This window comes from Melopsittacus undulatus, chromosome 2, assembly GCF_012275295.1.
Source record: "Melopsittacus undulatus isolate bMelUnd1 chromosome 2, bMelUnd1.mat.Z, whole genome shotgun sequence".
Classification (NCBI taxonomy): Eukaryota; Metazoa; Chordata; class Aves; order Psittaciformes; family Psittaculidae; genus Melopsittacus; species Melopsittacus undulatus.
In genome coordinates, this window is record NC_047528.1 from 89,544,428 (window position 1) to 89,670,082 (window position 125,655).

General features: G+C 42.3%; 3 protein-coding genes across 10 annotated transcripts; all 3 read left to right on the forward strand.

Moving 5' to 3' along the window:
• The first annotated feature begins 7,365 nt into the window (after positions 1–7,365).
• C2CD2 (C2 calcium dependent domain containing 2) lies at positions 7,366–45,548 on the forward strand. The gene is made up of 14 exons (XM_034072595.1): positions 7,366–7,764; positions 9,948–10,046; positions 20,269–20,388; positions 20,813–20,911; positions 24,641–24,763; positions 25,063–25,183; positions 28,206–28,314; positions 31,351–31,412; positions 32,017–32,156; positions 32,432–32,603; positions 33,311–33,424; positions 35,962–36,089; positions 37,212–37,524; positions 42,723–45,548. The coding sequence occupies exons 1-14, from the start codon at positions 7,477–7,479 to the stop codon at positions 42,953–42,955; spliced, it is 2,121 nt and encodes a 706-aa protein (XP_033928486.1). The 5' UTR covers positions 7,366–7,476; the 3' UTR covers positions 42,956–45,548.
• Positions 45,549–51,030: 5,482 nt separating this feature from the next.
• PRDM15 (PR/SET domain 15) lies at positions 51,031–88,548 on the forward strand. 8 transcript variants are annotated; one of them, XM_034074251.1, is made up of 26 exons: positions 51,047–51,133; positions 55,751–55,791; positions 56,408–56,452; positions 58,928–59,021; positions 61,493–61,646; positions 62,340–62,592; positions 63,758–63,880; positions 66,135–66,233; positions 67,007–67,228; positions 67,906–68,041; positions 69,115–69,296; positions 69,951–70,045; positions 70,970–71,057; positions 77,113–77,280; positions 78,498–78,592; positions 79,694–79,825; positions 80,444–80,578; positions 82,534–82,697; positions 83,157–83,236; positions 83,831–83,950; positions 84,687–84,818; positions 85,334–85,417; positions 85,617–85,792; positions 86,817–86,897; positions 87,121–87,333; positions 87,826–88,302. In XM_034074251.1, exons 3-26 carry the CDS (start codon positions 56,416–56,418, stop codon positions 88,300–88,302), a joined length of 3,540 nt encoding a protein of 1,179 aa, XP_033930142.1. In that variant the 5' UTR covers positions 51,047–51,133; positions 55,751–55,791; positions 56,408–56,415. The 8 variants fall into 8 exon arrangements, with proteins under 8 accessions (XP_033930148.1, XP_033930155.1, XP_033930164.1 ...); XM_034074257.1 differs by lacking the exon at positions 55,751–55,791 and having other exon boundaries at positions 51,031–51,129; XM_034074264.1 differs by lacking the exon at positions 55,751–55,791 and having other exon boundaries at positions 51,046–51,133; positions 69,118–69,296.
• Positions 88,549–102,728: 14,180 nt separating this feature from the next.
• Positions 102,729–120,515, forward strand: LOC106023525 (histone H4 transcription factor-like). Its single transcript, XM_034060182.1, is given in 10 exon segments — positions 102,729–102,835; positions 103,923–104,146; positions 108,057–108,168; positions 111,681–111,833; positions 112,745–112,822; positions 115,466–115,586; positions 116,604–116,742; positions 117,530–117,645; positions 118,274–118,636; positions 118,638–120,515. Coding segments are annotated over 10 exon segments (1,410 nt in total). The 5' UTR covers positions 102,729–102,765; the 3' UTR covers positions 118,672–120,515.
• The last annotated feature ends 5,140 nt before the right edge of the window (positions 120,516–125,655 follow it).

A 125,655-nucleotide genomic window follows, 5' to 3' on the forward strand; every position in this document is an offset into this window, starting at 1 on the left:
GCTGGACATTGAACCGTTGACCACAACTCTTTGAGTGCAACCATCCAGCCAGTTCTTTATCCACTCAGTGGTCCACCTATCAAATTGATGACACTGCAATTTAGTGAGCTGTGGAAAAGGCAAAGAGAGGGCTGAGAGCTGCTCTCTTAACTTGCTCACGGAGTCATAAATCACAAAAGATTTGGCTCCCTCTTACTTTCAGCATAGGTAACTCCTCCAGCTCTTTATGCATCCAGTTAAGATCTACATACAGTCCTCTCTCTGTTACTGTTGCAGAGCATGCAATGCTTCACAGAAATGCCTGCTGTAGAGACCATGCAACCTATATTTGACAAAAAGAAGCAAACCAAAACGATAAAAAATTACTGATAATGCTGTATTATGCCTGTTTTCATGGTGGTTCTAATTCCAGCTGTCTGCTTCCAAGACAGTGCTCTGCAAACAAATCCAGTAATGTTTACTGACTTTTCCCTTCATAGGATGTTTCCAGTTATCACCCTTTTTTTAATATACAAACACTAAGAGGATATTTTTTACTTCTTGTATTACAAGTATCCTACATGGGTAATGTTTGTTTCCAGTCATGAAATATTCTGGTAATACGAATTTTCAAGGTCTTGGCTGCAGTGAAGCAACATACACAACTTTTATTTCCGCTTCATATTACATGCATTGAAAAAGTATATTGAAAGCAAAGCCAGTTTCTGCTAACAAAGAATTTGCTTTAAATTGCTTCTGCAGTTTTGATACTATTCTTAACAGTTAATGTCTTGTCAGTCCAGAGTCTAGAATGGTTACAGCTCTTCGATATCATATAGCCTGGCTGTAGATGTTAGCTTAATCTGGTATTTGTGGGTGCATGCTCTCATCCAGCAAGATGCATCCCTACAATGAGGTCCACTGGTGTTAAAAATGAGGCAATGATGCCTCTTTTAAAATGTGGCAAAGATGCTGTAACATCTTTGAAAAAGTTTAAGGGAAGAAAAACTCCCCAAAAGATTGTTTAATACTATTTCCCTTACAATCTTGCCTTGGAGAAAGTTCAGATCCTTTTGGAACACTCTTTGAAAACTGCACTCTTTGAAAACTGGAAGGGCTTCACCAGGAGTGGCAATTATACCTGTGGAGATATATTCGCAGTTTCTCCACCTTGCCATGTAAAAGACTTCCTCTCTGTATGGCAACCCAGGGCTGTGATTAACAAGGCAGCTGCTGTTTCCTGCTGCCTGTTCTTCACTCATCAATTGACTGAGCAGCCAAACACCATGAGAAGGAAACTTAGCTTTATTAGCTTGCATTCAGATTACTTGTCCCAGAAGAAATTTGACCGAGGCATGTAAGAGCATGTAAACACATCCTTTAAAAGCATGAGAAAAAAAAAAACCCAAACTATAAAAATACCAAACTGTCGCTCTGAGCAAGCCTAGAGAATTACAGATACTAAAAATGAGACTTGAAATTGGGTAGGTTTTTTTAGCAAGCATTACTACAAGATTGAAAAGGGGGAGATCCACATAGAACCTTTGTTTTATGGAGATGATCCTACTATCTATTACGTACCTCTAACACTGTGTGCAGGCACTAGGAGGAGCCAGAAACAAAAGACTGAACCATCACATCCACCTGAAGAGCGACACTTGAAAGCATCACACTGAAGGTGAACCCTTCTCTATATCTATGTATGTATATAAAAATGCATGTGAGTGTGTTTAACTATGGCTCAGTTACATGGTAAGTGCTGAGTCTGGATAAAATTCCCTGTTAGGTCAAAGGCATGTTACAATACACTTCTGTCTAAAAGCTGTCTTCTCTGGAGTATTTTCACTGTTCTTCTAGAAGGCAGCATGGGTTCTGAGATTTTTCAAAAGCCTTTCTTTTATTTCATACTCTTGCGATTGATTTCCTACAGCATTGCTTGAAATGCCTTTGCTCTCAGTCTAATATTTGAAGATCTCTTTTAGTACTTACAAAGTCCTTTTTTCTTTCTGATGCCTAGTGTGCCCAAAGGTAGTTGGCCTTAGTGTCCTCAAGCATGTGTGTGAGGGACATATGAGTGTTTGTACTGCACAGAAGAAGCACACACCCCTAGGAAGTCAGAAACTCCTGGGCTGGAGCCTAAGATTTAGGAGAGGCAGGAATCTCTCCAGTAATTCTTTCCTGCTTCTTTAGCTCTATCTTGGACATAAGAAGCCTTAACCAGTTGGACACAATGTTAACTCTGAAGCTAAATTAACCCATAGACAAGAAACGATGTAACTGGAGTCACCCATCGTGTCTAGAGTGCCGTCCTTGAGGAAGGCAACCCACAGTACCGCCTATGGGTATAGCAGTCTCCATCCCAGCCCCGTCACTTCTGGTGATACTTGCGCTCTCTGGTGGAGAGAATAGAACTGGCTCCAGCAGATGGAAATAAAAGAAGCTTCTCTGTCATGTTTTAGTTTCTAAAAATTCACAGTATTTTATTAAATGTATTTTTGAAAATTAATCATCATAGAAAAACTAACACTTTCAAAAATGTTTTTCCTTCTTGTATTGCAGTGCCAGGTGCAAGGAGTAAAAGAAATAATCAGCAATTCCAGGCAAAACATCTATTGCTAGTCTTTGTTCCTCTCGCAAACCACTTACAAATAGACTATTTACTGGATATTGGAGAGTGGGAGAAGTGCGATCCTACAGAGAAAATAAAAATAGTTATAACAAAATAATGAGACTTCTGTAATTAATGAGTAGAATATTGATGTGTTACAATGAATACCAACACCATGGTGCCATTGTACACCTTGATAGGCTGTAATCCTCCTGGCATGAATGGCTTCAGAAGAAAGTACAAGTATCCAAGGTGTACCAGCTTGGGTCTGTGGTTGCTCTAATAGAACTGAAACATGGCTTTGCAGTTTTGCTTTATACCTGAATATGAACTTTGATATGATGATTAGTCAAAATAAAACATTGTGAGCCATTTCTTTTGAAACTTATCCTATTTGTCAATAATTATATTTTTGGGGCATAACTGTTTTTTCAAGATTTTTTTTTTAGGGAAAAGCCTGTATATGAAAAACATATACAATAAAAAGCTATGAAAGCGATTTTCTGATCTAATGAAAAACTCAGTTCCTGGCAGTATGCTTTCTTAAGCACTTAAGAGATGTAGGCATTTGGGCAAAGAAGAATTGAATGACCTAAATGAATTGAAGTTTTTCTACTATGAAGTCATGGTGGATATTACTTTTTCTTCAGTAGAGATTGGTGTTTGGATAGATCTGTATCCCCTGGGTTTGCAAAAGGACCAAAAATAAAAGCAGTTAGCCAAAGTGCAAGTCTAATGATGTCAAACCATGTCATCATCTCACAGCTTTTTTTGCTACGGAGCAAGACTCCTTCGTTAAGAAGATGTTCTCTGGAAGACATGAGTTGGGGGGAGTTTTTCCAGATCAAAAGCCATCAGAGAGCTGGCCTCCTTCCTCCCACACTAGCTCCCAGTATGAAAGCTTGCTTAGTGGCACCTCCTCGGTGCCAGACTGCTGACCCTCTTCCAACAGTGCTTCTCTGGGCATCCCACCTTGCCTTTATTCCTGCTCTTTGCACACTCTCACTACAACTGTTGCAAAGCAGGGGACAATATCTCTGGTATGTTGAGTCACATGAAACAAGATGGGTCATCTGGAAAGGGTCTACAGAAAACAAACTGGAGAGTATACAAGACGGAGGACCAAATGGAGGAGCCCATCATCCAGCCTTAGCACTCCACCTCTTCTTGCCTCACAACTCCTGAGCAAATCTGCCTGTCAGTAGGTAGAAGGACATGCCTGTTACCTGCCTCTGGCACTGCAGGTAAAAGAGTGCAGGAGAGACTGAAATGCTACACGTGAAAGGGGAGATGGTCTCCTCTTCCGTGAGAAGTAACATGCTGAGGGGCCACATTTCAGGCATGAAGATTAATAGGTCTGCTTCCAGCAGTTGAGCTGTCACTGAAGAGTGTGTGGTGGTATCACCTCAGGCTGACCATTACACCAGCACAATTTCATTGTGAAGACATGGTTCTAGCCACCTCACAGGTAAAGCTGGCCTCACACAGCGTCCTGGGACACTGGAAAAAGCTCTGCTGGCCAAAGTGCAGTTTTGCCAAACTAAAGATTTCTTACACTATTATAATGTTCTGACAAAGCACTCCTTTCAGACTTCATGTTAGACTGCATCTTATGAACCTTCTCTTTCTTTCATGTGTGTAAAAAGTACTCTGGAGCTCAGAGACAAAGAATTATTGAGAGGTTTGGATTGATTTTACCTCTCTGCCTTGTAATTTTATGAGTGATCATTTAATCACAGTGATTGAACCTACTGTGCTTTTATTTTCTTGGTCATTGTTCTGCTCACAGCTCTAAAGATGGAATTGATTAAGTAACTATGATCTCATCCTGCTCCCTTTGCTTATATCTATAATGCAGGATAGTCTCAGATGAGCACTTTGCAGATGCTAGCACTGAGTGCATACCCTGCCGTGTCACACCCTGGCATACACATTTGCCTGTGCCAAGTCTAAGCCACCATTCCTGCAAGAAACCTGGGAAGTTCAAACAAATAGTCAAAGTCCTAAAATTCTGCCCACATTCTGTCTGTGGGGTGAAAAACAGCATCTCTGAACACGTGTGATGAACCTGGCAGCACTAGTTAACGGGTGAGAGTTCTTTATTGTCCATGTGCCCAGGGTAACTCTACCATCAAAACATTCTAACATAGCCAGAGGAAGCTACAGGGCTGTAGTTGTCTTCTTGCCTTTCCAACACAGAGTGAAACAGTTAACAAAATTAATACTTCAAAGGACCGAGACAGGACGTGTGCTAACCATGATGAATGATGCATTTATAGCTCTATTGTTCCAGAAACTTGTAAAATCAATTCTGTATCAATCTCACTCACTTTACATTATTTAAACTTGCTTTGCAGCCATCACTGACAGAGCTATATACTTGCTAATTAAAAGAAAATACAGGATTTGGGAAATGCGGAAGTTGCTTAATAGAAATACGGCACATAGCAGAGCCTAGAAGCATGTCAGAATCACAGTTCCCAGCTTCAAAGTACATGGAATTGTGAAAACCTAATTACTTTACTAGTCACATCCCCAGAGCTATGCTTTGATGGACAAGATCCTGGATGTTCAGAGAGGGCTATTCCAAGTTCACAGGTGCACAAAAAAGGAAAATAATTAAATATAAATTAAATATTAGCTCCACATACTTTTGCTATACTTCAAAAGTAAAAGTATAAAGTATTTCTAGTAACAAGATAGCTGTTAACGTTCTGTAAGAAAAAGCTGTCCTTAATAGTTCAATGTAATCTTCAAATACTTGAATTTAAGAGCAGCCTGTTCTTCTTACATAGGTACAGTCACCTAACTGCAGCAGATAAAGCCATGTTCTGGCCCTGTCAAGTTTGCACCTATAAGGTGCAAGTGTGAACAATGCATTTGCAACACAAAATGATCAAACTGCTTGTCAGGCGACCTCTTCCTCCTTCCAGAGGCCTAGCCCCAACATTTTAATGTACTATATTAAATGTTGAGAGAACAGCCTTTCAGGAATCCCAGGTCCCAGAGAACACGTGAAAATCTGGAGCAAAGATTATTTACATTTCATGGAAAAGGATCAGGTCAGGGAATACTTCATCAAACTGGACATATGGGCCCTGATGAGATGCACCCACAAGTGCTGAGGAAGCTGGAGATGCCATTACAAGGCTACTCTGTATCATCTTTGAATGATAGTAATGACTGGGATAAGTGCCCAAGGACTGGAGGAAAGCAAATGCCACTCCTAACTTCATGAAAGGCAGGATGGAGGATGTTGAGACCTGAGACCAGTCATCCTCACCTTGAAGGTGATGGAGCAGCTAATTCTGGACACCACTTCCAGATACATGAAGAACAAGAAAGTCATCAGGAGAAGTTAACATGGATTCACCAAGGGGAAGTCACGCTTGATCAATTTCATAAACTTGTACAATGAAATTACTGGCTTGGTAGATGAAGGGAGAGCAGTAGATATTGTGAACACAGGCTTCTGACACCGTCTCACACATGTGGAGCAAGAACTTCACTATCAAACTCAGTGACTTAATCACTGGTTGCTTGGGCATGTGAGTTGAGCATACAAGTGAGGTTCCTTGGCTGGGAACTGCCATGGGTAAGGAAAGTCACCACGAAAAAAACAAAGCAGGCAAAGGAAAGCACAAGAAAAATGAGGACACAAATAGCGATGAGCTGATAAGGTAGCACTCTGAAAACCAAACAGGAACTTACTAAAAATGAGTGTGACAGAAATAAATTATCACTAAACTTTTATTTACTATCAAAAGACAATTTCCTCCCCTTTATTGCAAACCTCATACTGATAACAAGTCATTCAGCATGGCTTGCAGAAAGTACTCGGCTCTGAGTTTACACTCCAGGATGCAAATCTCGGGGTATTTTTTTCTTCCTTCCAGTCAGTTTGACATCCTTGGCAGAGATGATGAAGCACCAGGAATTAAAAGTAAGGCCTTGGATAGAAAGTGGAGGGAACAATTAAATGTCTTGTAGTCTCGCCAGCTATTCCTGCAGTGCTGCGGAGGGGTGAGGAGGAAGAAGCAGATCAAAGCCCTGCAAGTGTTTCCCTGTTAGGTGAAGGGGTGCCTGGCTGAAATGCTCACCGAGAGGCAACGTGGCAGTTCTATCCACCTAGCTCTGTAATTCACATGAACTAGGTGACTATGTCTCAGTCTCTGGAACACAAACATTACATCATTTTACTTTTGGGGAGGGGGGGAAATCGGTTCTGCTTTGAAGCCGACTCCTGCTGCCCACGCGCAGGCATTACCACTTTTATCTATTGTATGTAAAGACATGAAGGGCTGTTCGCATTATTCTTCTCTTGCAGTTGTTGCTTAGTGTTCAAACGTCATCAGTAAATAACACTGATCTAAGGGGAAACGTTTTGTGGTAGGAAAACCAACATCAATTATTAGTTTGGCACCTCTTCCCCGGGCTTCTGAAAGCCCTATCGTCCCTATTAAAGTTCCCCGGTTTTACCCACCCGTGGGACCGCTCTTCTCGCCCCATTCCGCCGATACAGCAGACGGTTTCCCCGCGAAGCGCCGGCTCAGGACGTACCCGAACCCCCCCCGGTGCGGCCTGCACCCACAGACCCCCACTCCCACACGGGGCACTGGCGTCCCCTCACCCATAGCGCTGCGGGGCTCCGGGGTACCGGCTGGACGCCTGCCCCCCACCTCGCTCACAGGGCGCCCTGCCGGCAGGGGCGGGCCGGGCGGGGACTGCGCCGTGGGCGGGCGGGGCGGCGCGGCGCGGCGCACCCGCGGGCTGCCGGCAGGACGTGGTGCTGTTGCTCCCGGCTCAGGGCCCTGGGCGGGCTGCTGCTGCCTGCCGCCGCTTGTGCGCCTTGGTGGGGGCCGGTAGCGCGGCTCCCATTATGGTCAGCCATGGCGTGGCTGCCGGGCGGGCTGGCCGAGCTGCGCTGGTGCGCTCTGGTCGCCCTCTTCGTGGCGGCGCTGGCCACTCTGGCCGTCTACCTGGTGCAGTACGTGCTGCTGGCCCTGCGGCGAGGTCGGCCGCCGCCTCCGCCGCTGCCGTCGCCTCCACCGCGGCAGGACGAGCTGCAGGAGGAGGGCAGCTCGGTGCTGTCCTGGGCACTGTCGCTGGGCAGCTGGCGGCGGCAGTGGCGGCGGGCCTGGGTGGCGGCGCTCAGCGCCGAGGCGGCTGCAAGGGCGGTGAGTGCCGGGGACGCAGGTGAGGGGCGGCGGGCGGGAGGGCAACGGCGCCGCCCCGCCGCAGGGCCCGGCCTGGGAGTTCCGGGCGGTGCCGGCGGCGGCTCCCCCGAGCCCGCCGGGCTGAGGCCGGCGCCTTGGAGTGTCCCGTCGGGGCGGGCGAGGGCGGCGTGTGCCCCTGTGCCAGCGGGGGCTGCTCTCGCTCGGGGCGAGGAGCGGCTGTAAAGACACCGGAACTCGGTCCGGACGTACCTCGGGTGCTGTCAGCGCGGTGCTGGCAGCGACTGCTGGTGTGTTACTGTCCATGGGTGTGCGTGTGTGTATGGGTATGCAATGTATGTGTTTGTATATGTATGTATGTGTATATATACACATATGCGTACGTATGTGTATGTATATATACACATGTATATGTACTTGGTGGCAGTGTGACAGGAATTCACAGCAGGAGCTGGTCAGGGGCACGAAGTGGGCACATGTGCGGGAGCCGGGAGAAAAGGAAAGCCGTGATCCCCGGTGGCCCCTGGTAGGGGCTTGTGCGCCGATAACATTGTTCGGACCCAGGGAACAGGAAACAATGGAAACTTCCTGGCCTGGGAGCCAGCGTGGGGCCTGCAGCCCATCCTTCGGCAAATAACTCCTAGAGCCAGGCTTCCTTCGTGTTGTCTTACGCCTTGCTGAACCTGTGTGTGTGTGTGTGAGCGTAAGGCTGAGGGCTGGTGTCCTCCATGCAGCCGAGGGACGGTGGGTGCTTTGGGTATTGGTCTATTTGCTTTTAGCCCATGTCAGGATGAATGTTCAAAATGTGCCACCTTTTTGCATCCCATGCTACCCTTCTTCCAGAGGGCGCACTGTGCCGTGTGGCTTGTTGGTTTGTATACGTCCAGATGTAAGATGGGAGGAGGTTAGGTGAGGCTGTGGCAAACCAATTCTCCTGTCCTGAGGACTGAACCCTGTCATGTCAGTGGAAAGTGCTGAGCCTAAACTGTCTCAGAAGCGGCATGTACTCAGGTCTCCGAATTCGTGTGCAGCCCTCTTCCTATGCTTAGGAGGTTCATTTCCCAGCAGCCCACCAAGCTGTCTTCTTATGTGTCAGGCTGGGGGGGAAGGAAGAGTGGGGCAGTGCCTGTGTGTGAAAGATAAGGAAAGTATTAAACACTTTCCAGACATCACTGTAAGTTAGGGCAGCAGAAAAAAAAATACCTCGTCTGCCCTTTCACGTTGCACGGGGCAGTTGAGGAAAGCATGGGTTGTGCTAAGAAATTAAGATTTGCCTTGCACTTGTGGAAGAGAAGAGCCCAAACAGCTTGGGCACAGGTGCTGGGAACTGAAGGTAGCTAGAAACAAGCAGCAGCTTCCCGTCCCTGACTGCAGAGCAAAGCCACTTTGACAGGGCTACGTACACCCTCCCTCCTGCCCCTGGTGAGCAGCTGCAGCCATCTCTGACCATGAGTTCACTGCCTGGCACTGCAGCGTGGCATTCCTCCCGCTGTCAGCCTCCCAAAACAATGTCAGTGGCGCACAGCTAATGAAATTCCTGCGAGCAAAACAGCCCCGGGTGACAAGGGAAGCTGCTCTGGCTGTTTGGTGTGGGTAGCAGGTGGATAATGCAAGTGCTGATGCCTCTGAAGGCATTACCTCACTGCCAAAACAGGTATAAAGCTGCCTTTTCCTTGCTGTCTGTGTGAAGACTGAGGAGCTGTCATGACTGCCTGCCATCACCCATGAGGAAGGATTGAGGAGGGGAAGGTTTCTGTCCTCACCTCTGCAAGATGATGTTTGGGTTTTCTTAGTTTTGGCAGTGCAGCTCTATTATTAGGCCAAACCAAAAACGCCTCTTAAAACTACAGCATTGATTAATCCTTACTCAGGAAGAGCAGTTTCACTGAACTCTGACGTTGCTCATGGGCTTCGCTCTGCACTGTGCTATGTACCTTGATATTCTGATGCAGAGTAAGATGCGTTATGATTAGGCCCATAGTTATGTACTAAGTATAGGCGTTCAGGCTCTACCCTGTATTATGTAGTGAGGTGTCGTGCAATTAATACGTACAAGTTTTCATATACATTTGCAGTTCCATCTCCGGTTCTTCCAGGAACTTTACTAGCAGTGTATTTTTATTACTTGGTTTACAAGCAATGGGTTCATCACCTAATGATGCTTCCTTTTTTTAATTCTTTCTTAGGATTCACAGTTGCTTACATTTGAGGAAGATGACCCACCAGAACCACTTGAGCTAGAAGTTAAGCAAGTTGTTAGTATTGTAAAGTCAGCTCAAGAAAAGGTAAACTTCAGTTTGGTTTTGTTTCAGTGTACTTTTGGGCAGGAAATGATAACTTTTCTTATTAGTGTCAGTGGGAGTTTTATTTGTCAACGCTTCTGTACCCGTGACCTAAATTTGTTACGGCTGCTAAGAGGCTGCCTCTCTAGTGAACCTGTGCAAACTCTTTGCACTGACTCACTCCTTTTGCAAGTCATGAGCAGAATGTCTTCCAGGCTTTCTACCAAATGGGCAGTAACCAGGGTTATGCCAAGCTTATGGGTACATCCTCAATGAACTCGTAAGCTGCCGTCTCTCCCTACCCCCATCAGAACAATGGTTCCCCATCCTATTGCTGAAGTGTGGGGTGGGGATTTCATGAAGAAGGAAAGGGAAGGGAAACTTCTCCTCTGGGGCAAAAGCCTGCCTCTTGCTGTTTGTGTGGCTGATTACAGGTTTGCTCCAGAAGCTGGAGCTGGGTAAGTATTAGTGGAACAGGTGCAAAGTCCTGAGGGTGAAGTCTTTACTGAATCCCATACTCAGTGAGGAGAGAATGGTCTCCTTCTTCCTCTCCACATACCCCTTTCTTCCTCTTCCCCCACCCCACATACTGCACAGTGCTTTAGTGCATGTAGGGTGAAAATAAGGCAGAGTGTGGCTCTTGGAACAGAGTAAACATACACTGAAAGGAGGAAGAAAAAGTATATATGCATATTAGCAGAGATATGTTTTGCATTTTCATCCTAGTGACTAACTACTAGTCACATCTGCAAGGTTGCTCTGCTGCAGGTACCTGCATCAAATCAGTCTAATGCTTTTCTTCTAGTTTTGCTTTGTTAATTTGGTTTGTTTGTCTGATTTAGATGTTAAGCAGCTCTCCTATGATTCCTTTGAAAACTATGCATTCTTATCTGCCTGATACACAGCTCTAGGCACACCCTCATTGGTGGCAGCTGGGGATTGCCAACATGTAAATTTGTGCACTTGTTCACTGTCTTCTTCCCCTTGTCCCTTCTGTTTTTTTCCCCTGCCAGTGGTCCCTGCCTTAGCAGTGGTGTGAGAGAGAGATTGGAGTTGGTTGGGCTGTAGAATAGGCACTAATATTGCTCTGTGCCACTGGAAGACACAAGAATGGGAAATTTTAAGGAGAAGGAAGTACTAGGCCTGAAAGTGGTGTGCTGTGTACCATGTGAAGTCAGCAACTGAGGGAGATCCACCACAAATAAAAGCTAGTGTCTAACAGCAAAAAAGTATGTGACTTGCAGCACAGTGTCTAAAACATTGCTGGAAGGCTGGCAGAGCTGCAAGTGTGTTTGCATGGGAGGTGACCAGGAGGTTTAGGTCCGTTGGCTGCTCTTGGCCAGCGTCAAAGTTCAGCAGGGTGCATGGGGCTAGCTCTGTGCTCACAGTACTGTGCCCGTGGCTGCACCATGATGAAGAGTGTCCCAGGGCTAAAACCCTCTTTTGTCTTGCCTGTGTGCCAGAACCAAGGCACAGCACTGCAGTTCTGGATTTCCCTGAGGTCATGCTGTACCACTGGGAACATCTCTGCTGCAGTCCTCAGCTGACTTACGTGTTGTTTAACAGTAGATTCTGCCTGCCATAGCAGTGAGGTTAGTGCCTGTGGTGCCCTCTAGGCACCTTCACCTGCTGTGGTTAAGCTTGGGCAGTGGAAGGCAGCAAGTGCTGACTCCATGGGAGCCTGAGCCCAGGGAGCTGTTTGCTGTTGTAGGGCTGTTCTCTTGCTTTCCTCTACCTGTGGCTTTGTAAGCCTGCACCCTCCCTTATGCAGTCGTTGGTCCTTGTCTGACCTTGGGTTACATCATTTCAGTATGTTAATCAAGCTGTTATACTGCAGCCAGCAATCTAATGTGGTTTTGCACCAGCTTAAACCAATATAAGCACATTTTGAAATGTATTGGATTAAACCAGGTTTGCTTACGTAAAGTGGGTTTTTTCTGAACTGCCCCTAAACCTATTTCCATCATCTTGTGCACAGCTGCTGGGAAAATTTCTCAGAATTATTCTTACTTTTTCAGTTAAGGTACAACCTTAATATTTATTTGGTTTCAGTCTATAATAACCTTAGAGTGGAACTCTGATAGCTACTTTCCCTCCTACCTTAAATGCATGCCTTTCTCTGAAACACCTCGGGAGTTCTCTCATGCAGTAATCATGTCTCTTATGTATTCCTCAGGTAATAGCAAGGGTCCAAAGTTTTTTTTTTTTGTGCTGTTTTCTTTTACCCCCTTACTTTTCAAGCTCTTTATCTTTGCATGTGAAATTGAAATCTCTTTCTGTAGCTTGTCCAAACTCAAACTTCTGATATATCTTTGCAACTCACTGCTGGTATGACTGTCTCTGAATGTGTTTTGTGACCACATGCTGCATGTTTACCAATGTTGTAGCATCTCACAGAGCTCTGCACTTGTCTGAGGCTTCAGCTGCCATAAGACTGTTGTCCTGCAACTGGTCCAAAATGCTGCTTTACTTGTGGTCTGTATGGCAAGCATGTATAAGTGCCTTGGTTCAGGAGTCTGGGCTTGATTTAATGCATGTTGTTTCAAATATGTATTTGACCTTGCATCAGAAAGGTTGTGGTCATCAAAGGAAGTATAGGATTGAAGGTGAGAGATCAAAATAACAATAAACATGGGATGTGTAATACTTGAACACAGCTGCATGCTGACAGAGCCCTGTGGTATGTCTTTTGTGGTGGGTGGTCCTCTGTCCTCTTGAATGCTGGGCCATGGGGCACAGCCAGGTGATGATTCTGCTTGCTGCTGGGAGTGAGCCTTCTGCCTGGGAAGCCTTGCTTCAAACCAGTACAGGATTGCCAAGCTGACTATAATTACTGTATTACTGCTCACAGCCCTGTTTATCACCAGGACGCAGGCTGACATGTGCTGTCCTTAGGTATATACACACTGTCCTTGGCTTGAAGAAGCTGAAAGTTGTAAAACTGGTGTGTGGTCCGCAGTGCAGCGCTGCAGACATGGTTGGGGAAGCTGCTGGTTGTCAGCCTGGCCAAAGCTGTTGTGACAGAAACAGGCTGCTCTGGGGCTGAAGGTTACACTACACTGCTTCTTGACAAAGCCTCTATTTATACGTCACCTTCACTCCAGTTTTGGGCCACAGCCTAAATATATAGGATGAAGTGGCCCATTTTCATTCTGTGGTGTTTGTTGTTTTGTTTCAATAAAGTATACGTTAGGAATATTCTTAGCTAATTCTGACAGCGTTTCCATTACTGCAGTCTGTTTTCAGAGGCTTTGAACTTCACAACAACAAAAAAGGCAACAAAAAAAGATGATCCTCTTGGAGACTTGGTACAGAGGGTTTGGATGGAGTAGGCTACAACAGAAGTCTCCCTTGTTTTCCTGCTTCATACCTAAATAGAAAGGGGTAAAATGCCCTCAGAGTGCCATTCCATTAATGAGTGATAAGAAGTTGCTATACAGGGAGTGACTGTCTGGGATTACAGCAGGCAGCAGCAAATATGAAAGCCTCATGTTATTTCTTATATGATGGATCTTGCTGAGGGAAATGGTGGAGAGAAAGGATGACTGTTTCACAGGCATCTGAGAAGTCCTGTTTTCTGATGAGCTGTGCAGCATATCCGGAGAGCCCTTATTAACCCACACAGCTGTCATAGCTTCATCTGGTATCACTTTGCAGCCACCCCGCTGCGAGCTGGCAGCCTGTGTTTGTGCCACACTGGGATGTCAGGGTTTCCAGTTCCACTTGCTCTGAAGCAGGTAGAGACATTGTGCAGCAAAGGCTACTTTCTGCTCTGTGAAAGACTGGTTTCTCATTGTCACTGCTATGGTACTGAGATCATTCTGAGCTATGTCCATGTGTTTCTTTCCGATTATTTTTGGTGGGGTGAACTGTCCTGACTATCATGTGCAGTTCCTTTTGTCTTTAACTCCCTGTTTTGCTTGAAAAGCTGTCCTGGAGCTTTGCTGCTTTAATGATGGTGGTTTTTACAAGCCTAGGTGGAATCATGGCCCTTGCAGCTTGCTTCTGTACTAGTGTAATTTTTTGTCTTTATTTACTTTTCTTCCATGGTGCTTGCTGTCATATCAAGCAAATATCATGTAAATATATCATGAAGTTTCCTTGGCTAAGTAAGTTGTTCCTTAAGTATCCTTTCACAATATTGTCCTGCCTTGTAAGTCATTCCTGTGCACCCATTCTCTGCAGCAGCTCCAGTTAAATCTGTCTACTTGAACTTGATAGCTGAAGTGACACACAGCCCTACAGACAAGGTCTTGCCATGCAAGATCACTGCTTCTTTGTGTCTCTGAAAGTACTTTCCTGATGCATTTTAAGCTTCCAGTCTGCCTGTCATGTGGCTGCTTCATGACGTGACTGGCTTGATGCATCAATGTCTCTTCCTCTGGTGTTCTCCCAGTGATAATGCTGCCCTTTGTATGAGTAGTATTTGTTAATTCTCCTACACATGCTCTGTATTTTGAATTATATTTCTTTTCTTTTCTTGCTTTTTTCCCCATCATTTCCGTGTGATGTCTTAATCTTCCTTTATATTGCTGCTTCCCAGCTTGCCTTCCTCAGTATCACACTTTCTCCTGAGGGATTTTGAACCTTAACTATGCAATTGGGTTGGTGCCTGACAGACTCCTTTGTAACTTGCTTCCACTTTCACCTCCCTGCTCACTGTACTGTCTTCTCCTTTTCAAACACATCCCCATGCACCATTAAGTGCAAGCTTAATTATCAGTGTGGTGACCCTACTAAAACAGACAAGACAACATAATGGATCTCACCTACTTAAGAACTAAGTGTCTTGTAGAAGGAAAACACCAGGGTGGGGATTTGTTTGTTTCAGTGGTGATAATACTGGTTTGGGCACTGTCAGGTAGCCTGCCTGTCTTCGTCGCCGCTGCAGATGTGCGTGAGCATCCTACAGGCTTGTGCCACATCTGCTGTCTTGGCACAGGGGTTAGGGATACCTCAGCAGTCCAGTGGCACAATGTGTCTGTGTCTCTGCAGCAGAATGTCTCTCCAAGCTACTGTCAAGCTACTGCAGCACAAACTGGCAAACTTTTCCTGTGTTTTATTGTCTTCAGTGGTGTGTCTTTACAAACTAGCAAGTCTGTTTCTGGTATTTATTTGTTTTCCCCCTTTTAAAGTGTAAGTACTGCTTCCTGTCCTTGCTCTGTTTGATATTCACTTAAGTTGATAGGTGTATTGAAAATTCTTCCTGTCCTGTCTACTTGTACTCCCTGCTCATTTATTTTATCCCCGTCCAGTCTCAAAGGAGTGGATAAATTCACATGTTGTATCAGTTTCTGCTTTGTTTCTGTTGCTAACATGGCAATTCTCTCTCTCATGCACTCATTCTATCATTCACTCTGCCTTCACCCTGGTGTTTACCATTGTTTTGGGAAACTGGTCCAAGGTTGTCTCATTATATTTGTAGACAAATTTGCTTTGATACCAGCTTCTAAAAATCCACCTCTGGCTGTGCCTGTATTAGACACTTCACTCCTTCAGTTTGTATGAGTCACTTGGTAAACTGCTTGGGTAAAGAGGGAATGGTGAAGAAGCTAGAGAAACCCCCTCAAGAAGCCAATGCATAGGCTCTGATAACCAAGGAAGATCATGTAATTCTTATGCTGAACAGCTGTTATGACTATCAAAAGGCAGAAGTTTCTGACTGTAAAGTTTTCTTACAGTTAAGTTTTAAGCTGAGCACACAAACTGTTGATGTGGGCATTGACAAGGGAAGTTTTCCATGCCAAAAAAAAGAGCCTTCTCCTTCTCAGAGGAGTACTCCAAAACAAACATGGAAAATCATGGAGGTCCTAAATCTAATAGCATACTGATCCCTACAGCTGAGATCAAGGCAGATTTCACTGTGTGGCTGCTTCATGGCATGTACTCATTTTCTTGTGAAAATGGTGAAGATTTGTGTTACATACTACAGAGTAACCTGCTCTTCCTGGAGATAAATACCAAGTGCAGTGAAACTTACAGGAAAAAGGCAAGCAAGGCCTATGATGCAGAGGGTTTTACCCATACATGTGATGTGGTCGTGGCCTGGGGAAGGTGAAGAATACCCTAGCCGGCGGGGCTGTCAGAACTTCCCTCTGAAGTCATGGCCCTTCACCCTCCCTTGGCCACAGAAGGCAACCTGCTGCTACATGTGGAGAGGGGAAGGAAGAGTTACAAAAAGGCCATACATAATACACAGATCAGTGTGTGCCGGCGCCAAAACTGAAACCTCCAGGCAAGAGGACACCATGTGTGAGGAGCAGAGGCACTCCAGTGCTCCTGGAGCTGAGACAGCTTCTGTTGCTACTTGAGGAAGGAAATAAAGCGAAATTTTGCAGTTCTGTCCAGAAGAACGACAAAGGGAAAAAGTCAAGCTATAGAAGGGGAGAGCAAAGCCAGGGGAAGGGCTTAAATAGCTGTGGGTACACAAGTTCAGACACTTTGAGTTTCTCAGAAAAACTTGAGTCTTTCTCAAGTGCTGTAGTGCTTTTCAGTCTCCTTTGTTCCCGCAGTTGTTTATTGGAAGTAAATTTTTTAGGATAATTATGCTAACAGTTTCAGACATGTGTAAGCAAGGTGTGTTACAGCATCTGCAGCTTGTTGGATCTGGGTACCCATGTCAGGCAGATGGGGAGCAGAGCCCAGCCATGTCAAGGAATTTTGCCCCATCAGCTCACCCACAGCGTGGGCTAGTGTGGTCAGGATCAGGGATGGCGACGAGTGATGGGAGAGGCTGGAGGGTGTTGAGGAGCTAGCAAGAATAACCCTGGCATGGGGGTGATCAAGTGCCAGGAGTCAGCTGAATGTGGGAAGGAATAGCAGGGGGCTGAGAAGGAGCAGGGTGCAGTCTTGCTGGTGAAGGCATCTGAGGAAGGGCTGAGAATCCCTTCCATGGGAAATCCCCAAAATACATGGAGAGACCTTGGCTGTTGACAGCTAGAGCTGCGGAGGTGCTGGAAAGAGAAAATACATTGGTCCTGCTGATAGAAGAGTCCTGATTTCTTTGTGCTTCTACTTCACCTCATCCTTTTTCTAATTCAGGAGGTCATGCTTGTCCAGATGTAACAACGGAGTAACAACGTAGGTAACAAGGTTGAGAGGTAACAACAGAGAGCTGGGCTGTTATCTCTCTGGGAGTCCAGAATTAGCCAGCCACAGTTTCTGTGTGGTGGTATAAGGGCCTAACTTTTAAAGAGCAGTTTGTTATAAGAATGCCAGGTTTTCTAGACTCTAAACCACAAGGTGTTGATGACTGGGGATGAACTGTGATAGGAGGGATGGGAGAGAAAGGTGAGGAAGATAAATGAAGAGCAACTCAATTCCCAGCAGTTCAGGTGCTACTGTTTCTTGTGGACATCTGTCCTTCCTCTTCTCTGACAACCAGAAAGGGGTCCTTTGCCCGACCCTCCCTTCTCCTGCTCTTCATCTGTACAGAGAAAATGAGTTTGAGGAAGCAGCATGGGTGGGGGCATGGAAGAAGAGGAGTGTAGCAAAGGAAGCCTCAGTATTTCTCTTCATGTGACTATTCTGGGGAAAATGGCCTACATGTTTCTGCTCTTGTCTATCAAAGTCATCCGCTACACTTCTAAAGGAATGTCACTTAAAAAGGGAAGCAGCAGTTGCGGTCTCTTTAATCAGCTTCTCACCACATGTGGCAGTAACCTAGATGAAAACAGAATTGCTTTCTCTTCAAATTCTAGCCCATTCTCTCTGTATTCTGACTCCATAATCCATCTTGCTGCCAGAACAAAGGGATTCAGCTGATATACAGGCATATTACTTTCCATTTACAAATGTGGAACCCGTCCTTTTTCTGACTGGATTAAAAATTAGACCTCTGTACCTGAAGACCACAGTTATTTTATTGAAAGTGAGGGAGAAGGGGAGTAGGACTCTCTTGAGGAGCTGTAGAAAGGAGAGTGAAAATTGCCCTACCTGCAGCGCCTGTTTCCATCCTTTACTCAGAAGTAAACATAATTATGAAGAAAGTGGCACATTAACTCATCTATCAACTCTTCTGCCACACTTCGTTTTTTAAGCAGTAATCAACCATGTACCTTAGTGTTAAACATCCAGAAATTCCAGACAAATGGCTTTGCATCGCATATGCAGCAAGTCCAACTTGTTCTGAGTGCACTGAACCTCCTATGCATGTGTGGATGAAATGTACATGGATGATAAACCCACTGCATTTAGGACATGCAGGTGTCATCAGCTTTTGCATCAGACCTCTCCTTTTCGTTTCTTTGCCCTTGAGAAAGAAGGAAGAGCCTATTCATTTTTGAAGTGTTAAAAGAGCAGCCATGCCAATCCATCCTTGTGAATGAAAGGAGCAATACTGTGTTTCAGCTCAGCTTCTGAGTTAAAAATATAATAGAATCATAGAATAGTTAGGGTTGGAAAGGACCTTAAGGTCATCTAGTTTGAACCCTACTGCCATGGGCAGGGACACCTCACACTAAAACATGTCACCCAAGGCTTCATCCAACCTGGCCTTGAACACCGTCAGATACGGAGCATTCACAACTTCCCTGGGCAACCCATTCCAGTGCCTCACCACCCTCACAGTAAAGAACTTCCTCCATATATCCAATCTAAACTTCCCCTGTTTAAGTTTTAACCCATTATCCCTTGTCCTATCACTACAGTCCCTAATGAAGTGTACCTCCCCAGCATCCTTATAGACCCCCTAATAATAACAAATAGAATAAGCACTTAGGCTCTTTGTTCTTGTTAGCTATTAAAAATGCATAAAAATCAGTTATGTTCTATCATACTAGTGGGTACTCATTCTGAAAGGTTATATAGACTTTGAGGAGAGGTGAGGGAAACTGATTCGTCCACTCCTAAACTATAATTTGCAGAAGACAAACCTGAAAAGGCAAATCTTGTTGCTTATGAATGTGGTTGGGATTTTTATTTGCCATGTCCACCTCTTCCCCCTGTTTCTTAGTAATTAAGTCTCTACCTTAATGGATGTGCTCTAAAGCCTTTGATAATGCTCTGGTTCTTCTTAAAAATGTATGCTATAGAGCTCTGGGAGATTAAATGTATTTAAGGAGAGACTGATAAGGATCTTCCAGAAGGTACATGATTCATTTTAAAGCCTTCTGCTTCAATGCTAGTGGCCGTAAGTGAAGCAGTAAGTGCACAAACATAATTTAATAGCTTGCATGCAGAGTTTGTGTCAACAAATCCTGCAGCAAGTTATTTGTCTGCGCATTGCATTAACCTGGATAACTTTGCCTGAGTCAGCTTAAGGAGGGCTCAGCTATCCTTTCCAGCAGTGGAGATGTGAGGGCAGTAACCACAGAGGGACAGTGACAAGCCTGTTTTCAACCAGCAAAGCTGTTTGCAGAAGCAGCTTCTCTCTGGCATAATAAGCCATTTCTCACTTCTGTACCTGGGGCATTCCTGTGCTACCAGGTGCTTTCTGCACACTCCAGGGATTTTGCAGCCCCAGCACTTCAGTTGGTTTGCAGAGGAGAGGGAGGAAAAATCACTTAACTATCTGTATACTCAGTATGATAACAAGTTAATCTTTCTGTGCTTAGAAGTGAGGGAGTGTACTCAAGGAAGTCCATTGCAGTTGAGTGGCATACGCTGTTCCCCAGACATTTAGCTAAATCACCAAATTTTAGGACCTTTCTTGATCTGTTCAAAGACTTGAATAAACTTTTAAAGGCTCCTGCCCGTTCCCACCCCCTGGGAATTGGAATTGATCAGACAAAATCCTCTTCTACAGCAGCAGGGTTATGTCAAAGTTTCACATCTGTAGGATACCAATAAATCAAGTATTGTTTGGTGAAACCATCTGTCCCTTGGTAGTCTACTTAGTTGAGAGCAGAAGAGGGAAAAGAAGAAGCTTGTTTCCCTTATGCAAATTGTGATTGTCGAGCTTTTAAAACACAGGAATCTTTGTCAGGTGAGGAGTTAGTTTTGCATTAGATAACAATACGAAAGAAATTTTGGAAAATATGAGAATTTCCAAGTATTAAATTTCACATCCAGAAGTGAACACTTGAACTGTGGTTTATAGAAGGTACAGAACGGGGTAGGGATGTTTATAAGACTGCATAGAAATCTTCCACCTACAGAATATAGCATAATTCTTGTAGCGTAAAGTCCTTCCTTCTCTTAGTTCCTTTCCTGCCTCCAGCAAACCTTTTGAAGACTAATTTGTTTTTTCCATTCTTATCTCTTCCCATCCCTTTCATTTAATCAGGTGGTTTCTTGCAATGTTGTGGGAGATTCCGTTAAATTTGTATTCACTGTCTCACCCGCTTCATCCACGGCTGCAGAAGGTCAGTCATACAGCGTGAAACTCTCTCCACTTCACTTGCAGGTAAAGTGTTCAGTGTTGTTCTCTTTCTTCCTCCTTTGGTTACATCTTAACCCACAGCTGAGTTGAGCCTCCTGTTTGCAAAATGCATACAAGCTCATGTTAACTGTGGTAGAACATTTATTAGTACAACAGTTTCCCTCTGGAGCAAGTGATAAGTTCATAAATTGAGCTGCATTTTTAGGGCACTGCAGATAAGTAACACATTGGTTAGACTGTTTGAATGTATATAACAACAATACCCTTTTTTGACTAGCAAGTACTCTCAAAGCTTAAGTAACTTCTGCCTTCTTGGACTGTCACTTTGAGTTTGCTTACTGAGAAACTGGTCTCATTCTTCCTTTGGCAAGGCTTACTATGGAGCTTAACCTTCAATTTCTTTATAGGACACCAGAACATTCTCCAATAACTGCTTTCCTATCCACAGCTTCAGCTCTACGTGAAAGATGGAGGAGAAGATGTCAAAGTTGACTGGCTCCTCATTAATGCCAATGAAACGAACTTTGAGATCCAGCCACTGCAGGAGGTTAGTAGATTTTGTTTGCTGTAATGGTTGAGAAGACGGGTCTCCATCCCTTGAATGTAAAACCCAGTGTAATTCTTTTGATTAGCAGTAGAGGTGTCTAAGAGCTAATGTAACAGGTGAGGCTGGAAGAGCAAAATGCCTGTTCCCTCCTGTTGCCTCCTTTCAATAAGCATGGAGCGGTTACCTGTTGGTAGTGCTGCCTTGAGCTGCTTCAGTGAAACCTGTTACGGTTCATCCAGCAAAACCAAAAACATCTCTGAAATCTAGGTGCATTTCTCAAGATTCTGAAACATTACAGGTAAACCAAGTCTGTGTCTGACAGACAAATGACTTTGCAAACGTTTTTCATCCACATTCAGAGGTATGAAAAATGTATTTTCCTAAATATCTTCTCTCAGATCTCTTCTGAAATAATAATAGAAAAATAATTGTAATGGTATTCACATCAAGGTAATTACAAAGTTGCCCTCATTAACTTGAATCAGTTTGGAAATTAGGCAACAATAGCTCTGAAACAGCTCTGAAAACATACAGTTATGTAAGGAAATGATGGATGATCCAAAAATATCTTGATGCTTTTAGAATTGTGCCTTATCTTAGTATATAAACACTCATTCATTAAGGATTTTTTTTTTACTGGGACATCCCCTGAAAGATTTCCTTCATGACTGAGGCTCTGCTGTCTTTGACCCTTTACAGTGTCTGGGGATTTTCAGCACAAACATGATGACTTAAGCCTTTTTTACAACAGAGAGTGAAGACTTGATTTTGTTTTGTGAAGCTGGTTTTCTGAATGAAGGCCTCATTAAAAAATAGGTTTATTGTACAGTAAAGCTGCTTCTGAAGCCCTTGTACTAAGTGACCTAGAATTATAATAATTTATGATTATAGTTTTTAAACACAAAAATGTGAAACTCATAACCAAAGACAGATGACTCTTTTGAAGTGTGTTTTAATGTAGACTTTACTGTGCACATATAGCAGTGTAATAAGGTTCTGGTGGCATGCTGATTATCCACATACTGAACAGTCATTAAGTACTTACTGACAAATGCAGATGACTGGTACAGTTACTGGACTTCACAACCTGCTTTTTGGGAGATGCCAGGGTTTCAAAGGAGTTGCAACTTGCTGTGCTTTGCCATGTTCTATAAATGAGCCTGTTAAGTTCTTAATAGGAGCTTTATTTTCCCTTTGAAGTTTCTATTAGCACTTAGGGAAGAGGGGAGGCAACAAACAGAGAGCTAAAGCCTGTGAGCAACATACACTCGGAAATTGCTTCTGCTCCTAAACTTAAATGTCAACTTTTGTGTTGTTTCTTCTTTTGGAAGCAACATTGTGCTTACAGATAAGTACCTTTTTTGGCTTGTGATCATCTACACAGTGGTTTTGTCTTCAGTCAAATACAACCTATTTTCTGTTGATAATAGCTGGGTGAACCTGAGTTGCATTTGGCAAGGTGGCTGGTTGACAGGGCTTGGGTTCACATGCAGTGACTTCATGTCCTGGTGTGCCCCAAGCTGGGCATGGTAGCTGGCTGTATGCCCTTAGCATATGTCAAACCCAGAGCAAAATGTCTTTTCTCAAGCCTTTTTGGTTGGCAGTTAAGGCATTGTGGCTTGCCTTTTAGAGGGTGTTATGATGGAGCGTTACTTTCCAAATAAGTATATTTAAAAATGAGGTTGGGCAGACAGGAGGCTTTTCAAACAAACTGCTTTCCAAATAACTATGGAAACATTAGAAAATACCTATAAGTAGAAGACATATTACTGTTGTTGCTGCTGTTACTGTTAAATAACAGATATCAGATTAGGTTGATGGCAAAGCAAGAGGCAGCTGGGATTTTACAATTGTCAGTGTTCTTCATCAGGATCTAGCTAAGGGCAGGGGAGGGAAATTGCCTAGTCAAAACTAACCACGATTTATCAGCTTATTTAAGTCATTCAAGTAATGAAATGATGGAAACTGAGGCTTCAGACAACCTAATTTACTTTCATATTTTTTAAAGTGAAAGGGTATTATCTGCAAGTTGCAGATGATACTCTTTCCTTGGTGATTGTTTGAGGAGCACAGTGTGAACAAGGCAGCGTTTCTGTAGGACTTGCCAATGTTGTTGTATATTTTGAAATATAGGGACCCGTCATCAAAGGGCAGTTAGGTAAGAAGGCAGTGAAACAGGATTTTTGTACACAACATTCCTGGGATTTTTATGAAACACCCTAAATGTTGCTATAACACTTGAGTAATTGGGAAACAGCTGTTACTCCAAGTCTATTTGACCTGTTGTGCAAGCTGCAAGCATACCTTTAAGAGTGCAGAAGTCATTGCGTGATCATTCCTCTACACCTAAGAAACGACTGAGGCTTTTGAAATGACAGATTGCCTCTTGTGCCGAGAGCTCTCTGTAGTGGAGGAGCATTGTGCAGGGTGTCCAGGGTGGCAGAGCAAAGCCTGTGCAGAGATGAGGTTCTTTGAGGCTACAGCTGTTGCTGCCTCACAGCTTTGATGTGCTGTGTGGCTGCACTGGTGTGGGTCAGGGAGTGCTGAAAGCTGGTGGTACACAGACAGCACTATCAGAGCAGTCTACCAGGATTAGGCCTTCAGTCCCCCACTTGATCTCCCTGCTGGTGCAAATTGGGTGTCCTTGTCACCAGTGTGCCTTGTTTTTGCAGCAGGGCCTCATTTGTTGGCCATAGCACAGCAGTTGCCAGCATGCTCCCATCAGAAAGCAGCATGCTGAAGTGTACCTTTTGTCTGCTTTGAATTCTTCAGCTATTCTGTATCTGGACATGTAAATTAGTTCCCTTTCTTTTAAAGCCTTGTTCTGGAAGAGTGAAGTCTGTCAGGTATGGTATCAGGTGAGGGAAGATGGATGAGTCCCCTGTGCTTTAGATCAGACCTTTTTCTTCTACTTCAGTCTTTTCTAAAAAAGAAACCTCACTGAGATTTCTCCTCTGCTGCCTTCAGAGCAGTTGGGTACGAAACTGCCCTTTCTGTGATTGCTTAATTTAAAAACGTGCTCCCTGTAGGGAGCTGAGCAGGAGAGACTTTATGAGAAGCGCATCAGGGGAAGTGGGCTTTATACACCTTACAATTAATTGTGTGAAACAAAACCTGTGGTCTGTTCTGATCCCTCAGAGATTGTGGTGCTAAGCTCAGATTGCCATGAGATTTTTGAATGGGCAGAATATGAGCTGGTCCCCCAGAGCAGCGTGACTGTCTATCCGTACAGTGCACTTTTCAGCAAGGTTGAACACCTCCAAGAGGTGCTGTAATATTTTTTCCAGTGCAGCACAGGATTAGCTGCTTCTCAGCTGTTACAAGCTGGCATAACTCCCATGAAATCAGTGGAACAGGGCTGATCTGCTTATCTGATGACCTGACTGCTCTCTCAGTGGAGTGAAAAGCAGCACAAAAACTTTAAAACACCATCATGAAATGTAAACTCCTAATGAAACTTCTGGTTTTGTGGCAAATAGTTCTACCTTCCTAACTATGAACAGAATGTGGCTTTTTCAGTGTATATTTCTGGTTTATTGCATAATATAGAAATGCAACTAATTATTTGAATGATCTCTTGTTACATTTTGTTGTTAGCAACAGAAACCATGTCTCTCTCTGACAAAGTTAATGTTCCATAGCTCTGGTGGTTTACATATACCACAGTAATACTTGCCTTAACATCTTTCTTTTGAGTTTTGAGAAGCATGATTGTTTGTTTCTTCTTAGGGACAGACAGCAGGGCCACGTGCAATATCTGAAACACTCAGAGATGTTTTGATCAACCTCTTTAGCTCAGTTTCTCCATCTGTAGTGTTGAGTACGAAGCCTGCAGATATAAAGGAGGTTCAGGTAAGCCTGATTCCTAAATCTTTTGAGAAATGTCCTTCTGCTTAGTGTTTCTATTACATATTCATGACTCACAAGTGAGTAATTTTAACCCAGTTTGGTGATCAGAAACAACTGGAATGTATTCTTTAAAACAACATAGCCTTTGGCAGTGAAGGCTTTGTGATCATAACTCCCGGGTGGGTTATCTGTTGATGTTACACCCTATCACACATTTGGTTCCCTATATCAGTGTGACAGAAGTTAAAAGTATTTGCTGTTTGCATATGTGTGATCCCTTGTGCTCTGCTTGCTTTTCACAGAATGTACAGAATGTAAGCCTTCTCCCTCAGGGCACTAGTCCTCCTAAGCCTCCAAGGGCTCATGAACTCAAACTGCTAGTGAAGAACATCGCGGTAAACCTAACTGATCACAGTGCTGCAGGTAACGTAGCCCATGCATTGCTGCTTGCTTTCAAGCAGTTTGTTTTTCCTGTTGGATGAAATAATTTGGAAGTTCTGGGTTACAGCCTTCTCTCAAAAGAAAATGTAAGAAATTGCTGTACTCTGAGAAACAGACTTAATCATGCTTGTACAAAACTGTGTGTTTTGGTGTATTTGAATATTTAAACACCTTGATCTTGTAAACAAATCCATCATTTTTGAAAGCAAATTGAAATGAGCATGTTTATGAAGTTTGTTGATTTTTTCTGGATTTTAGTTTTGATTTCTAAAAGTTATCAATTTGTGTGTGCCCAAGATGAGGGGCTCAAATCCAACTCTCCATTAACTGTCAGCAGTGACATTGGTTTGGTTCAATGTTACCGCATTTTTACAGCTGATATACTTCTGAGCAATTTGCTGATCTATCTAAACCCCTCCTCTATGTAAACTCTCCTCAAAGGTGGTGTATTGCTGTCAAGAGATATTTTTCCCCTAATAAACGACCTCTGCAGGTAGCCGAGGGAGTACCTCTTGCAAGAGGAGAATGAAGCCAAGAAGGCAGTCACTGCGAGGCTGCAGTGTTGGTTTTGGAAAGAAGCACCAAGCCTGTCTTGCAAGTATTCAGACTTCAGGTTCAAGCATGCCTCTGTCACTGACTGAGGCGTGAGCAGGCATGTTTCAGATTTTGTCAGCGGAAATACAGATTTAAGGCTCTGTTATTTATGGTCACAAAACAATTCCATAACAATCTTTTTAGTGGAAGCTTGAGGCTGCTAAATTGGGCAAGGCACTAGTTTTGGACAAATATATCCTACTTGCTCTACAAGTTTTTTTTTCCAGTTAGATGTAATAGGTTTCTGCCCCGGAGTCTTGCATAATGCTGCTTGCTCATCCTGATTGGAAGCGATTCCCCTAAAACTTTCTGCAGACTGTTTTTGTAAAAACAAACTATTTTTAAAGCAGTTCTGGAACTCTTTGCAGTGGAATGTTGTATATAAATAAAACTGTGCTGGAAACTGTAGACTGCAGGAAAGCTAACTCAGAATTTGTTATTACTCTACAATTTTGCAGTGCAAACTAAACTTCTTGAAAGAGCAGATCATTTTGTCTGCCTTTAAAAGTCTTAAGATGAGATACCTCTTTGTGTGCATACAGTGCATGCAATGGAAGAATTCATCATATGGGAAACCTTTCTGCTTCCTCCCTGAAAATGAAAGGGGACAATTGATGTGCTCTGCTTTGGGGACCCAGATCCTGAGAAGCAAAATCACCATTTGCTATCCTAAAAGGAGATGGAGGGAATTTTGCTGGTTCCCTAGCACCTCTGGGAGTGTAAATGCTTTTGAACTGTGTATGAAAATAAAGCTTCACAGTGGGGTTTAGCTGGTACACTTGAAATCCAATGGAAATACTGCACAGCTGGGAAGATGCTAGCTTCTGGACATAGTTTGCCACCTTTTAATTATTGTTCTCTTATCCTGGTGTTGTCTTGCAGCAATAATTAATTATCCTGTTGCAATTGTGAGACTCAGTAAGATGTGCAATATTGCAGACTAACCTGCATATATATATAGAGGGCTGGGAAGGGATGGTTTGTCTGTCTTTATCATTATCATCCTATAAACCATGGATGCTAACAAGTTTAATAGGAGCTTGTGGCTTCCCTATAGGTATGTTGGTTCAACTGGTGAGTAACCAGTAGCAGAACTGGTCTCTGCCTATGAGTTGTGCGCATTATCTCCTTAGTTTGTGTATGTAAACAAAGATTATCCTAGATTTAGTACTGTATGGCCCACAGTGCATCATCTAGGGCAAAAGTGACTTCTGCTGTTAAGGAAAAAATTGTTAGTTGTGTATACCAGAGCAGAAATGCTGAAATACCCTTTTCAGTGTCAGTCTGTCAGTGGCTTTAGTGTAATTTCAGAAAGAATTGTACAGATGCTTCTACCCCATGGTGCTGAGCTCTGCTGGCAGCAAGAGCAGGCTGCAGAGACATATGGCTAGGTTAACAGAAAACCTTCCCAAGTTCATTAACTCGGACTCAGCTCGCTGTGGAAGCAGCTAAACTACTTACTCCAGGGTTAGCTTGAATCCCAAGTAAGCTGCATGTACATAGTGCTTTGTCTCCTCTAATAACCTTGCTAGGCCCAAGCTGTTTGTGTCTGAGATAGGGCTCATCACAGCCCCAGTGCATCACCAGAGGACCAGTGAGAGGTGATAATAGTAAATACAAACCTAGATTCTTCTGGAGAACTGGAGGTAGTGTATCTTTTGTTTGCTTTACATACAGCCAGTACTGATCTTTTTGCTGCTTTTCTTGATATTTTGGAACATTGTGACTGAAATGATTTCTGATGCTTTGAGAGCTATAGAAAATAAATCATTTTAAGAACACATTGGGCAAACTATTTCCCCTTGGAGCAGCAGTATAACTGGTCTAATATGCCAATTTGCTATACTAGCAAAATCAAATATCAAGATAGACATAATTCTGCACCAGTACTCTAAGATGCCATGAACTCATTAAAAACCACATTCTGCAAAGCAAATGTTAACTAATGCTACTGTCATCATTCACTTGCTAGGAAAAAAAGCTTGCTTTGATGTTCAAAGAGACTACTGTGACTGTGGCCAGTAGGAACTCTGAAAACCTCCGGGTTTTTTAAAGCAGCTGAAAGCAACTTTATACCCTTCCCGCCTCGCATCCACACCACCACCTCCTTGCTGTCCACCTCTGTCACCCCATCCTTTTTGGTCTTTTTATATCTGCACAATTTATGCTTCATGCCAAAATTTAACTGAGGGTGTCATATTTCACACTATGTAGAACAGTGCATAAGACAATCTTGACCATTGCCATTAATGTAGATGGTATGCAAAGTGAGGGAATCAGTTTATTCTGTGTGTTTGCAACAGTCTGTTCAAAAGTGCAGTATGTAAGGAAGGGAGTTCTTCACTTTCTAAGTGTGCCTCTTGGTGATGAAATTTTAATAACTGGATGTTGGCTTTTCTTGCCCTTACAGGCAGCACAAACCTGGTGTGTATAGTTCAGCTGAATGACCCTATGCAGAAGTTTTCCAGCTCTGTAGCCAAAAATGCTGCAAATCCCTTTTGGAAGGAAGAGTTTATCTTGTAAGTAATATACCTACTGAGAACATTTTTATAGCAAAGCATCTTTTTGTACTTAAACTCTGTGAGGTTTTTGAGAGAAGAATGGCATTTTGAAATATTCCAATCAAGTGACCTCAGAGAAATCTGGAACTGGCAGGTACTTCAGGATATCTAATTACCCTCTGCATGGATATGAGACCAAATAGGTGTCTAGGTCTTCCCTGGCAGATACCCGATTCTAGTAAATGACAGCAGTAACAGGCATAATAAATCACCCTCTGAGTTCACACAGTGCCAAAAAATGTGTTAGCAAGGTTTTGAAGTCACTTTACCTTGAAAATTAAATTTGAGGTAAACCTGATGTGTCTCCATTCTCTGCCGAGTCAGAAATATAAATGTGCAAAAAAATAGACTATCTAAAAGAGTTGTGACTGTGATTAAAAAGGGAATGTAAAGGTAACTGGATCTTTTTCTGTAGGAAAAAATTGGACTTTTGGCAGCCTCCGTGGTATTCTGTGATTCATACAGCTTCTGTAAATAAGGTCAAAAGTGAGGAGTTCTTAAACTATTTTCATTTCCACTTTCTCGCAGCAGAGCACAAGTATCTGAAGGCTTCTGTATTGTATGAGTTGAAGAAGGGGGGGAATCACTGGTGGCAGTGTGTATCAGAGGGATATTTTTCTATTGGCTTTAAACACATGCATAGCCAAGCAGAAGCACCTTCCCAGGGAACTGAGGTACAGATGCTGCCATACAACATACTGCAGATAATGCTTGCTTTTTTTTACCAGATTATTAAGGTGAGAGGCAGTTCATGTACAGGGGAGTCTCTGTAGCTTTCCTCTCCTATATCAGTTCTATTTCTCTCTACAAATACATATAAAATATATGTATTTCAGAGAGTAATGCTGCTTGGTTTTGTGCGATGTTTTTATTCCCTCTAGTCACAGCCTAGCATCCATTATATCTGTTCTTTCCCTTGCAAAGCAGAGGCTTAGCTCACAAGGACTGAGCGTGTATTCAGACCTGTGCCTGTCTGTGCTGAGTGTCCTCTTCCTCGAGGAGTGGTGTGTACTTTTGTGTGTTCCTCCTCAAGCTGAAGGAGTGAGCAGTGCACAGATCTTTTCCTGCCTCCTCGTCACAGTCTGCTGGACTTCACATGTAAATGTTATGGAATGCGCCTTGCAGAAACAGGGTGAATTGAGGGAAGAAGCAATAAGGGTTGCTTGATTTGAAGTAAGGCACCAGGATCAGTCATCACAAGTTGTACAGAACTTCGAGAATACCAAACCTCTCTGCATGTGTGCCAGGGATGGAGATGATGAGAAGTCCCTATAGTCAGCAAAGGAGACATGTTATTGTAGAACAATGCTGAAAGGCTTCACCTTTTTATGTGGTCTGATAATTGTGTGCACCTGGTTCTTAATCCTGCTGTCAAGTGGAAAACTAGGAAGCTCTCTTCCTTCAGACATTCATAGTCCAATGACTTACAAGGTCTGATTTTAGTTATAGCGACCTACAGCTTTTGTGGAAAGCCACAGATCAGACAATGTTCTTCTGTGTCAGCGTGCTGTATTGCCATCAAGATGTTAGATTTAACATGATGTTGATTTCTCCTCCACAGTAGGAGGGAAAAAATATGCCCTTCTGTAGCAACTTGCTGTTCTGGAGTATCTTGAAGTGCTTCAGCCACTGGGTCTGTGAATCACTTCAGCCATCTGTTGGAAGAACAGCATCTGTGCTTGGTGTTGTAGAGCAGACACATTCGCAGCAATTTTGGACAGGAAGTTTGTAAGAATAGTACCCTTTCCAACTGAAAGTGCAGAGAGAGAGCAGGCAGGATGTGATTAAGTTGACTGGAATTTGGCTTTGACACTGGGGATAATGCTGGGTTTTCCATGCTGTTTTTCCACAGTGCATGAGGTAAGCCTGGGGACTTTCACAGATAGGTGATCAGGATTTGGCTGTATACCTTCTTTTAAGTTCACATCCTCCCCCCTTTTCTTTCTTCAAAACCAAAACCACCCACCAGTCCTAAGAGCGGTGTACTGACCACCATATCAGTCTCTGTTTTAGCTTCATGTGAAGAGCAGCAAGTGTACCATCAAAGTGCCTCCTTTCAAGTTTTGGAGGTGCAGGAGGTAATGGTAGTGGCAGGGAAAAGCTTAAAACCTGCTGCACAAATGATGTCCCACAACATCTAATGGAGGTGGGATGCCAACATCACACCAACCTGAAACACAGACATACAAAAATAAAATACATATATGTATGCCCTTAAGACTTTTGTCAGATCATCTACTGAGAAGGTTATAAGTTTACAAAAACAAGCATTACTGAAAGGTTCCTCAGTAGGTACCCCCTTTGCTTTGCTGGCTGACTTAGAGGAAAGGTTTTGTATCTTTTGTCTAGTTCACCTTGTGAAGTACTGCTTGTGCCAGTAATTCGGCTAATAGTTTGCATTGGTTTTGACACACGGAGATTGGTTCTTGTTACCTTGTAACATCCTTGAGTCTTATTTTGGGAAAGTAGTACTGAGTCCTCAGATGAGACTGTAACTGCTTGTATTTACTTGCATCTATCCTGCTCTTGCAGAACGCTTTCCTGCTTTGACAGAATACCCCACAGCTGTGAATGGGTTGTTGATTGAACCTGTTCCCGCATCTTGACTTATGGATTTGATCCTACCAGGAAAAAGATAGCTTCTTAGTGCTGTAGTTTAGCAGTCAGATTGGGGACTGTCATCAGCTTGAAGGGCAGTGTTTGTCAGCTACTGGGGAGAAAGAAAGTCTCTTTGAAATTTTAGGAAATTGAACTTGTGCAACAGTGCTGGAGGAAACCAGGCCGTGGTTTTCTGACTATGATCCCTTTAGTTGGTCTTACCTGAGCACAGAAAGATGCTACGCATGTATCATGATCGGCAAGTTGTACTGCCTGGCTTAGTGTAGGCAAAGAAAAGTTAGGTGTTGGCAACCGGAATGGAAATAGGGAAGACCTAAGTGGGAAAGAAAACCTGCTTGCCTGCAAAGACCTAACACAGTTTCATTTATTTCACAGTGAACTAAGTGCCAAATCAAAATCATTGCAACTGCAAATAGCAGAAGATGGAAAGTTGGATAGTAAGTATTAAACCAGAATTATTTTTCATGACCACCTTGTGAGCTAAACTTTGATATAAAGTTCTTTTTTATTTCTAGCTGGCTGTATAGCCAGACACAAAATTGTCAGATTTCTGAACCCGCATTAAAGTGTAGATGTCTTCTGCTGACTTGACCTCGTAGTGAACTTGGGTATGGCTCAAACATGGATGTAGGCAGTCCTTGGGGGAAGAATAACTGTGCAAGGGAGATCAGCTGAAAATAGCCAGCCAAACTTGTATGAAATGGACAGCTTGGGGAAAATTTGTAATTCTAATATTTCTAGATGTTTTCTCCTAAATATTCTGCATATACAGGAAAAAAATAATGGCCAGAAATGGTGGCAAATAAGTAATGTTTCATGTCTCCATTATTTCCTGTTGCACAGTACTATGCCAAGCTGAGGAATAATTGTAAAGTGGAAAGAAAGATGGGAAAACTGCCATATTTGTGCCCTGTGGTATAGAACCAGCTCAATTCTTGTAATTGGCTGCCTGTGTTCTTCCTCCTCCTTTCCTGTCTTCTTACTCTTAAATATACTGACAGCTCAGATGTGCACTGATTTTGTTGATTTTATTTCTTCTAGGTCCTTTATCCACAAAAGTGACTGTACCCCTAGATCTGTTCAGGAAACAACCTTCTGGCCAGCAATGTTTTGCACTGAACAGCAGGGCTAGCGAAGGCAGCCCAGAGCCAGGGCCTGGGCTGGGATCCATTAGTGCAGAGGTACTACTGTGTTTGGATGGTTTTACAGTAAATCTTTTACTTTGAGAAGTACATGTGAATGCTCATCTTGTGCTTTGGACTGTCATACACAGTGTAGTGCAATCTGTAGCTGAGTTACAATAGAATGTTCAGATTGCACAGTATTTGTGAATATCAGAATGCTTAGTTATTTGGCTTTTGAACCTTAGCAAAAATATTAGAGTATTACCTAGAAATCTTAGTCTCCTTCTTGCTTGACTGTGCTTCTAAGGTGACTTGTTTTGTTCCTTTCCTAGTTCTCCTTTATAGAACCCAATGAATTGAAAACATGGCAAGTACCTTCTCCAGTGCTGGCCACTAAAATAGAAAAGGATCGCACTGTGATGCCCTGTGGGACTGTGGTCACTACTGTAACTGCTGTGAAAACCAAACCTCGTCTAGAAGGGAGATCATCCCCATTGAGCACAGGTGAGGAAATCCACTTCTTCCTGTGCTCACTGTTACGGTTATGCATGGGGATCAGGAGAAGCTGGGAGGGTGGGATGTCAAGAAAGGCACTGTTGTCCAGGCTTCCCTGATGTGTCAGAGGGGAGGCATTGTTTGTATGCTTCAGAATCAGGATTTTAACTTTCACAAAACCCTGGGTTTATATGAGGAGTGGTTACTGCTCCTTTTAATACAAACTGTAAAACTTCATGGTAGAGTGATAACATAGAAGAGCCTGGGTTTGGTATCAGACTCTTAAGAGTGTTTTCTAATGACAGACTGTCCTGTGCCTTCTAACCTTGATCTGTATTATAATCCCTAATGAGGATTGGTGTTGTCTTGTGCCAAAGCTTATTTCATCATGTATTTCAGGAGTAGATTCTCTCATTCTTCCTGGGAGAAGTACAGAGGTAAAACCTCTAAACAGTGTGAAGTTGTTAAAGCAGATCTTTTACTTAAGTGAGTGTTTTCTAGCATATTACAGTAGAACGTTTACAAACAATAAAGTCCTACCCTTCACAGGTCTTCTTGTGTCTGGTTATCATAGACCATGTGTTGACAACTCGTATTAAACAACTTTCTCAAACATTTATGATTTAAACAGGCTTTAACACTGGTATCATAGATTTTTATTAATTTCATAATAAATGTCTTGAGTAGCTTAAATAATCCCAAAACTTTGTCCTTAGATTCTCCTGTGAAAACTCCAGTTAAAGTAAAAGTGATTGAAAAGGATTTCTCTATTCAAGCTATCCATCCTCATGGTGCTCCAGTCAGCAAAACTTTATCATCTTCAGATACAGGTAATAGAAATGTTCAAAGCTGCTCATAAGAATATGTCTGTCTCTGCTGCATATGGGATTAATGTAATCTTTTTAAAATAACAGCAAATCCACATGGCTATTGCCTTTCAACAGGCACTGAGATGTTTGTGTTAGCAAGTGTGGTGGTGAGGGATATAGCAGTCTTGCAGTAAAAGTCTGGCTTGAATTGGTGATTAAAATTACTTATTTTGTATATGTAACAATGAGCTGTGGTTTGGGGAGGGCAGGTGACTGCAGAAAAGCCAGGGTGGCTCTTCTCTTTTGAATGAAGAGTCCTTCTTTACAAAGGCATGGGAAACACTGCACAAAATTAAAACCTTGTGACAGTTGCCTGTAAGGCCACTGTGATCTCCCCTCTGCCTGAGGAGGTGGCATGAGGCTGGGCTGATGTAAAGCAGACTGAATTCTCTTCCTGGCCCCGCCACCGGGCTTTTTTTTGTGCTAATGCAAATACACAATCTTGCTGTGCTTGTTTGTTCACCTTCCTAAGTCATGTGGCATAGAGTTGAAGTGCCTTCTGTGTGTCAGGTGGCATTGGTAGTAACTTTAATTATAGCTCACTTTGACTATATTAAACCTAATTTTGGCTCTGGGGCATGTTACCTTTTTGAGTCGCAACTCTGAATCCTCAGGATATTTTTCAGTCCTCTGTGTGGTCACCATTCAATCTTTCTGTAGCCCTGTAGGCAACAGTAATGAAAGATGTGACTCAGTCTAGCTGCAAATGGCACATGGTGTGGAATTCAGTTTTCTTTGTACAAATTTGAGTGGAGACGGGACAATTCGGAGATGATCCAAGTCTGCTGCTGGCACAGTCGGAAGGCTTTCTGAGAGAGGGAATTGGATTGGCCAAAAGATAGAAATCTGGGGGACAGTATGATCCAATAGCCGTGAAAAACTATAATAGCACTTGAGTCTTTCCCTACCTCTAGACTAAGAAGTACTCTGATACCATGAAGCACCGTGGTATTACTAAGCCAATTTAGGAAATGTTAAGGTAGCTCTAGACTGCTGAGTTAAGTTTCATAACTGTTTATGATATTAAAGATAGAAAGAAGTTACTGGAAAACTCACCTGAAGACAATTTAGAGCACACTGATATGGACAGTAGTTTTATGGGAATGTAGGGGCAATTTCTGTGGAACTTTTATACAATACAGCAGGAAGAATTACTCAGAATAAAGCTTTAACCCAGATTAAAGAAATACAAAGGAACTTTTGGTATGGCAATAACTCAGGCAGTAGTTATTACAAATATCATGCCAAAATAGCAACAAGGACTGTAGAAAAGGTGCTGTGGCCATGTCATAGTTCTAAGTGATGACAACAATAAGAATTAGCAAGTGCCAGTCATACTGTCCTGGATGCTTTCTGCTGTGCCTGGAGGCTCTGCAGTGGCTATGGAGATGCTGAAGTAGAGGTTTATAGTGAGTGTGCAGACATGCATGGGCATGTATACCCCTCGTGCACACATGCTCTTGAGTTCCAAAAGTATCTGAGATACTTGATGCAGCATAATTATTGAGGCCTCGTCTTTCATTGCATTAGTGTCACAGTGACAAAAGACACTGCTGAGTTTAATTAGCACTGGTGCTATTCCTGCCTGTATTCTTTTGTTGTTAAAACTTACAGAAAAGCCCCCCTCAGACAGTTAAATATGGGGATTTTTTGTCTTGTTAATTTTCTTAGCCTTGTTTATTCCTAAGCTTGATGAATTTGACGAGTGTATGTTTTTTGCTGTGCCCAAAGTAGTCGCATAGTGGATGCCAGAAATAGTTGTGCTTAAAAATAAACTTGTGCTTGGCACTAAAGGGCATTTTATAAAGACAGTTTTGTATTCCTGTGTAGTGTTTGGAGGGGAAAAGGAGGTGCAGTTTGTAGGCTTTGGAGGCAGCTGATAAAGAGCAGAGTGACTGCCATTTTGTCTTCCTCATCCTACCATATTGCCAAGCAAATCTGGAAATGCTGAGCAAGGATGTCTGGAAAAAGAGCAAAACACCTACCTGAAGAAGCAGTAATACAGGGCAGCTTTGTATTGTGTTAGAACTATGGCTTTTCGTGACTGTCATATTCAAGGCCCGCCTGGACAAGTTCCTGTGTGATGTACTCTAGGTTTCCCTGCTCTTGCAGGGGGGTTGGACTAGATGATCTTTTGAGGTCCCTTCCAACCCTTGGGATTCTGTGATTCTGTGTGATGCTCTACCCACTGCTTCTGGATTACAGTCACTGCAGTATAGCAATGCACTGAAATAACTGGATAGTGTGTCTGTCTATGCTTCCTCCCATGTGCAAGGGTTTGTAAGTGCAGCTTAGTTACCTTTACTCAAAAGAATGGGCAACAAAAAGGCAAGACTCAATAGCTGGGTAGTGAATTGGAAGGTGTTTTGATATGCTTAGTGTTTAAAACATTTCTGTTAATTTAGTTGAATTTAATGTCAAGAACAAGCTCTGCCTCTTTTTGCTCTGTTTTTTTCCTGTTTTTCTTTCTTCCCTCTGAAATAATGCTTTCATTTCAGAGCTGCTGGTACTGAATGGTACCGATCCTGTTGCAGAAGCAGCCATTCGGCAATTAAGTGAGTCTGCAAAACAGAAACTGAAGTCTCCTAGAAAGAAAAGCACCATTATCATATCAGGGGTGTCCAAGGTAGTGCAAAAAACTACACTTCTATTTAACGCTTACTACTGTAAAGTCCTCTGACTGCAATGTTAATGTGTTTTCTGCTGTCTCCCATTCAGCAGTCGCTGCAGGATCTAGGTCTGTGTGCCAACTTGTTTCAGTAGCTGTTTCAAATTAAGCCAAATCAGGGTGGGTTTTTTGCAGAGGGTGTTTTGGGGTTCGATTGCTAGATTTGACAGCCTGACTGAAAATGCATGGTAACCTTGGATGGGAGTGGGATGATTAGGGATTTGGGAAAACCAGCTTAGGTTAGACCAGAGATTGTCCTTCTCTGTGTTTTGCCCATGGAGGGAAGAGGCACAGAAGAAGTATGAAAGATATTTTCTGTTTCTTTCAAAGTTGTTAAAACTCTCTGAAAAATGTCCAAGTCCTCTGGACTCTGTTCCAGAGGGAGGGCAAAAAAACATTCACACATGTTATATAGCATTCCTCCAGACTTTCTTCATCCACAGCCTCAGTCTCCCATCTGATGCTTGGTGCCTGGCTCTGTTCCTTTCCCTACAGGCTGCTGTATGCACATTTGCTGTCAAGTCTTGCTGTTATGCACAGGACCCCTAAAGAGCTCTGTGAAAGACAAGTCAGTGAGCATGGTTCTCTTCATCATCACTATGTTGTGATGAGAGGGAGAAATGAGCATCAGCTGCCACAGTGTCGGGTGTATCTGCTTGGGAGATGGAGGCAGTGGGACTGCATGGATTTGTGTTTAGCTGATACAGCTGACACAAGTCCTTCAAGATGAAGATGCGGTTATTTTAAGGACCAAAAGATTGTCTGTGAATGCTGATGCTTCATTACAGCAGCACATGTAGGAAAGAGTCCCATTATTTGCAGCGGAGCTGGGCTTAGGTGGGAGACATGTACTTAGTTGGGTTTTATTTTCAATCATTTGCCTTCAACAACATGATTGAAACGTGGCTAAATGCTCCTCCCCTTTAGGTGGAGCTAGGAAAGCTTCCAGTGGCTTTCCGACAGCCCTGAGCAAGACATGTAAAACTATAAAGAAAATAAAGGAGTTTTTGCAGGGAGGCTTGTGGGTTTTTTCCAGCAGAGTGGCTTGTGTCAGTGTTGTCTCTTGTTTTCACTGGGCAGACTTCCTTATCTCAGGACAGTGAAACTGCACTGATGATGGACTATGCTGCAGCCATGGACAGCTCCTGCAAGCAAGTAGATCCACCCACTGCAGGGGAAGGTGTTGCAAAAGTCACCTCTGATGAAAAGCTATCGTTAGGTGCTTCAGAAATAGTGCCCAAAACTGATCCACAGCAAAGTGCCCATAAGGCTTGGGATTTGGAGAACAGCAGCCAGCAGTGGGACACCAACACACTCTTAGACCAAACCTGTGAAGAAATATCTGGAAGCTCATTAAGTGTTTCAGAAACTGGGAGCATGAAAAAATCTAAAGGTATGTGATTCTTACTTCTGCTTCAGTGGATGACTGCTTTCTCTACGTACCTGGCAGTATCATGAAACACTTTAGTAGTTCATCTCTTCTTACTGATTTTTGTCCTTAAACTCCTTGTGATTGTGATGTTGGCTGAAGTTGTCTTACTAGCAGCCATAGAGAGTGCACTCCCCCGTCCATCAGGAAACGTAAGGGTTCAGCCTTACAAGTTGAAGGGCAGCTCACTAAGCCCAACTCAATTATCTGGGAGAGAAATAACCAGCCACATTATCAGTTCCTCAGTGAAAACCATATCCTTATAAACAAGGACTTGTGCTATATTAGCAGTCCCATTACTAAGGTGAAAATGGCAGGGTTCCAGAGTTGCTTTCTGTTACATTCCTTCTTCTCCTTTACATCTCTGAGAACAGGACTCCCTCACCTTCAATAAAGTGTGTGTTCAGGAAGTACCAGAGCTAAACCAGAGGTACAGTCTCTCTCAAATGCCTTGTGAACAGTTTCTCCCTTTTCACTGATTTCATTAATGCTAGTTTGCTAAAGAAAATGGAAACAGGGTAATTTAATAAGTAAATAAGGGGTAAGATAATTTTGCTGTTATCATTACAAACCTGCATAGTTGCAGTCTGAACATGTCTTAGGGTCCTTTGTGTTTCCATTATAAATCCATTAACCTCTGAGGCTGTAGCACTGGTTTGTGGCTAAGTGGTAAACACAGGGTCTGTTAGGAAGTCCGACACAAGAGCCACTGCAGTGGACTGTGCCCTGAACAGGCTGCACACCAGTCTCACTGGCTGCACGTTGCGGAACTTGTTGTGTTTCTCACCCATATCCATCCCTCTTTCTCTTTATTATTTTCTATTCTTTCCTTATCCAGAGATAAGATACTGTGAAATGTCTTACTACAAAACCTCAGATTATTGTAATCCCTCCCACTTAAAGCATGCACTGGACCTCTTTGCCAAGGCGCTCTCCCTTAGAGCACTGAGCTCACAGCTTCTTTGCTCCACCTGGTAGATCAGGATGGTACAGCAACAGTCAGTTTGACATAGTTTGGCACTGGAATGTTTTGGCATGCTTGGGGTGGGGATAGGAGATTAGTTGTGAAGGGATTTGTCTGATTTGGAGCCTGGAAGTTTAGGAAGCTGTATGGCATATTGCAAAAACTCTGGATTCTTCTTTAAAAGCAAGTGGAAATTTGTATGTGAGGTGTTGTCCAGTTTTGTTGTTCTCTGTGCAGTACACTGCAAAGAGATAAGGCTTCTAAAGATCTTGTTTACACTGTGTAGTACAGGACTGATAAAAGCATTTGAGACAGTTGTCTCATCTTGAAAAAATACTTGTGAAGACTGTCTCAGGTCCCTTTCTTTACACACAGACCTCTGTGGAAGTCTGGAACCTCTGCTTTGTCACAGTGGAGTAGCTGTGGAGTGAGACAGGAAATAATTTCAACCCCCCTATCTTCTGTTAGTTTTATATAGTTCAAGATTTCCGTTTTGTCAAAAACTTTCCCTTGAAGAAACAAAACAAAAACAAACCCAAACACAAAACCCCAAATAACCCTCAAACAAAGCAAACAAAATGCCTTCTGCTGTTAAAAGCCTTGTGTCTATTTAATGTCTTAAAGTTATCTCTCTGTTCTTTTTTTTAATTAACTTTTGCATCTTATTTTTTACTTTTCTGACTTCCTCTTTCTTACCCATTCCCTTTTATATACTTAAGAGGACTACTATGCCAGCCAGAATTAATTACCTACACAGTAAGTTATTTTGTTGATTTGGTTTGGTTTTGATTTTTGGTTGCTTTTTGGTTTCCTTAGAAAATGTAGCTTTACAATGGTTCACTCATTGTAAAAACTGAAGCAAAACATAGTCTGGCATATGTTTTCTTCTTTCCCCATCCATTTCTTTCCTCCCTCCAAAATTACTTTCCTCTGCTCCCATACTTAGCAGACTAGTCATAACAAATCATTCTGCTGGTGGACGTGCTGTCCGGGTGGATCACACAGAATGGACAGAAGGGCAGCCTTGGAGGGAGTGCTCTACTTCCTGCTCTCCCTCCATCATGCCCATTCCTGTAGTATCTGGTAATCAGTCCACATCTGATCATGCAAACCATGTGTGACCCCATAACTGAATATGCATACGCAGAAAGCTTATTTTAAAACCTGCTGCTTTCAGTTTTCTAGCTCTCTTTTCTAGCCTACCACAGAGCTACCAGGACCTCAGCAGGTATTTACAAAACCATCTGGATAAAAACTTTTGGAAGCTGGGAAGGAATGGAAAGAAGCGATCTCTTTATCCTTGTAGATGTGGAAGGAAATCTTCATTAACAAAAATGAGATTCAGAAGTGATCCAAGCCCCTCATTTTCAGAACACCCTAAACTAGTGCAGAGAAGCCTATGAAGACCAGTCACTGTACAGCACTCTTGACATGCTCTCTGCTTGTCTCCTGGTGTTAGGGGCAGAGTTGGCATATGGATCCTGTTGAACTCAAGAAGTAAGCATGCAAATAGCATGAGCATCGCCAAGCTTGTAATTTGGTGCATGCCTCCACAGCAGCTGGAGCCACTGTCAGGCGGCAGATACCAAACTGGCTAGAGACTGATGGGTGGCAGCAGGGATGTGGCAAGCTTCCATGTAGCAATGACCTCAGCACCTCCAAAAACACAGGGAGCTTTCATGTCTGGGGATACTGCTGCTTGTGCTGAGCCTGTGTTGCTCTCAGGGAAGTGCTGCCTGCAGTTTTTCAGCTGCAGTGGGTTGTCCCAGGCCACCAGCACAACTTGTGCAGCATTCTTGGTATGTGTTTATTTCCTAGTATGGGAAATTGGTCTGGATGGGTAGAACTAAGTAAGTGCTTACAGATAAAGCCTTCTGTCCTGCTCCTGTTGGCACAGCTGCAGCTGCCAGGACTGCTGGGCCGAACAGCTGACTGCTAAAACAAAGCCACACAGCAGCAAGGCCTCATCAATCCACCCCAGCCTTTGCATATTAACAACTGTCAGTGTCATGGGGTTGAACACTGTTTGCTTTATGCTGTTGACAACAGCTTGAAGTGGTACTGCCTTGCCAAAAAGATCAATCAGAGAGTGATGGGAGAGCAGTCAAGATTCAAATCCACGAGTTCCAGTTGCTTTCTGCTTTCATCCCATCACGCCCTGTTAGAAGAATCGCAGCAGCAGCAGGACAAAACACATTAGAGTATCCTCCCAGGTGCTGAGTGCTTAGTCCTTGAAGTACAAAGTAATAAACCCAAGCACATATTTGTAACTGCTCTGGTCTGAACAAAGAAGCCTCTGGCTGTGTGCAGCAGAGCTGCCATGAAAATACCTATTCTGCAGCTGTCACTGTGCAAAATGACACACAGCCCATCAAGTCCTTGGGGGACAAATATGTAATTTTAGCTATTGCATGGTATTGTGTGAAAGAATTGGTCTGTGTGTTGCTTTATGTATCCATTGGCAATGGAAGGAAAAGCAGAATCAAGATTGTGCAGTGACAAGAATTAATAGCTGAACTGAAACCTGATAGTGGTACAGGAATGAGGTGTGGAAGCTTTGCCAAGGAGATGACTGTCCTCACATACTAGTCTGACTGCCAGAAGGCTCCTGTGTTGGCTTGCTACCTGGGTCCTCCCTCATTCAGATTGGTTTGTGCCACTTGGACAGCAGTGCTGCCCAATTCTGCACAAATCTGGTGCTATTTTAAGATGGAGCTGATGTACTGACACCCAGCTAAGTGTTGCTGGTAGCTCGAAGCAGTATCTCTGCCAGTGGCAGCCAGGCTGCCTTACACATCAGACATGTGCACATGGAAAGGGATAGTGGAATTTGGCAGAACAGTGGCTGCAAAACTAACCCAAGCTTGCAAAAAGAAGAGTGCTGGTGTTGGCAATGAGGTGGGATGACAGCTGCAATTGCCTTGGCTGCATAATAGGCTTGACATGGGATCAAGAGAAGGAATACAACAAAACACAGTAGCTTAATTTACCACAGAAGGGATTTGAGCTCATTTCTGAACCTGTTGGAAGCAGATGTAATACTATTTTTAATCTGCTTGAAGTTAATTGCTGTTACTAACAGGATTTTAAAATATCAAATACTTTGTGATTGTTACTCTAGGTAGTGCTACTCAGTTCATGTAGAACACATGCTGTCTGGCTTGCACGGGCATACTGAATACAGGTTGACTGCCAGGTAGAGTTCTCCAGCACCAACAGTCCTTTAGCTCAAATTAAAATGCCACCTTCATGTTGTGGATCATGGGCTAATCTCTTCCTCATTTGATCCTCGAAACAACAAAGAGTAACTTTGCTTCTGCTATTTAATTCCTTTTATAAAATACTCTGTAATTCTGTTGTATTGGAAAGATTGGATATGCCTGTTTGACACGTGAGAACCCAGTGTACAACCCACACCAAAGGCTATGCATGTGTATGTTTGACTACTAACACAGCTTTCAGAAGAGCATCTGAAATGAATAAAACATAAGGAAGGAGACTTCCACAAGATGTGTGCATTGACTTTAAAAGCTAAAGTCAGAGGACTAACACTGATTCCCTCATAGGCATGTTTCACTGTAACTTTCCTTCCTTTTCAATAGCATCATTTCTAAAATGAAGGAAAATTCATTTTTTCTTTAGTGCTCCTCTAGCAATACCTGTGAGCTCTTCTCTCCTGAACATTTCTGCTAGCTTTACAAGCGTGTGTATATGCATATATCTAGAACTACCACAGTCTGTCATGATGCAGTTTGCATGTACTTGCATGGAACAAGTTGAAGTAGAGAAATACATACTTCCATGGAGTCTGAATTTCTCAGTGGTGTTCAGCTGAGAGAGAGCTGGATCAGAAGTGGGGCAAGGAGAATTCAGTAGCATGTAGTGTATGTATGGGTGCCTCTGGCTGAAAGCACGACAATTGCTCACATTTGCCAGTATCTGAAATCACGTGTTGCAAGGTGGAACTTATACTGTTACGGCCTCTAGGTTACAAACCATGCATATTCTTACTTTAGATTCACCACAGTCTTAGCTTTTTAACATTGTTGTAGTAGTTACCAGGGTGATGCTTAAACTGGAAATGTTAAGACCCAGGCTTTTTCCAGGCGTGCTACAGTTACAGTTCAAGCTGAATTCCAAGAGGACAGCAGCTCATTGTGTCTAAAGCACCCTGCACCTCTGCTGTTTGCTTCCACAGGTTCGATTCTGAAGAAAAGCGCAAAGCTCTTTTTCCGCCGGCGACATCACCAGAAGGATCCTGGGATGAGTCAGTCGCACAACGATCTCGTCTACCTGCAGCAGCCACTGTCGGAGGAAGCACGCAAGAAGGGAGGCACGCTTTCACGTATTCTGAACAGAAAGCTCCTTTCCAAAAACAAAAGCAAGAACAAACTGAACGGTGGTTCAACAGAACCATTCGTACAAGACTGAACACTCTGATGGGATACTTGCACATCAGTTGATCATTTGTTTACACAGCAGTACTAGAGGACACATATATGGCTGGTGACTTGCATAAAACTTGTTCACTAATGCAGTGGTCCAGGAACAAACAGAAAGCTTATCTTTTTTTTTTGTTTATTTTACCAGAAGACTTTTTCTCTCTGATCATAAAGTTGCTCCTCCAAATACAAGCAGTGCTAGTTGTATCATGACAGCTTTTGGAAGATCATGTGGTTTGTTATAGAAGATGGGGGATTATGGGGAATGGTGCACGTGGGGAGGACCTGCATGTAAGCACCTAGTTTACATTAATGGGGAGCTAAGAACTGAAACACCATACCTGCTGTATGACTGAACCACTGTAAAGAGAGAAGATACCACTGTGTTTCCTTACTGCAGCCTGGAATAGTAGCAACACAAGTCTCACCTTGTTTTTCTAGTCAGGCTGAAAGGGAAAAGAGAGACCCAGATCCAGTTTGCATTCTAATTTGGAAACGGGTAAGTTCTCAGAAGCAGAACTAAAATGCTGATTAAGATAGCCTACTGTAATAACTGTAGCCTGCTGTAATAACTGCTCGATCCATGTAGGTGGAGAGATGCCTTTGATATTAGCCATAAATCAATAAATTATGCAAATACTTATACTAGCTTATTGTTCAATGTGTTGTGCATAAGTTATGCTTTAAAAAAAATCAGAACTTTTTTTTAAGTCTGCTTGAGTCTTCTCACAGAGGAAACATTTACAAATTCTTATTTGTAGCTTTTCTTCCCTGGGTGAGAAGCTGCATTAGTGATGCAAAAACTTATGGTAGGAGCTCTAATTCCTTCTCCCAAGTACTTGTTAGACAAGTATATTTAACCATCGTATCAAATGCAAAGCTAGGAGCAATAAGTGATGAACAGAGTGTATTTAACCCTATAATGCTTTTCATTAGACAGCTTATTTTACTTGCCAAGCACTTACTGAGATCTTAGAAAACATAGTTGCGAAGAGAGCTTTTTAAAACATAGCAACATTTCCCTTAGTTGGCTTTCAGTTTCTAGATCTGCCAATGTTGTCATGTGCTGAGTGGTTAGTTAGGTGAGGTTTTTTTTTGTTCCTAATTAAATATTGCAGCTGGCTCCTTTAAATTAAAAGGGAAAACTGATTAAAGTAAAGGCATAGTTCTTGTTTGGGCTATTAAGAAGAGTAAAATGTCAATCAGTATTTCCCACGTACTATCTTTCATGCATACCTGTACTTTTCCATTATCTGCATTCCTACTGAGGACAAAGGACCAAGCCTGTTCCCTCTAGCCAAGAAAAACATCCATTCCATCTAAACTGCCGACATGAATGGATGATAGATTTGTGCCTGCTTTGCCAACAGTGATTTTCCCCCTCCCCCTTTTCCTCCCCTTAAGACATCCAACACTTCGGCTGATATTTGGGCTTTCAACTTAAATTACTCATCAAAAATAAAAAGTCACTGAAGAACAAAAACACAATTCAAAACTTCTAATGGGCTCTGCATTCCTTGGTAAATATTTTACAAAGAATATAAATGTAGAGGGATTTTGGTTTCTGTTTCACCAGAAAATTTTAGAACAAATGAACTGTCAAAATGTTTTAACTGAGCCTTCTGGTTAAAGATACTGTTTATGTGTAACCTCCTAAAATCACTGTGGTAGTACAGCAGTCCAGACTATCAAATAGTTGTATGTTTGAGCATGCTGCTTATCACAAAAACACTTGAAGGCATTTTAATATTCTGTATTTTGAAAATGGGTTACAATTGAGTCTTCTAGAGTGTAATGTGCTTAGAAATCCCAGTTCAGTAATACAGGTTTGTCCAGCTTGAATGTGCTTGAACACATTTGTTTATTGTTAACTTAATACAAAGTAGTTTCTTCACTTCTTTTACAGTGGTTCATTATATGAGCATTAAAATAACTGACGTTATGTTGTCTCAACATACACTTTTTCCCTTATCTCTACTAGGAGCTCTTTGCATGACAGTGACAGGGCAGGGTTGGGGTCAAATCTCTGCCATGTTTTTAATGCTCAGTCTTGCTTGCTGAAGAAGAAAACAGTAACTACTCACTGAGTGCAAGAAATCAAAGTGAGACTGAGCTCCATGGGGTAGCACCCCCTTAAACTAAAAAGGTGTGGAACTGGGAGTGTAAAGGGAGCATAAAACACTACTTGAAGTCTGCTTAAATTATTGAACTGGGATTTTAATTTATGGAAGCTTTATTGTGTACTTTGGAATGGGGTGGAAATAACACTGAATAACTTGCAGAAATATAAGAGCAGGGTTTGCTCATAGCTTACCCTGTGGAACAGATGCTCACTGAAGCAGTGGTTTTTTTAGTTAATCTTTCTTAAGGTCTTGGTGATCGCCTAAGTGCATGTCTTGATGGTGGGAACAAAAATATTCTACACTGCAAACTGTATGAATGTTTGGGCTTGTGTATACTGAGAGAGAATGAATTCTTAAGATGAGGAAAGCAAGGCATTTGGGGTAAAAAGGGAATGTGTTTTCTAACTGCCTTCACTCCTCAGGAAAATAAACATCGTTTGGTTTGATGTTTGATGTCTATATCTGGCTGCTGTGTTCCTCACCTCTTCCTACTTCTCTACAAATAATTTATGTCCTGTTGTAAAAACAAGCTAAGGTACTAAATACAGAGGGATGACCGAGTTGCTGAGTTGTGACAACTCCAAAGGCCCACAATTCTGAATCCCATTCCCCCCTTCTGAGATGATTAGGTTGCCACTGAATATCAGGAGGTCTGAGTACGTACAATTCTCATATACATTAGTGTATAGGTCAGTGTGAGTTAGATTCTGACAGCCAGCAGGAGCTGTGCTACACAGTTTGAGTTGGTAGGACTGGATCTGTAAACTGGTGTTAACACTGTGACATATCCTGTCAGGTGTTGCATACTGCCTGTGTGGTTGTGTGAAAGATGCTGGAGGGAATCATTTTGTTGTTTTATGTTTTGCAATCTTCATCATTTTAATAACTACACATTTAACAGCAGAACAAATCTCTGCATGATACTACACTGAAAACTTACTGTTTTCTGCCTTCCAACTTAATTACTTCAGTACTATAGCTTGGAAGCAACCTGTGAAAACTTTCTTCCTTTTTGCTTTCTTACACTCTTGTGTTTCTGAATGCAGCAGAGGCAGAGGATACAGCAAAGAAGGCACAGTATTTATTTTATGAGGATTAAGAGATGAAGTCTTGCTTTTAATTTCTGAAGAATTTTTCTGCCCATAACTGAACCTTCTTAATCTGTGTCTGTGGTCTGCTTTGCTTTATGGCATTTTAGCATTTCATTTGCCTTGATGTAAACAACCTGCATCCTTATCTAAACATGATTTACCTTGGCTTTACTTTTCTTTTCGTAGATTAAAGCAATAAAACCACCAAGTATCTCAAGCTTGAATACCAGCTAGGTGGTTTTCTTAAAGTGACAGAGATCACTTTAAAAGTCACTTCAAAGAGGAGAGTGTCCTTTATCCCTAGATCACTAGTATTTCCTGTCTAGTTTAATCCAGAACAAAACAACAGTTTCACTCCTAACTGCATATGAGTCTTAAGCAGCAGGAAGAAGGGATGCCCTGGAAGAAAAAAATTTGTAAAGAACTAAAATACTTATGGCAAACTTCTTCAACTTAATAGACAAGTGATAAACTTTCAGGCAGAAATAGCGGGGTTTATTCTTATGCTGTCAGCTCTTTCTTTGGGAGAGAGGCTGGGGCTCCACATCTTACAGACCTGTAGTTACTGTCTTGCTCTTTAGAGGACTTGGCTTGCAGCACTGGGGTTTCTGAGGTGTTCTATTGCTTGTCAATGATAGCAGTTTTGAAGATGAGTGAAATTTCACAGCATTTCCCTGTACCACATCTACTTGCTGGTTCCAGGTGGTTTTTGAGGGAAAGCTTCCTGCTGTGTATTGTAAAGTTTTGGTGTTCTTGATATGCAAAGTATTGTAGGAAAAAGTGAAGTTGACTACATAAAATGCTATAAAATATCTGTGAGGAAGCAAAATAAGAATCTTGCTTTTGGTTTAACATCTTTTTCAGCTCTACTAGCTCTAGGTTTTAAGAGGAGCAAGAGCTCTATACAAGGTGGGAACCACATGGCTTTTTCATTTTGGTTTACTGCAGTTTTTGACTTGCAGAGCTGAAGTTTGAGATAAGCGCTTATCGTGGTACAGAATTAAGTATACCATAGCTCCAGGCTAAGACATTCCCTTTGTGAGTATGAAGAGCTGACCTCATACTTTGACCTCCCTGACTTTGACAGGACCTAAGTGGATTTATTCATACGTTTAAGATTCAGCATATGCTTCTGTACATTTCTAAGCCACAGCCTTGGTGACAAACAACTCCAGATTAGTTGTATAAGATGGGTGATAAAGGTGAATAATACCATTTCACTCAGGATATCCAAACTGCTACTATGCAAGGTACTGGCATAGTATGAAAATAACTGGGAAGGATGGGTCTGAGGTCTTTTCAATACTATAACTCTGTATTTCCCAGTGATGTATTATGCTGTGATATACCAGGTGGGGTAAAACATTCTTTTCCAACACTCCACTGTTACAGTCTTTTTTTTTCCTTTTTAATGTGTGTACACAAAATGAAGTTGGTGCAATTACGAAGTCTGTGATGTACAGATTTATTCTATCACCTAAAAGCCTGAGGATTTTTTAAGAAATAACTACTGCTGTACATACAATAAAAGCCAGTTGTCTCCAGGTAGTGTGCTGTCCTACATACCTAGTCTGCCACTCGTCAACAGATAGTTTTCTACTCCTCGTCATTAATTTGACCCTTTGCGTAACACAGTGCATTCACCTGTTTATTCAGGAGCAGAGTTCTCCCCCTATGTTGTGTTGGGCTGTTTCCGATAACCCCAGCCATTACCAGGTAGCCCTTTCTTATTTGTTGAAAAATCACCTGAAACATGGAGTGGGTGGGTATCTAATAGGAAAAAGAACTGTGGAACTCACTGCGGTCACTTATTCTTTATGTTGTAAGTAAGCATTTGTCACCTGGAGGGCAAAAGGGGAGGAGTGTTAGAGCCTAGGTCTTGTACAGAAGACACCAGTACTAAAATGAGCACAGCTCAGGAGTAGGGTTCTCTTGTGATGATTTTACTGAAAAAGTTGAGTTCTAAATTAATGCTGCCACAAAGCCCTACCAGACTGAGGGGAAAAAAAAAACAAAACCCACCAAAAACGGACATTCATATGAAAATAGCTGCCATAGTGGTTTTATTTCCCTTCTCAGAGTGCTGCACCTTCTTTTGCAAGGAACCTGTATGTTATCTTACAGGGTGTTACTGCCCACATTTCTATGCCTGTTTATTTCATCTTCTCAAAGTGCTTAGCTGAAATTTTGTAATAGTCTCCTAACAAACATTCTTACTTCTCCTTCCTGCTCTGATCTTGGGTGAGGTTTTGTCGTGGTTTAAACCAATCCGCACAGCTCATTCACACACTCCCCCCCTTGCTCCCCCGGCTCCCGGAGAGTTAGGAAGGAGAATCCAAAGAATGTAGCCCCCACGGATTGAGATAAGCACAGTTTAATAGCTAAGGCATAACACAAATCACTACTGCTACTACTACTACAAATAATAATGATAAAGCCAATAACAAGTGAAGAGAATACAACACCTCACCAGCCACCGACCCATAACTCACCCCACCCTGCCCGACCGAGCACCGACCGATACCTCCTCCATCCCCCTAGACCTCCAGCCCTTTCAGATCTCTCCCAGTTACCTCCTGGGTATGACGTGCTATGGTATGGAATACCTCTTTGGCTAGCCTGGGTCAGGTGTCCTGTCTCTCCTTCCTCCCGGCCTCCCCTCCTCCCTGGCAGAGCATGAGGCTCAGAAAAGGCCTTGGACAAAACCAAACATTTGAGCAGTAACTCAAAACATGCTCGCTATCAGCAACCGTTCTCAGCCCGAAAGTCAAAACACAGCAGTGCGCCAGCTACCAAGAAGGAGAAAACTGACTGCTACTGCTCAAACCAGGACAGGTGTTTTTCAATTTGAGTCATGCCATTTGTGTACGCTACCAAAAGGGACTGCAGTGATAGCACAAGGGGTAATGGGTTAAAACTTAAACAGGGGAAGTTTAGATTAGAGATAAGGAGGAAGTCCTTTACTGTAAGGGTGGTGAGGCACTGGAATGGCTTGTCCAAGGGAGCTGTGAATGCTCCATCCCTGGCAGTGTTCAAGGCCAGGTTGGACAGAGCCTTAGGTGATATGGTTTAGTGTGAGGTGTCCCTGCCCATGGCAGGGGGGTTGGAACTTGTTGATCTTAAGGTCCTTTCCAACCCTAACTGTTCTATGGTTCTGTGACCTACCAGAGCACAAGCAGGGGTGGATGTAGCACAAGTCTGGCATTGTACTCATTCCTCCAGTTCATCATTCTTAAACAGTGAATGGAAGGCATCTTCATTTTGTTTTATCTCTCCACCCCAGTTACCCTGGTGTCAGACACAAGTTCACATCTGATGTTAACTCTGCAGAAAGGTCGGAATACTGGGAGGGAATGAGGGGTAGGAGGGGAAATCATTCTGGGGCTACAGGATCCAGACTTACACGGATTGTAAGTCCAGACTGCTTCAGCTAGGAAACGTACAGATTAAACTGAATTAGTTAATACTTACTCTGACAAAGTGAATGCACTGCAAGTAGGATAACCACCCCTATGCACTGGTTGTCTCCTAGGCAGAGGCCTGGAGACAGCACTGTCAATGTGCATTGAGATGTACAAGGACAGTAAGTAGAAGCAGACTACAAAACTAAACACTAGTCAGCTTTGATCGCTGAAAAAGCAAATGACCTGTACAAGCGCTTGGGTCCTGGAAAAATCCCCCTTACTACTCCTGTGCTCACTGAAAACCTCTGATGAGCCATTCCTAAAGACTAAATGGTTCTCCCTCCTCAATTTAACACCATTTTGCCAAGAAGCAGCATTTTCAAAACTGAAAGGCTGCGCTGTTTACCCAAGCACCTCAGACAAGTCACGATACTCTCTACACTGGGTACTTGTGCAGAAGGGGATATGCACAGGTAAGGTGAGAAGCAATAAGGGCCCTTGTCTTAACCCCTATTAAAGATGTAGCTGCGAGAGCATGTCCCCTGAAGAGGTGCCCGTTTGCCATCATCTTTTTCAGTGGTGCTCTCACTGTGCAGGCTGGGCAGTCACACCACACTGCATAAGACTTTTGGGGGAGGATGAGAGTTCATTGCAGGCAACACATCTTACCAAAGGAGACTGAGGCATCAACTGAATACCAAAAATACAAAAAGCGTAAGTACCTCTTTGTCCTGTCCTCTGCAGGCATGTCCTTGGATGCACAGCACATGCACAGCACCTGGGGGAGCAGCAAATGCTGCAGTAACCTGCACTCAAGATTTAAACCGACTTGAGAAAGGAGGTCACACTTTCCTGGTCACCAGGATTCAGTGGTAGCCCATTACACGGGAAAATAGGCACTGCTGGTTACATTTCTGTATTCTAAGGGTAGCTACAGCATTTGCTACCGAGCACAGTATGTCTGGTAACATGCTGGTAACATGCTGGTAACACCAGGCTGGAAACACTTGACAGCGCAGAACTCCTGATCCTCAACAGCGCCTGGGTTCGGAAAGCCCTTGGGTCCTTGTTCAGGGCTGGGCTGAGGGTCAAACAGCCGACAGCCTGCCGTATGCATGATGTGGTGTCCCTGTGGGCCCTTCTCGCTTGCAGACAGACTCCTTTAGGGGCTGCTTCCTCCCGGGAAGCGAAGAGCAAACCCCAGGTTGTGCAACCCAGCCTCTAAGCCAAGTCCAAAGGCAGCCACTCCTCTCCAACGCAGCGTAGGCCTTGCCGAGGGCGGTACGGGGGACAGGACGGACGGCACCCAGACAGGTGCGAGCCCGGCTGGGGGTGCCCCTGCGGCCCGGAGATGACGGCCTGGCCGTCGGCTGCCCTGGCGAGCAGGGAGCGGCCGCGGGAGACGCTAAGTCAGCGGTGTCAACCCCCGGACTACACTTCCCGTCGTGCTTTGCGGCCGGCCGCGCCGGCTTCCGGTGTCGCGTAGTTTCCGGAGCGGATCGGAACCCGGAGTCCGGATCCGATCCGGGTCTGGCCATTCCCCAGGCAGGTAACGCCGGTTCCCCGCGCTCCCGCCCGCCGCCTCCCCGCCACCCTCCCCGGCCCACGCGCGGGTACTCTCCACGCGGGATCGCCGCTCTGTGCTCGGCCTGGGACACCAGGGCCACCGCACCTCCTCTCGCCGCCCCGCCGCTCCTCAGGGCGTGCGGGGCCGGGGCGAGGGCGGCGGCGAGAGTTCCCGATGCGGCAGCGGCTACGACCCCGCCACCTCCTCCTCCGTCGCCTCCTCCATGCCGCCTGTTCTTTGTTACAGCGGCCGCGCCGCGGCGCGCGGAGGGAGGGCAGTAGGAGGGGGGCGAGGCGGGTCCGAGGCAAAACCCGGCGGAGCCGCTCCCGGATCCCCGGCCGAGCCCTGCCGCCCGACGGGTTCCTGGCGGCTGAGGCGCCGCTCACCCCCGGCCGTGCCTGCGGTCGGTGCGGGGCCGCGCCGAGGCCTCACCCTCGCCGCACGCATGCACGCACACACACACACACACCCGCGACGACGGGGGGCTCCGGGCCCGCTGCCGGGCGCCGGCGGCGGCTGCGGGACAAGCCGCCGGGGTTGTGTGGGGCGGGGGAAACGGGGGGGGGTGTCTCCACAGGCAGGGCTCGGCCGGTAAAGCCATTGGTCTGGGGAGGGTGTGGGTCCTGTGAGGGAAGCGGCCTCAGCGGGGCTTGTGCCGCCGGTGGCGGCGTGTCCCCTTCGGCTGCGGGAGCGGGGAGCGCCCAGGTGCGAGGGTGAAATCCAAAGGGAAGATGGTGGGAGAACGACGGGGCAGGTCTAGGAACCGGGGATGGAAACCGGCCATTACCGGCGGCTGACCCGATGGCTGGCGGCTCTGCCATTGCCTGCCCTGCGTCTGTAGGTGCACGCCTTTTGGAATCACAGAATGGTTTGGGTTGGAAAGGACCTTAAAGATCATCTGGTTCCAGCCCCACTGCCATGGGCAGGGACACCTTGCACTAGACCAAGCTAAAAGGCCTGTCCAGCCTAGTCTTGAAAGGGATGGGGCAGCCACGACTTTTCTGGACAACCTGTTCCAGTGACTTTCCACCGTCATTGTGAAGAATTTCTTCCTTGCATCTAATCTAAATCTACCCTCTTTCAGTTTAAAGCCATTCCCCCTTGGCCCGTCACTGCGTGCCCTTGTAAAAGCCCCCCTATAGCTTTCCCGTAGGCCCCCTTCAAGTACTGGAAGAGGTGAGGTGTGTTCATTGCAAGACAAACGAAAGAAAGCCACAGACTGCAGTGCTTGCTGCGCACAGACCTTCTGCCATGTGCTTGTTTTCTACTCGTGTTCGTTAAACTTTGCATGTACTCCATGCGCCAGAGGCAGAGTGACCATGGTCACTGTAAACAATGGAAAGGGAAAGGGGGTAACTTCACTACCCACTTTGTGCTCCCCCCACCTAATACATAAAGTATCCCACTCTCCCTTCTCAACAGTAGCTGATAGAATGGTCATACTTCTTTAGAAATACAGTGCCTTGCTGTAGTTTACTAGATATTCTGCCAGGTAGTTTCTGATTACTTGAGCAGAAGCATGAACAAACTAGACTATATCATGAAGAAAACAATCTGTATTTTTAAGTGCATTCTGTTTTCACAAATATATTTGCAGTGCCCATCTGCCTCTGTTTTCAAGTTACTTATTCCCACTAGTTGTAGCCCATTCTAGAACTTTAATGGAAAACTGAAGCAAGAAGAAAGGGGAACTGTAATTTTACTTTGTTGGTCATTAAATACAGATTTTTAGGGTTTGGGTTTATTTTTAATTTTTTCTTGCCTGTCCAAATCTACTGTCAGGATCAGAATTGTTCAACCTGTCATTGCAGCCTGATTTCTTTCTTCAGCAGTTTAGAAAGGGAAGGTATGCTGTTACACCAGGTCTGATTTATATTGATAGCTTATGGCTTCAGCGGTTCCCTACTGCTGCCCATCATGCTCTGTAAACAGATACCTGTGATGCTGCATCACCTCAGTGTCTTCATTTGGGTTCCCTCGAGTTTCAGAAGTGTCCAGAGGCCCATGTTGCAGCTGGAGTTTGCTTGTCTCTGTGTATTATTCTCAGGCACAAAGTCACTCAGTTAATTGTACTGGTTATAAACCAGAAAACCAGAAAATTCTGGGTTTCTGCCATCAGAATTGTGCCTTGTATCTGTGCTCTGACTTCTGTGTAGCTTTTCACCTGGTTATTCACTGCTTAATGATCGCTCTCTGTTTTATATTAAAATATCTGTAATTCCCAGAGGCTTTTATTATCTCTGCAAGGCAAGAACATGATCATGTGCAGCAGGATGAGTGACGTAATGGAATATTTTTCTGATACAAATGCTTGACAAGAGAAAGAAAAGCAGACATGGCCCACAGCAGCAGCAGATGAAGGTGAAAAACTTTGAGTCTGTCTTCAGTGCCATTGTGTGAGCTTGCATGGCACTTCATGACTCCGTTTACCAGCTGGGGTGGGTGGCATAATGTCATCTATTTCAAAAACCCTTGGGAAATACAGTTGAGATTTGCAAAGAGTTTTGGATCCTATGGGTTAGCAGTGTACGAGTGAGTATGTGTCTGCAGAGCAGAACTGTTGAACCCATTTTGGGGCAGCTCTTCTTTTCCTATACACACAGCAGTTTATAGCAAGGTGCAGATACTAACTCAAGGTTAGTAGCTGTCTTTGCACCTGCATGTTCCTGTTTATATTAGAGGGAAATTTTATTTCCTGTCTATTTCAGAGGGAATTATTTCAGCAGGTCATTGTGCTGAGCACAGGAAAGACAGATAACAAATGAGGAATGTTGCAGTGTGGAAAATGAAAGCACGTGCTGCAAAAGTGAGAATTGCGCTAATGCAGACAGTGAGGTGTAGTGAGCTTATCAACTGCTCAGAGTGTGTTTGAGGGACTTTTATGCTTTCTCCCCATCACCTTGAACAGCATTTCTGGTACTGTGATTTCCCTGCCCCTTTGTTGCTATCTTCATCTGTGGTCCCTAGAACAAGACTGGCATGGCTGCTTCTGTAATACTGCGGCTCATCAGTCTGCAGTTTGTGAAGAATGCGACACAGGAAAGGCCTAGAAGGTGAATGCCTTTGATGAGCAGGTCATAGAGCAGCATTGCTGGTCTTGATGACTGTGTCCCCTGCATATCTGAATCACTGACCAAGAAAAGTATTTGTTAATTCAGCCATATTTAGGATTAAAGTCTTGTCAGGATACAAACTATCTAAAAATAACTGGATGTACACCTCTTGAAATAGTGCAGAGCATCTGCAAAACAACCTGGTTAAAAAGCAGAGCAAACCATTTTTGCCATCAACCTACAATGCAGTTTCTGTGGCTTGCTTTGCACTATTATATTCTAGGATTCTGTAAACATGTGGTGCATTGCTTACAGTGCTTTCAAGTAAAAAGTTTTTTGAGAAATTCCCTGAGTTGCTGCTCATGCTCAGCATTGGGATTTTGTATACAAGCTTAAGTGTTTTATCATAAGAGTAGCCAAGAAAGGCCTAGCTTGTGCTGCAGAAGTGCAGCACTGGCCCCTTAGTGGGGCAGTGAGTGTTAGGAGGGACTGTGCTGTTCACATGAGGTGGAGTTGGGGAGAGCAGTGCTTGGTACAGGCCAGGATGCCCAGATTCAGTGACCAAAATCCTCCTTAGGCTGTCGCCCAGATAACTAAGCATCAGGATTCCTCCTGCTGTGACCGGGAGCCACAGTGACCAGGTGTTCTTTTGTATTCCCATCAGTGGCTTTCCACTCAGCACCCCTCCATATGGCAGTGGACTGTCCTTCGCTAATTGGGAGTAACCTATGGATTTATGAAGGATCCTTTTTGCTGCTTCTGGAGGAGGTTTGAGGGGAAGTGGACCATGGGTGCAGCCAGCACCTAAATACCAGACATTGCTGCCCGGTGTGCACAGGCACCATTAGCAGCAGGCTTTGCACAACTATGGAGTCCTTTCTGAAACAGTGGAAGGGATTTTGTGGGACAGAGACTTCACTTGTGCTGAGAAGTCAGTAGAGCCAGTATCTGTGCAGTAGTTGCCTCTCCAGGCTCCAGCCTGGGACGTGTTTCCAGGCCTCAGCCACACAGAGTGTATGAAGCATCAGTGTTAAAGAGTAAACTCATAATGGGAAGTCCTGCTCCTGTGCTGATCCTGAGTAACAGCTGTGCTTATACACATCTCTGGCTTGGCTTTTGTTGTTGTAGTGGCAAATGCATTATATTTTTTCAAACAGGGCTCTGCTAGCTTGGTGTGTCTTTGCTTACTTTTGCTCTCCTGTTCTCCCTCTCACAAGTTCAGTCTCCTCTTCCTTCCTGTTCTCTTGACCAATGTGTTTGCCCTTTCTGCAGCCTCATTCTCTCTTAGAATTGGGTCATTATGTTCAAGTTGCTTTGCTTCTCACTGCGCCATTGAGAAAATTGCTTATTTGAAGAGGAGAACCTTTTCTCATTAGAAAAGGCAAAACAATCATCTAGATCTTGGTTGTGTCATGATCTCAGCCATACATAATCAGACTGTTTGCCAACCATCTAGATTACCTAGACATCATTGAGGAACCAGTTTTTAATACATACTGCCAAAACTGATTTATAAAAGTGAATATAGGTTGTCCTTATTTTACAGGTCAAAGGAAATCGATGAGTTACCATTTCTTGGAAGATCAGGTACAGAGATGAGATTAGTTTTCCCAGGTTTTCTGATGTTTGTTACCACAGCATACCTTTGCCTTTGGAACAAATCATGGTCGTTATCTGCAGGTTTTAGGTTCTTGAGATTATTGTGTTTATTTAATAACTAATCCACACTTCAGAGGTAATTTTTTAAGCTACTGATCAATAAAATGCTTCACTGAACCAGATATGCTTTGTTTCTGTGGTGGTTGTTGCTGGCCTGGATTAGTCCTCTGGCTCCAGTTGTTCTGAGGCTCCACAGGAGCTTTATAGCAGGGGGCACACAGGAATATCAGGAATGTCTGAAGGTTGGCAAGAGGAGGGATGAGGAATGGCCTGTGATAGCATTGCCTCAGGGAGAAATGCCTGTGAGCCTACAGACACTTACACTTCTTAGTGGTGAATTCAGCAGCACTTGTAATGGTACAGCAGCCACTGGGGGATTTCTAGCAACTTTAATTTCTTTGACTTTCCATTGATACTCCTGCAGGGGCAGTAATGTGTTTGGGCATGGCTCTGGGTCAGTCAGCATCATTACACCATAAAGGGGTTCTATACTGTGGAAAGTAGAAGTCATTCAGAACTAACTTCATCTTTTGTATTTTGGCAGGTTTAAAAATGGCTGGAGATGGCAGTGATGAGACTATGTTTATCTGTAAGTATTAGAAAAGAAAATGATCTAACTCTGATGTGACTTGTCTACTCAGAATGTTTGAAATGAAAGACTAAAACAGACTAAGTTTTTATTTAGAAAAGTATTTATGTAAAGGAAGTTTAAACAGTTTATGGGGTAAGAGGAGGTTGCTCATTTTAAGCCTGAACATTCTCTTGTTTGGGTTTGGTTGGGTTTTTTTTCCAACCAGATAAAGAGGCATCTGAATGTGAGTTAGCAGAGCAGCTTTTTCATGCCCTAAGTGAGATTGAAGGCCTAAAACTAAGCCCTTCATTTATACGACCAGCTTTAGCAACCATGGATGTCTGTGGGGAACTCTGACCTCTAGGCTGAGTTAAAGATCTGCACTTCCACAGATGGAGGACGCAGGCTCATTCTTTCTGGACAGTTAGCATCATTGAATATGTATTTCATAGACAAAAGAGACTTTTGGAATTTTTTAATAGAAGTTTGTGTATGTACTTCCCTCAAGGTATTTTACCATTTAACCCATGCTTAGTTTTGCATTCCTCCTATGACTGTAATCTCTTGAAAATGTCACATATGGTGACTGTAAAAGCCTTAGGGAATGTCTGCTGTAAGGCATCCCTTAGATTTTGAGAGACACGCTACACAATGTATCAGTATCTTGTCCCCCCTGCTTTTTTTGTTCGTCTGCAAAGGAGTGAGAGAAATATGTAGCTGATTCCCACATGTAATTTTGGACAATACTGCCTGCCCCTTGTTGAACCTGTACAGTGGCTGGTTCTTTGCAGAGGTGAGGGGTGCAGTTGAAAGATGAGGGGAATGATGAAGTGCTTCGTGTCCTCTGGCAGCAAAGCCAAAAGAACCTGTTGCTCCAGCTATTCCTTCCCGTCCCCATTGGTTATGACAACCCTTTGTAGATGATAATTCAGTTCTTTTCAGTAGTCTGGTTTGCACATTCTTCTGTGGCTCCTTCACCCTCTCTGGTTTTGGAAATTTGCATTTGTCCCAGATAATTTCTGTAATACATTAAGCACAGTGTGAGCTGCAGGCACAGCTAAGGGTGGTGGTATGGTAAACAGTGCAGGATGGCTGTAGGCTTAGTTGTGATGCCAGTGCTAAGTGGTCAGCACTTTCCCACAGATCCTTTTCTCTGGCACAGCTGTCTGGTGCTGTACAGCAAACTGGATTGGGAAATTCATTCATCTGAAAAATAAACTGATGGGAAAAGCTTGATGATCCTTTCCTTGGTTCACCAGAAGGGAGGAAACAGCAGCTAGGCTAGGGGGTTGCACGAGCTGGTACTACCACTTTTTGTCAAATGTATGTGGATTTTCACTGCTGAGCTGTTTTTGTTGCCAGAAGAAGTAACAATGTGGAGCTCTGCATTGTAGCTTGGGATCCCTTTTCCACATCTAAAAAGAAACTTTTCTTGTTAGCTCACTGGGACTGACACTGGGAGGGAGAAGTTTCCAGTTAGGAGTAAAGTGTAGCTTTACCAGAAGGGGCATACCCTGGAATGACATGGCTTTTTTCTTGTTCTCTTCACGAAGTGTAACCACCCTCTGCTTTGCATCCTTACTGGGGCTACCTGACTTGCTCTTATGAGTGTGGAGCTCAGGTGTAAATCACACTGTAGGAATATAACCCCTGTGCGATGATCTCTCCTTAAGCTGCATTAACAGCCAACCAGGCAGGGCAGTCTGACAGCTATTTTTTATGGTGAAGCAGTGTATATGCATTTGAAATCCTGTTCAGTCAGCTTATTTTAGAAAACCACAAATTATCCTGGTCTGAAAATTGGTTTTTAGGAACCATTCAGTTCTGGGTAATTTACAGCCACATAAACTAGAAGTTAATTTAGGTAAGCTAACAGTGAATTAAGAAGTGGCTGAAGTGTACTGTGCAGCAAGCTGACTTGTTTGGAAAGACACCAGAAGGTATCTTGGAGGTATCTCTCCCTGCGCTGTGGGTGAGGAGCCTGAGTGGGCCAGCATGGCTCTAGGCAGAGCTCTGCTCCCACAGCATGTTCATGCCCTGCTGAGACCCTGTGACAGTTCTGCTACTGGTACTGGGTTTGTGCCTCCTGTCACTAAAAAGACCACCCTACCCAAGCTCTTTCTAAAAGCCTGGGTGCTGGGAAGGTTTTCTTTAGCTGCTAGATGTTATGGCACTTTATCTGAATAATGTTATCTTTAAGCAGAATAGTTACTGTGGATGTGAGGCAATTATTTTCTTTTGAGAGAGATTTTTAACAATTGTCTTCTGATTGTACTGATCATGGTGTGTGTTATCTCACCTACACAAGTGCCAGCTGTCAACTTGATGTTCAATTATACATGTTTTTTTTGAAAAATATAAATAAACATCTGCCTCTGTATGTATGTATTTTGCCTGGTGTTAGATTCTGTATTTGGCTCTTGAAAGGAGAAGGCAGCTGTCTAACAGAGTGTTTTCCATCAACCTTTCTGTATGCTGTCTGCTTCCTTGCAGGGTGCGAGGACTGTGGGCAGTACCATGATTCAGAGTGTCCTGAACTTGGCCCAGTGGTGACAGTCAAAGACTCTTTTGTATTGAGCAGGGCAAGGTAAGGAACATTTGTGTTAGTTCTGACTAATCCAACACCCATATTAGTTCTTTAAAGCGTATTTGCTATTTAATGAGTGTCACGCTGACAGATGAAAAGCAAAGCCCCAATCTATGGAGAGCATATGGCTTTGATTAAATAGAAAAATTAATGCATACCCTTAAGTGCTTTACTGAATCGAAGCCAAAAAATAATTTGCTGCTCATCAGGACTTGGCTTCTTTGCTGAGGTTTCTGGCAAAAAGTCAGATACTGCCAGATGGGGTGATGACATCTGTCTTGGTTGAGTACCTGCAACTGTTTCCCCTCCTCATATGTACCTTAGATTCATAGAAGTGTGTGAGGATTTCTCATTTGTATGAATGGTTGTGTCCTCGTGCTTGGTATAACCTCTGTAGTTCCTTCACTGAGAGGCAAAACACGTTGTTCTCTTTATTATGAGGCTTTGCGAATGATTGGGGTAATGCTTTTGTCAGAAAATGTGTGACAGCAGGGCAGAAACATTAATGCTTGCCAAAAGAAACAAACAGGCTAAATCTAACTGTGAGAAAACAACACTGAGTAGTGATTTTTATAGTGAAAGACAATCAGGAATGTCAGCAAACTTCATATTACTGTGTCAAATGTAAGGCTAAGGAAGAGAAACAACTATCATGAAGATGCAGGACAAGTCAAAAAAGGAAAGAGAGTTCAGATGGTTTCTTGTATTATAAAACGTGCTTAGGGCTTCCATATTTTTTGGGGGGAAATCATGGACTGAAAATGTGGATGGCAAGTCTGACACATGATGGCTGTGTAGGTCATATTGCATAATTCCAGTAACAAACACTGAATGTGTTGGGTCTGCCGTGTGGATGACCTGACCCATCTCTGCCTGGGCAGGATACTCTTGGTGTCCCACAATGTACACCGGCTGCATAGCTGGTTTTCTGGGCCTTCCCAGAAAAGGAAGCTCCTTGCAGCTCCTACCAGGCCCTTCCTTCATATGCCTGGAAACCTGCCATGAATGATCTCCTGCATCAAGTGTTAATGGGGACTACTGTCTTAACAGCCCTGATGCTATTGTCTCTTCTGCTCTTGCTGTGAGCTCCTGGGAAAAGTCTGATTCCTCCATCCCAATTACATCCCTGTAGGTAGGCACAGATGGCTTTTTGGGCTGCCACAGCCACCTCTTCCCAGGCTGATCAAGCTCTGCTTCCCCAGCCTGTCCTCACTGCTATATCCTTTGACTATACTGGTGGTCCTTCCGTGAGCTCAGTCCAGTTTGTCCATGTCTTTCCATTTAATGAGCCTGAAATGGGAGGTAATAGGTAGGATTTAGCAAGTGCAGAGCAGAGGGGGATGATCATTCACTTCAGTCTGTTGGCTGCTCCAGTTCATACCATCCAGAATGCTTATGGTCCCTTTTGCTGCTGGGACATGCTATGGCCTCATGTCCAGCTTGCTATCCACCACCTCCCCCTCAGAATTTTTCTCTGTGGTGATGGTACTTGCTTGGGTTCTTCCTTCCCTCCTGCAGGGCTTTGCATTTGTCCTTGGAATTTCATGTGGTTCTTATCAGTGTATCTGTCTATCCAGGCTATCCAGGTCCCTCTGGATAGCAGTCTCGCCATCCGACTAAGTCTCCCAGTCAGTGTGATCTGTGGAATGGACAGGAGTGCACTCCATTGTCTGTTCTAGGTTGCTGATAATGATGTTAAACAATACAGAAGTCCCAGCAGAGATCTCTCTGGTACCACAGTTATGGTCTCCAGGTAAAGACATGACCCTCTAAGCCTGACAACCCAGCAGCTTATTTACTCTAAGAGCTGTGTGCCCATCCAGTCCATACATCCCAACTCAGACAGAGAGATAGCATTGAAAGCCTTACTGAACGGCATCCACTGCTTTTCCCTCATCCACAAACCTGGTCATTTTATCCTGAAAGGCAAACGGTCTGTCAGGCATGAGTTGCCCTTAATCAGTCCATGGTGACTGTTTCTCATGTCACCTTCTCATGTGCCTCTAAATGCCTCCCAAAAGGTCTTGTTCCATGATTTTCCCAGGAACAGAAGTGAGGCTAACCAACCTGCCATTTCTTGTGTCATCCTTTTGGGCTCTTTTGAAGATGGGTGCAGCATTTTTCTTCAGTCATCAGGGACTTCTCTGATGCCCATGATCTTTCCAAAACAATTGAGAATAGTCTCACTATAGTATTGATTGCTCTGTCAGCACCCACAGGTGCAGTCTGTCAGGTCCCTGGGCTTACATGGGTTGAACACTCATTTAGTCACTATGTGGCCCTCCTCAACTGCTGGTGGTTCTTCTCTTCTGTTTATTTATAAATCCTCATAGAAGTTAGGGTATGTTGATCAGAAAACTTGGCTGTCTCTGAAGATGGGGAAAATACATGTTGATTTCTTTCCATGGGTTTCTGTACTGTTGTGCCATGTGTAACTTTCTTTTCCCCTCAATTCTCTCTTCAATTTTTAGATCATCTCTGCCTTCTAATTTGGAGATAAGACAACTGGAAGATGGGACTGAAGGAGTGTTTGCTCTGACTCAGCTAGTGAAACGTACACAGTTTGGCCCATTTGAATCCAAGAGAGTTGCCAAGCTGGAAAAAGAATCAGTTTTTCCCCTGAAGGTAAGACAGGGCACATGAAAAGCAATAGCAAGGAGTCAGTTTTACCCACAGTGAGTTTATGCTGTCTCACACTATGGGAAAAAGATGTGTAGGGGGGGCATTTGGGGCATCTTTTAAGCATGCCCTGTAATGGACTAGCTAAACAACCATTCTCTGAACAACACACAGAAGAACCAAACTATAGCCTCATTCTGTATGTTCCATGTGAACATCGTTACAGGAGACAGGGCTGGGATACAGTTCGCAAAACTGCTTGTCTTTCACCTTCTGCATATGATGATACAAGAGGGACTATGATTATGGCAGTTCATTTCAGTTGTTTTAATGAGTTTTTTCAATTTGATTGTATGTGATGAGTGACATACACACTAGGTTTATGGAACACGCAGAATAAGTATCTTTTTCTGTCTTACATTTGTTTTACTCTTTTCTTGACAAATTTTAGTAGGAATAATGCTACAGTAAAAGTTAAATTCAGTTTGCTCCCATCCTGCCCCTGGTAGTCTGTCTCAGACATTCTCATCTGAAGATGTGACAGATACATCACATCACATATATCTTGATGCAAGTTTTGAGGCTTGCTTTGTCTCTGATGTGCATTGAATGGAAGCCGTTGCAAAAGCAGAAAATAAAGATTATTTTTAACTTTGCATTATTTGGTAGGTTTTATTATATGCATATTTTGTTTGGCAGGTGTTCCAGAAGGATGGGCCCCTGGTATATTTTGACACCTCAAATGAAGATGATTGCAACTGGATGATGATGGTGCGACCAGCCACCGAATATGAGCATCAAAACTTAACTGCCTTCCAGCATGACAATGATATTTACTTCACTACCTCTCAGGACATCCCACCAGGAACTGAGCTGCGAGTGTGGTATGCAGCTTTTTACGCCAAAAAAATGGAAAAGCCAGTGCTGAAGCAGGTCTCTAGTATTGCCAATGGTATGTGTGGGGGGCCTTTTTTCCTTCCTAAGGGCCCAGTCCTGATAGGGACTGATAGTCCCCTACTGGTGTAGTTGACAGTGCTGTTTATCAAATAGGTTCTGACCCTGGGTTTGTTAGCCCTAGAGTAAGGTTGACCTGCATCCATGTTGTCCTATGAGAAGAAAGGATAGATGATCATGATATATCTAAGGTTTTGAAAATGGACGGCCTAATTGATGATTCAGCATCTTCAGAGTAATCAAACAGGATAAATAGTTCTTAACTAAAGAACTGGTGGTTGCATCAAACATTTCTGGGTAGAAGAGCAAAGAAACCCAAGAATCAGTGAAAGTCTAAACATTTATGCAGATTTGCTCAAGAAGCATTCTCTCAATTGAAGTGAAAATGTTTTGCTTTTGATCAGAGCTGTTACACAGTTTTAGAAACTTCCATATACCTTATGCAGCCTTACATAGGACCCACTAGAATAGTTAAGCTCAAGAGTGAACTGCCATTCCACATGATTTCTTCTGCATTGGCAAAAAAAAGGCAGCAAGTTTTTTAGAATCTGAATTAGAATTGCCAAGTCTTTTGTTCCTCTGCCTCTTCATTTTCTTCTGCTTTTGCCTTTCTACAGCTAAAAGGCATGATCCTTTAGCATTGCAAGAACATTTTTGTTCTGCTCTTGAGCTTGAGTACTGCCTGAATGTTATTACTGCTACTCTGAATATAATTTGGGGTGACAAATGGCTTGGGGGAGGGCATTGCCATCAGCATGCTTTACAGCTGATCTTGATGGTTAGCACATTCTTCAGTGCTACAGCTGAATCTAGGCAGTTAAGAGGTTTTTGAATTCTGAGATGTTTCCAGTTGGTATTAACTGAGTTACTTCTTCAGTTTAACCTGTTCATGTATTTTTGTGTTCATATGAATATTAAAAATACTTTTTAGGTACGTCCTGCTTTCTGTGTTCAGCACTTTCACTAGACACTTCAGAATATGAAAGGCACATTTTGTGAGATTCAGGCTTAAGAATGTTCTGGTTAGGATTTTACATGATAATGTATTTTGCAGGCCTGCCATAGGGCAAAACTTTCTGACTATAGTTACTGCCCTCAGCACAGAGCAAGAGAATCAAAGGGTCTGGAAAGTAAAGAAAAGGAACTGTTTTTCCTTTTCACAGATACGTGCTTGGTAGTGATGGATTCTGATAAAGAGGGAAATAAAACATCTTCAAAACCTTCATCTGCTGTCTTCCCCCATAAAAAAACGAAGAAATCCAGCCTATTAGCAGCTGATCCAGCAGGTATGCAAAATCATGGTATTTTTAAAGGAGACAGAGGACAGATACAGATGTAAAGAGCTGTCATGTGTACCACTTCTATGCAGATATTATGGTTATGTAGCTTTCAACAAATCCTAATCTAGAGAGGATTTAAAAGTCTGGGTTTTTTTTCTTTTTATTTTCATGGGCATTGTGCTTAAAATACATTTGCAGGTTTAAAAATTACATAAAACCACAACTGCTTCTGACTTTGGAGGTGGTTATTAGTGGAAGTGGCCCTGGGGCGGGGGGGTGGAAATCGCAGAGAAAATCTTCAGACACTCTCTGCAAAGTGTAATAGTTCAAATTATCAGAATTTTGCTCACTAATACTAAAAGTAGCCAGAAGAGGAGGAGAATTGTTGCAGATTTGTACAGAGCAATTAATCAGAAGATCCATTCATTTAATTGGATACTGTCACAGCTAAAATGTGAAGTTGACTGAGGAGTTGTCTTTGATTTTTGGCACCACTAATTTTTTTGCTGGGGGGGTAGGAAACTATGAAAAGTTTTAACAACCCCTTCATCCTCCTGAGAGTTCAACAGAAACAAAATACTTAGGGAACCCTAAAGTGTTCTCTCTGAGATAATGTTTTGGTATTTCCAAAGCTAAATATTATACCACTCTTGATTCTGCATATTTGCCTCAAGTATTACAAAGCAGTTGCCAACTGACAGATCTGTTCTTCCAAATAAACTGGGTTGCCCTGCAGTCATGCTGGAAGCCTGAAGTGGGAATCTAAACAGGACCTGAGTCTTCCTGGCAAGGCAATGCATAGCCAGGGTTTCTAGATTTACTCCTTGAGGCAGCTAAGGAGCAAGGGAACTGCAGAGTCAGGGACAGTTTTCCAAGGCAGACTTCAGTTTTGCAGATGGTGCATTTTCAGTTTTATTAGCCTGCAACTTTGCAAGGCAGGTGGAGTAGCTTACATGTAACCTTCCAGTCTGACTGGTTTTTGAAGTTATGCAGAATCTTGGGGTTTAGGTTTGCTGGTTTTAGCCTCCCAGACAGAGCTCTGAAATTCTTTGTGTAGCCTGTGAATAATAAACTGATGTTGCTGAATTGTCTAGTCATTTTTTATTTATTTATTACATCGTGGATGAGATCAGACCTCTGTAGTGCAGAACGTTGAACATAACTTGTAGCAGGGACACTCTTTGCCTCAGATAATCTTTTATTTTGGTCTAAGAGACAACACTGAAAAGGAGGAGTAAGTTTATCGTCCCATTACAGATGTGGTCCTCAGGCAGAGACAGATTTCTCTGATCATATAGGAAATCTGTGACAGAAACTGAGGCACAGTTACCTACACAGTTATAGCAATTGATACCCAGCCAGACCTGAACAGCGAGTAACTCCCCCCAGTTTATATACTGGGCATGACGTGCTGTGGTATGGAATACCCTTTCGGCTAGTTTGGCTCAGGTGTTCTGTCTCTGCTTCCTCCCAGCTTCCTGTGCTCCTTCTCACTGTCAGAGCATGAGAATGCGAAGTCCTTGGTCAGAGTAAGCATTACTAAGCAACAAATAAAGACAATTTAGCAACTATTCTCAGGCTAAAGTCAAAACCACAGCACTGCACCAGCTACTGCAAGGAAGGAGAAAAATTACTGCTATAGCTGAACCCAGGACAGCTGCCATTCACTTAACTAATTTCAGTGTCATACTCTTTCTCTGAGTCATGTAGACTGTGGAATATTCAGCTTTGTGTGTACCAAAAAAAAAAATCTCTGAACCAGACTAGATTTATCTGATCCTCTTAACAAATTTGGACATATCATCCAAGGACTTAAAGACAAGGGACAGTGAACAGAGTAACTGTTTTCCTCTTTTTTTTTTCCAGTTCAACTTTCCCCCTAATTTCTTTTTATTTTTTTTCTTTATCTGATATGAGCTGAAATGTTAATAAAAGCATCTAATATGGTGGTTTTATAGAACATCTGATTAATGAAATTGAGTTAGCATTGTCCTCACCCTTACTTCCATTAATCCAGATGTTCTTACTCTGCAATGCTTTTCATGGAGGGTGAAGAAGCTTCTCCTGCTTCTGTCCTCAGCTGACCCAGAAGAGTACTGATAACACCTGTTTTGAAGGTGCTAAAAATGGCTTTATATTGTGCCTTTGATAATCACAGTTCTTTAGAAAGTGATAAAAGGACCCTTAAGATAAATAAAGCTGCAGCAATTTTTCACCTTCCCGTTTTCAAACCTTTTCAGTATTTCTCCTTGTGATTTAGTGAACACTCCAGAAGGCAGTGGAGGTGTAGAAGCAGAGTCTAGCCAGTGGACATGTAAAGTGTGTTCATCTGCATTCCAGGAGCCTCATCTGCTGACAGGTAAGTGCTAGAAATTCATGAGAGACTTCTGAGAAGCATCAGAATTCTGCTTGTCCAGAGCAGGGCACTGTGAAGTCATGCCCCATCCATGATGCAGTAACATAAAAGTCTTAATTGTTGTGTTTCTTTAAGAAAAAGGCAAAATGGTAAAACAGTGATATTTTGCATATGACAGCGGTCAATCTATGGGCAAACAACTGTGATATTGAATCTAGAAGAAATAAAACTTGTATAGGAAATGACATGTGAATGTTAGGAATATCAGGGATGTGGAACTGCATGAAAAATGTATAAGGTCAGTGATGCCAGCTTATTCTTAGTAATATTGTTTGTGTGGCATTTACAGCACAGATTTAGTAAAGGAAATTAAATACTCCTGTGTTTTTTTATTGCATTTCATTTGCAGCTCTATCATGCAGTTTTCAAAAGAACTTAAAATATTGAAGAGCTCTGGCCATCTGATGAATCATTTCTGAAAAGGGTACCTAGGCTGCTAAATAACTTTGACATTTGGTAAAACATGCCCATTATCAGGGAGCACAACCTTTTTATAGTGATATCTAATAAGTCTCTTAATAATTCAGTCCCTGTAATTGTTTCAGCGTTTAACAGACTGTATGCTTTTGTTTAGGAAGGTATTGTGATTGTTTTTGAAATAATTTGAAGTGATTCTCTCCTAAGTGATGTTGCCCTGATAAGCTGGATCAATCCATTTGAGTATTTCATGACCGTTTCTTTCCTCCTTACTCTGATGTTCTTTCCCATCCACCCAGAGCACTTGCTGAGTCACCTGGAACAAGCTAAAGGTGCCCCCCAAACCAGCCAAAATGAGGCTGTTGCAGAGAAAGCAGCAGAAGCTTCTCCTGTGGATCAGCCAGTGACTTGTGATGCAGCCAGTGCCAGTACAGACTCAAGGAGGAAGGCCAGGCGGGGAAGAAAGCCCAAAACAGCAAAAGCAGAAACACCTCTTGTTGCTGAAGAGAGAGATTCTGCAGGTAAAGCAAAACTTAAGAAAATGCTAAGCATGTATCCACTCTTCTTCTGTATTGATGCCACCTTAGAAAGACCTAAAAAGTAGCAGAGACAAGATGGAGGGTTTTAGTTAGATCACTAAAGCAGACAATTTACAAACTTTGTTAATTATCTTTGGGGGCCTTGTCTATGCTAAATGTTGTAGCACCTACACTTAGATTACCTGCGGTCCTTTCCAATCCTAACTATTCTATGATTCTCCTGGGACAGTTTTGGTAATAGAGAGGCCTGGAGAAGGAGCAGGACATAAAGCATCCTCCCTCTCAAGAGGAGATACCTTCCTCTGTCTACCTTAAGGTTTTTTCTTGAAAGGGACCTTTCTTCAGTGCCTTACCTTCCTTCGGGGGGAGTTCTAGTAGGAAATTTCATAATGCATAATCAACTGACACTTTAGTAATAGGTTGGAAAGGTAAGAAACTGCCTCCCTAAGAGATGTTGACTACACCTCACTTATTCAATAGTGACTTTTTCTATCTTGCAAGTGCTACATACCTACTCATTAGCAATCCATTATTTATCATTGACAAATAATATGTTTGTGAATAAATAATGTGTTCAGTGCCACACCTCATTACAAATTCTGCATTTGAGGTTTTATTTCTACCTATCCACGTTAACTCTGTACTTTTATGTGTTTCAGTGGAACGTGTATCTGACATTGTAACTCAGGTCCCACCTGGAGAGGGAGCCCTTCCTTCAGCTGCAGAAGAAAGGATTATGGAATTGGTTTTAGGAAAGATGCCTAGCACCACAAATAGCATCAGTTCAGTGACAAAGTAAGTGTTCTGGGATGCAGTTTCCTCTTAGGCTTAGTTAAGATTCTGTAGCATGTAACGGCTCTGCTCAGCTTCTGGGCCCACAAATGCTCTTTCTCATTCGTGTAAAATTGTGCGATGCTCCTGCTGCTATAAGAGCTGACTTTGAGTGCCACAAAGATGGCTTGTGCACTGGAGGATGGTGGTGCAGAGATGGTGGTAGAATTTTGACACATAAACAATGAGAATTTAATTTTTCATTACGATACTGCTTTTATTTAGTGTGATTCCAAAAGTCTCCTGCAGCTGCAAGGAGAAATACTACTCCCACTGAATGACAGATTTTTGCTAAAAAAATAAAAATAATAAAATATGCTAACCATTATTACTCAGTTTTGCATCTTAACTCATAAATGATTTCTTGTTGATCTGTCCATGTGATACTTCAGATTTTGAGCAGTGGGAGGGGAAAACTTCAGTATAACAGTGCCTCAGGGAGATTCGTAAATATAATTCAACTAATCTAGATTCTTTATGTCTTTTTGTCTTGGTATAATTGGCTTTTTCAATTATTTTTTGTGTAATAAAGCACTTGATTTTTCAAAATTGGCTAGTAGTGCTATATATTGAAGTCCTTAGCAGACACAGAGCCATCAAAAATGCATTTCAGCAGGTGGTTGTGCTGGGAAATAGAACGGTACTGCTTCTTGGCGCCCTGCTGCCCTCTTATTATATACGCCTTTTGCATGCGAACTGCCAAGCTTTCTAAGCTGAAGAGTGCTAATATTTTCAGATGAGCAGAACAGATCCTTTATGTTCCTCTGAGGGGCCTTCAAAGAGAATCTCTGAGGCTGGTGGCTGCTGCTTTTTTCCTCTTTGTGCTGGGTGAAGATAATTTGGAGTGAGCTGCGCTCTGACATCTGCCACTTGCAGGGGGTGGCCAGGAGGCCACCTTGGCAATGAGGAAGCCCCAGGCTCTTTTCCTCCTGCCAGAAGCTGAGCATAACACTCCTCTAGCTTTTGCCAGCTGGTGGGGCTCTTTCTTGCAACCTGTGGGATACCTTTCAGTCCCTGCCTTTCTTTCTCTAATCCAGTAGGTTTGCTCATCACCAAAACTCCATGTCCCTCAAAAGAAGTTTAATTCTCTCCAGTAGACATGGTATACAGCGGAAAATGATAAAACAGCTTGGGGAGCACAAGCGAGTCTATCAATGCAGTATCTGCAGTAAGATCTTCCAGAACAGCAGCAACCTCAGCAGGCACATCCGTTCTCATGGTGGGTTTGCTTTTGTCTTGCATATTGATTTTGCATCTCATTGGTTCCACCTTTGAGTAAAAGAGCTAGGCCATTTTAGATAGTGGGATACTTATTTTTAAGAGATTTTTTTTTTTGAGGGGGGAGGTTAAGTCCCTCTAGGAAACTTCCTGTTATGCAGACCAAAGCATTCAAACATAATAGTTGAAAGTTGGAGTATTTAAAATCTGAATTTAGGTACATATTTTAAACAAAGGCAAGGATGCAATGGTTTTTCCAAGACTATTCTTGCCTTTAAATATATACATGTATATCACGCCCACCTTCACAGGCACATGGGCAGCATTGGTGTGTAGATGTTAGCTGAATGTTTTAGCTTGTGATCTGCAGTTACAGGTGTCCATGACCTAATTGTAAGGATTTTCTGATAAATAATCACTGAAAAGGGTGGGGGAACCAAACAAAATTGTTGTCAAAATTGTTGGAAAAGGTTAAAATCCAGTATTTGGATCATCTGAATTACTGAAGTGGCTCATCACTAGCCTGTTTGTTTGCAGTTTGTGCTTTGGTTTCTCCTGTTTGTGTGTGTTTGTGCTTTGGTTTCCCCTGTCTTGCCTGGAGTTGGTTATTATCAGTCACTGACTACTTTCTTTTTATGTTGATTGATCCCCTCAGGTGACAAACTATTTAAATGTGAGGAGTGCGCAAAGCTGTTCAGCCGTAAAGAGAGCTTGAAGCAGCATGTTTCATACAAGCACAGCAGGAACGAAGTGAGTGGAAATGAGTAGCGGGCTCTTTCTGAGCTTAGGTGAAAATGTACAGTCAGCTTCTAGGTGCTGGCTGGAGAGCTCGGGTCAATTATATTTGAGAAGGTATCTGTGTGAATAAGTGAGAAATAATTGATAAGGAGAGGTAACACCTGTTAGAGCAGTGGATGCGTTGGCAAAGCATGGCCATGCTTTTGAGCATACAAGTCCTTTTTCGTGTCTGAATTTCCTAAAGAAAGTCATTTTCAGGCATCAGTTACAGTCAGACAAGCTGGCATTAGCTGGACCTGCATGATCTGGAGATGAGATCTCACTTCAGTTTATGGCACTAAATGGGATTGTTCTAGTCTTGTTTGCTTGTCCTGTTTCACTTATCCCCACCTGTAGTGTCCTTCAATGTATGAACTCTGGGTAAAGGCTGTGTCATTAAGGTCTATGCACACATGTGTAAACCTGCAGTGCTTACAGTAGCAGCACTGTCCCTGTTGGTGAGGGCTTTTCAGTGCTGCTGCCATCTAAGTATTAAACATGGTTGTAGTGGTGCCTTATCAGTGAATATTTCCATTACTGCTTGGCATTGAGGTCCTAAGCGCTCGGATTGCTGGGGTCTGTTCTGGAGCTAGAGAGTGAGTCAGATTGTATCTTGCTTCTCAAAAATCTTGTCACTGTGTTCGACCGGTGGCTATCAATGAGAGTGTTAACATGCACACAGCTGCATGGTCTACTTTTTGTATAGAGCTCAGATGTGGAAACGTGGCAGGATGGTACAGCATCAGAGTTTTGCATCAGTGTGTATTTAAATGTCCTGTTGAAGGAAGCAAAATAGGAAAGACGGAAAACAGAAAAAGTAGTTGAGATTTAGCATCTCTCTGTCAGATGTAACTGGGTGTTTTCCCTACTTAAATTCTTACTGTTTGCAATCCTCAGGTTGACAGTGAGTACAGATACAAGTGCACCACGTGTGAAAAGGCCTTTCGGATAGAGAGTGCATTGGAGTTCCATAACTGCAGGACAGGTAAGAATGGCTAACCATTCAGTTTCCTTTGGCCTCTCTACTCATTTTGGGGGGATGTCCACAAGTCCATGTCAGCATAGAAACTACAGAAGGGAGTAAAAATTTAGATTTTTGGCATCCTCTCAAGAAGCAACCTGCCCCCTTTCCTGCCAAAAAAACCCTTCATTTGTGATAAGTGTAATCAGTAATCTATAGAGCAACACATCTGTTCAATTGATTGGGTTTTTTTAGCATCTCCTGCCTCACTGCTTTTTCATTTGTATATTCAGATACCCTGTCACCACCTCTGTTTAATTTTCTTTCCTGAAACTGTATTTAATCTCATTTATCTGAAATAAAAGAACAGGAAAGGGGGCTGGCACTATCAATAATGTGTAGTTATTTCTGGGGTTGCAGTTTTCTGCTTTCTCATGCTTGCTTTATACTTACAATAGACTCTCTAGATGTTGGTGTGTTGTTTTTTTTCCCAGTATCACTAGAGCCTGTTCTTTTTTTCCATAGTCATCCCTTGTGGTTACTCATATTATTTTATGCTGAAGACTGTTATGCTTAGAAAATGGCAACCTGGTTACTTTTATGGACCCGTAAAATCACAGAATAGTTTGGGTTGGAAAGGACTTTAAGATCATCTAGTTCTACTGCTTTTTCCTGGACTCATTAGTAGGGGTCTTCTTTACTGGTGCACCGGCAGGTTTTTCATTTGATGTGGTGTGTGTTCCCTCATTAGCCCCCTACAGAACTGCAAAGTGGTTCTGGGTGAGGACATCGAATTTTAGAGGAAGCCCCTTGCTTTTAATTGTCCTCTTCCTCTTTCTCTTTTTTTTTATGTTCTGTTTTGGGTTTTTGGGGGTTTTTTATCCAACAGTTTTCATTTTCATGGCCTTCCAAGTCTTCAATTAGTTTCATACCTTCTTTAGAGTACCTAGGTTTATTTTGCTCAATTACCAGTTTACCGTCAGGGATTAAGGACGTCACCTCAACTCTTTCTGTTTCTGCTGCCTGTTTAGCCTCACAATCAGCCAAATTATTTCCAATCTCTTGATCAGAGTTACTTCTTTGATGTCCTTTACAATGTATGATAGCCACTTCATTGGGTAATTGTACAGCTTCTGACAGTCATAGAATTTCCGTTGCATGTTTAATTTGTCTTCCTTGGGTATTTAAAAGTCCTTGTTCTTTCCAAATTGCTCCATGTGCATGAACTACACCAAAGCCATATTTGGAATCAGTCCACATGTTTATCCACTTGTCCTCTGCCACCTACAAAGCTCTAGTCAGGTCTATTATTTCTGCCTTTTGTGCTGAAGTGTTAGAGGATAATGGTTTAGCTTCTATTACCTTTGAAGTTGTAGTTATGGCGTATCCTTCTCTTCATTTACCGTCTTTAACAAAGGTGCTGCCATCAGTGAACCAGGAATCTGCACCCTCCAGATGCTCCTCTTTCAGATCTGGTCGACTCAAATGTACTGTCTCTATAGTAGCCAAGCAATTGTGAGTCAACAGTTTGGTAGGGGTTTTCTGAAGGAAAGATGCTGGATTCACAGTATTAGTAATCACAATTTCCACATCATCCAGTCCTACTAGGATGGCTTGATACTTCAAGAAACGTGATGGCGATTGTGTACCTTTTTGTTCCAGGACTGTTGATACTGCATGTGATACTAACACAGTGATCTTTTGTCCCAGTGTAAATTTTCAGGCCTCTTGGATGTTTAAGATAACTGCTGCCACTGCTCTCAAGCATCCAGACCAGCCTTTACTTGGTTTATCCAGTTGTTTTGAAAAATAGGCCACTGCTCTTTTATAAGGTCCCAATCTTTGAGCCAAAACCCCCAAGGCAATTCTGTTTCTCATAGGAATATAGCCAAAAGTGTTTAGTTATGTTCGGGAGCCCCAGAGCTGGAGCTCTCATGAGTTCTGTCTTTAAACTTTTAAACACTTCTTCAGTTTGATCTGTCCATTTTAGAAAGGTTGGATTTTCTTTTAGCAGCTCATACAAGAGTCTTACCAGAACACCATAATCATGGATCAAGAGTCGACACCATTCTGTCATTCCCAGAAACATCCAGAGATCTTTAACCATAGTGTTTGAGAGATTGCTTCTTTCCAAGCTGCTCCAAGTTCTGGTTGTCCTCCTGTTATTTTGCACCCTAAATAAGATACTCAAGTTCGAATTAGTTGAGCCTTCAATTTAGATACCCGGTATCTATTTAGCCCCAGAAAGCTAACAATTCTACAGTCCATTGAACACATTCTTTCTCAGTTTTGGTAGCAATTAACAGGTTGTCAACATACTAAAGTTCCTGTCTGGGTGGGTGCTTCCCAGGATTCTAATTCGCCTGCCAGCTGATTTCCAAAATGGTAGGACTGTTTTTAAATCCCTGAGGTAACACCATCACAGACAAAGCTTTCAACGTAGGAACTTGAGTATTATTTTTATACACAACTTTGTTATCATGCTTAGTTGAGCTACTGTTTCGAATTCATTAACACTGAAATGGATATCACAGAATCCCAAGGGTTGGAAGGGACGTCGAAAGATCATTTAGTCCAACCCCCCTGCAAGAGCAGGGTAACCTAGAATACATCACACAGGAACTTGTCCAGGCGGGCCTTGAATATCTCCAATGTAGGAGACTCCACAACCCCCCTGGGCAACCTGTTCCAGTGCTCTGTCACTCTCACAGTAAAGAAGTTCTTCCTGATGTTAACGTGGAACCTCCTATGCTCCAGTTTACATCCATTGCCCCTTGTCCTATCACTGGATATCACTGTAAAAAACCTAGCTCCATCATCCTGACACCCACCCTTTACATATTTGTAAACGCTGATGAGGTCACCCCTGTCTCCTCTCCAAGCTAAAGAGACCCAGCTCCCTCAGCCTCTCCTCATAAGGGAGGCGTTCCACTCCCTTCATCATCTTTGTGGCTCTGCGCTGGACTCTTTCAAGCAATTCCCTGTCCTTCTTGAACTGAGGGGCCCAGAACTGGATGCAATATTCCAGATGCGGCCTCACCAAGGCAGAGTAGAGGGGGAGGAGAACCTCTCTTGTTTGGTTGTTTTTTTTTAACTTTAAACATTATTCCCCCAGTATCACAGGCTGAACAACATCTCTCCAGCTTAGATTTCTGTTTTTCCCTGTCCTTTTCCAAAGCCAAAATTAGGGATCTGGCAGAGCTATATATATTTCATATTCTGTCTGCCACCCCGGGTGGTTTCTTAAAGTGAAAAACATATCTGCATACATCACTTCATCCCATTTTCCTTTTTGTCTTAAAAATAACATTAATTGCAGCAACGTATTCAAAGTCCCATTTTTGGGCGTTTCTCCTGATCCTCCAGAGTATACAATGGCCACCTTGGTTACAATATTTCACCAACATTTTCTTATTTACTGAGCCCCCAGGAAACCCTCCCAGTTCTTTCCAATGTGCCAAAATGCACCCTAAAGGACTCTTTTCAAGATCTCTCCACTCTGCCGATTTCCCATTATCAGTCTTGCATTCACACACACACACAGGATCCCACAGACACACTCCACACAATTACAACACTTGAGACAGAGACTAAAATTGTATCAAATGAACAGTTAACACTTGTAACAGCCAGTCACCAAGACCAAAATCACAAGACCAAAATCATCACTATAACAAGCCACAAAATAGACACACTCCACACAGTTACAACACTTGAAACAGACAACAATTAGTAACGCAATTTAAGTCTGTCACCAATACCAAAATCATAACTATAACAAGCCACAACAGAAGTCAAATACCAGTAAAATCCAAAACGTTTTCTACAAGATGCCCACTGTGTCTTATAGGACCCAAACCACAAGAAACCCCCTGCTTCTTGTGGGTGTATACCAAATGGACACTAGCAGCTGGGTGTACGCCTTTACCCACAAGATTTCCTGTCTCGATTTACGGAAGGCTTCCAAACCTTGCGTACGCTTACCAAACCAATTTACCAAACCGAGATGCCCCGTGCATCATACAAACTACATAAGAGAAAAGAATACCTTTTATGAAGAAGGTCCTTGTCTGTTCCCGCAGTGATCCGAATGAGTCAAGGGGTCCCTCCGGGAAAAACTCCCGAGGGCCCTAGGGAGCCCTGTCCTCAGCAGGGCCTGCAGCCGAGCAGAGAGGGTTCCATCTGGGGTGCCAAATTGATTCGGAGAAATCTCCAGGAACTCGCCAACAAAGTTTTCAAGCTGACAAGCAGGCATTCCTTATTGCAGCCCTGGGAGACATGGGGGATAGCTCCTCCTAGCGTGTCTCCCCCAGGCATCAACCAGGCTGTGATTATATTGTCCTTAAGCATATTCATTAGATTACATACATGTACATCATACTTTTTAGAGAATGCCTCCTGTATGCGTGCAAAAATGTGGTAGTGGGCTTTCGGACCCCTGGTGGTTATTTCTTCATCACTTTGTTTTAGGATTGTTGTCATATCAGTCACATCAGTAACCACCAGGTGGTTCTGACAGTTTATTTTAGTTATTTCCTTTTCTCCGTAGTTGCTAACAAAGCCTAACGTTTTTGAGGTTACTTACTTACAACCCTATTCTTCAATCAACCCTATTCTTCAATTTGGTTTTGGTTTGTTGTTTGGTTTGGGTTTTTTTTGGCTGGTTTTGGTTTATGGGGTGGGTTTTTTGTTACTCCTTTGTAGCTCCCAGCTCCCTGGGTTACTGCCGTCCTCCTTTTCTGTAAGCGCTATGGTGGACGCTTGCAGCCCCTGCACAGTTCGGGCCCGGAGCAAGCAGCCCAGCTCCCTCTCAGCTCCCCTGACACCTTTCAGCTACTGACAGTGCCCCGCAGCTCAGCCCCTGCTGCAGGAAGGCCTCCACCAGGGCACCGACTGCAGCCCTGCCCATGGCGCACCCTCCCCTCACGACTCCAGTGCAGGCACTTTCTGCCCCCCGAGCTCCCCGCTGCAGCCTCCCCTCCCATCGGCTCTGTCTGGTGCCGGCGCTGCCACCGCCGGGGCAGCCGGAGCAGAGCTCCCACAGCAGAGCTCCCGGAGCAGGCCCTGCCCTCACCCGAGCGCTCGCTCCCCGGGCCGGGTTCTCCCCGCTCAGGGCGTGACCGTCCCTCCTGGCCCCGCCCCCTGTGAGTCCCTGCTCGCCTCAGCGGAGCTGCGGCTCCCGGGCAAGGCCTGGCGGGGCTCGAGGCTCCCTCGGTGGCTCTCGCCGCTCGGAGCTGAGGTTACGGGACGCGGGGTTTCCCCTCGCTCAGTCAGACTAGAATCACGTGGGTAATTGCCCTTTACATCACCAAAGTAGGGTTTCTCATTGCCTTTCAGAGGGTACAGCTTGTATGAAACTTAATGAAGAATGGAGAGTAATGCCAAGTAACCTCAGTATTCTGTTTATTCAAGGGAAGCAGCTCATTTCATCTTGTGAGTTGACCACAACAAGTAGCAATATTTGCACTGCTCTTCAAGGCATTCAACTGTTATTTTGTGGTTGGTGCAGCACTGGCAGATTCCATCTGCCGGACCGTGCTTTCGTGTTCCAAGAAAAGTCTCAACTACTGAATGCAAAACAAATGCCCCATAGGCCTATTATCATGTGATGGCCTATTTTTGAGATCTTTTATCTTCTTCTGGAACATTACCTTCTTCTGGAACTGGCTGGTATTAGGAGCCAGTGCTGGCAGAAGGATTCTGGTGCTTAGGCACAGCTGTTCATGTGATGGTGTGTTGTTGTATATGTAGTGATGTTACCAACATCAAAAACTTGAATCAACTGTAACAGAATCCACTCCAAACATAATTTTAATGTATGCTAGGCCACAATGGAGAGAGGCCTTGTAAGGAAGTTACAGTACTAGATTCCATGTTCAAATTAATGTCATACATACTTACTGCCTTTTAAAAAATCTTTAAAGTAAAAGAAGAATACATGCTTTTGCTTTTCCCTCTTCAATTCATATAAAGATGGATTACATTTTAAAATTCAGATCTAACAGAAGAACTAGCAAAGCAGCTAACAAAAGTATCTGTTTTCATCTGTAAAGAACTGCATGGTTTCTTTTGCTTACAGATGACAAGACATTCCAGTGCGAGATGTGTTTCAGATTCTTTTCTACAAACAGTAATCTCTCAAAACACAAGAAGAAGCATGGAGATAAGAAGTTTGCTTGTGAAATCTGCAATAAGATGTTTTACCGGAAGGATGTCATGCTAGACCATCAAAGACGACACTTAGAAGGTAAGTATACTACAGATCAATCTAATTATTACTCTTGAAACAGCAGGAGAGGTGGGAAGGTAAAGACATTGCTTGTGGTTTTTTTTTTTGTTAGTTGCCTGATCTTAAATAGCAGGATTCAGCAAAATGTGACATTTATTAAAAATAATAGTAGCAGTTGTCTAATTCTATGAAAATATCTATGAAAAACTTTCCAGTCTCAGGTGATTGAATACGGTGCTATTAACAATTGTGTGAAAGTTGCTTGGCTTATTCTGCAGTAGTTTAGAGTAGCTGATTGTAATTATATAATTTTCTTTCTTTGAATCCTTTTCTTTCTTAAAAAAAAAAGAATTATGGTAACTTGAAAATTTGAAGGCAGGGAATTAACTTGCAATGTAAAACTGGAAGTGATTTTTGTATAAATATAGTATAAAGGGAATGCTGTGTGATGTTATCTTTGAAATTCTTGAGAACATATGAAAGTGAGACTAGAAGAATTTACTGTTCAAAATCTCAAACATCTAAGGTTGTTATAGGTACACAGACCCTGGAAAAACTTGTGTGATGATAGATTGCCAAAGCATTAAAATGCCACTAGCGATCTATATGATAAAACCAAAGATGATTTTAGGAAAAGCATCCAGATTGTCTAATTTGGTGCTGTGGGAGTAGCCAACCACCACCAGCCACTCCTGTCATTCAGACCTTTGTGTCATGAGCTGGAGGACAGCTAGACCAATGGGTTGAATGGCACTGGCAAGGAGTCTTATGTTTAAATGTCATCAGAAGAGCAGCAGCCCTCTTCTTTCCTGAAAGCAGCAGAGAAAGAGGTGTGAAATCCTCACAGAGCATAAAAGCTGGAGCAGGATGGTTGCTTCTCTCCTTAGAGGCTGTGAGGGGGAATTTCTGGGCCAGATATCTGATTGAAGTGTCAAGGTCTACTAGATGTGCTGTTTCCATGTGCTGACAGTAAGTGTTTGTTTTCAGACACTTTATAATTGGTGTAAAAACTATTAAGCCATAGTACATCACTTTGGTTGACTATTTTTATATTCTTAAGACGTCATTTTAATTTAGAAGTTATCCTTTTGTTAGCAATTAAATTCTGCATTGAGGCTCTTCCCAGTGTTTCACTCTTCTTTACAGTATTCACCTGAAAGGGCATGCAGATTGGAGTGGAAAACCATGGTTTATTTTTTTTGTTTTGTTTTTTTGATGGGGACTGTTCTGTCAAGGGGTGAGGCGTGTGAAAAGAGAAGACTTTGAGCACAACACGGAAAACATGGTTCGCTACAAGAAGGAGCCTTCAGGATGCCCTGTGTGTGGGAAGGTAGGTGTCTTTGCCAGCATGCACCATGCAAAGCTCTGCATTGTAGCTCCAAGGATACTGCAGGGATAGGGTGTGCCTCAGCCCAGCATTTTCAAATGAGTTACTGTGGCATAACAAGTTATCACCCGTGTATTAAACCACAGTAGCAGCCTACCTGGGTAGTCACACAGTCCGCCAAAAAGTTGAGGTGAATGACTTGCACTAAGGTATATGCCAAATCAGATTACCTCACAACTCAGACAGGCACAAGGTTAGTTACCAGTGAGTTACCATGTCATCCAGCTGAGTCATTACTCTTCAAACTGCCTTAGCCTCATTATATATCCAAGCCCACTGTGGCCATGGCTGGTGGGAGCTGGTACGACAAAGAGAAAAACAAAACTGAAGTTCAGACTCAACTTTTTTTCAGGACATGTAGCACAATGTCGAGTGTAATATGGTCCCTGTGTCTGCCAGTGAAATGTCATGGCTTATATCACTTAGGGTGAAGTTTTCCTCCTGGAATGTAAACAGCTGGTGCTGACTGTGCACTGGGAATAATTTTCTCTTAGAAATCAAAGTGAATTCATGGTGTGGTCATGGCACTGTTGTATTTGGGTGTTTAACACTCAAGAACTTAAGTTGCTGTTATCACAGGTACAAAGACTGAATTTAACCAATGATTTTATAGTGCAAGATGTACTCAAGCAACTCAAGCTGGTGTGTAGACCTTTCATTTTGATGCTTTGGATATGTTACATATCAGTGAAGGTAGATTCTGTGGATGTGTTTTTTATAGATACGTGAAGCATCAGTGACTCAAAAGACACTGAATATTTCTAAATCTACCCTATGTAATTCTGGTGCTGCTTTTTTGGAAGTCTGTCTCTGATGAATGGCCAATTTCAGCCAGCTCCCTGGAGTTGTAAAGCTGTATTTTGCTGTGCCAGCAGCTTCTGAGGTAGTCTGCTGGCTGGATAACAGGAGTTCCTACGTGTTTTTGGCCAGAGTGAATGAAACAGGATAGTAAATGTGTTCTGTGCTATCCACTGAATAACTTGCAAAGAACTGCAGCCCTGCTGGACAGGACACAATCCCTTTTCCTTCCTCCTTCTCTTTTAGGTATTTTCGTGTAGAAGCAATATGAACAAACACCTGTTAACACATGGGGACAAGAAATACACTTGTGAAATCTGTGGACGTAAATTTTTCAGAGTGGATGTGTTGAGAGATCACGTTCATGTCCATTTTAAGGTATTGTGTTAATTTATTCAAAAAAGATGTTATTTAAAACAGGCACGTGGACCCTTATTAATAGGGCTTAATCAAACCTAGATTATTTTAATATCCCTAGGTTAGCACTGAATTGTAAGGAATTTAATTGAAAGGGAATTGTATTACTTGGTGGTGCTCATAAAGATGCTTTTATGGATGTAACACTGTACCAGTTCAGTCTCTGCTTACATTAAAGTTCACAGAATCACAGAATGGTTGAGGCTGGAAGGGACCACTGGAGGTCATCTAGTCCAACCTCCCTGCTAAAGCAGGGTCACCTAGAGCACATTACACAGGAATTGTGTCCAGATGGATCTTGAGTATCTCCGGGGAAGGAGACTCCACAGCCTTTCTGTTACAATGCTCAGTTTGTACACAAAAAATAGAGTATTATTTATGTGGATAAACAGTTTCTCCTTGTTTAGTCGTGGACAGAGAAACTTTGTTTACCTGAATTGAATGAGTCAGGAGGTTATTTTAAATAAATAATGCTACAGCAATTGCTAATGCTGCATGGCAACAAAACTTACCAAGCATTACCTTTTGAAATAGAAGTTTAATCCATTAAAACATAATATTCTTTCCCACCCTACACAGGACATAGCACTAATGGATGAGTACCAGAGAGAAGAGTTCATTGGTAAAATTGGAATCTCATCAGAGGAAAACGATGACAACTCTGATGAAAGTGCAGATTCTGAGCCTCACAAGTATAGCTGCAAAAGGTGCCAGGTACCTTTAAATACTTTCAAATTAACTTGGTTTTGGATGGGAGGAGGGAGTAGAGATGTCCATAAATCATTCAGAATTTTAAGTAACATTAAGGGTTCACAAACAGAAGGCCAGTCCACAGATCTGCTGTCTTCTGCTGTGCTTGTTACCTCTAATCTGTGAACTTGATGCTATTGCATAAGACTTGAGGTGGTATTTTGTAAGGTGAATGCTGAACTCTTAAAAACAGAAATGCAAATACATACGTTTATCTGTGTGGAAGGAAACAAGCAAGCAAGCAAAACTGGAGAAAGAAAGGAACATTCAGATCTTACACTATCCTTTAATTATATGCAAATTAAAATAGTTACAGCATTTCTGAATTATACAGTCCACAAATTGATTAACTTTGATGAGATCATGTGGTCCTTGAGTGGATATCTAATTTGGAGGATTAAGACTGCTGCTTATGTTAAGTGTCACTGGTTATTCATGGCTTATTTTCATTACTATTAGGGTGGCATTAGAAGTACTGCTGGAACATACTTTACTCAGCTGTCAGCTGAGAAAGGAAGACTTTTTAAACCTCATACTGCATGGCTTTTGCCATTTTGGAAAGTAGTAATGGGCTAAATTGGAGTCCTTAAGGCTCATTTGGAGTCTGTGCCCTTAGTGGGCAAGCACACTGTGCTGGGGCAGGGGGAATGCGATAGCAGCCACTGAGAACAGCAAAACTAGACAAATTGACATAGGGACAGCAGAATTCTGGTATTTAAACCACTAACTTGGCCTCTTGAAATTAGAGCTTATTTCACAGTCTACAATGTTGTGAAAGTGTTCAACTTACCTTCATTTTAAAGACATGAAGATAATAATACTTGAGTTTTCTGTTCCTATATGTGAACTGGTTTTTAGTGCAAAATGATTTTAAGCTTATGTCACTGAGCATAACAAGATGGGTATCACAGCAGTTAATTACATGCTTGCTTTCAATGTGTTGATTTAATGCCTGACACTTAATGGGTCCTTAAACTGTATAAAATTGTATGCTTCCAAATGAGGACAATTGTGCCATTCAGATGACAAAGCTCTTTTTGGAACTGGGTCTTTTAGCAGTTTTGCAGGTGTTTGTGAAGCATACATAGTTGTGTAAGGCAACAGCTGTGGAAAATGAATATTAGCTGTAATGAGACGGGGAGTCTCTTTTTGGCTGAAAATATCTGTTCAGGCATCCCTAAAGGAGAACAACATATGAGTGAGTCTTAGTGAAATATCTCTTCCGAGATTTTTAAGAATCTCTGTCTTTTTTTTCTCATCCCAAAATATACTGTCACTAAGCTGTGCAGTGCTGTCAGAAATAGGCTGACTAGTTCTAAAATCAGAGCAAAAGATCATGCCATTATGGCCCTTTCTCCTGAGATGTTGGAGCACATAAGCATATGCAGGGTTACTTATCCCAGGGAGCTGAAATGGAACACCTATCTGTTGTAGTTGTAGCCATTCCAGGAGCTGAGCTACAATCACTGCCTGCAGTGCCTAAAAATACCAACTCTTCTGGAGCTAGTGCCAATGCTTACTATGCAGAGTAGATGCCCCTACCATGCCCCTAGAGCCTAAAAGATTTTTTCCATCTGTGGCATCCTTGCTTTCACAGCTAGTGGAGGTTGGACACCGCTCTCTCCAAGGCTGTTCCTTAGTGTACAAGCAATTGGAGGTCCTCTACTTGTGCAGCATAGGAAGCAGAGATACTGTTTCAAGCTAGTTTTCCAAATGTTTTAACTAATGTCCTGTAGCAGTGTGCTTGTAATGGCCAAATGGGTTCAAGCCTAAATCCAGCTTTCACAGATTTGTCATCTAGTGATACACAGGGTGTTTCTCTGCTAACTCTTGACTCTGGATCTCCTAATGTGTTGCTAGACTGTTACTGTTCCCAAGAACATTTTTCCCCTTTCGTTCACTATTGGTTCATTCTGCAGCTGACTTTCGGCAGAGGGAAGGAGTATCTGAAGCACATCATGGACGTGCACAAGGAGAAAGGCTATGGCTGTAGCATTTGCAACCGACGTTTTGCCTTGAAGGCAACTTACCATGCACACATGGTCATTCATCGGGAAAACCTGCCTGATCCTAATGTGCAGAAGTAAGATGATGTGTTAGACTAATAAGTGAAGCTCTCTTTCTGAAGTTACAGTGGCTCTGCCACCTGATGCCTGTAGAGAATTGGGCTGTACTAAAATACCTGAAACTCTATAATGGGTGTTAAAATGCTTACTAAAAGATTTAAATATAATCAGTAATGATTTGCTTCACACAGATGCTTAGTTAACAGCCTTCCAGTTTGGGCTTCGTAAAGTGTAAATCTATGATTTTGGTGAATACTTTCTAAAGAGTATCATTTGAAGATTTAGCAGTGCCTGACTGCTCCAAGCTTGCCGTGAACTTAAGGGTTTCCTAAGCCTCATTTTAAAAAATAAATTTATGTTTCAGGGAACTTTTGTAGTAATAAATATTTCCAGATGACATGCAGTTACTAACAGAAATGCCTGAAAACCACCTCTGTCTCAAGAAAAGAATCATGGTTTCTGGTGTCTGTTTTCAGATACATCCATCCATGTGAAATCTGTGGAAGGATCTTTAACAGTATAGGAAATCTGGAAAGACATAAGCTTATACATACAGGTAAAGATGTTGTGTTTCTTTATTATTATCAGTATTAAAAAGAACTTTCTGTTGCCAGTGCCTGCCTTATGTTTTTCAGGAGGAAGCAAGTTATGTGTTTTTACTGTAAGTTACAATAAGATAAATGTTGTATTTGTGCTTTTTTCTAAAGCAGGTAGTATTAATAAAGATATTTGGTCTAGGCACACAATCCAGGATCCTCATTAATAATATGCAGGATTCACCTGCTACAAATCCTAATTGTGTTCTTCCCAAACTCTTACCCATGCTACCTTCTCACCATTACATAGGCTGAAAACTGCTATTGCAAAATCATTTTTAACAGCTCATTATTATTTCATGCTATTCAATGTGTTCCTACCTCAGGCTTTATCTTTTCATTTGTTTGTTTTAACATTTCACACAAAAAGACAGCTTTTCTCTCTCTCTCCAAAGTGTTTTGGTTTAGTTTGAGCTACAATATGCATGAAAGATGTGATTGACAGCACAGGTGAACTGTTGCCCTCTAATTCACCAGCTTAGTCAGGTTTTAGGAGATGCACATTTTTCATTAACATTTTTTTGTTTATGTTGTCTTTCAAATTTATTTTTAAGGTGTAAAAAGTCATGCTTGTGAGCAATGTGGCAAATCATTTGCTAGAAAAGACATGTTAAAAGAACATATGCGAGTCCATGATAATATCCGAGAATACTTGTGTGCAGAATGTGGCAAAGGTATGTCTAATGCCTCATTTTCCATTAACTGTGATACTGAATAGCAGGTGAATATCTAAATTAAACTTCAGAATTGAACTTCCATTCTTAGAATATTGGGAAGGTCCTTGGAGTGCTGTAAATCCTGCAGATTTGAGAGGTAGAAACTGTATTAATCAAAAGCCTTATGGTTGCATAAACTATCCCTAATTTTATACAATTTAATTTCATGGGCTGCAAGCCAAAATTGATTTTGATAAAATTTGCTTCTGTCAGGTGGAAGTGCACTTGCCTGACTGAGTTCCAATACATTTGCAGCACAAAAGTGAATACAAGTTAATTTTTCCATTCTAGGTTGTTTTCAGGCTTAAAAAATAGAGTAATTCCTCTCTGTAAGAGCTTAAAGAGTCAAAGTTGCTTTGACTTTTTTAATTGTTCGCATTACAAGTTGAACAAATCTGAACTGGTATTTTAGTGGCAGGCAGTAAGTAAGACACTCTAATGGTGTCCTGTCTTTGCTTGTCCCTGCTGTTTTGCTTCTTCCTCAGTGGTTACCTAGATGTTTTCCAGAGCTTTTTTCCTGGAATTAAAATAATAATGATAATGTGCACTGCTACCTAAACAATTAAAAATACACAATTGTGGACACACAGCAAATATAATCTTAGAGCTTTTGGTTAACAACATGTTCATACCAAGTTCTCCTTTAAGGTGGGAGCAATGGACTAATTGTCACACTGTACCCTTTGTCTCACAGGAATGAAGACGAAACATGCACTTCGTCACCACATGAAACTTCACAAAGGGATTAAAGAATATGAATGCAAGGAATGTCACCGAAAATTTGCACAGAAAGTCAACATGTTGAAGCATTACAAAAGACACACAGGTGAGGTCTCTAAAGACAAACAGAAGTTGCACTGAATCAGTTAAATCCTTCCTGAAAGAACACTTAATGTAGAATGGTCTGGGAGTAAGAGGAAAACTAATAAAAAATATGCATATTCAGCTTTTTGAAAAGTGAGATTTTGACCTTTTGTAAGCCAAGACCACCTGATATGCAATGAAAATACATAGTTTAGATGGGTTTGTGGTTTGCTTTTGTAAGAGAGGTTGCTTTGGTCTAGGATAGGTCTAGAGTGTTTAGTTTGTCTTATGTTAGTCTTCAGGTTCTCATTTCCTGAAAATGAAAACAAAATTTTACTTCCCACATCAGTTTCCTTTGGATTCATTTTCTGACAGATATGGTGCCATGGCTTAGATAAAAATAGCTGGTAAAGCTGCGCTGGTGCTTCTTATTTGGCTGTGATTACTTTAGTATTTTTCTAGTAATACGAGATTTGTAATTGTCCCAGATACCTTAAACTGTTTTCACTCTGAATGCTAAATGTGCTCTTCATGCAGGAATCAAAGATTTCATGTGTGAGCTTTGTGGCAAGACGTTTAGTGAAAGAAACACAATGGAGACTCATAAGTTGATTCATACAGGTAAACCCCCTCTTCCAAACAGTATCCAAAGACAGTATCTTAATTTTGTTCCTAGGCTTGCTGTAGACTTGCCAGCCTTGGAATTAGTGTTACACAGCATGTTACCAACATAAAATTGTTCCTCTTGTTGTGATGCTGACAATACAATCCTCATCTCTGGGGGCTGTTGATAACAGCGTTTCCCTCCATCTGCCACCAGTAGGAAAACAGTGGACATGTTCAGTCTGTGATAAGAAGTATGTCACTGATTACATGCTGCAGAAGCACATACAGCTTACTCATGATAAGGTAGAAGCCCAGAGCTGTCAGCTGTGTGGGACAAAGGTTTCTACCAGAGCGTCCATGAGTCGACATATGAGGCGTAAACATCCAGAGGTGAGTTCGTCTGGCATTTTAGCAAGTGTCTGTTAAGCATGCACTTAACTGAATCAGCCCTTTCATTATGTTGTTTCAGTAGTAAACACATGAATTGTCAGCTCCTAAAATTGAAGTTGTTCTGATTATTTAAATCCCTTTTCTTTTGCTGCCCCAGCTTACATGTATATTTTTTCCTGTTTTGTCTTCATCCATTAGTGAGTATAATTGATTCTTTTTTCCCCATTGTGTTCTCTGTATTCAGAAGTGCTCTGAAAGAGGTGGTGAATAGAGACATGATGGCAGCATCTGCTGATGGTACAAAATTATTCTTAGTATTAAAGATGAATGCTGACTGCAGAGAATCTGGATTAGAGGCATGTTTTGTCTAACCCAAAGGAGTTCTTCTCTGTGTTCTAAATTTCTGAATAGCTATTGTGTTTCTCCTCAGCATTTCTTGTTTAGGCTGACTGAGGCTTGTCTGTTCCCTTTGAGGCTTTTTTTTTATCATTAGTATTGCTTTGCCATGAACATTTTGTTATCATGATGACTGGGGAAGAAGTTAACAAAAAGCTTTCTTTATTGATTTTTTGATTAAAAATGCAGCTATATATCTGCAATGCAGAGGGCAATTTGTTTCAGTTCTTTGATAAGCTGAGATTTATAGATTCATCTGCAAATAATGGAGTAGGACATAGTTGATACGTTTATAAACAGAAATGCTAAAATAAGATTTTTTTCAAACACGTTGTTTTCTGTAGAATTTATCACTTCTGTTCTGTCTAGACTATAAAAATCAACATATTCTTCTACCATCATCTTTAAACTTTGCTGGTTTTCAGCAAGAAGGAAAATACTAAGATGCCACAAGGTTATTTTTTTAAAGCCATGGTTAATGCCTTTGTATTAAATGATATGTGTAATATGTTAGATTGCATTATTTTTGCTTTGTGACAGGATTTATTAGGGCACTGCTTTATTGTTTGACTGTGGTTGTCATTGTTGAACTGCTGCAGTTAACCAGCAGATACCCCTTTGCCTACAGATTCTGTCGGTGAGGATTGATGATTTAGAGCAGCTGCCAGAGACTACTACCATTGATGCCTCCTCAATTGGGATTGTTCAGGTAAATTCCTTATTGCAGAATTCTGGTGGCAGCTAGGTTCTTGGCCTACTGAAGGGTAAAGTGGGGACATTACTTTTCTGGTACGTAACATAGCTGGGCACAGGCTGATGGACAAGAAATGTGCTTTTTTAGAGAGTCAGCCCAGCTTAATATGTATAAGCAAATGCAAGCTGTTACCTGTTTCGTTGGTTAACATGGGTGCTGTTAAAATGTGTTTCTCCAGCCAGAATTAGCCTTGGAACAGGGAGAATTACCAGAAGGGAAACAGCATATGAAAGCTCCTAAACGTGGTCAGAAACGAAAACAAAAGTCAGGTGAGGAGGAGGAAGCTCAAGTGCCTGAGGACCCTGCCTTCAGTGAATACACAGAGAAGGAAGGTGAATTCACGGGAAATGTTGGAGATGAGACTAATTCAGCTGTCCAGAGCATCCAGCAGGTGAGCTCCAGTAGCAATGTGATGGGTAGCAGCCCTGCTTAGAGGGATAGCCCTTCTTTTCTCCTGAGAGCAAACAGAAAAAGTGATGGGAACATCTAGAGCTAATATGATAAATTGTGGTAATATGAAGGTAAATGTGGACTTTTAGAGGAGTTGGACCATTAAGCTCCTTATGTTTGTTTTTATTTCTTTTGGTGTTACCATCTCCATGTTTGCCAGAGCACTTAACTGGCTGAACCTGTGACTGAAAGTGTGAAAGTTAATTTGGCTGCTTGTTTTGAATATTGTATATGCCTCTCTTCCATTATGTTCTTATTTCTCTGTGGAAGTTGTTATATTCCAAGCTTTCTATGTTCCCCGCTACGTGTATAACTTCTCTTGCTGGCAGTAGCAATCTGAGCCCATGAGCACTCAGGTGATCTTTCTTGATGCTTGATACATGGTGGTCAGCTGCAAGATACAAGGCTGAGTTATCTTTCTGTTTTTCCTCAGGTGGTGGTGACCCTTGGCGACCCAAATGTCACAGCCCCTTCCAGTTCTGTTGGGATGACAAATATCACTGTTACACCCATTACAACGGCTGCTGGAACCCAGTTCACAAACCTCCAGCCCGTGGCTGTGGGCCATCTGACGGCTCCTGAACGCCAGCTGCAGCTGGACAACTCAATTCTCACCGTGACATTTGACACTGTCAGTGGTTCTGCCATGCTGCACAACCGCCAAAATGACATTCAGATCCAGCCACAGCCAGAGCCAGCCAATCCTCAGTCTGTGGCCCATTTTATAAACCTGACCACTTTGGTGAACTCCATTGCTCCTCTAGGGAACCAGATAACAGAACAGCATCCTCTGACGTGGAGGTCAGTGCCTCAGACTGATGTCTTGCAGCCCCAGGCGCAGCCAACGCAACAGCAATCAGGACAGCAACAGGTTCAAACAGAGCAACAACAGCAGATGTATAGCTACTAATTTATACTTCAACAAATTTTGAAATGGACAGTACTCAGAGACAAAAAACACACAGACGTTTGGAAAATTTCTAATAGGATTGTTTGCTGGATACCAAACAGAGATGGGCAAATGTTTATATAATGAAATGTAAGCTAAAATTGGCATAGCACCCTGCAACACCCTGACCTTGAGATTCTCACACTGTCTCCAGACCTTGCACTGTCTTAAAAAAAGAAAGAAAAATTAAATCTCACCATAAATTTAGCACCTCCTTGCGCTGTGTATTTTATGCAGTAAGATTGAGATTTGACAAAAGCGTCATAACACATCTTAACCAAAGCAGGGAGATCCTAAATATCACAGCATTGGTGATTTACAGAACCCTTTCAGCCATACCATGTCTCTTTGTTCCAGTCTGGAAATTACATCTGATGACCTTGTTCACAGTGAGGTGGAATGCACTTGCTGGTGGAGACTGCAATGTAAAGACAGAAATGGGCACCAGAGTAATTGTCTTGTTTTTTGTCTTCTTTAGGTCTTGTATCTAACAACATTGATAAAGTAGGTGGAGGTTGGGGCTTCCGGGGGATGAGTGTGGTGTGGAAGAAAATATACCAATTTCGCAAAGTACTTCCATTTTAGTCATGGTAAAAACCCTGTACCCATAACACAGTGTTAGTGCTACTTTAATCAAATAGCTGGTCTAATGGTAAAGCAACTTTTATGGTCTTTAGTCAAGTTTGAATCAAACCAATTATGAACTGAAAAAAGAATGTGATACAGTTTTATGTAATTTTTCAAAGAGCTCTTTCAGTCTTGCTTTTAGCTACTAGGCCTGAAGAGCCAGCAGTCCCTTTGATCAAGTTCAGGATGTGAATTTTTCTTCAAACATTATTTTTTCATCATGTAATAAACATTTGAGAAAACATTCTTTTTATATATATATACATACATATATATATATATAGCCTTTGTACTGTACTGTGCATTCTTGGTGAGTATTTGAGTGAAAAGCACTGGTATTAATATGATTAATTATTTTTTTCATCCCCATATTGCCCTTTCTCACAGAAATAATGTACGGGTTCTATTAATTCTGTTTCCAAAACTGATTTACAAAATTTATTGTCACACACAAGGCTGCATGAAATGCAGGAGCGAAGAATGTCTGAAGCATATTCTGCCACACGGAGGCAGCATGCCCTAGTGTATAATGGGCAAGGTTTGCATGACTGGGATAAAAATAGTGGATTGGGTCAAATGCATTGTTGCTGATACACTTTCATTCCATTCTCCATACATTGATGTGCAGTGTGGACTTTTGCATGTCAAGAAGATAGTATCTTTCCCACAGAGAAAAAGCAGCTGATATCAAAAAGGAATAAACTAAAAAAAAAAAAACCAACATAAAAAATGTTGCTGCCTTGAATCCGGAAAGGCAAATCTGTATGTCCAGCTGTAGCTGAAGAACAAGGTGCTTTGGGGCAGCAGACTGAGCCACAGAACCATGCTAAAGCTTTTTGCTGAGGATAAAGCAGCTGCTGTGTTTGATACTGAAGATAGATTGATGGTTGTAAAAATCCTGTCTGTGCCTATCGTATTTATGAAAATGTTCTATGTATTAGCAAAAAAATATGAGTAGAAATGACTTCAGCTTTGAAAGCCTGTATTAACATGGACTACTTGACCCCTGAGGGATGCCTTATAATTGCTACAACAAACTCTTCCAAAGTATAAATGTTAATTGAAATTGATCTGCAGTGGTTTTCTTGGTGCCATAGCAGTGTCCAGATGCTCACCATGCTAGGCTCTGTGTAAAGTTTAGTTGTTACAGAATATGTAGGAATGGGGTTTTTGGAGACAGGTTTTGTGTCTCAGGAACAGAATTACTTGTAGGCAAATGTCAATAAGTCTGTAAAATGTCTGCATGGCAGGGACCTATACTTGATGGGACAAGGATGCATATCTGAAAGAAAATAACTTTTACTGGTGTGGGAAAAAGAATTTTTCATTCCATGGCCCTTTCTCTCTTTCTCAGATCCTTTACAGACAAATTGTGAGGTTCTGTAATGTTATTGGCATCCCAGCATCTTGAGAAACACGGTTTTATGCCCCTCTTTTACCAGGATTATTTTGTTGCAGGCTTGAGCCAGTTAAATTTCTCATCAGCTGTCTTGTCCACAAATGTCCCTTCACAAGAAACCCACTGGTTAAGAGGAAGCTAGGTTTTATTTTTGAAATATGTTGTATGTTCTTGAAAGTTCTTGAAACTCCCCCCCCCTTTACCCCTGATCACTGTTTTTGGTGCCTAATTGTAATGGCACATAATCTCTTGGTAGGGTACTTTAGATGGGTTAAAAAAAAAAGGAAAGAAATCAAATAGGTCCTAAGTCAAGTTGTTATGGTAAGTAAAAGATGGATAACATCTAAAAACATACATTTATATATGTTCAGATATATGTAAATGGTGATTAAGCTTTTCAGGAAGAAGAGGTTTTTTGCTTTAGCTGCAGAGTGAGTACATCTGCTCTGTATTAGTGCTAGTGATAGTAGCATTCATGATGCATTGAATCAACCTGAGTAATTTTACTGTGTAATTGCCTACTTGATAAGAATTGCACATGGAGGTAATCAGCCATTATGGAGTCCTCTCTGACTTCACAAAATCTCTTTATCCTAACATGATTCTCTGGTATTCAGTACTCTTAGGCTGCCTCTTGTGTGATTCATCCCTCCCGTCCGAATCCCATTTAGGCAAGTCAGCATCTTACTCTTTGAGTAATGATTGGTTCTAGGGGATTTTAAAATGAATGATCACACAGATGCTGGATGTCACTGTGGTGACGGTCACACAAAGAAGATATGTCTCTCTTCGGTCTCCCAGTATCCCCAAGTTCATAGAATCACAGACCAGCCCAGGCTGGAAGTTATCTCAAAAGATCATCTGTTCCAGCCTTCTCTGGGAAGGGGAGCATAGGTGAGGTTACATAGCACCCTGTCCAGTCGCATCGACTCCACCATGTCATAGAATCATAGGCTAGTTTGGGTTGGAAGGGACTTTCAAAGGTCCCACCCCTCCCTGCAATGAGCAGGGGCATCTTCAACTAGATCAGGTTGCTCAGAACCACATCCAGCCTGGCCTTGAATGCCTCCAGGAGTGGCACATCTACCATGTCCCTGGGGAGGTTGCTCCAGTGGATGACCATTCTTACTACAAGTATTATCCTAAATAATGTTCTGCTTTAGAAAGGGAAACTATAACCACTGGAAGGGTTTTGTCTAGGCCAGGCAATGGAGAGGTTTCTAAAAGCTAATCTTCCCAGAGCTCTCCTTTCTGAAATGAACTTGACCTTCCCTGCAACCATTGCTATGGTGCCTCATCATCTCTTGGTGTGATTTTATTATTACTGCTGTTATTAACATCCCTATGAGAACACAACAGTATCTTGGGTGTGCTGCAACATGAAAAACTTGAAAACATCGTTTTGCTTTTGTTTTAAACAGATTTTGTTTGGAGATGTTGGAAATTGATGCCCTTTTGGACAGAGCTTACCTTGGATGAGCAGTGACTGCCAGCTGCTCTCCCAGCTAAGCCTTTCTCAGATGAATACCAAAGTTATACTGATGCCATTTCAAACTGCACAACAAACAAAACTACGTGAGGGATGCACAATCTAAACTTCCCCTGCCGATCCACTGGCCTCTTCCACCATAGGATGTGAAGGTTATTGTTTTCAGCCATGTCCTGGAGATTTTCTGTAACAGCTGTTCAGCAACAAACTGGAACTACTTTGAGCCAAAGGAGTGACCTTGTGCACTGTCCTGTGTATTGTCAATGTTACTGCTAAGGCTGTTACTTAACTGAATGCTGTCTGCGGCACGTGGGATCTGAAGTAAAGGAGCATCAAGGTACAGAACCCTTTCTCTACCAGTGTCATTCTTGCCTGATCCTCAATGCAGCCAACATGTTTTTTAGTTTTTTCTCTTGAATCACACAGAGTCTCACAGAAGCATCTCAGGACTGAAGAAAATCATTCTAAGCTGAGCCGATGACAAACACGATAGAAACACGTTATCCTGTTGCCAACCTGGCACTCTGGGTTTGCTTTAGGGCAAAAGCCCTCGGGAAAACAAACCTCGGTGACATGTCACAGGTGCAACCCACTCTGCTCCACAGCTGCCTCCAAACCGACTTCAAGCAGAGCTTTGCTGTGCACCGCGGTGCATTTCCCGAGGTGAGCGGATCCAGAGAGGAGCCTTCAGCACCGGAGCGAGGGGAAACCCCGCGTCCCGTAACCTCAGCTCCAAGCGGCGAGAGCCACCGAGGGAGCCTCGAACCCCGCCAGGCCTTGCCCGGGAGCCGCAGCTCCGCTGAGGCGAGCAGGGACTCACAGGGGGCGGGGAGAACCCGGCCAGGGGAGCGAGCGCTCGGGTGAGGGCAGGGCCCGTTCTGGGAGCTCTGCTCCGGGAGCTCTGCTGTGGGAGCTCTGCTCCGGCTGCTCCGGCGGTGGCAGCGCCGGCACCAGACAGAGCCGATGGGAGGGGAGGCTGCAGCGGGGAGCTCGGGGGGCAGAAAGTGCCTGCACTGGAGTCGTGAGGGGAGGGTGCACCATGGGCAGGGCTGCACTCGGTGCCCTGGTGGAGGCCTTCCTGCAGCAGGGGCTGAGCTGCGGGGCACTGTCGGTAGCTGAAAGGTGTCAGGGGAGCTGAGAGGGAGCTGGGCTGCTTGCTCCAGGCCTGAACTGTGCAGGGGCCGCAAGCGTCCACCATAGCGCTTACAGAAAAGGAGGAGAACAGTAACCCTGGGAGCTGGGAGCTAGGAACAAAAAAAGGAGGAAGAGGCGATTGTCCAGCTGTAATCAGTGATGGTCCAGGCTCGCCTTGAGTACTGGGTGCAGTTCTAGGTCCCACCATTAAGAACATGAAGGTCCTTGAATGCATCCAGGAGGGCAACAAAGCTGGTGACAGGGCTGCAAGGAGTGTCCTGTGGGGAGCGGCTGAGGACACTGGGATTGTCTGGTTTGGAGAAAAGGAGGCTGAGGGGTGACCTCATTGCTCTCTACAGCTCTTGCCAAGAAGGGGAAATGAAGAGGGAGTTGCTGATCTCTTCTCCCTGGGATTCATTGGTAGGACATGTGGGTATGGTTCAGAGCTGTGCCCGGGGAGGTTTAGAGGAGACATAAGGAAGTCATGGGGTTTTCAGCACTTTCAAAGACACAAATCAGGTTACAGGTGGAAAGTGTATTTTATTCGTTTATAAATAAAGTTATTTATTTTAGTTCAGCTTAGGTTAGTTAATTTTAGTCTAGTTTAGTTTAGATTATATGTTCTTGTTCTAAATCCCTCAGAGCTGATGCTCACAAGCATTAACACGATGCACATGCGTAGCCAGCAGCAGGCTGACGCATCCCTTGCAGCCTGACAAAGGAAAGCCGGGGCAGGAGCGGTGCCGCGGTGGTGCAAGAGGAGCGCAAGAACCCGGCCAGAAAGGGCCAGGGCAGACCTGACTCGGGTGGTGCTCAGTGCTACAGAGAACAGCAGCAAGTCCCAGGGCCAGGCTGGGGCCACCCTGGGAGTGCTGAGCGCTGCCTCCCCCCGGATGCGGGGCACGAGGGCACCTGCGTGGAGCACGAGCCGCTGCCTCTGGGCCACAGTAGCCCAAAGGAGCCCCATGAAGGGGCTGTGCTCGGCTGCGGAGGAGGCAAAAAACCCCGGGGACACTTGCTAGTCCAGCCTGGGGGCAAAAAAGCCTTCCCCCCCCCCAGCTGCAGGACACGAGGGGCCACCTTCGTGGTGCATGAGCACCAGGCCATAACCCAGAGCACCAGGACCAGAGGAGCCCTGACAAGTGGTCATGCTCAGTGCTCAGAGGAAGGCAAAAAACCCCCGGGGACCAGTGCCAGTCTGCCCCGGGGGAAAATTCCTTCCTGACCCCATTGCTGGCGATCGGCTACTCCCTGAGCATGTGAGCAAGACCTGCTCCTGGTCCACGGGCTGGTTATGCCTCTGAGGGGACACTGGCTCTGCCTTTTCTGCCTCCACCTGGAGCCATCTGAGGGGCTCCCAAGAACAGCAAAATGCCGCTGGCCTGATCAACACGGTGTTGAATCCTTCCTGTGCCTGGCAGTTGGAGCTCCAAAGCACTGGGGGAGGGCACTGGGCCTTCTGTGGATCCTATTTCTTATGGCTACTGCCGCTATCTCCCCAGAAGATGAGGGCAGCAAGCTCCCCAAAAACTGAAGCAGGATTTCCATCCATCAGATGAGCTGTGAGCATGGCCCCTCCAGGAGCTGGAACTGCAGCAAAGAACCTCCCACATCTTCGGGCAGTCTTCCCCTCTGCCCCTCCAAGTAATTCCACCAGTGCCTCAAGGACTTCCTCTTGGATGCCTTCAGGCTGCCAGCTCTGTCCTGGTGACAAAGCCGGGCACTCTGGCAGTGGAACATGGGAGGACACCGCCTTATACTGCCCCAGAGCATTGTGATGCTGCATTAGTGGGTGCTGGCACTATGACACAGGGGAGACAGGGCTCCCACAGCCCTGCCCACTGCAGCCCTGCTGCTGCCCCTTCTCCCAGCATGCCTTCGAGAAAGGCCTTTAGGGTGCTGGCCTGAGGTAGTGCCTGTGCCCAGGAGGCCCAGAGAGATGTCCCTGCCCATGGCGGCTGCACACTGGGCACCGCTGCTTGGTGTCGCTGTAAATTAATCTCTATGTTCAGACTGTGTCAATAAAGGCTTGGGAGCTCCAAAGCACTGGGGGAGGGCACTGTGCCATCTGTGAATCCTGTGTTGGGGCAATCCCAGGCACAGCTACAGGCTGGGCAGAGAAGAGATTCAGAGAAGCCCTGTGGAAAAGGACTTGGGGGTGTTGGTTGATGAGAAAATGAACATGAGCTGGCTTCAGTGTGTGCTCACAGCCCAGAAAGCCAACCGTATCCTGGGCTGCATCAAAAGGAGTGTGACCAGCAGGTCAAAGGAGGTGATCCTGCCCCTCTACTCTGCTCTCGTGAGACCTCACCTGGAGTATTGTGTGCAGTTCTGGTGTCCTCAACATAAAAAGGACATGGAACTGTTGGAACAAGTCCAGGGGAGGGCCACGAGGATGATCAGGGGACTGGAGCTCCTCCCGTATGAAGACAGGCTGAGGAAGTTGGGGCTGTTTAGCCTAGTGAAGAGAAGGCTGCATGGAGACCTCCTAGCAGCCTTCCAGTATCTGAAGGGGGCCTACAGGGATGCTGGGGAGGGACTATTCATTAGGGACTGTAGTGATAGGGCAAGGGGTAATGAGTTCAGACTTAAACAGGGGAAGTTTAGATTAGATATAAGGAAAAAGTTCTTTACTGTGAGGGTGGTGAGGCACTGAACAGGCTGCCCAAGGAAGTTCAGAATGCTTCATCCCTGGCAGTGTTCAAGGCCAGAGTGGATGAAGCCTTGGGTGATATGGTTCAGTGGGAGATGTCCCTGGCCTATTGCAGGGAGGTTGGAACTTGATGATCTTAAGGTCCTTTTCAACCCTGACTATTCTGTGATTCTATGATTCTAATCACAGTATGGTTTGGGTTGGAAAGGACCCGAAGATCATCTAGTTCCAATCCCTTGCAATGGGCAGGGTCACCTTCCACTAGACCAGGTCCTTCAAGGCCCTGTCCAACCTGGCCTTGAATATTGCCAGGGATGTGGCAGCCACAACTTCCTTGGGCAGCCTGTTCAGTGCCTCACTACTCACAGTAGGGATTTCTTCCTTATATCTACCCTAAATCTATCCTATTCAAAAGCAAAAAGCTGAATCTTATATCATGGAGGTTTGTACGTCCTACAGAAACACGGGGTAGCATTCAGAAATATTTATTCTCTTATTTGTTACTGGGTACTAACAGAAAGCAGAAGAGATTGAATCGTTGTTGGCTATGGTTTGTGGTGAGTTCTCTCAGGAAAACCTACTGTATCAAGTGCTGTTATGCTGTCTACATTTGAAGTTTTCTTTGGATATGTCAGTATGAAAAGTATTTTGCAGAAAACTACCAGTCTCCTGTCAGTCTAATGAGTTGCATTGTGTAGCTTTTTTTTTTGTTCCGGAAATTGTTTGAAGTTAACAGACAGGTAATGGTTGAATGTCTTCCTAGAACCGAAATTTCTGTCAGTTTGTCAGAGTGATTTGGTGGTGGTATGCGCACATAAAGATGCCTACATTTCTCATCTTGAAAACCAGGAATGGAAAAAATGCTATATATCCAAATGACATTCATATGAAAACTATAGGTACTACATGAAAATGGATATGATAAATAGCTTTGGTTGTATTTCTGTGTGAATAATTCTTCAGTCATGAGATTTCTTTGTGCTATTTAAATTAATGATAGTGTCACTCCAATTTACTTTTGCCCTGACATTTATTAAGCATACCCGTTGGAATATATATAGGCATACCTGTTGGAAAACCTCTAACTTTTGTATTTTTGCCAGTTTTTTCCATGGTGGTTGTGCCTTGGCCTTATCTAGTGTAAAGGGAGAAGGAAGCATTGGAGGAGGATTCTGCTGACCTGTACCATGATGCAGCTTAAAGTAGTTTTGGAGACAGGCCCTGGAGGCAAGTGGCTTGCATCTTTGAGACTGGCTACTGAGGTTTGTTTTCACATGAGGGCTTTCACCCTATAGCAAACCCTAAGTGCCATGTTGGCAACAGGATAAAGGAAAAATGTGTTTCTATTGTGTTTGTCATCAACTTGGCTTAGAATGATTCTCTTCAGTCCTGAGATGCTACTATGATACTTGCACTGTAAATGGCAAGAAACTGTTAAATTTTCTTGATTAAAAATGTTGGAACACTGTATAAAGCCACTGGTGTGACCATGGTTGGAAGACACGTTTCTTGCCTTAAAATGCTATGAGAAAGCTGTTCTGGATTTACTTTCCCTCCTGGTTGCTGAGGTGCCAGTTCAGTTCAGGTGTGATTCTCTCACCAAGCCCCTGCAGTACAGCTAACGATGGCTGACATGCTGGACTGCTTTTCTTGAGTCCACCTTACTGATGCTAAGCTTAAATTCCCAAGAGCTGAGCTGAAAGAGGCAGAGAGGATTTGCTTGGAGTGTGGCAGGGAAGGTGAGGCTGGTCCAGGAGGCTTCAGTCTCACCCCTGGTGCCAGGATTTCATCAAACTGAGCATTCACAGTGCCTGGTTAGTTGCTAACCCTTTTGAAAAGCTGGTTATTAGGTACAGTAGCTGCAAAGCAGCAATTAAAAAGACTGAGATTGGGGATTTATTTTCTCTAAAGCCAAGGTTTTATGTTCTAATGTGATTTTGCTGTCAGTTGAGTGCTTCCCTCTATTTTTCTGTTTATTCATATATTTTGATTTTAAAATGTTTTTACAGTGTCCCAAAGTGTAGCAAAATTTAAAAGACTACAAAAAAATGTAATGGCAAAATGAGGAGTTGAAAACAGGAGAAACTAACAAAACTAATTTACTACCGATTTCTGCTCTTCTTCTGCCTACAGGAGTCTGAGGTTTCTGACCTGATGCTAGCTCAAGAAAGGAGAGGACACACAGACACATGCTCTGGCTCATTTGCCAGAATGACTTATATAGGGATTGGTACGCTGGGTGTTGTTAAGGAGAGCAGATACCAGCTGATCTCTGCCAGCCTTCCCCTCCTGCCACATGCTGGTTGCATGGTCTCTTCTTACTGACACAGCGGGCTGTTTTCACAGAGCTCATAGTAATGTGTGTCTGAGACTTGTACCTCTCATGTCAAGAGATAAATTCAAAACTGTGGGGAAAGAGTAAACCAAGAGCTGAGAAGCAATGAAATACATTGGAAGGATAGCTAAAAACTGTGGGGGAGAACACATACTTTGCCTGCTATACCCAGCCGTGTGATACGTAGTGGTGGATGCAGCACTATTCACTAAATATTAGTGGTTACTGCATTCAGGTGCTGGATTTTTTTCCTAGCAGAACCTATATTCTGTTACTTGTATAGGGGAAAGTGTTACTGTGTGCTAAGTTTGCTGTAATTTAAATTCAAAGTAAATTAAATTTGAATTCACACACTTAGTGTGTTATATGCAGCAACATGCAGAAACCAGAGAGTAAGATGCTCAAATGATATGAGAATGAAGTAGGTCCACATTCATCATGTTGGGGAAGAGTGAAAACAAGCCTGTGAGCAGCAGTTCCTCAACAGTGGCTGCCCTTTCCCATGCACAGAACAGACTTATGGGACATCTGGATGCAAAAGCACATCTGGGCACAAGAGTGTCATCAAGGGAATGACACTGGAATAAAGAGGGGTGTTTTACAATCAGAAAAACAAAAAATCAGATCACCTCATTAAAGGAAAGGGTTGGGAAGTTCTAACCCTCACGCCTTACACTGTCAAGGAGCATGAGATAAAAAAGAATGGCTTTCAATCTATTATACTTGCTGCTAGGTAAGAAAAATAATAAATTAACTGCATACATGAGCTCTTCCATTCTCTCCACACCCATGCCTGTGTTAACACCCTAGTCTGACCTTTCAAAGGAGTAAATAACTTCATCTGACTGATGTACAAATGGCACTTGTGCCCAAGGGCCCTAGTTATCGTACAGAATTCAGCGCTGATTTTCAAATACAGGTACAGAGGTTGGGGGTGTTTGGGCACGAATGGGTTCTTTTGGGGGCTGTGTCTGTTTGAAAAAGTAAAGAACAGTGGCTTTATTGACCTCCATGAAGCCCATGTTGACGCACACATAAGATTTTTGCTGAAGAGACAGTGGAATCAGTGACAAAGCCACATTTTTAAAGATGCAAACAAGAAGAGCTTAGATTGCATAACCAAAGAGAAAAATGAGAAACTTTGGCCTAAAGGCAAATGCACCTACTTCACATTCACTCTCCTCCCTTTTCCACTACGTTTTTTTCCCATGAAATACATGCAAATCCCAACACGCACTAAGTTTTCCTCCAGGCATGATACACTTGTGTGGTTATTTAAGTAAGAAGTGGGTTGAACAGAGATAAGAGCTGTTCCTGGCAGAAAGGTCTTGGAAAAAGAGAGCTCTATTTACTGCTGTTGTTTTAAAGTTATCCAGTCACCCCTGCGAGCATTTCTAGTTAGTAAGGGGATAGCTGTCATTCTAATTATACAGCACACACAGATTTCCTCCTAAATTTACAGTCTTCTCACAGTATGGTCAGGATTTCTGAGTCTACCTACTTTAAAAATGTCTAGAAATTACATGTAAGCATTTTATCAAAATGAAGAGTGGTTTAAGAAGTAATTCAAGTTAAGCAAGAACTTGCTGTAATCAATTAATGCTCACAAGGAATCACAAATTCTGGTTGTACAGGACACTTATCAGAGTCTGGGAGCAGTAACTGAATGTGTGTGGTCTCCTACACTTGGCTGCAAAAACTTCCAGATCTCAATGGCACACGTTTCCAGCTAATACACTCTTACCTGTAAAGATACCTGTGTTTGGCATGAAAGATATTGAAAACTGTATGGTTTAGTAAAAAAGAACAACACTGTAAACAGAAGAATTAAAGAATGGGCAGTGGTGAGTGGCCTTGTTCAGTGGCAGCTACAACAGCAATCATAGGGAGATGTGTTTTAACCACTCCTGCTTCTGTTCTCTGGACATTCACATCCCACCAGCAGCTCCCCCATTGCTGCTCCAGCCCCAGCTCCACCATCAGAAATCACAGAATCGTTAGGGTTGTAAGGGACCTCTGGAGATCATCCGGTCCAACCCCTGCCAAGGCAGGGCCACCCAGAGCAGGTTGCACAGGAGCGTGTCCAGGCGGGCCCTGCATGTCTCCAGAGAGGGAGGCTCCACGACCCCCGTAAGGAGCGTGTTCCAGTGCTCTGCCATCCTCAGTCAGTGGGGGGCTAATACCTGCCGCGGCCGTTAGCGGCCGCAAGCACACACACTGACGCGGACCTCGGGTGAAACCACTTGCTTTGCCCGTCGCTGCACCGGGGGAAGGGGAGCGCTGTGGAAACCGCAGCATAGGCTCTGCGACCGCTCTGCCTTTCGCCCTCAGGAGAAAGGCAACTGCAACCAAGGGCGCCCGTTCCCTCCGCGCTCTGAGGGGAGAGCGCTCCCCGCTCTGCGCATGCACACACCTGCGGCCGGGCAGGTGCGCCCGCATACCTGGCTCGCCCTGCAGTTCTCCTTCAGGGTTCGTTAGTGCTGTTGGTCGGGTGTATGGAGAGCCCCTCTGACAGGGCCAGACAGCTAAGGGCGGTGGGATGGGGATGTAGAGATAGCAGAGGGGCCTGCGAGAGGCTGAGGTGGGTGTAGAGATGGTGGTGGGGGTGCTATGGGCGGCTGAGGTGGGGTGGAGAGGCAGTGGGATAAGGGAGAGGTGCTGAAGGTCCGTGTCATTATGGGTGGAAGGGTTTCAAGGTCGCTCCCAGAGTTTTCCTCTCTGGTAGCTTTTGCTTCTGGTCTCCTCAGCTTGTTAGGATATTGTGGATACCGGCATTAAGGCCACAGGGATGATGAGGGGTCTGGAACATCTTTTTTTTTTTTTTTTTTTTATGAGGAGAGGCTGCAGAAGCTGGGCTCGTTTAGTCCAGCAGACTGAGATGCAATGCATGTAAATGTTGCAAAGGTGGGTGCCAGGAGGATGGTGCCAGACTCTTTTTGGTGGTGCCCAGGATGCGCAGCACTGGTCATAGACTAAAACACAAGAAGTTTCATCTCAGCATGAGGAAAAGGTTTATGTTGAGGATGGCAGAGCACTGGAACAGGTGCCCAGGGGGGTCGTGGAGTCTCCCTCTCTGGAGACATGCAGGGCCCGCCTGGACATGTTCCGGTGTAACCTGCTCTGGGTGGCTCTGCCTTGGCAGGGGTTGGACCGGATGATCTCCAGAGGTCCCTTATGACCCTAGCGGTTCTGTGATTCTGTGACTGGTCAGTTAGAATAATTATAGCTTGACATATTTTGTTCCATTAGTATTGATACTGTGGCTGGTGGAATAATTATAAGAAAGTATTTGACAATGGATTATTTAATGTGTAACATAAACGGTAGTCTGCTCACTGTTCTGTCTGCCTTTAGGGGTGCTGGCATTTCTGGCTTTAGGTCAGCAAGATGGGGCACTGGAGAATTAAAAGGCTTGGTTTTAGCAGTTTAGGTTAAACTGTTACAGTGTGAGAAGGTTTGCAATATAAAACTATCAGGTCTCTCAGAAGCCTTCTGGTAATTAACTTTCTGGAAAGGGAATGCTTCCAGACTGGTATTTTTAGTAGCTAGAAATACAAAGATTCTGCCGGTTTTGTTGACAGTGCCTGCTTAACACCATTGAGTTGGCATACTGATTCCTGCACTTTTTCCCACGTGCACCCTGTTGGGTTTTTTTTTTACCCAGTATTATGTCAGTGCTTGACTTGTTTGAATCAATAGAATCAGTAAGAGCATCAGGAAAGACACAGGCTTTTGTACTGATGCTTTAGGCTATTGGGCAGAGTTTGTCTTCCAGATCTGTATGTGTTGATGAGAGAATGAAGAACCTCCTCCCAGCTCCTTGTTACTATCCTCCTTCCAAAGTTTGCTGCTGACTGAGATTCATCAGCTGATCTGCTTGGAGGCTATTTAAAGTCTTAAAACTAATCCAGATTGCTGGGAATAATGCAGGTTAGGGAGTGTTTCTCTGAGCAGCTGAAGTGGCAGATCTTTGAAGCTAGTAACACAGGGAAGAGTAGGGAGGTGGAAAACCACTGAGAAGAGGCCAGTAGTTTTTAAGTTTGCTATTTTATCTATCCAGAACCATGAAAAAAACAGTGGAACTATGTCTCCTTGGCTTATATTGTTTTATTCCGATACAAATATGCATCCAGTTGAGCAGAAAACTGATTTAGTTATCTCTCTGTCATTCCCCACAAAGAACTGGCTTTCAGTTGGATCCATTTTCTCATGAGTTTAGTGGTTGGCTGTGCCAGTTCCAGAGCTGGTGGATGAATGTGGTGGATAGAATCAGCCCTTTTCAGTGGGAGCCCACACTGATGTCAGGCTAAAATGACTGTGGAATTGCACTCTTGGTAATGATTGCTTTGGCTTTCTCTGTGGAAAGAGGTTTTACAGTACTGCTGTGGAATTAAATTACAATAAAGGCAGCCTCAGCAGATGTTTGGGGTGGTGATCATAGGACTCTTACTGTATGTTTGTAATGAAAATGTTACAACTTGCGGCTTCTGGCAAGGTATAATTGTTTGCAAAATATTATTTTAGACTCTTAAAATAACGTATGCAATAATTAAAGAAAAAAAACAAAACAAAAAAACCCTAAAGCCCACAAAAAATGTTCATGTCATCTAGGAGCCTGTAATCTTAGCTGCTGTTTTCACATGAGGAACTTACAGAAATGTAATATGGTAACTAAAACTCCTCTGTACTTCTACAAATTTTAGGCAATGGCCCCTGGAAGCAAGTTTAAGAGCACTGAATTGATATTACCCTGTGAATGGAAAGAATGCTGCTTTGTAGGGAAATGCATGGAGGAATTTTGTAATCATATTGCAGAACACTTGGATGAGTACCTACAGCACCCCCTGGAAACAGCAGGTCATTTATGTCTCATTTTTCACACAGATTACATTGCAGCTTTGAAGATTGTTCCTAGCCTAGAAAATAATGTTGACTTCAGTTTACCTGCACCTTGGCTTTTCTAAGGTACAGCTGCATGAAGCACTTAGACAAGGGCCAACTCCTGCTTTTTGCTTCATCTCTGATTGTCCTGGGTTTTTGTTTGTATTGATAGATATTACTAACATGGAAAGGGACTGGAGACATGATGTCATGAGAATGTCTGCTGAGGATTTTTTCTTTTTTTCCCTAAGATTAGGGCCTCAGCAGGTGTCTAAAGCAGATAGTAGCAAATTCTTTTTGAATACCAGTTATTCCCTTTTAGGAAACAGGCCTGGTGCTGCTGCTTGAGACTTCTAAGTGTAAGGTTGCCCTTGTATGAATCTTTATAGAAAAATGTAAAAGGAAACTTTTATTGTTTGTCTTATTTAGATGCATACACTGGTGGTGGTGTATTTCACATCTTTTTAATAGTATTAAATGTACTTAAAAGGAAAGCAATTCAATTCTGCAGAAAATTATAGGTAGTCTCTGTGGATGTAATAGCAATAATATACTAGACTTTTTAATATAGCTATTTTGGCTCTTGTGTATCCTGCTCTTTATTCTTAACACTGTAATCAAGTGTAATTACAGGTGTAGACATTTTAATTAAAGGTGAATGAGTTTTAATTAAAGGTGAAAAAAGTAGAATTGGACCAACATTAACAATGTCTCTGTGATCTAAGCTGCAGAGTGTTATAGTATATACCTAAGAAAATACTGATTTTTACAGTTTTTTCCTACTGAATCCATGAAGTGCCTTTCTGCAAAAAGTAGTGGTTAAGACACAAAGCACTCCAATATTGCTGCAGTTGTGAGACACTGGAAAATCTATTTGCTACTGAAATTTACAAGTCTTATGTGATCCATTCTCACTAGATATTAATCACCAGCTTCTCTGCTAAGGTTACTTACAGATAGTGAAGTTACTACAAATATAAGTATTCTTGGCATTCTCAACCGTTGTGGCACATAGTTTTAGATTTCATGCAGCATTTTGATCTTACTTCTTTCTTGTGTTTAGAGCAGTACCAGTGTTGTTGGAGAAGTTGTGAATTTGAGGCTAAAGTTCCCAGAGAGCTGGTAACACATGTCAATTTTCACAGTTACCACACCAAACTGAAGTTCATAGGCTGTCAGTTATGGGCACTGCACCAGGATTTGCCCGTGTGTTTGCAGAGCAGTCGTAGCTGTCATCAGTTACCAAAGACTTCAGAGGAGTTTGTTTGCCGCTGGGAGAATTGTGACGTAAGTGAAATACATTAAAATATTGCCATTTATCTTCCTTTTCAAACTTTACCTTAGCAATCTTTGGATTTGACTTGTTATTGGGAATTCTTGCTCAGTCTCCCCTCTGAACAATGTTCGCTACTGTCTTTGTAAGTAATACATAATTATTATCATAGCATTTCCAAAATGTAAACAACCCATTTGTATGATACCTCTGACCTCTAGTTCAAATTTTATTTCTCTTTGTGACGACTAAAATGATCTTTTTGACAAAGATGCAACTTCTTTTGTGTTTTAAGAGCATGAGTGCAAAACTTTAATATACCCAGTTAAATAAAAAATTAATTAACTTGGTAGTTTGTAGAGAGGTCCAGGGTGTTCATTGTTTGCCTTACGAAAGGCAACAGTATATGTGATATTTCCTTGGTCAGTTGGAAATGTCTTGGGTTTTTATTTGTTTCCTTTTTTTTTACTGTGACAGAAATCAGACATTTGCAACAGGCTGCTCATATAAGCCTGATGTTCAAATGTGACCAAGATTGGTTTCAACTAAAAGTGGTTTGTGTCTTGTCCACTTTTTGGTGTCCCAAAATAAAATCATTATCCATTCAGTTGTGATTGTGCAATTTCTGTATTAATAACCAAGTGAATCAAAGTGATTAGCAGTTACTTTTTTTTTCTTGGCACTGTTAACATAAGTAGTGCTGCCTGTATAATTTTTTTTTCTCCTTCTTGGATGTGTCCGTTCCTGATCAAAAGTGGCTTTGTGTTTGTACAACGTTATAGGGAATCACTGTCACTGTTGGCCTCAGAAACAGTGAGCACTACCTGCAAAGTTATGCAAAGATATCCACAAGCGTGATGCCTTACGGATGACATCTTCTTATCATCTCCTTTTGTGTAACTGTTGAGCAAGGTAGTTTTCAGAGAAAGAAGTAATGCAGGAAAATTGTCTATCTGGTCTATGTAATTTTTTTCCATATTGTATGAGGTTTTTTCTTTCATTTGGGTAAAGTGATATAACTGAAAATGTAAAATATTGGTGAAGAAGAAATAACTGAAATGAGTTGTACTGTGGAAATCAGAAAAACTGTAAAACTGAATTTTGCAAACCTCATATGGCAGATCTGATGTAGGTTTAGTTGTGCTGAACCACAAATCAAAACAAAACATTTATGTTTTTCAAAAGCCTTTAATTCTTTTTCCCTGTCTCTCTAGGCCTTTAAATGATTCATGGGTTATCAACCTTTAATCATATTTCTCTGTTATCTATTACTTTTTGATATGAAATTTGTGATAAAATTAATGACATAAACTATGATTTTTGAGGCTATAAACAAACACTAATGAGGATGAAATTATTTCCATGCACAGGAATGTCAGCTTGGTGATGCTTTCCTTAGTATATCCCTCACGTGCATCACGTTTTTGAATGAGTAAATCTACTGCGGTGATAGAGTAAATGTACTTTTATTTTCTGATGGTGTTTATAGTCCATGCTTTTCTTTGATAACCTTACTATGTCCAAAGTTATTTCCAATTTCATCTTACACTTTCAGCTTACAGTTTATATATGCTATGGCATAGCATATATAAAAGGTGAATGCCTTCTCATCTGTCTTTATTACTGGACAGAATGTTTAAAAATATGCATTTGGCTCTTTTGGCTCTGAATTTAGAATATCTGCACTCACATAATACTTTGATACTTTTTTTTCAATAATTTTTATTTACATGAAATAAGGATTGACATAAAAATCTGAGAGTGATGTTTATAGAGAGAGGTAATTCTGTTGTTAAGTCAATCTGTGCAAAAAAGTCTTTTACTTACTAGATTATGCATGGAAGTACCCCATTCTCTTCTTTTTAAAGCTATAAACTTAAACATAATTCAGAGCATTATTCATGATAACTTATTTTGTTTACATAGTTTGATTGCAAACTATTGTTACAAACAAATCTTATTGCCATTATGTTTCATAGCTTATAAGAATCATATTTCTTAAAATACTTACTTTTGTTATTGACTCTTTTTAATGCACACCAATCAGTCTTCACTAGCACACTGCTGTGATTAGTCTATTTATTTTAAAAATAAGGATGTCCAGAAAAAACTTCAAGGCCCTCAGAACTTGCTTTTGCTCCATCTGTCGGTAAGCACAGTCTTTTGAAAAGCATGCTGGAAAAAAAAATGATGCTTAAAAACCAGAAGAAAAATCTTCCCATTAATTGATTTCATGTTCCATTTTTCATTTGTGTAAGTGGACAGTTTTGGCTGATGGAATCTTTTAGTCCACAGCATTTTGCTAAATCTTTTTATACATGTTTTTTCAAGTTCAAACTATGTTGTGAATTTCATTAATTAAAAGAATGTTTCTCAACTTAGTAGGCAGATTAGACCCAGGAGGTGGGGTAGGGCACACTGCGAAAGAGGAGAACTTTGAGGGCAGGGAAAACTACTTACCTTTCCCACCCTCCTGCAAATATGTTCCCACAGTTATGAATATAATTCTCTTTGAAAATCACCCATACAACTTCCCCCAACACTTGTGGTGACTCCTACTGTGTCGGATTCAGTTTTCCCAAAAAGAAAGCTTCTGACTGGAGCAACTGCCCCCAAAAATTCTCTTCTCTCCTACTTGCGTATAAATATCCGAGGAAGTTCTAGCGAAAGACTTAAAGAGGTGGTGCCAACAAATTAAAATGGGTTTAACCCCCATATGGTTACTCTGATTAAGAAGTAAAGAGGTTTTCGATCACTGCCTAGCTCAGTATTTTTAGTTGATTCACCTTAATATGCCTTTATATGCTTTCATATACACAAGACCTTGTATTTCTCAGATCATGTTTCAAGCCCTTCAGAGGAAATAAGGGCTTGTCTCCCTGAGGGTGCTATTGTGAAATACAGTGGAGTATGAATTTAAAATGCAGCAGTTTGCCTGCATTAACTCCTTGTGTGAATGCTCTGTTCTGCACACAGAATGCCTGGCAGCTTCATTTAACCCAGTCTACTAAGACTAGAATGATTAAAACCATGTAATAAATTCTATAAATTTCTTTTATATATTTTTTCCTAAAAGTAAAAAAAACCCCAGATCTGTTTAAATTTGAATCAGCTGTACATCATCAGTGTGGCAATATCAGCCTAAGGAGTTGCACCTGTTTCCAATTTCTTCTTCCCAAAGTTTTGAGTTTGAAAGCCAGATCAGTTCCTTGTCCCAGTTCAATGTGTAGCCTTACCAAATTGTGCCAGTGCAGCAGAGAGGTTGAGGGCTTAAATTATTTGGAACAGAAAGGTATACTTTGAATTGTGACTGATGACAGTATGCAGCTGAATGACACCCTCTGTTATTTGAAGAAAATGCAGTGTGCAGTCTACTTTCACTCTGCAGGTGTGGATTTTTATGGTGTGAGACGGAGGGTAATTAGGATTTAGTCCTCCTTGTCACGTAAATACTGACTCATGGAGTGATGTGCCCACAACACCTAATTCCGTTTAATCACTGTGCAGCCTTCCCACTTCGGTTGAAATTAACCTGTGCTGCCTTCATAGCCTCCTCGTGAGTAGGAGCAGCTAGAAGTGAAGGGAGGGGACAAGGTAAAATTAAATCCAAGAAATAAATCAACCTTGAAAGACACATCCCTGCCCCAAAGAATGGACAGCATTCATTCAATTAGTTTAGACAGACTTTTCAGCTAATAGATGGTAGGTGAAAATTCAGACCTGGTTTTTGTGGTGTAAACTGCAGAATGATCTACATTTTTGTAGTTGTTGTAATTGTCTCTGTGTTGGGATGAGTTAATTAGATATTGCTGCAATATTTACTGGTGTCTATTTGGTTTCTAAAAACACTTAATTCTATGTTCCTGTCAGTTGATTTCCTGCCAAAACAATCTTGTCTTCCCCATCCTTCTGTTTTGGTTTTAGGTTACCTTCAATAACCCAGTGTGGTTTTATCAACATGTTGCTAATCATGCCTATGCTACTGAGGAAGAAATTATTGCAGATCAGAAGAAAGCTGTTTATTGTCACTGGAAAGGTAGTTCATATTAAAAAAAAAAAGAAGTCCATTTTCACTTCAGTGTTTCTTACAAAATTCACTTAGTGCTACATATTTCATAAGAACTTGTGAGACATCTTCAGATATTTTTTCATATATATTAAAAAGTTGTAGAAACATTTTCATTTGTAGGCACCATGATTTAAGTAGAATAGTCCCTATCATCCATGGGGTTGAACACCCTCAATTGCCAGTACCAAACAGGGTTGAGTTTCCTCATAATTCTACTTGTAGTTGACAGTTCATATACCAGTCAAACTGACTTTTCTATTCTACCACTTGGGATCAGTATTGTCTCCCTCACAATAGTTCATAGTGAGCTTACTCTTTGCATTTCCTCCTCTGTTCCTTTCAAATCAAGGGAAGCACACCTATTGCTTTTTTTTCTTTTTAAACTCTGTGGTAAGAAAGAGCATTTTTAATGCATTCACTATATTGCTGACTACTTCTTGTGTTAAAATTATTGTCATGGCTTCAAAGCTGATATTCTGCCCTTGGCTCTACTGTAGAAGCCACATTCCATTGACAGTCTTTCATAGCAGATGCCTTGATTGTTTGAGTAAGGTCTAAACTATGGACTCCCATTTGATGTGCATGCCATTCAGCTTCAGACCTACTAAGCGTATGAGCAGAACCTCTCCAGAAGAACAGACTTTCTGCTGAAGAATAATGAGACAATTTGTGGGACTCTAGTCATGCAACAGAACATTCCGTGCTTGCTTTAAATGAAACAATTTGGCTGTGTCTTGTAAAATGTGTCAACAAAGTCCAGGTTTGATTGGAATCCTCTTGGTGAACCCCTGGATAGGTGTGTTTTTTCAATTTATGAATTAAAGTTACTTTTGGGGTTAGCTGTTCACTGCAATGATGCCAAAATCCCATTGGTGGATGCAAGGTGACATAATTTTGTTCCTTTTCCCTCTTGAGATTAGCTGACAGATGCACTGTTTTTGACTGGGAACTCACGTCAGTGACCTGATAGTGTAGAATCTGTAGGCTTTAGAGGAACAAAACTCCCACATCAGTGTGATTACAGCTTTGGATAATATAGCCTATTAGAACATGTAAAGGATCTTCTCTGACTGTACAGCCTAAATAACAGAATGGAGAGAAGGCGGAAAAGGAATATAGTGTGTCTTCAGATATGATTAAGAAATGCCCTGCTATTAGGAACAGTGAAATCAACTGGTCTCCATGTCTGTTCTAGAAATGGTGAGAAGCAATGAGTGTCAGTTTTAACAAGAGGTGCAAGTTTTAAGTTAGATAAGCCATTTTAAAAGGCTAGTTTGGAATTCTTTAGCAGTAGTCATGATGTCTAGTCAATGAAAGACAACTTTTCATTCCCAGCCACAAAATTAACAAGCAAGGGCAGGCCAGTAAGGGCTTATCAAGATGAGGAAGAAATTGTTGTGAAAGTGAAGCAACAGATGGAAACTGGTCAGTCTTTTCCAGGGACCCTCAGTGTACTAGCTAGTGGTGTGAGTTGGTTTGAATTTGTGAGGACACAGAAAGGGACTGTTCTGCAAGGGAAGACAAACTGGAATTTAAGGGTGATAGCTGGGCAAGCAGGGATGTCACTGGCAGGGTGCAGTCTCACAGAACCTGAACAAGAACAGAACAGGTCTGGTGGTGCTAGCCAGGGTCAGCCACAGCCCAGCCACCACGACCCAAGTCCACTGTGCCTAGATAGGTATGAGGTCAAGCTAGGAAGCCCAGACAGCAAGTCCGAGGCAGGACAAGTGAGGCTCAACAGGTGGGGAACTGCAGCACAGGGTGTGTAAGTGGAGACCTCAGATGAGGTTTCTCGCTGCTCTTTCTTCCAGCTTATCTTTTTTTCACAGAACTGTGATTGAAGGTTGAACAGCCACACCGTATTAGTGCAGACCTCAAACACAGGCTGCTAAACTCTTAGAAGTGTGGGGTGGAACTGGCTGTAGAGGAGGATTACAAAGATTGACTACAGGCTGCTCAGGGCAACCAGAGGCTGTTGGCATACTCAAGGCCCTGGCAGAGTTCACAAAGGAAGGATATGAGAGAGAGATTCAATCTGATATCTTGTATGTTACATTTTGAATCTGTAATTAAACAGACAAATCTTAATGTTGCTCTAGAAAAATAATCAGTTCTTCAGCTTCTGATCTAGACATGGGAACTTGCCATTTTTCTATTGCCTCTCCTGATCAGAAGTATCCTGTACAGAGTAGAGGTGAAAGAGACACTAATAATACTTTTTCCTCATTGTAGACAAGGTGAGGTTTTAGGATTGCCTTTGTCTTTTATTAGGAATCTAGTCTTTTGTCCCTTTACTATGTATATTGATCTGGAGCTCAGGAAGTTGCCGGTATTCTACTGATTGGAGGTGGGTATGTCTTGTTATCAAGGCTATTATATTCTTGTTCTACTTGAAAGAATGTCCTGATGAATAGTAGAAATGGAACCTGGTTAAATGAATTAGTCAAATCCTTTTTGTTAAATGAATTTTACATATTAGTTTCTGAAACCTAAAGGTATCTAACCTGTCATTAAATTTGATTCACTCGATTACTCTTACCATGCATCATCCACAAAAGAGTATTTTATCTTTCCCTATCTCTTGTTCTTGAGTTCAGTTTTAGTCCTCTTGATTCTTAAGAGTCTTCGATTGGGTCCGTGCTATTTCACATTCCTAAAAAAGTAGCTTTATGCATAGCTGTTAGGTGTTTTATGTAGATGAAAGAGCTGCTTCTCCTTATGTGAGAGAATAGGCTATTCCTTCACATATGTCTGAAGTTTTCTCCTGAAACTAGTTCTTTAGCTGCATTTACACCAACAGATTAACCTACTTGGAATTTTCCCCTTATTTCTCACATGTCAGTAGTCAGAGCTTTCTACTGATGCTGTTAGAACTTGTACCGTGTCCACAACAACAGACTGTTCCTGAGCTCAAGAGATCTGAGAACATAGCTGTTTATATGCCAAGATAGTTTGGTGGATAGCTGATTGCTTGCAGTTAACCACTATGTGAATGTGTATGTAAAGACAGAAAATGTGAAGACACATGTATTCACTACCCCATCTTGTTCTTCTGGTTCTCCAGAGACCATGAAGATTGCTGGAGTTCTGTGATGGTGGTGGGCAACAGAAATAGTAATGAATGTTACCTATATTTTACTGTATGAGCATACATGCGGAGTCAAAGACTTTGACATGAGGGTGGAAAGTATAACTGCATGTTCTCTGCTGGTTCAACAAAACTGAACTTTTTTTAAGACACGCCTGGTCAATATGTCTTAAAGGATTCTGATTACTGGCATTGCATGGGTATTTGTGGGGTTAAACATCACCTGACCTTTGTACCAGCCTGATTATTTTGTTTTTCCTAGAAGCAGCTTTTTTTTGTGTATTTCTAAAAATATAACAATAGGACATAAGTATATTATAACCTCTTCTGTTTCTACATAAGAAAGAATACAGTAGTCACATACAGCTTTTTTTCTGTTTGTTTGATTTAGATTGTTTAGGTGTATTTAAAGGAAAACATAAGCTCTGGGATCATTTAAGAACCCACACACAGGAAAGAGTTGTAGCATGTCCTACTTGTGGAAGAATGTTCTCCAATAACACTAAGTTTTTTGATCACACAAAGAGACAAGTTTCAGAAGATAGTAAGTAAGCTCTTATTTCTGTTTAGAGATTTTTATTTAAGGTGTTTCGTGATAATATGCACATGTAATTTCATAAATATTTCTGTTTTTCATAGAAGTCAGTTAAATGAAAGAGGGTTTGCTCCAGGAAGGCAGTGTTTTTCAGAAAGTGTACAAATTCTCTTGACGTTTCATGTCTGATAAATTACGGTAATGTTAGTGAACAACAGAACACCCTTGGACCCATGTTTCAGCAGAAGCTATTCACTTGGCAACTGTGGCATTGCACTGCCTCTCTTCCCTTGGTGCCCATGGCACAGTGTGACATTCCACTGACACTGGAAAACTGCCCATGAATGGGAAAGACTTTTGATTACTGAATCAATAACCTCCACAAGAGCCAGACCCGGATTACAAAATCCCTGCAAGTAATCCCAAATGGGCATTTGACTACATTCAAGTCAAAAAGCTTTTTTTTTTCTTCAGCTTTACTTTTCCAGTATTTTCTTCACTAGAGTACTCCCTACCTCAACAGCTATGTATTAGTTGGCATGCTTTCCTAAAGAGGAAGGGAGAGGTAATTGTTTTTTCTGGTTTTAAGTACTTGGAATATATTTATGAATTGTGGATGTTTTGGTGATGGAAAGTAGGTGCATTCTAGGTAACTGACAGAAGAGCTCAAATTTCAAGCTGTTAGTGTTTTGAACAGATTGTTACTCTGTTTGGGATAAATTTAACTTACTGATAAGCAATCCTTTTCATTAAGCCTAAACTAAATTTTCTTCTGAAGAGCACTGGTAATGAAAAAGAAAATTGAAACTGTCTCAGTGCTCTGTTAGTTTATTCATTAAACTGGCAGCTTTAGGTTATTAATTAAAAAGTCTTTCATAAATTATTTGTATTGCCACTAAACAGTTTCTATTTAAATTCAGATCGAACGTTTGTTTGCCAGAACTGTCAGAAACATTTTGCCAATGAAAGGCTGCTACGTGATCACATGAGGGGACATGGTAAGTCAGAGTGTTTTAAAATAAAATGTACTTTTCTAAGGTCACCTTGTACAGAACAGAGCTGTAAGTATCATTACATCAGTTGAGAAAATTAACATACCAAACTGGGGCAACTGTTACTAATGCTGGGAAGTAAGAATTTCATTGCTAGCCCCTCTGAAGCATGGAAATTCCCTTTTTTATGCCCCCTGATCAAGAAGTGTAAGGGGCTTTCTGTTTTGCAGTAGCTCCCATGAAGATGCTTGTTCTTCACTTCTGTTTACTTGCTTTCATGACTAGGGGCATGGTTAAAGCCAAAGCTGTATTTTCGCTTGGGCTGCAACTCTGCTCACCTTGCAGTGCATAATCAGCCTCGCTCAAATAGTGTAGTACTTCACTGACCTAACCACAGCCTCCCTGAGGTCCCCAGATTATTCCCACAGGTTATACTACAACAGCTATGACTTGCTGGGAAAGAATCCTACAGCATCTAAACACAAGGAAACATGTGATATTGCTGTTGGACATACAGGAAATGCAGAAGCTGAGAGCTGGGTGGGTCTTTGCTTTGGGAAAAGGAATATTTGAACCATGTAGCCAGACCTGGGTACATGTCATTTAGGTTGTATAAACATACAAGCAGCTTTGTGCAGACTTGCTCAGTCAGGGTAGATTCTACGTTCTAGTCACATTCTTAAGGAAACATGATTTTTCACTGTCTGCAAGTCAACACATTGATGCTTAACAACTATGCATTTGATTTGGTGCTTACTGTAACCTGCCAGGACTGAACATGTTTGTATTTGAATGGTTTTTTAGTTGACATGCATCTGACTAAAATATCTTAATTTTTACATTTTATATTAGAGAATAATTATGTTTGGTTTGTGTACTAGATTAGTTTTATTCCTTTGTCTCAGAGTGATTTTGGTCATAAATTGTAAATAAATACAAATTAAGATTTATTTTGGTTTTGTTAGCTAAAGCAGCAGTTTCAACATACTGTTGTTTCATTTGGGGGGGTTAAAAGCATAGCACATATTAGGATAGGTTTTATATAGTAAATAAAGCACGTGGCTAATTGAACTGTTTGTTGCTGGTCACTCTGGCTGTGCTTAAACCTTTGTGAGTTTTACAATGTGCCTGTCTGTCCTTGTCCCCTGATAATTCAGACTGTGTTCTGCTTGCATAGCCAGGGAAAATGGCAAGGTGGCCAGACTAAGGAACAAGGATAATGTGAAACTGTGTCATGTCCCAGTAAGCCACAGTGAACCACCCACAATGTGAATTTGTCTGAAGGAGCCGGAAGGCATTCCAGGGTCCAACTATTCAGGCACAACTTAAATCTGTTCAGACATTAGTGCCAGCATTTCTCTGGTTCATGATTCAGCTTTTTTATAAATTCTGGCAGCATACATGTCTGCATGTTAGTGCAGACTGCCAGTGCAGACACGACATTTTCAGATTCTTACCCCAGCATATTTCATAATAGCTTGCTGGGATAGATAAATATTGAAATAGTCTTTTAAAGAGCTTGCTTACCTGTAAGAAATGCTCCTGAAATAAACTGTTATGTGAATGCAAATGCTGTAGGTATTCTGAAATCACTCTCTACATGGACATTCTTACATGCCAGACAACCAAGAAAACCATTGGATACTTTCAAGAGAGTGCTGAGCTTCACTCATGGCAGTTTTGCAGATTTATTCCAGACTAGTTTCCACATTAAGCTATTTACTTTAGGGAGGAAAAAAAATCCTCCTTTTTTGTGGTTTAAGACAAACTATGAGGAGAAGTGTCTATGCAGGGAGTGATTCCAAAATAGTTATAGTGCATTATATTTGCTTAGTTTTTAAGAAGACATGAGCACTTCAACTGCATGTTTTTCTTTTGCCATCTGTAAAGCAGTCAGTGGTTCAAAGATAATGCATTGTTCAGAGTCTTAAATATAACAGGTTTTGTCTAAATCCAAAACTTCTTTATTGAGATTCTTCCTACTGCATTCATCAGGTTGCTGATTCATGTGCAGCCAAGCAAACATTTCTTCAGCTTAAAGATGTTGCAGTCCTGCCTGCCAATCTGCCAGAGGTCCTCCAGTGTTCCAGAATCAGAGCAAACCTGTGTCTCAGCCACTGCAGTTCGATGTCTGGCAGCTTAGCAAGCACCTTGCATTATTATGCCTTAAGCAAATATACTTGAATGTGAAATGGGGAGGCTGAGGACAGACATGTATTCTTTCTGCCATCTTTTTGAGACTGGTAATACCTAAAACACTAAAAGTAGATTTGCCAGTGCTTGTCTGTCAGAAGGCCTCCAGACAACATCCACCTTTTAGAAATCCTCCCAAAGTGCCAAGGGCAAAACGATAATCATCCTTTTTGTTACAGCCTAGAGAATGAAACATTATCTTATACACCTTTTTCCTTTAACATCTATTTTTAAGTAACTTGAAACATTGTAAGATTGACCATTACTTCATTACCCTCCTTATTGCATTGGCATTCCATTTTAATATCTTTTCTGTGTGTGTATTTTATTCTGAAATATAATATCTTACTTTAAATATGATATTTTAATATATTTTTTGTCATGTGTCATAGCAGAGAATGTCCTGGTGAAGCTGGGGTACAAAACTGAAATTATCTTTGTTTTTTTCTTTTCTAGTTAATCATGTTACATGTGCCCTTTGTGACATGGTATGCGCAAGTGTCTCCTCACTGAAAGCACACACCAGATTCCGACACTGTAATGAACGTCCTTTCCATTGTCATCTCTGTGACAGCAGGTAGGAAAATCTGAGGCTTGTTGCTATGTGAGCAGAACTGTAGAACCAAGTTGATGTTCTGCAAAAGAGTTAGTAAAGAAAGAAAAGTGTTCAACTGCTAAAATAGTCAACTGGTCAATGAAGAAATCTAATACATTCATCTGATGTTCATCTGCTTTCACCTGCTGAGATGCAGTTCTTGAACTTCTGGTGCACATAGAGCCGATACGTTAAAAGATTAATTTTCTTGGCAAGGCCATAAGTACACCAAAATGGTCATCACAGCAAGTTGAAACATGGAGCAGTGTTGCCTTAAACTGTGGGGTTTGCCATCTGAACGATTGCTGGCTGTTTGCTGGGAGAGTTGCAGTCTTCTCCTTTGAGTGATTTTTCTGCCACGGGCTTACAATATCTTCTCCTGTCTTATGCTCTCATTTTTCTGTGGTGGTTTCTTTTGCTTTTGCCATATAATGCCACAGAGGAGAGAAATAAAAAGCCCCACAACATTGTGATGTGACAGACCAAGTTGTATAAATAAGCACTGGCAAATTCTGTTTAACTTTACAAGAGAAGGGGAGAGATCAGGCCTTTCCATGTTGGAAGTGCGATAAAGTGAACAAGTATTTTTGTACTTTTGTGTTCTGTGCACTGTGGATGGACAGCAGGAAATAATACAAATTTCTAGAGCAAAGTACGAAGTGACTGACTGAAAATGACAAGAATTTTCTCTACATGAACAGAAAGAGGGAGTGATTCCTTGCAACATGGTTGTTGAAAAATTACCTAGATTTGGGCATGGTATGGATGTGTGGGAAGAAAGAGGGAATGGAAAATTAAACCCAGAGCACATCAAAGAGATGTCTGTACTACCCCCTTTTCACAGGTGGAAAAACTGAGGTAGAGCAACAATTTACACATATTCCGCTTTCACTTGTCATTCTCCGAGCCAAAAATTACTACCTCCCAGTCCTAAACATTAACCACAAGACTACTCCTCTGTACTATTATATCTGTTATTTGTTTTACCTTGTTTTCAAGTTTTAAGAACGCGTATGATCTGCATAAACATGTTGAAACACACAATGATTCAGATGCCTACAGCTGTGATGTTGAAGGATGTGGTTTTATTTCACGGACTTTACAAACTTTGAAACAGCATTACAAGAGAGTGCATGTGGTGAGTATATTAAATAGCAGGATAAAATATCTTGCTATAAATGAGGCAAAATTCCACATTTACATGCCTTTAGTTTCTTGTGAATTAATGAAATGTTTCATTTTTGCATCAAACCAAATATTTATTTGCACACATTTCTAGGACTCTTGCAAGTATTATGCAAATTTCCAATTGATCCTTACCGATAGATTTTGAGTGCTTACATTAGGTACATGCAGTTGCATACTTGTCTTGAACCCCCTCCACGTACACCCAACCCCTTTCTAAAAATGAAATAAAATGACAAACCTAATCTCAGTAGCAAGGTATTTCAGGGATTAAAGTCCAATGTCAGCTTTCTCCTCACATTGGTACTCCATCCTTAGAGTTACCTGAAAATAGAGAAACAGTAAAGTATGTAATGCTTACATCACTTTTAATCAGGTGAGTCTGGCCACAATGTTAAAATACAGTTTTGCTATATTTTATTCACACTCGTTACCTGCTGCTTCATTTTTTTGAATTATGATAGTTATGATCACTGCTATGTTGTAAAATGTGTCTATTTTAGTGAAATATGTATCACACTGCTACTGGAGTACTGATGGCCTATGCTGAGAATTTCCGTATTCACTGGGGTTCCTTAAACAGACATGTTTTAAAAAGCACAGATTTTAAATGTCTTAGGAAATTCACTTCAGAAGAGTTTTCAGATAGTTTGTGTGGTTTTCCACTTTTCAACAAAGGATTCATTTTTGCCATATGTACCTGCAAGCCTTCAGTGACTCTAACAGTCTTTCTTTCCAAGAGTAATGGCATTTTGAAATACAAATGCCACATCTGTCAGAAATGTTTCTCCTGGAGTTATACATTGACTCTACATCTTCGAAAAGCTCATAAACTCCACAGCCATTCTCGTTTCAGGTATGTTGGCAGCTGATTCTTGCTTAGATCATAAAGTTTGGGGATTTTTAAATACTTTAAGAGATGCAGACATTTAATTAAATGTTATCTTAAGTTTGCTTCTGTCTTAAACATTCTGAGCATGAAAAAATCTACTACTTAGGTTTCATTAGCACTGGTGTAAAGATAGTTAAACCAAGGAAATAAAAAAGTCTTTATGCTTTTATAGCTTTTACCACTCTGGAAAATCTTGTAACCTAGACTGCTGAAAAAATTTTTTGACCCTGCAAGTTATATCCACGAAAGAGTACATAAATATTTCAACAGCTTCTGTAGTATAAACAACTCATAATCTCCATTTTGGAACAAGAAAATACAGCAAATAAAATATAATTATGAATACCTTTTATTTTCTGTTACATGACATATATTTGATAAAAACTACCTCCTGGAACCCTCTTGCAGGTGTTCCTTCATATAGAGTGTCTTTTGTTTAAGTGCCACCTTATAAATATCAATCTAATTTTTCTTTTGATTGCTGACATTCTCAGTTTTGGCAATCAAATTAGAAATTAGATTACTCTTACTTTATGCTGTAAATGCTGTGTTTGTACTTATATTTTCAGTATTGTCAATTTTATTCCCTTAGATATAAAGAAGATGGTAAGGGTCATATGAGTTTGAAAGTAGCAGTGTATAATGACATCATGGATTCAGGTGAGGCTGTCAATAACAAGACAGGAACAAATAAGCCTTCATCAAGTCAAAATAGTTTTGGAAGAGAAGGAGGAGACTCATGCAAAAGAAACACTTCAACAGTAGAAATGCTTTTCATGCAGCTTCAGCCAGCATCACAAGCTACTGGAGAAAATGTTTGGGTAGAAACAGAGACTTCTATGCCAGAGCCTGTGTATTCTGAACTTCAAACTGCTGTACAGACATTTGAAAGCTGTTGTACTTCCAATGAAGTTGATGAAGCAACACCAATGAATGTGAAGGAAAAACCAGAAGAAAGGAGCTGGGCTTGGGAGTCAGATAGCTTTCTAGAAAAACAGCCTTTTAATGGATTCTTACTGTGAAAACTATACTCTTTTGAAGGGGTTTATTCTCTTAAATAAAATAGGTTTTAAAGTCTTCACTTTTATCCTTGACAGATCTTGTATATAATACTGTATGTTCTCACCTTTCACATTAACCTATTCTAATGTGCATAGAGAATATATGCAAAATAAAATATTATGCATGTATAATACTTTCATTTATAGCCTTTTGGAGAAGAAACTTTTAAGTTCTATATATTCACCTAGCATATATATGTGTGCATGTGTATTTATTTATTGAAAATATATATCCCGTGGGGAAAGTGTTGAACCAATGCATGAGACAAACAGTTTGAACTGGTAGGTAAAGCACCTCATTTTCTTTTAGCCTCCTACATTATTTATTAGAAATCAGATAGCAGCTTGTGAGATGTATATTAAACCCCAGTTTTGGCAGGCTTCTTAGCTTTACTTAGTGACTTTCTCTAATAACTCTTGAAATTATTTCAGACTTTATTCTCATAAAGGACTTTTAAGCTACAATTAAATGATTAAATTTAAATAAAAACCATAAGGTATGTCTAAATAAAATAGTTAAAGATGTTCACAGAGCTGGATTTATATAGGATTTATGTACAATTTGGTACAATGGAAATTTTATAGTTATTTATTGGGTGCTGGAGATACAACAATGAGAAAGTAAATGAATGTTATTGGCAGTATAACTAAATGTACCCACCTGTGTTTTCACAAATAATTCCACATAGCCATGGTTATCCTGACCTGTTAGAAAAAGTTCATGCAAAGGCATATATTTGAGTCTTTTATAAAGGGCATAGACAAAAAGACAGGTATATCACAATAAAAATGAATGATGGTGTTTGAACCATTTCTTTTAAAACAGGAACTGAATAAGCCCTCCAAATAAAATATCTAAGACCTGTATGCACGAGAAGGTGGCATCCAGTCAGCTTGAAACCTGGTTTACCCTGTGCTAGCTACCATGAGCCAGTGTCCCTTGAGGACCCAGAGGCATTCTCTGAGAAGGGCTTCCTGTGCCAGTTTGACAGTGCAACTTTCAGCTCATAGACAGAGTGATATTGTATCACCAGCATTTCCTGAATATTTATTCCTTTATGAAGACAAATGGCTACTGAGAGCACAGGATGAGCCATCAGCTTGCATACAGGTGAGGCCCTCAGCACCAGAAGGCACACTGGGAATAGTTTGAAAAAAAGTAGGCTGTCTGAAATTGAAGTGAGCTTGCAATGTAACCCTAAAGATGCTGGGGCACTTCTGTATGGGAGGATTTAAACTGCATCTCCTGTAGAAAACTGTCTCTCTTGAACTGGCCCCTTATCATCTGGCTGCTGCCTACTGTTGCAGACATGGAACATGAGGCTGGGCTGGGCCAGTGGGGAGCTGGGGTATGTGCTATATGGGAGCACTATGGGGATGTGCTCCCATTCACCCCCATAGCTGGAAGAGCACAACATTCTGCCACGAGGGCCTCTAGGAGCAGGTAGAGTGGTGATAGCAGCATATACTTCCTACATTTGCTGTCACAAAGAGCATGGGCAAGTGAGCCTGCTGATTGGTTTGTGCCAGTTTGCTACACCTGCATTAGGAATGGGAGTGGGGCTTGCTGGAGGGAGCCCTAAGTCATGACTGTGCCCTCATTCTCACTGCTGCTTCAGCCTGACAATTTGGACCAGGTTGTCTGCAATGCTTGGCAATCTTGGCCAGAGACAGAAAATGAATTCAAGTCTCCTGTCACAAATACAGGTACAGTAAAACTGATGGCTGTAAAAAATTTCCTTCTGCAGCTGTCCAGCTTGTTACTGCCTTAAAAGTTCCTGCTTTGCAGGCAGCTGAGATTTTTGCGTTCAGCTTTTAGTATTATTAAATATGCTTGGCTGTAATTTGTGGCAATTCAGCTGATGTTTGAAGAGCAGTTGAGCCATCTGCGCAGTGGGGGCAGGCCAGACAGATGTGGGTGGCAGCCTGATTTTAATCTGCCTTTGTGCATGAATCAGAGACCCGGCATTTTCAATACTTTACAGTATGGGTACAACTGAGTCACGTTTCTCTGGGCAATGAATAGGTACCACTATAGCCTCTGGGACTTCCCCTGTTAAATATCAAAGGCCTGTAACAAACAACAGAGGTGTTAATGCTTCCTAAAGAAAGAGTCCTTTATGATGGAAAATATTAGTAAACCACAGTACAGAGGAGTCTTTTTCCAGATCTTTTATAATAGCCTAGCAGGACTATCTGATCCAATATCCAACAATATACTTCTTTGGGTAGATCTCCATTCCTGCCTGAGCAGGAAGCTGCTGCCTTCTGTGCAAGCTGCACTGCAGGTTCTGGGGTTGATTTGCACAAAGGCCATTCGGGGCTTCACATAACAGATTTAAATGTGGCATTATAGATTTATGCTTGAGCTGTGGACCCACACTTGCAGGGCTATGGTATCACCTGCAAGTTTGACATTGCCACAACTTCCTGTGAGCCTGTTAGATAGAGCCTGATAGATACCCTGACTGGAAGACAAACTGTGGAGACAGAGACAGTGGGATGATTATTAATGAAGACCTATTTTTTAAAATAACATTTTCAAATAGTTTTCCTCAGTTATGCTGCTTAATGACCCTCTAGACTTTTACCCTACTGTTGCTTAGATTCCACTTTAGTATTACTCACAGTATTTGCATTCACACAGGGGCTTTGCAGAGCTAAAAAGTTGCATCTGTAATCTTGTCAGTAATCTCATATAGAATTTACATACTGACATTAGTTTGTATGTGGAGGCTTTGTTAACACCCGTGTCTTCACTAGGCAATAGTGGGTAGTGACAATGGATTTCAAAGGTGGTTTTTCAGAGTTTTTTTAAATTTTATGTAAGAAATGTCATGTATTAGCACTACAAGATGGTGGTTTGCATGTACAAAGTAAAATAAAATATCCATCTGAATGGAAGCACTTTGGTGAAAGGGTTTTGGTTATTTTTCTGATTTTGATACCAAATTCTTGATTTCCCATGCTCATTGTTTGCACTGTAATAACTGTATGTAAATCTATTTGCTTTTGAAAATAAGGGTTTTGTTCCTGCTTAATTTTCAACGTGATTCTGAAGATGCTTTCTCTCCAGTGAATGCTGCCAAGCACCGTCCCGTGGAAGGGTGTAGAGGGTGCCTGCAGACTCGCCCTGCCTCCTTGTCCCACGACACTGTGTGACACTAGGTACACATTAATTAAATGTCTCCCTTGAACACGCACTTTATTCAGCGCCTCCTAGAGAAGGAAGCAGCTCTGCAACAAAGAAGATAAGATTTGCTGGCATTTGTGGGATCCAGCTTGAAAAACAACTTCCCGTGCACACCAGGTATGAGGTGGACATAAATCATTAGGGACTTGTTCTCATGGAGCCAGATCATCAGACAAAGCAAACTGGCGCAGGTCCACTGAGTCTGTGAAACCAGCACGGTGTCTAGCTGCAGCTCTGGCACGGGACCTGTGTGGATTTCGGAGGGACGGGGCTAGCCCTCAGCTTCGTAGAGGCAGGAGGAGCCAGGCTGACAAAGAAACCCTTTGATAATGACCTCGGCGATGGTGCCCTGCAGCACAGCTAACAGCAGAAAAAAATGTACCTGAAAAATGACAGCGTGTGCCAAGAAGCAGAGCAAGACCGAGCTTGAGGAAGGCATGCAGAATACCTTTTTGTTCTCAGAGGCTTAAGAGCAAAAACTTAAAAGTAGGCATTCTTTTCCCTCATACCGCAGTAACAGCCATGTTAGTCATTCACTGCTTACACGAAGGTGATTAATCTTCTTTTTAATTAGTATTTTTTCACATTGTACAGGCTCTCTACCATCATAAATAGAGCTGATAATGAGATATATGTAAAAATTGGGTTGCTTAATACTTCACAGTTAACTTCCTGAATGCAGGCTTTTTATGATCCTTAGAGAGAGAGGATGTTAGCAACAATAGTTCAGTGGTTTCTAAGAAAGCAGTTGTGAAAAAGCACAATATTTGTCTCTTGGAAAAAAAATCTCAAAACTGGATCATTAAGCAACACTATCGTTTTGCATGGGCTTTAATGTTTAGTGACTGGGAGAGGAGTGATTGCCCTTATCTGGGTTTTGGCATATAATTCCAGGCAGAAAGATGTTAAAATCAATCTGCAAAGCCTACCAAAAGAGAATGTTCTGTTACTGTCTCTACAGCGAGGAGCTTATGTGATCTCAAACAAACTATGATTTGCCTCAGTTTTCTGCCTCCACTGATAAGCTCTTAGCTTTACAAGGAAGCCACAAGATTTTTATTAACTTGTGTTCTGATTTGTTCAACTATTACAGTCACAGGCACGAAAACCACTCAATGAAGGCCCAAGCATGATCTCCAGCCTACCTTTTAATTCATGGCTTACTTTTGTATGCTCAAGTCAATTTATAAAGGAACTGACTTCTGGGGTGCTGCGCAGGCAGAGCTGCCACTAAATTAAGCTCTAAACTAGCAAAAATTCATACACATGTCTGACTCTGGGCACTATGAGCCATCCAGCTGGAGCATGTCATTGATTTCAGGATTACCTACACTGTACTTTGTTGGCTTTTTTTCAGTGGAAAAGTTGGTTTAAGAATTCCCATCCTTTTCCTACTGCTCATTTCCAGCTCATTTCCACCTTCATGCCACACTTGTCAGTTGTTTGTGAGGGTGTGTTTTAAATGAGATCAGCAAGGAATTCCAGCATCTGCTACAATGTGTAACCATGTCCCTTTCATCACCTTCTTCAGGGGTAGTTTCCTTCCAGCCCACTCACCTCCCCTTCTGTTGACATTAACAAGTACCTGGTAAGTCAGGCCAGCTTTCTGATCTGCCTTAAAACTAACCTGGGAGGTTTTTTAAGTGACATCATTGAGCCAGTGCAGTTACTGTTCAACCACGTGAACGCAAGTGCAACCATGTGAATACAGGCTCTGACACAAAAAGGGGAGGGCAGCCTCCTTCACAGACAATGTAATTTTAGGCTGGCTTAGGCCAACTGCAGTGTGGCACCATTGGTGTATAAAAACCTAAACATAGCTTAAATGTTTTCAGAGTGGGCAAAAAGATGGATTTTTGTGTTACCTTTTGGAAAGTTGCAAGTTGCAAATTATAGCTTTTTTCCCTACTATCTTTGAAGCTATTACATAGATGCCACCTGCTATCTATTCATAGAACACAGAAGGAAAATACTTTAGATCTAACATAACAGGTCTAAGGTGCTCTACACCCTGTTCAAGCTTCATGTTGGTTGACTTCATACACAGCGAGCAACCCTAGAAGCATTGCATTCTAAAAAGAAAAGGTTAAAGCACTAGATTAAATCCTGGTCTCTGAAATGACTGAGAAAGACTGCAAGACAATGAAACAGAGTAGGAAGAGAGTTTCTTTGTGATGCTCCTGCAAATGTACATACATGGGAGAGAAGGATTTTATACAAAACTGGTCACCTTGTCACAGAAAGGTTGGTTTCACATGGCTTGGTCTCAACAAATCTAGTATTAACTGTTGTTTGTCAGTCTGGGTAACTATTAGCCTATTTTATTTATTTATTTCAGTCACTGACCTGACTGCTCCGGAATTTCTTGCCACCTTCTTCTTCTGCCTCTTGAAGACAAGCCCTTCTGATGCCCTCTTCCAGCCTTCCTACACTTTACCAACTAAAAGCTCAGAGCTTGGGTAGCCGGTTCTCTAAGCACCTTAAATGTGAATTTTATTTAGGCCTAGCCCTTTCTGAAAGCACTTAAGTAATTAAAATTCTCTTAGATGAGCTCTTTCCATGTTCTGCCATGAGGTCTCACTACTTTGTTGCTGCTGTTTGTGGAATTAATTCTCAAATCACAGTGCAGGCAGAAGGTATACTATTTTCATTTTGCTTAAACTCTACCACCAACTAAGTACAAGTTGGGTTTCATCCCACCCAGGTTGACAACTTTCACCAGTTTCCCAATGAAGCAGGAGTCTGAATGACAACGGAACAAACCACCTGGTGTGCTGTGTGGAACAAAGTGGTGCACACCTCCAGAAGGCAGAGAGCATCTAAGGCCCTAGCTCTCCAAATCTCTTCAACTTCCACAGATCTCCACAACAGCATGGCAGGTTCCCTAGACTGATCCAGTTACAACTGACATCCCAAATTAAAGCAAGGACAGCAATGATAACCAGGACAAGGAGGATCAGGTAGAGGTGTAATGTTGGGTCACCTCTATGATCCAAGGGCTTGTCTCTAGACACAGCTGTTTCTTGCTCTCTATTTATACAGAGGTGTTCTCATTCAGAGTAAACCAGTTTAATCCGGAGTAAATTAAGCAGGAACAAGTCCCTGTCAAACAGAGCCCTGAGAACAGACTTGATGTCCCATGTCTTTTGAAAGTAATTAAATGTCTCCATAGATTCTTTTTAAATGGAGCTTTGCAAAGACAAGACTGACTAGTGCTATTATCCTAGCTTTAAAACACATTGTCCTCTATCTATTGCCTAACCTGCCAGATTAAATGATCATAGGCTAACTGCTTAGAACAATCAGTTTGAGCCTGATATTCAGTATGATAAACAAACACAAGCTTTATTAGCCTTTAGACATGTGATAGGTGTGAAGGTCACACTACAGATCGCAATAGCCTCACCATTGGGTTACACACCAGAGGGTGCAGACTCCTTCCTTCCAACTGCAGCATCTCAGTCACAGAGTAAGACCCTTTACCCATTGCTCTGAGACCTGTGGCACCTGCAATTAGATCCACAAAAGGATTCAGGCACTAAAATCTGTCGCTGTGATCATCAAGGCTCCTAATCCCAGGGGCAACTCAAAACCAGACAGGCAGCAGCTCTCGGCAGCACGGTTTCCCGTGCACGGGAGTTCTCGGCTCACGGTTTCCCGGAGCGCGCCTGAGCAGCCTCCAGCCTTTGCCACGCAGATCAGGCTGGCTCAGGTATTGCA

Bases quoted from the DNA above. Each gene is read 5' to 3' on its own strand.
- PRDM15 (XM_034074257.1), top strand. From the start codon at position 56,416: ATGGCTGGAGATGGCAGTGATGAGACTATGTTTATCT. The intron at 61,647-62,339 runs GTAAGACAGGGC...TTTGTTTGGCAG, and splicing joins AATCAGTTTTTCCCCTGAAG to GTGTTCCAGAAGGATGGGCC. The intron at 70,046-70,969 runs GTGAGTGGAAAT...TGCAATCCTCAG, and splicing joins ACAAGCACAGCAGGAACGAA to GTTGACAGTGAGTACAGATA.
- C2CD2 (XM_034072595.1), top strand. From the start codon at position 7,477: ATGGCGTGGCTGCCGGGCGGGCTGGCCGAGCTGCGCTGGTGCGCTCTG. The intron at 10,047-20,268 runs GTAAACTTCAGT...TCATTTAATCAG, and splicing joins TAAAGTCAGCTCAAGAAAAG to GTGGTTTCTTGCAATGTTGT. The intron at 28,315-31,350 runs GTAAGTAATATA...TTTATTTCACAG, and splicing joins TGGAAGGAAGAGTTTATCTT to TGAACTAAGTGCCAAATCAA.